The following is a 121,896-nucleotide window of genomic DNA, read 5'->3' as shown; positions in this document are numbered from 1 at the left end:
TACTAGAAACTCATGCTTTTAACAATGACGGTGCTGGTTTCAACCTCCCTGAATGACCATGCTGTTCTATGGGAACCTAGGGCAGGGATTCTCCAGAGCCACATCCAGCCAGTAGGAGGAAATCACGAAGGAGGCTTGTGAGCTGGGAGCAGTTTCTGTGTTAGGGTGGGGGAGAGGAGATACCAAGACGTGGTTCACAGACACCAAGGCCAGCAGGGATGGGTAGAGGCATCTGGTCCATGAGTACAGGGTCACCTGTGTCCCAACTTGCTGGGGCTGATGCAGGAGTTTAATGAACTGCCATTTTGTAGCCACCTCCCTGGTGACCTAGACGGCCCTTAGGCCAATCCACAGCGCACTCTCATGCCGCAGGGTATATTTACCCACAGACTCTGCACATCCTGTGAGAACCGTTAGGCTCTGCTCAGCACGCTCTCTCGCTCTCGGTTCAACCTGTTTCCTGCACTAGCATTTCTGCCAGCAAACGCAGGAGGAAACGCGAGGGAGCTCCAGACGTCTTCCCTCCCAGCCCTGTCCCTCGGCGGCGATTTCTGAGAGGTCGCTGGAGCCAGAAGCCCATGGCAGGGGGGTGTCTAGTTCGGTATCTTGGTGGCCCCCCGGCTGGAAGGGATTCTCGGCTCTTCAGAGGAGCAGGAGTTTGAGAGGAAAAACAACGTTGGTATTTCTGCCTTCAGCCTCCTGCTCCCTCCCCAGCGCTCTGGCACCCCTGTGCCCCAGGTTTTCGTCTAGGGATCCCCCAAACACACACACAGGTTATGAAGTGACGACGTCTCTGCTGGTTACGCCTTTCTCCCCCAGGGCTCTGAATGGGGGTCTCCTCTGGTCCTCCCGCTTCCTCCCCAGGCTGAGCCCAGGGGGACCTGTCCCGCCAGGCCCAGGGCCATGGCCTTCCTCCTCAAGTTCTTCCGTTTCGGCGCGGAGAAGAAGAAGGCGAAACACTACGAGAACGTGAAGCGAGACGTCAACCCAGAGGACATCTGGACAGTGCTGGGGGAGCTGGGGGATGGCGCCTTTGGGAAAGTCTTCAAGGTAAGTGGCGGGGAAGGGCTGGGGTTGGCCCAATCACTAGGCCGAGCTGCTGGGAAGGAAGCCCAGCTCGGCGCTGCTCCCAAGTGAGCTAGCCGCCCAGCCGGGCACGGAGCTGCCTCGCTGAGCCGGCCCTGTAGCATGGGGCCGTGCGTTTAGAACTGTCCCAGGCCAAGAGCCGGCAGCTGGGGCGCATCGTCCGTTGCTGAGGCCAGAGAGGCTGTGAAGGGGTTTATTCCGCTGTCTCTGGTTAGGGTGGCCCAAGAAGGAAGAGACGCGTGAGGAGAAATATCCTAATTCACTTCCCGGACTCCCGTGGCCTTTGGTGGGTGGGCCACATTTGGAGGAGGGGATACAAATGGGTGATGGGATGGATCCCTGAGCGTAACCCTGTACCTCTGGGCCATGGTTTTAAGAAGGGACTCCTGATTGTGGGTGCCCAGCGGAGACACCTTAAAGGGCCCTCATTTTCAGAGAGGGCTGCAACCCCCCACCATGCCCCCCCCCCAAAATCAGGCCCCTTGAAGGAGGCTCAGGGGCAGCACCCACAATCACTAGTCACTTTTGGAAATCTGGGCTCTGATATTTCCTTCTTAGTGTGCTCATATCTTGTACTCCTCCCTTAATAATGTGCAGGCCCGAGGGAGCTGCGGGGTGCAGAGCACTAATTTATGAGCTTCACTCTGGCTTCAGCCCGCCAGGTTTGAACATGTTGGTCCACACAAGGTCAGGCTGCGAGCGAGGTGCCTGCCTCCCCTTGTCCACGCTGCGGGGAGAAATATTTCCATGGCAGTGGGCAAAGCCCGGAGGTGGAGGCTGACGGGCAGGTGAACCTGACCCACAAACGTCCATCGGTGGGTAACGATTACCATGTAGTGGGAAGGGAGCGGCTTGTCTGGCTCCTCAGTGCGGGACTGGGCCTTGCTGTGTTTTGGGAGGAACTAAGTGAGGGCCTGACCTTGGGCCCCTTTATAAGCTCTTGGTTGTGCTGAAGAGCTTGGGGGAGGGAGGGTCTGCGCGCCGTGAAACCGCAGGGCAGAGCATGAGCTCTGAACAGGAAACTGCCGGCAGAGCTGCAGCTCCGCTCCGCGCCCTCGCTGCACACGGGCCTGGCGTGCGCACCAGCAAAGGGCTCAGCAAGGCTACCGGGCTCGGCATGAAACTGGGCTTCCCCAGGGGCCGGATCCCCGGGGCTGCGCGTGGGAGGACAGGGGAGCTGGAGGCAAGAGCCCCAGGGGCGGGATGCTGGGGCCTGTGTCGGGGTGGTGTCTGGAGCCCTCGAGCGCGTGTCTGGAAAAGGAAATGGCTCTGCTGCGAGAGGCTTGCACCTATTCTGCCAGAAGCGGCTTCTGATTCTGGGAGACTCGCCCCCCTCCCTCTGCGCAGGGCCCAGTGCCCTGGCCTGTGCCCTACCCTGACGACTGGTGCAAACGCGCCTTCCCCCCCCAGGGCCGGGGTTCTTGGCTGGCACCCGCAATGGCTGGGCAGGGGAGTCCCTGCTCCCTGGTGCCCAGTCTGATCTGCGCTGTGACGGCCACTCCAGCCCCTCCTCCAGGTCCTGCTCCTGCCCACCCACGTGAGAGCGGTGGGGCTGGAAAACATGGCGGGGGACAAAGATCCCCCCCACCCAATATTTCCATTGCAAGGGCTCCCGCCGCCCCTCGGTCCTGCTGCCCCTGCTCCGCCCCTCTGAAATGCAGCCCCAGGGTGTCTCTAGGCTTGGGCACCCACCCCCAGAAGCCTCTGCATAACATGCTGGCCTAAGACGCTAGGCAGATTGCAGCTGCAGGTGGTTCCCAGTTAGCAGCACCGAGGGCCTTGGGAAGGTTTTAATTGACCAGCTGCTGGTCCAGGGACTCCCCTGGCTTTAGCCTGGCTAGCATGCCCCGTGCCTGGCTACTGCCTCCCTCCTCCTGCCCCAGGCAATACGAGAGAGACGGCAGAACACCCTCCTCTATAGGTTTGAATGCAACAGAGCCAGGCATAGCAGGAACAGCAGCTGGCATGGGGACCATCAGTGTGGGCACACGCCCTTGGATGTGTCCTCTTGGGCTGGCCTGGACTGCCCCTGGGGAGTGGTGTCCGAGCCTGAGCCTCGGCCCACTCCTGGTTGCTAGATAGTAGTGAGTGCGCCGAGGGTAATGGGGACAGGGGTGGCAAGTCAAGATCTGTTCGATGGTCAGTGCAGGGATATGTATCAACGCTAGAGGCCTGACTCAGCACCGGGTTGCGGCCGGTTCCTGGCAGTAGCGTGCCATTGGGTTGGAGTGAACTGGCCTGGCCTAGAACCGGAACGCTGCACTGGGGGAACCAGGGCCAAGAGAGGTACAAACGGAAGCACTGAGAACCATGTGGGAATTTCCACGTTGCCTGGAAGCTGACCCGCTGCAGGCAGGACATTACACACTGTGGGAGCAGTAGGACCTCAAGGTCTTGAGGAAAAGAGGACCAAGCCATGCTCTGTCGGGGTAAAGCAGCCACGCCTCTCCTGCCAGGCATGCTGAGGAGAGCCGAGAGGCTGCACCCCCAGCTGATGCTGCTCCATGGACTTCATGCCTTCTCTGGCAGTCTGCACCAGCTGAGGGTGTGGCTCCTGGGAGTACGTGGACTGTCTCTGGGTTTGGTCTGCACTGTGGTTTCTCAGCCAGTCTGACCGTTGCTGTACCATAAGCTAGCAATGGTGCTGGCATGGGGTAGTCAGGCCCCTGTCATCGGAAGCACCAGTTAGAGCTAATGGCAGGCACAAAGACTTTCTCTAGGAATGAGGCCCATGGACAAATGAAATCCACCCTTCCTCTCCCAGTCGCCCAGAGGAGGGTGGAGATGTCGCTGGACTCCGAGACTCCTTCCTAGATGTGCTCTGCACTTAGACACCAAGTCGCAGGCACCTTGGTGGGTGTTACAGAGAGAGGTGTATTATCCCCGCCTAATTTGTCTGGCGGGACTCCCCCTGCCCCTCGGACACCGGCTGCCGTTCTGGGCACCTCACGCCCAGAAGGATGTTGCCAAACTGGAGGAACTTCTGAGCAAAGCAACAAAACCAGGGGTGTAGCTACAAAGGTGCGAGCCATGCCAGGGCCCACGCGGTAATGAGCATCCAGCCAGCGGGGCCCCTGGGGAAAGCAGAGCCCACGTGACCCTGCTCAAGATGGAGCGCAAGGTCAAAGCATTAGCTGCTTTGCATGGGAGGGGGAAGGGGGGATGTAAGCGAGGGAAGAGAAGGGGAAGGTTGAGAGCTAGACCAGAGCTGGGGGCGGGGAGCTGGCGGAAGGCCTGAGGTGCGGGGGGGTGGATCAGAGAGCTAAAAGGACCGGGAAGGGTGATTGGTTTGGGGCTGGGGGAGCTGAGGTCTGGACTGAAGGAAGCTGGAGTGGGGTTGAGGGAGAGCTGGGGCCTGGATCAGAACTGGAGGGGAGGGAGGGAGGGTCGTCGGGGGAGCTGGGGATGGGAGGGCTGCGTTGGGGCTGTGGGGCAGCTGGAGAGGAGCTAGGTGGGGGTTGGGGGGCTGGAGAGGAGCTAGATGGGGCTGGAGTGGGGCTGTGGGGGGCTGAACGGGGTGGATTTCAGACTCAGGAAGGGAGCCCCTAACTCATTCTTGCCCCAGGGCCCTCCGGTGCCTCGTTCGGCCACTGAACAAACCTGAGGCAGGGGCTGTAGGGGGGCGGCTGTGTGGGGAGATGACAGGGACGGACCGGCCCCCGGGGAGAGGTGTGTCACAGCCGTGGGGCAGGGGAGAGGAAACGGTGAAGGGTGTCCACGCGAGGAGGGGCGAGCTGTCTGGGAGCAAAGGAGGTTCAGATCCCGGGCAATGGTCCCTCGGCACGTGGTACATCAGGGCTGGTTCAGGGACAGGCCCTGGTGGGCTGCGAGGCACTGGCTGAGGTCCTGGAGGTCCAGGACCAGGAGGTCAGCCTGGGTGGTCAAAACGGACCCTTTTGGCCTGAAATCTAGGGGGCAGATCCTCAGTGGGCGTGACCTGCAGCTAGGCCGCTTACACCAGCTGGGGCTCTGGCCCGATGACTCTGGATTGTGGAGCAGCCCCCGCGGATCTGGGAGCGCTCACGCAGAGACAGCGTGTTCTAGTGGGTAGGTAACGGCGTGGGAGTAGGACTCCTGGGTTCTGGGCCTTGCCGGCTAAGCTTTGGTAGGTCGCTCCCCCCCCGTGGCAAGCAGGGATACAGCTTTCCTGTGTGACGTGCTTTGAGACCTGCCGTTAGGCCGGACAAAGCGCTGGGGGACCGATCCTGGGCCAGCCCCGCTCGGCAGCGTATTGATGGGAGCCGAGGCTCGGGGACCTGCCACGTCCCACGGTGCAAGCCAGGCACTGTGCGGCCACTTCCCTGCAGGAAGCTGCTCGGGAGGCAGCAGTGGTGGGCCGGTGGGAGCAGGGACTCTGGAATTGCTACCTAGCGTGGAGGCTTTCCTCAGCCCCGGTGTATGGCGAGAACCATTACCATAGCACCGCTGCCTGCCAGCAGCTAGCCGGGCGTCTAGCAGAGCAAGAATCGCTGGTAATTAAGAAACCACAACGACTTCCGCTGGGCCACGAGCGTGCACCAGAGTGCGCGTGTCTCAGCTCCTCTGCTGAGAGAGCCAAGCCCCGGGGCGGGGAAGGAACAGGGCTGCCCCAAAACCGGGGCCTCCACAGGCAGTCCCAAGCTCCCCGCTGTCCTGCAGAGCCTGGCTGTGAGGTTTAACTCTGGCGCCCCTGCCCGCTGCGCCCAGCCTTCCTGGAGCACTGATCTCGCAGAGCCATGAGCTCCGGCCAGGAGAACGCCAGCCAGCAAACCAGTAAACTGCAGCAGCCTGGCAGGGACCCAGGTGCCCAGAAGCGTTGGAGAGTGAGTCTGACGTCCTGGTCAGCAGCTCTCCACCCTCTGCGTGGGTCAGTCACAGCTGCTGACTCTAGGGCCTAAAACAATTCTTTGCTGCCTTTCACTCCGCCTAGCCCTGCCGGGCCAGCCCCACTCGGGGAGAGGGAGCCAGCGTCCACTGCTTCTTGAACGTTCAGTGATCAAGGATAAAGGGAGAGAGAGCAAAGGCCGGGCAAAATCCAGGCTTGATTCCTTCCTCTACACCTCCGGGCCTCTCCCCTCAAGCACGTCCGGAAAGGAGAATTCTCCACATTCCCAGATGCTGGAGCGGCGTGCCAGCTCTCCTAGGGTTAAGGTTAAGACCAACTCATTGTGTAAAGCTTGACTCTTCTGAATGCTCTCAAGTTTACATGGCTACTCAGGTTGCTTTGAAATTCGGGGCACCTCATGGAGGCCCAAGTTTTGGTCAAAAGAACAGGAGGACTTGTGGCACCTTAGAGACTAACCAATTTATTTGAGCATAAGCTTTCGTGAGCTACAGCTCACTTCATCGGATGCATTCAGTGGAAAATACAGTGAGGAGATTTATATACACACAGAACATGAAAAAATGAGTGTTTATCATGCACACTGTAAGGAGAGTGATCACGTAAGATGAGCTATTACCAGCAGGAGGGGGGGGGGAGAAAACCCTTTGTAGTGATAATCAAGGTGGGCCATTTCCACCAGTTAACAAGAACATCTGAGGAATGGGGTGGTGGTGGTGGGGGGGGGAAATAGTTTTACTTTGTGCAATGACTCAACCACTCCCAGTCTCTATTCAAGCCTAAATTAATTGTATCCAATTTTCAAATTAATTCCAATTCAGCAGTCTCTCGTTGGAGTCTGTTTTTGAAGTCTTTTTGTTGAAGAATTGCCACTTTTAGGTCTGTAATGGAGTGACCAGAGAGACTGAAGTGTTCTCTGACTGGTTTATGAATGTTATAATTCTTGACGTCTGATTTGTGTCCATTTATTCTTTTATGTAGAGACTGTCCAGTTTGGCCAATGTACATGGCAGAGGGGCATTGCTGGCACATGATGGCGCATATCACATGGGTAGATGCGCAGGTGAACGAGCCTCTGATAGTGTGGCTGATGTGATTAGGCCCTAGGATGATGTCCCCTGAATAGATATGTGGGCATAGTTGGCAATGGGCTTTGTTGCAAGGATAGGTTCCTGGGTTAGTGGTTCTGTTGTGTGGTTGCTGGTGAGTATTTGCTTCAGGTTGGGGGGCTGTCTGTAGGCAAGGACTGGCCTGTCTCCCAAGGTCTGTGAGAGTGTTGGGTCGTCCTTCAGGATAGGTTGTAGATCCTTGATGATGCGCTGGAGAGGTTTTAGTTGGGGGCTGAAGGTGACGGCTAGTGGCGTTCTGTTACTTTCTTTGTTGGGCCTGTCCTGTAGTAGGTGACTTCTGGGAACTCTTCTGGCTCTGTCAATCTGTTTCTTCACTTCAGCAGGTGGGTATTGTAGTTGTAAGAATGCTTGATAGAGATCTTGTAGGTGTTTGTCTCTGTCTGAGGGGTTGGAGCAAATGCGGTTGTATCATAGAGCTTGGCTGTAGACAATGGATCGTGTGGTGTGGTCTGGATGAAAGCTGGAGGCATGTAGGTAGGAATAGCGGTCAGTAGGTTTCTGGTATAGGGTGGTGTTTATGTTACCATCGCTTATTAGCACTGTAGTGTCCAGGAAGTGGATCTCTTGTGTGGACTGGTCCAGGCTGAGGTTGATGGTGGGATGGAAATTGTTGAAATCATGGTGGAATTCCTCAAGGGCTTCTTTTCCATGGGTCCAGATGATGAAGATGTCATCAATGTAGCGCAAGTAGAGATGGGGCATTAGGAGACGAGAGCTGAGTAAGCGTTGTTCTAAGTCAGCCATAAAAATGTTGGCGTACTGTGGGGCCATGCGGGTACCCATAGCAGTGCCGCTGATCTGAAGGTATACATTGTCCCCAAATGTGAAATAGTTTTGGTCAGTGATCCTAATTTTGGGCCACTTGCCCAAGTGATTTCTGAGATACAGCCCCCCCCCCCAACAGCTATTCTTAAAGTTGACATGTTTTGGCAACTTTGTTTGTGCACGGCTAGAGATCAAACTCGGGCTGAGCCTGAGATGGTTGTACCAGGGTCCCAGATGCTTGAGGGCTACCCCAATGGAGAGCACGCCACTCACTGGCTCTCGGGGGGAAAACAAGTTCCAGTGTTATTCCAAAAACGTTTGGGTCTCCACAGGGGTGCGCACCAAGCCGTTCTGGCTCATGTGCCAATTGGAGACGTGGCCCATGTGCAGAAAGAGACATTAAGGGAATGCAAGCTCTGCCTTACGGGCCCTGAATGGCTCAAGGGGGACTGTTCTGCTTGCTAAGTTTGTGTGTTGCTTGCTCATTGTGAGTTCAAATCCCTTCCTAATCTAAAATGCAAAAAGCTCACTTACTTACCAGCTCAGTGGTCAGGGTCACCAGTGTGCTTAGATGTTTGGCTGCATGTGTGTTCCCTCTGTGTACTGCCACAGCAGACCTCATGGGAACCACCCAATGACCACAAGATCTGTTAAGGGACAAAGGCACGCAGCCAGGTTTATTGTTGACAAAGCACAGTACTAGTATCCCGCAGACTCTACCAGACCACTAATACATGTATGCCCATAACAATGGACTAGCTCAGTGAATGGTGGGACTTTCCATTCCTCGCTAGGCTAGACGAAGATACTCCCTCTGAGATACATCTCTATACCCCAGTACAAACAAGTTAGTACTGCCCCCTGACGTGGTTAGTTGTTACCCATCACCTTGCACATGTTGGTTTGATCAAAACATCTTTATTACGTACTTTTATCCTGACCTTATCTTTAGCAGGGGTCAGTGTGTTCCTGTTATCTTTGGGGAATGTTTTTGTACCATCCTTGATATTGGGATGTTTTGGTACCACTTGATATCGGGATGTGTTTGCATGAGTGCTCGGTGCCTAGCACTTCTTAGGAATGTGTATTTCTGCAATATCAGCCCTGTTCTTGCCAGATTCTGTGATTTTGGAGCAAGTGCAAATCCTTCTTGTGATGACAGGAGAAGCCTTGCACTTGATTCTCGTTGGGCGTAGTCTTTTGAGGGTCTATTTTGATCTCAACAGTCAAGTCATTGGCTTGTGTTCCTTCCCTGCCCTGCCGATCAAGGAGAGTGTGTTGCACCATCCTTCACATCTGTTTATGTCTTGTGTTCCGTGTGAGAGTACAGATCTGTGGTTTCAGTGCAATATGTGCTGAATTATATGAACGAGAATTCACCTGTTCAACTCATGGAGCTTGCTTCCAAGTGCATGTCTGTCATGAGGAAATAGTCTGAGCCTGACAGGATCTCCCACTTGTAGTACTGGGAGTCATAGTCAGCTTTGGCCTTTGCCTGTCTCTCTTTTTGTCTGTTACTCCTTCTAACCCTGCCAGCTATAGTAATGGCAGCAAGGTACATGTGCCTCTTGACATCGAGCCTAGTACCAGGTTGCTACTGAGCCCTTCTGTGGGAGTGTTCTTCCACCAAGGAATGGCTTGCCATCTCCTTCCTTTGTTTGGTGCCGCTCTCTTTAAAAGAGTTTTAGCAAGTTTCACTGTCAATTCAGCTTTGCCACGTGTCATGTGATGGGACTGAATTCCCATTGCTGGGAAAATTGCACAAACTCACTGCAAGTAAACTGGGGTCCATTGTCTGAAAAGACACAGTTCGGGGTCCCATGCTCCCTGAAATGCTTCATTGCTGTGTCTAGGATGGTCCCTGTGATAGTTTCTCACAGTTCATCTCATTCTCCGGAGTCTGAACAGCAGTCTATAATAATGAGGTAGTCCATGTGGTTTCCCGCGAAAAGATCCATCCCTACTTTGCTCCAAGCTCTGCGGGGAAGTTGTGCATTTTCATTGCGTAATTTTGTTGTTTGACCTGCATTTCTCTACCTGTCCCAACTGCTCACCAGGTCTCTGATATCCTTGGTCATATTTGGCCAGGATACAGCATCTCTGGCTTTCCCAGGACAGGCTTTGATTGTAGAATGGCTCTGATGTATTCTTCAGAGAGCTTATGTTCTCAGTGTTATGATTCGACTCCCTGTACATATGATGCTGTCTTGTACACTCCTATCGGCTCAATAGTTTGAATATTCTTGAGAGCCAGGTGCAGCTTCTTGCCTGGCGTCTGGCTGCCCTGACGGAATGACGGACACGAGCCCTGGTAAATCTTTATCCTGTATAGTTTGTTCTCAGATTCTTTCCAGCTCCTGCCTCGATACTGGCGGATAACTGTGTCTCTCTGTCTCACATGCTTGTTCGGCGGCGGTAGTTTCCTGTTGCAGGGCTGCTCTGGATAAACAGTCAGCCGCGTCCGTCTCAGTCCCGTCCTTGTACCGTACAGCTGCAGCTGTGGTTTCAGTGGCATGTGCTGAAGGTGTTCTGGGGCGGCTAGCGCTGGCTTTTTCAAAGTGCTCCCTGGTGGGGGAGGGTCACAGGCTACTCAAACGGTTTTCCATCCTTGAACGCACATGGGAACGCTATTGCAAGACATGTGTTTTCAGAGTGGATGTGTCTTTGTTCCACTGGTGACAGTGACCTGTATCCAAAAACTACGAGCAGTCCCTTTGCTAGGAGGGATGCCCCAAACCTGTCTCGCTGGCCTTACGTTGCATGGCTGCCTCTTCATATTTCAGGATGGGAGAGCGGGTCACCAGCTCCTTGGGATGTGTGATCAAGCAATTCCTGAACGTCCCTAGACGTGAGCATGTCCTCACGCTGTCCCGGCCCCCCTGGGAAGCTATCTATCCCAGCACTGAGCCGCAGCAAGAGAGTTGTTCGCTAAGCTGCAGTGGCATGAGAGGGTGGCACCGATGGGGCTGAGCGTAGGATGTGACCTGCAGGAGCTTTCTTATGGGTGAGGATGCGCAAGAAGGAAGAGCCCAGCTTGAGTCTCAGATCCTGGACTGCATTTGCAAGGGCAGCTGTTAGGGAAAATGGCTTTTTACTTGTAAACTGAGCAGATTTCATCTGGAGACACCATATATATGGAGCCTGCTGGGGTTCCTCTTTGAACCTTCAACAATCGCCTCCTCCTCCAGTGATGAGTTGTGTGGCTGCTTACAGAGCCTTAGCTGTCACTCAGCTCCCTGGAGGAGGGAGCCAGATTCGCTTACAGGAGCTAGGAATGGAGGGTTCACAGCTCAGAGGGGAAGAAATTGACCCTGTAGCTTTTACAGCTTGACAGATACTTTGCACACCATGTGTGCGCCTTTGAGAGAGTTGCCTTAGCAATCAAGTTGCTCTGTGTGAGAGTTTGGGTTTGCCCTGTGGCCTGTTTGCTAGATTTCCCCTCTCCCTATGGTTGTGCTGTCACTACTTGGCTGCCAGCCTCCACTCCAGAAGTGGCTGCATTTCAGTGACACTGCGAGTATAACATTTGGAAAGTGCTTTGAGATCCTCATATGAAAAGTGCTAAGTAATGTGAACTGAGGGTGCTGGGGAGACTTTCCAGTGCTGACCCTCAGCTTCTGGCTGTTCCCAAGGTGGCTGGGCAGGGCTTTGGGTTGATTCCTAACTGCGTTGCTTTGTACATGTTCAATCTGTCTCAACAGGCACAAAACAAGGTGACAGGGGTTCTGGCTGCTGCGAAGGTGATTGACACGCAGAGTGAGGAGGAGCTGGAAGATTACGTGGTGGAGATAGACATCCTTGCCTGGTGCGATCACCCAAACATTGTCAAGCTGCTGGACGCACTGTACTGGGACAGCAGGCTGTGGGTGAGCTGTGGGGGCAGGTGGGCTGGCCTAACCTCCCAGTGTGGGTGATCTCAGAGCCAGGCGTTCCCTGGTGAGCCTTAGGACGAAAGCTAGAGGGGGAGGCAGACCCCACAAAGGTAACCCCAGGGCATGTGATTTAACCGGAGCTTTAACACAAAATAGATTTTTTTTTTAAATTTTTTAAAAAAATAATCAGGCGACTGCCCCTTGGGCTTGAGCCGGGTGCCACCATTCCGAGCCCTGCAGGGTGGGTCCCATTAGCATGAGAAACCGATGCCACGAATCAGGGATATTTTCGGTGTGATCTTGGTTATTTACCTAACACACGCCCGGAGCCTGGTTCCCTGAATACAGTAGGAACGAACAGCAGCATGCAGCTCCATTGCTCAGGAATCCCCCAGCCTGCCCCTCCCACAGTCTCTGTGCCCAAGAAGCTCCATCGCTCTGCTTCCTCTCAGGGTCACACCCATAACTCCTCCCACGCACACGCCGGCTGCACCCAGTCTCCTGCTAGCCCCTGCGTTTGCAATCGTTCTGATTGGGCTGGAAACTTCCCGCAGGAACCCAACATTGTCCAGCCGAAATGCTTCAGAGAAAGACTTTTCGTTCAGAATTGCTTATGGGGAAAATGGTGGTTTTACCACCAGCTGTCGTAGCAATTCAGAGGCGGCGGTGAATATTTCTACCGGCCAGCCTCTAAGAAGGGTGGGTGCAGGACCAGGTGGGCATGTGTGTGGGCGGGGGGAATCAGTCTTTTGGCGTGACTAAAAGCGGAGATGTAGGAGGGAAGTCCAGGGAAGCCTGGCCTTTGCGCCAGCCTCACTGTCACAGCCGTGCAGTCAGAGCCGAGCAGCAACGGGGAAAGGTTGAGGCAGGGTTTGAGAATGAGGCTGGGACGGTGATGAAGGAGAGACGAGCAGGTGGGTGAAGCTCTCTGGGTGGGAAGACCAGGGACTCCCCCTCGGTGGAGTATACAAGCCAGAGCCCCCTGCTGACGCTGCCCAGCCCCACCCCTGGCATGCTCAGACTGGAAGCTGCGCCATGAATGTGGCTCTCTGCTCTCTCCTCAGATCCTGATTGAGTTTTGCCCAGGAGGAGCAGTGGATGCAGCAATCCTGGGTAAGTAGGGGGGTGGCCATATTTCCCTGTGCTGAATATGGGACACCTGGTAAAATTATTCGTATGCAAGCGAGTTCAACGGCAACCAGTCAGAACTATGCAGGACAAACGTGCAAATTAACATCGGGTTGTCTGAGCCCTCGTTAAAAAGAAATACTGCGTAGATGGATTCTTTTTATTTACCTTCTTATCTTTAAGACTTTAGGGGTCACACGGGGCGGGATGACAGCCCCCCATCCCCACGAGTTGTGATGTGTCTCAGTCCCTCTTTCCCCCTCTTCCCCCCCTCCGCCCCCGGCTGCGTCTGGCTGGCTATTGAGAGCACAGGCTCTTCGGGGCAGGGCCCGGCTTTGGCTCTATGGCTGTGCAATGCCTGTAGAATGGGGCCCTGAGCCCAGCTGAAGTCCCCATCCCTGGCAAGGTGCTACCTTCGTGCCCCTACTAATTGGGCCAGCTGTAACCCCTGACTTGAACCTGTCTCTGTGTCTCCTGTCATGCCCCGTGCCCAGGGTGCTGGGGGGCTTTAGCTACCACACTAACTCCCCAGGGGTGTCTGATTTCAGAGCTGGAGAAGGGTCTGACGGAGGAGCAGATCCAAGTGGCCTGTAAGCAGATCCTGCTGGCCCTGCAATATCTCCACAGCTGCAAGATCATCCATCGGGATCTGAAGGCTGGGAATGTCTTGCTGACCTTGGAAGGAGATGTCAAGCTGGGTGAGACTCTGGGGAAGAGACGCGGGCGGGCTGAGCATGGGGTGTGTCATGGGTTCGGTAGCAGTCCAGTAGCAACCCAGGATCCTGCTCCCGGAGGCAGAGAATTAAATTGGTTAGTCTCTAAGGTGCCACAAGTCCTCCTTTTCTTTTTGCGGATGCAGACTAACACGGCTGCTACTCTGAAACTAGAAGAAGTTAAGAGCCTTCGGGTTCTACTGTATGACGCATTCCAGTGAATTATCAGCAGGCGATATAGGACACTGCCAGCCAGGTGCACCGTATTCCCAGAGCGGCTGTAGCAGGGGTGTGTGCGAGCGTGGGGGTCACACCCTTGCTGGGCCGCATGCTTGGCTGACGTAACTCCACCGGCAGCCGTGAAGTGACTGAAGTCAGCAGAGTCGTGCCATGCCCCTGGGTCATGGAGTTACGCCCACAGAGAGTTCGGCCCTGGAGACAGTAAAACCTCGCACTCATAGTCATCGATTGTCTTCTCTTCTCTTTATGACGTAGCTGATTTTGGAGTCTCTGCCAAAAACTCCCAAACCCTGCAGCGACGGACATCCTTCCTTGGGACACCATATTGGTATGTGCCGGCACTGCCTGGGAACAGCAGGGCATTGTGGGTAATGGACTTGGGAACAAAGTTGTTTGCTACTGGCCCTTGGCGCGTGCGGACACGGTGGCAGATCAGAAATGCTCTGTACTGTCCCTCCAGTGATAGGCTGAGCTCCAGGGCGTTGAAAGAGGGGACACTGGAACCAATCTTTTCCATTGACACCATTTCAGCAGAAAGTGGCTTTTTGTTGAAAAGGAAAATGTAGCAGAAAAAAGGGTTTTGGATGAAAAATCAGCAGCTGAAAACATTTTGGTAAAAATTGTTGGCTTTTGGTAAAAACTTGCTGGTTAATTTTGAAAACCGCTCTTTTTTTAAAACTGAAAATGGTTTTCAGAAATTTTTTTTTTCTGTTTTCTGAGTCTGGCTTTTCCTTGGAAATGTGAAAAGTTTCACGGGCAATTTTGACAAGACAGAAAGAACGATTTTTTCCCCATAATAAAGTCTTGGCCTTTTGACCAGCTCTGGCAGGTGCAGGATGTGGTGAAATCCAGCTGCCCGAAGAGACTGGGATGGCAGATGCCCCTGTCTGCACTCTCCTCACTTTAGGAGACCCCTGGCACCCACTCATGGCACAGGTACTGTCCCCCAGCTGAGCAGGGCTGGGTGGGGCTCCATGCAGAAGACGTCCTCATTTTTGTGCCGCTTCCAAGACAGTCTGACAGTCTCGTTATTTGCTGCTCTAATGGGGCTGGTGACAGCAAATGCTCAGGGAGATGCTGATGGGGAAACCCACCGGTAGGTCATTGTGAGCTCATCTCTCTCTCTGGGCGCAGGATGGCTCCAGAAGTGGTGCAGTGTGAAACCTCGAAGGAGAACCCCTATAACTACAAGGCTGACATCTGGTCCCTGGGGATCACCCTGATCGAGATGGCCGAGATGGAGCCCCCCTTCCACGAGCTGAACCCCATGAGGGTGCTGCTGAAAATCTCCAAGTCCCAGCCACCCACCTTGCGCTGTCCCAAGCGATGGTGAGTCCATTGACCAGGGAACCCCAGCACACAGAGTGCTGAGAACCCACCGCCATGGTCATGACAGTGATTTGCAAGGGTGCCCACCTCCAGCAATTCCCAAACTGCACAGGCATGCAGCACCTCTGGGGGTGGGCACCAGCATGCAAGTGGGAGGAAGGGAAAGGTTGGCCACCAATACTGGAGTGAATCCTGACTCTTACTAAAAACACCTGGAGGCTTTTGCTGTCCATGCACGGCAGACAGGGCTCTGTTTACAAGGTCCTTAAATAGCAGGGGATCCGGCTGTCCGCCTGGGAAGGACAAAGGGCTGAGCCCCCCGTCTGGAGCTTTGAACCCATAGCTCCAGGGAGCAGAGGTATTGCCAACCACAGCCTGGGGCTTGTTACAGCATTGCTGCTGCTCCACAGCACAAGCCGGCAATGGGGGGTTACCATCATCCCATGGTATAGGTGGGGCACGGAGCCAAAACAATTGCAAGGGATGTGGCCAAGGTCCCACAGTGAATCAGTGGCGGAGCTGGGGCTAGACCCTAGGAGTTCCAGCTTCCGGGCCACCTCTTAGCCACAGTCTGGGCCTTCTTCCCATCACCTGCCTAGGCTTAAAGGGGGGTCCTGGGCCGGGCTGCCCCGGGGAGCACAGAGCTAGAAGCAGAGCTCAGGGACTGAGCAGCACAGAGGAGTTTTCGCCTCTTCAATCCATTGCTGTGTCCTGCAGGTCTGAGGAGTTTAAAGACTTTCTGAGAAAATCGCTGGAGAGGAATCCTGAGGTCCGGTGGTCAGCCAGCCAGCTCCTGCAGGTGAGACATGCCCCCTTGGCCGTGTCCTCCCTCACAGGGCAGGGACAGGGACTGGGGGGCAGGGGAGGGGACTTTCCCGTGCTACCTTGTGCCCCAGAACCCCTCGCTTCCCTCAGCAGCGAAACTCAGATTCCCACCAAGAGGTGCCCTGGCCCCCCAGCCTGGCACACAGAGACTGTCCCTGTGGAGAGCTGCACCTGACGGGTCCCTTGCTTCCCCTCAGCACCCCTTCGTGGCAGAGGTGTCGGAGAAGCGGCCCCTGCGGGAGCTGATCGCGGAGGCCAGGGCAGAGGTGATGGAAGAGGTGGAAGAGGAGGAGGAGGAAGGACATGTCTCATCAGTAAGCAGCAACCGAAGCTCATTGTCATTTCCTAGAGGCCAGGCTGGCTCCCCCCAGGGGGGCCGCGCAGGAAGGGGAACATCAGCGATCATGTGGTCCGGGGCACGAGGCCGCCTGCCCCTCAAACAAGCCCGGCTGGGCCTGGCGTCACATGGGAATGGGGGCGATAGCGGGGGCGGGGCCAGGCTGGGGCCGGGCGTGCTGGGAGGGAAGAGTGGGCGGGACCGGGCGTGCTGGGGGGAAGAGTGGGCGGGACCGGGTGTACAGCAGGGGGGTGACAGCAGGCGGGGCTGGGCATGCTGGGGGGGGGGAAATGGGCGAGGCTGCGGGGGAGCGATAGTGGGCATGCTGGGGGAGGGACATGGGCAGGACCAGATGTGCTGTGGGGGGGCGATAGTGGGCAGGGCCGGGCATGCTGGGGGAGGGACATGGGCAGGACCAGATGTGCTGTGGGGGGGCGATAGTGGGCAGGGCCGGGCATGCTGCGGGAGGGACGTGGGTGGGACCAGACGTGCTGCAGGAGGAGGAGGAGGAGGAGCGAGGAAGAGGATGGGGGTGATAGCGGGCGGGTACCTTGCTGAGCAGGGAGATCCCTGAGTGAGCTAGCGCCAGCCCGGCTGTACTGGGAGAGCAGTGTGGGGTGGTCTTCCCCTCTGCTTCCCCAGCCATCCAGGGGTTTCTCACCCACTTGCTATGGTGATTCATACTCAGTGGCACTGGAAAAGGGGGGGCCCTGGCCCTCCCACTTTTCACCAGCGAGCAACGGGGAGAGGGGGCGGAGTAGAGCGAGTCAGGGTGTGGTTTTGGGAGGAAGGGGGGGTGCAAGGGCAGGGGGGGTGTTGGGCCTCAGCGCTCCCACTTGGCTGTCACCTGCCTCAGCAGGAGGGAACGTTCCATGGGCCATGCTGTATGGATGGCCCTCAGGCGTCTCCTGCCTCCCTGCCCGGCCATTCGGGATCAGGAGACGCTCTGAGCCAGGTCCTTAGGTGGTGCAAGCTGGAAAAGCTCCATTGATTTCATTGGCACCAGCTGAGCATCTGCCCCCATGGCTCCTCCGGGTTAGATCGGGGGGTTTCATGAGGTCGCGGTTTAGATTTGGGTGTTTGACAAGAAGCTGCAGCTATCTCTAACCTTTCTCTTCCTCTTGATCCAACAGCCACACCATGACCACAAAGGCTCCTTCTACAAGGCCTCCAGCAGCAGCCACCACGAGCAGGAAACGCCGTCCCAGCACAGTCAGAACCTGGACGGGAGGGAAGTGCAATCCCTCCCCACGGCAGGAGCTGGCAGGGAGATGGACATGACGGCTCAGCCAGCCAGCCACTCTGCTCCGCCAGCAGAGGAGAGCAAACAGGAAGAGCAAACGGGGTCTCCAAAGAATCAGACGGGGAGCCCTCTCCCTGCTGGCCAGCCTGAGTTCCAAGGACCTGGGGTCAACACCAGTGTCCAGGGAGACTCAGTCCCCTATGGTCCCCAGATGAGGACAAAAAAAGCTTCCGACTTCCTGAAACAAATGAGGCGAAAGTCCGCGCCCATGTTTGCAGCTTCCCGGGAGCTGCGCGGCTCCATGAGGCTCCCCTCCCGAAAGCCCTCTGACGTCCTGAAGCTGATGAGACGCAGGTCGTTCTTTGGTGGGTTGAAGTCACAAGAAAATGCCAGCGAACCAGGTGGGATCAATGGAGAGCCAGTAGCGCATACAGCCAGCGGGAAAGCTCAGGGCAAGGAGCAGCTGCCGTCATGTCCTGAGCCTCAGCCATGTGTGGGACTGCCAGACACTCTGGAGGAGACAGCACCAGATCCCTTCCGAGCAGCAGCACGCAAACCAGAAGCAGAGAAGGACTTTAAAGGGGACCGTGAAAAGGAGACCAGCCCTCTAGAGAGCCCAGCCCAAGCAAGAGAACTTTGTACCGGGCTAAATCATTTAGCACCATCTAAAGATCCAACTGAAGGGCAAGAGGTGGAAACAGAAGAAGCAGAAACTGCTGATGATCAGGCCAACTCTGTACTGGAAGAAACTCAGGCAGGTTTTAAACTCCCCGACTCAAACATAACAGACAGAGTTCCCTCCACAGAAGCAGAAAGTCAACAGGCAGCTGTAGGCCTGGAGGACAGGACCCAGACATGCCCCACTTTGCTCTCAATGAGTAACATGGAAAGCCTGTCAAATAGCGATTCTCCCAGTAATTTATTGGCTCTGCAGGAACACACAGGAGCAACTAAGTGGGACTTGTCTGAAGGCTCAGCTGCGATGGGAGAAGGACAGACCGTGGATGAGAATCCTCCCCCCAGTTCCAGGAAATGGAGGATTCCGGTTGAAAGGACAGAGGAAATACGAAGTCTAGCCAAGAAACATTACCTGGATTGTGCGTCTGTGAGCAGCCCTCTTGCAAACCTGGGCATGAGCGAGGGCACACGACTAATAGCAGCTCTAGACCTTTGTCAGACTAGTACTAAAGTTCTGAGCCTCAAAGAATCCTGGAGACAGCTCCAGCCCCAAGGTGCTGGAGTGTGTATAGATAAGGAAGCAAGAGGGGTTAGATTACAGACTGAAAATTTCTCAAATGCAGCAGAAGCACAAGAAGATGGAAGCCCAGAGACGTCTGGGGAGGTAGCAGAGCAGACGCACTGTGAAACTGAGCATGAAAGACTCCTCAAGAAATTAGAGCAGAGTGGTGAGAATTGGCAACAGGCAGAAACCTTCTCAGTAAAGAATGAAGCAGACGGAGACATGGAGAACGCAGATGAACACACGGAGGTGGGATCAGCAACCCTAGAAGAGCCGTGTTGTATGGGAGAGATTGCAGTGACTGAGAATGGAGAGAAAAATACAGCAGCCGCTCGTTCTGCTCAGGAGACAGTGGTTCCAGCCAAAGCAGAAACAGGGAAGAATGAGGAAGAAACTATAGACAACAATATAAGGGGCCATTTAAATGAAGAAGATCAACATTGGGGGGTGGACACCTCCCCCATGGAGATCGTGGGGCCAGCACATGACGAGGCAGAAGGAGATACTGTGAACAAGGTTGTAGAGGAGCATTTAAAGGGAGACCAACATGCAATGCTGGACACATCCAGCCAGGAGATACTGGTGCCAGGAAGAAAGGAAGCCCAGGAAGGCACTAGAGAAAATATAACGCTGGGTCATTTAAATTTAGCGGATCAAAACTCAGTGATGGATGCCTCCCCCAAGGAGGGCCTTTTGCCAGATAAAGCACACACAGGGGAGAAAGTGGAAGACAGTGCAGACAGTCCTAGGGGTGGCCCGTTAAATGCTGTTGAGGACAAAGACCGTAAAGCTAGGGGAGATGGAAATGGTAGAGGAACAGCAAAGGAAGAGAGACATCCACCCGGAGAAGGTCTGGCAGAGGCTGCTCTGGATCCAGAAGGGGCCTCGGGGGATGGAGCTGGAAGAGAAGAGAGAAGTGCCCCCCTGGGGAACGGAGCAGGGCTGGAACCCCAGGGGGCATCTATTGGGCACCCAAAGGTAAGGAAAATCGTGAGCTTTGCTGAGGCACCCCTGGGCTGCCCCGCCTCCCTGAAACAGACAGCTAATGGAGGAGCCATGAGAGATGGAAAAGATCCCAGTGGTGAGGGAGATTCAACCTTAAGCGATGGTTTAATACACAACCAAGAAAAAGAGATGCTGACTTCACCAGGCAATACAGAGTCTGACATGCACCACCACCTTCCTTCTGCAAGGCTGCAGACCCCGCGCTGCGCGCAAGACGTCACACAGGTAGGCTGGCATGGCACGTGAGACTAGAGTGCTTTGAATGGGGGGGGGGCGGGATGCCAGGGTCTGGGGCATGGGGCCTTTCATCTCTAGGGCTGTCTCTGGGCCTAGCTGGGAGGCTATTGTGGGCTGACTTGAGGTTCTGAGTCCTGTGGCCATACCCAAAAACCCCTCCTACTCCCCTGGCCCCACACAGACTGGCTCCCTGGAATGGAGAAGGACTGAGCTGACCGAATCCTGAGGGAGGTCCCTTTAGATCAGGCCTGAGGCACAGCCATGGGGAAAGGGGAAGATACTTTTTCTGCCAGGCCTACAAACAGGACTTCATCTTCCCGGGCTCTCCCCCTGGCAACTCTGAGGAGCACCAACTCCATTTTGAGCCCCGAGGCTGTATAAAATCCATGCTTTGTGGATGGGCTGCGGCAGGCAGGCAGTGCAGAATGGCCCAGGAGCACGGTGCTGTCTGGTTTGTCTCACAGCACATCCATGGTTAACTGCTGCTTTGTCTGGAGGATGTAACAAACCAGAGAAACCACAGACTGTTTCAAGCAGAAACAGATTAAACTGTTAGCACCGAATCCTAATGCCCTTTTTCTCTGTCTGTGCTCAGTGGGACAGATCCTCAACGGTTGTTGTGCGACAAAGGGCCCAGGACAATTTACACCAGCGGAGGATCTGTTCCAGTATCTGGGCTGGCTTCACTGGGCGCTTTGCCTGAGCAAGGGCTGAGCATGGACTTGGGGAATTAGCCCAGTGACCTCAGTGAGAGTTGGCATGTGACCCTCCGGATTTGATCCATAAGAAAATGACAATTATGCAAATACACCAGACCCTCGCTAGAATGCGGGATTTGGGATCCATGTGCGGTACCGCGTTAACGCGGGGACCCCGTTAAAATGAATTCCAATTAAAGTCATTAAATTTGGGATTCATGGCCGTGACCACGTTATATGCGAATTCGCGCTATATAGACGCGTGTTCTAGCGAGGGTCCGGTGTACATTATCCAGGGAACTGGCATGTTGGGGTCTCTGGTGCCAGACTCTGCACTGGTGGTTTGTCATGGTAGCTGCTAATCGACAGCTCTTCCTCACCCAGTGCTGGCTGTGAGGAACAAGATCCTCAGAGCAGGATAGCCTCACTAAGGTTTGCCCCAGGTTCCCTTTCCCTGTGCCAGCAAAGTGTATGTCAGTTCCCATTCCCTGTGCCAGGAGATGTCAGTTCCGCCCTTTCTGCACAGAGGTCCTGCCCTGATGCCCATTTTCTAGGCTCTTCCGAAAATTGTCAGCAACAGCCACACACATGCCGATTGCTCTGTTTGCCAACCAGACGCTTTAACTGATCGCCCCGCTACAATTCGTTGCGTGAGCCCAGCTCCTTGCTTTCATGCTTGGTCCTATTCAGAGTGACCCAGAGCTGGGCAAACCTTCCAGATGGAAAAGGGCCAAACCTTCCAGAGGGCCAAACCCTGACATCCTGACAGAGCAGGAGCAGGAGCGGAGGCTATCACAGCTACAGAGGCAGCAAGCAGTAGTAGTGACCCAAGAAATGGAAGAGACAATGAAGATGACTGGATAGGGAAGTTGCGGGATGTACATTATCCTGGAGCAAGTACCTGAAAAGAGCTTTGTTTGTGTGGGGTGCTGCTGACAGATGTGATGGAAGAGAGGGTCCAAGGTCTGGAGATGCAGGTAGAAACTGTGGTTGAATTTCAAAGGGGATTTGCATGGATGAAGAAGGGAAGGCAAGAGGAGGCTGAAGGGAAAACTCTAAGACTTGGAGATGCAAGCTGGACTGGAGAACGGTGAGGGTAAAAGGGGCCAGTGGAAGCATGTGATTATGAGAACAAGCCAAGGAAACAACTGGTGAGTGAAGGAGAAAGAGAGCTGAGGAAAAGGTTTGTGGAGCTGGAAAGTGAAGGGGCATGGCAGAGAAGGCGAGAGGGCCAGGAAGAAGAGAAGAGCAGCTAGTCTTACAAGAAGAGGAGAAAAGTCAATGGAGATAGCTGGATTTCGGAGCCCCAGGAGCACAGACACTGATTCGCAGAAGATTGCAAGTGAGAGCAAAGGACAAAAGGCAGCCTGAAAGAACAGAAGGCTGGAGAATGGCACCAACACCAGGAAGAGGAAGGTCTATTAGATTGGGGACTCCCTACTAAGAAGAACAGACAGGCCTGTCACCAGAGTTGATCCAGAGAACAGAAGGTTGTGCTCTCTGCCCGGAGCTAAGATACGGGATGTGAACCTGAGGCCTAATATGAACAGGAAAGAATCCACTGACTGTCCTTCATGTGGGAACAAATGACACAGACACTTAAGGAAATGGAGGCTTAGGTGATCTCCAGTGGGATTGTACCTGTCCCCAGAAGAGGAGAGTGAAGGTGAGACAAGATGATGATGATCAACAGATGCTCAGGCATCTGGAGGGCTTTGGGATGTTCAACCGCTGGGAGGCATTCACTGACAGAGGACTGTTCTCTTGGGACGGACTCCACCTGAGTAGGGATGAAGATAGACTTCTGGGATGGAGGTTGACACAACTGATTAAAAGAGCTTTAAACTAGGAATTTGGGGGAGATGGTTGGGAGATGCTCATGTAATCTCAACACCTGATCCGAATATTGAGCGGGAGGAAAATCAAGTAAGAGAGGATACAGCAATGGAGAAAGGAACACCAAAGGGCAAGAGAGTGGACATCAAGAGGAAGGACAGCGCTGATTCCAATGGCACTAAATCAGGTGGGCAATATCGGCGATGATCCGGTGAGGAATTTGGGCAAAGCTGAGAAGAAACAACGAAGATAACTGTATACCAGTGCAAGGAGCCTGGGTAACAAAACGGAGGAAGTAGAGCTACTGGTCCAGGAAGGTGAAACCAGACGTGAGAGGGATTATTATCCCTCTATTGTTTCTATACAAACATGGTGGGATAGTTGTCATGGCTGGAGCACAGGGTTTGAAGGGTATGTGCTATTCAGGAAAGACAGAAATAAAGATAGAGGGCTGCAGTAGCATTGTATATTAATGACAAGGTAGATTGTAAAGAAATCAGAAGTGATGAAATGGATAAAACAGAATCCATTTAGGCTCCACTGGGATAATGCTTGGGGTGTGCTACAGACTCCCAGGACCCGATCTGGATATGGATAGAAATCTCTTTTATTTTTCATGAAATACATACTACTGGGAATTGTGTGATTATGGGAGACTTTAACTTCCCAGATATAGATTGGAGGAGAAGTGCTACTAATAACCATAGGGTCTAGGTTTTCCTGGATGTGACAGCTGACAGATTCTTCACCCGATAATCACTGAACCTACAAGAGGTGAGGCCATTTTAGATTTGATATTGGTGAGTAGAGAGGAGCTTGTATTGGAAAAACCCGGGAAGCGGGTGGGCGCAAGCCCACCCACTGCTAAAGGCCCCTCCCCCAGCCTAGCGGGAGGGACCACTGGACCCAGGGACCAACTGATTGCGGGGGACAACTAATGAAAAACAGGGATCAGAGTGAAGGTCAGAGGTTCAAAACGAGGATACCGGATGGGGACACTGAGCAGAGAAGCCCGGATAGCGCCCACTGCTCCTCAAAGTTGTCGAGGGAGCCAGCGGACGCTGCCCAGTGGATCATACTGAAAGGTGAACTGTGAGGCTCGAGGGAGGTTCCTCAGGGATTGGTCTTGGGACCAATCTTATTTAACATTTTCATTCATGAATTTAACTCAAAAAGTGGGAGTGTGCTAATAAAATTTGCAGATGACACAAATTTGGGAGGTATTGCCAATCCAGAGGAGGACCAGAATATCATACAAGAAGATCGGGATGACCTAGAAAACTGACGTAATAGACATGGGATGAAATTTAATAGTGCACAGTGAAAGGTCATGCACTTAGGGACTAACAACAAGAATTTTTGCTATAAACTGGGGACGTATCAGTTAGAAGTGACAGAGGAGAAAGACCTGGGTCTATTGGTCGATCGCAGGATGACTATGAGTTGCCAATGTGATGTAGTCATGAGAGACTAATTCAGTCCTAGGTTGCATCAGGCGAGGTATTTCCTGTAGAGACAAGGAAGTGTTAGTACCGTTATACAAGGCACTGGTGAAGCCTCATCTGTGTGCAGTTCTGATCTCCCATGTTTAAGAAAGATGAATTCAAACTGGAACGGGTGCAGAGAAGGGCAACTAGGATGATCTGAGGAATGGAAAACCTACCTTATGAGAGGGGACTCAAAGAGCTTGGTTTGTTTAGCCTAACCAAAAGAAGGCTGAGGGGAGATATAATTGCTCTCTATAAATACATCAGAGGGATAAATACCAGTGCAGGAGAGGTGTTATTTAAGTTAAGGGCCAATGTTGGCACAAGCGCAAATGGCTATAAACTGGCCATCAACAAGTTTAGGCTTGAAATTAGATGAAGGTTTCTAACCATCAGAGGAGTGAAGTTCTAGAACGGTCTCCCAAGAGGAGCAGTGGAGGCAAAAACCGTAACTGGCTTCAAGACTGAGTCTGATAAGCGTATGGAGGGGATGGTATGGTATTACTGCCTACAATGGCATGTAGCCGATCTGCAACTGCTCGCAGAAAATGTCTCCAAAGGCCGGAGATGGGACACTAGATGAGGAGGCTCTGAGTTACGGCAGAGAATTCTTTTCCAGGTATCTGCTGGGTGAGTCTTGCCCACATGTTCAGGGTCTAACTGGTTACCATATTTGGGGTCAGAAAGGAATTTTCCTGCAAGTCAGATTGGCAAAGACCCTGGAGTTTTTTCGCCTTCCTCTGAAGCATGGAGAATGGGTCACTTGCAGGTTTAAACTAGTGTAAATGGTGGATTCTCTGTACCTTGAAGCCTGTAAAGCGTGATTTGAGGACCTCAGTAACTCAGCCAGAGGGGAGGGGTCTATTACAGGAATGGGTGGGTGAGGTTCTGTGGCCTGTGATGGAGGTCAGACTAGATGATCACGATGGCCCCTTCTGGCCTTAAAGTCCATGAGCTTTTATTTTACTCAGTCCTTGCTCAGGCTGTGACTTGGCTTCGCTGGGAGTTCCTCTGAGTAAGAACAGAGCATGTGCCTGTGTTAATTCTCCCTGGTCTGAGTGATACATAAGCAAGTGGAATTATGTGGTGGAGGTTCAAGCTGCCTCCACATCAGCTGTTTTGTTGGGTTTATCTCTTTGAATGAGTGGCTTCTAGGCTTGTTGTGAGCATAACCCCCTGTCTGTGGTCTCAGGAGGCTGTCTCCCTAAGAAGAACAGTGAAGAAAACCAGGAAGTTTGTTGTGGATGGGAAGGAGGTCAGCGTGACAACCTCAAAGACCATCGGTGAGGTGGATACAAAGGGCGAGAAGATGCGCTCAGCTCGGTAAGGGGCACTTGGCTGACTGGGAGGGGATATAGCCGAAGGATTACAGCGGGGGCTCTCAGGGTGGGGGCTGAGAGCATCCTGCCCTTCCCATATGGTTAAATAGGAGATGGGAAGGGCAAGTCATGATGCAGAAAAGGGAACATCACCTGGGCAGGGTGAGAAGCACGGGGCTTAGAGCATGAGAGGGGAGGGTGAGATTCTGCTCACAGCTCTGCCACTGGCTGACTGAGCAAGCGACCTTCTGTTTTCATAGAAGATCAGGGTTGGAAGGGACCTCAGGAAGTCATCTTGTCCAACCCCCTGCTCAAAGCAGGACCAATTCCCAATTTTTGCCCCAGATCCCTAAATGGTCCCCTCAAGGATTGAACTCACAACCCTGGGTTTAAGCAAGCCAATGCTCAAACCACTGAGCTATCCCTCCCACTAACGCACCCCCATCTGGCAACAGTGTGTGCTGGGGTGTGGTCTCAGAGGGACGTTTGCAGACAGCGCAGAGTCTGGGAGGGACATCCGCAGACAGTGCGCAGTGGGTCTGGGAGGGACGTCTGCAGACAGCATGCTGGAGTCTGGGAGGGACGTCTGCAGACAGCATGCTGGAGTTTGGGAGGGACCTCTCTGTACAAATGTTGGACATTGTTTATTGTTATGGGCAGTAGCTCATCAGAAGTAAAGGATAGTGTGCGCAGGATCGTCTCTAATCCTCATGCATGTTCGCAGTTATTGCATCCCAGTTACTGAAGACGCTGGTGTTACTCCAGGGATGAATTTGGTCTAAAGGTTTCACACCTTTTTCTATAGCCACATTTACACTCAGGGTGGCAGCCACCCTGCCAATCTGCAGCTCAAGTGGGAAGAGGCAGGAAACCTTCCAAACACAGGGGATTTCTATATCTGCACAGGGCTAGATTCTCTAGTGGCACCACTCCATTGACGTCAGTTGAGTTTGCAAACTTGTGATAAAACTCAAGAGCTGGCTTCCCTGTAAAATTGTCAGTGATCCTCTTGTGGCTAGAGCCAGAACTGGGCCAGTCTCACCTGAGGCGACAAATAAAAACCATTCAGGGTCAAGTTTGGTTCTGAAAATGGCTGAAGTTTCAGGAGGTTGCTTATTGCTTGCCAATGCATCTCCCCACCATTGCCATTTCTGTGGGTCTGTCTCCCTGTCGCCAGGCGCCAGGAGCTGCATGAACTCCGCCTTCTCCAGAAGGAAGAGCAGCGAGCCCAGAGCCAGCTGGAGCAGAAGCTCCATCAGCAGCGGGAGCAGATGTTCCGCCACATTGAGCAGGAAATGACGGTAACCACAAACAGCCCTTCCTTAGCTGCTGTCAGCTCGGGCCCTGTGAGCGGCGCTGCCAGGCTGGGCAGGCCCACGGCCGCTGGTGCAGGGCGCGACTGCTCTCATCTCCAGGGCATAGTCGTATGCAGTTCAGAGTTTGGAGAACTGAAAATCATCACAGGCCTCGATCCCCCCTGTTCCCAGCTCCCAATCCAGCACCGCTCCAGACCCCACATGGGACATGCTTAGGGTGGCCATATTTCCCGAAGGGAAAACAGGACAGCGCATGGGGCTAGCCCAAGGCCCCTTCCCCCACCCCCGGTGCAGGGCTAGGCTGAGCCGTTCGCCCAAGCCCCCTGGCCCGAGCTGCTCATCCAAGCCCCCCTCCCCATGCGGGGCCGGTGTTGCTAGTCGCCTGAGTCCCCCTCCCTGCGTGGGGCTGGCCTGAGCCCTGCCCCCCCTCCCTGCACAGGGCTGGCATCACTTCTCGCTCGAGCCCTGCTTGCCCCCGGCCCGAGCCCTGCCTCCCCCGTGCCCCGCCTCCCCCGTTTCCGTGTGGGGCTGGCATCGCCCTCCCCCCCGCACATTCCTCTGCACCCCACGTTTTTGACAAAGGTGGGCATTTGTCCCATTTGATCTGGTTCGGTCCAGTTGGCAAGAGCAAACGGGACACACGCCCACCTTTGCCAAAACCGTTGGGCTGGCCGGCACAGGGCTGTGCTCTGCGCCGTGCTCACCATCCCGCTGGAGACATGCACTGGCTCGTGTCCCCAGCGTTGTGTGGCTGCCCAGCTCCTCGAGGACACCCCGTGTGGCAGAAGCACAGAAGTGGGGCCAGGTGCTAGCCTAGAAACTGCAATCCCTGCAATGTAGAGAGGCTGACGCTGTCTGGGGCTCGGCCCTTCTTATCTTCCCCTATATTATTTGGCTCGGTGAGTGGGAGGAAAAGGCATGTAAGCTTCCTGCTCTGCACACGCACAGAGTAAGAAGCAGTATTATGATCGCGAGGTGGAGAGCCTGGAGCGGCATCATCGGCAGGCCCAGGAGCGCCAGGAGCACGAGTTCACCGCCAGGCTACGCGATGAGGCCAAGCGGCTGAAAGCCCTGCAGGAGAAGGACTATGGCAAGAAGCTGTCGGCCTTTAGGGGCAACAGGAGAGAGGTACCCCACGTGCGGAGACCCAGACCCACAGAACCTACTGCTCCCATGCCAGTGGGGCCTTAATCTCACCCCCACCCCGAGCCAATGGGAACTAGGAATCCTCCCCCTCGCCAATGGGAACTAGGGATCCTCCCCCTCCCCCATGCCAATGGGAGCTCAGGATCCTTGACCCGAGCCAGGGGGACCTAGGGAAGTGACAGACCCCCCCCGAATCCGATAGAGACCTCTTTAATATTTTTAATTAAATAAATACTAATAAGCCAATGGGACCTAGAGATCTTTCTCCCCTCCCCTTCCCCTCCCCCTGTGCAATTGGGAACTACGGGTCTTTTGTCTGAAGCAATGACATCCAAGAATCCTGCTGCTCAGATTCTAATCATCCTTCCTACTTAGCCAATCACATCTATGCATCTCTCACTTAGCCAATAGGATCCAAGGATCCCTTTCCCGGACTATAAGAATCCTGGTCACTGAGCCTATGACATCTAAGCTCAGGTGGCAAGTTTTCCCTGCACCTACCGCTGGGGTTACTTTCATGCTGTGGGTCCCTCTGGGTCCCATGATGGTCCTGGTATTGCTGTTCAGCACGAAGGCAGGATTTATAATGACTGGAGCCCAGAGGGCAGAGATCCCAGCCTAGGCCTGCGCTGTTCTCGTTTAGCTGCAAAGCTGGGATTTTCCATAAGGCGGAAGGGGGGTACTGCAGCCCCTTTGGGCCCGTGGAAAAGCCCCAGCCTCAGGACATGAGCTCCATTGCATAGACACTGTAACAGCAAACCTGAGCTGGCCTCCGGCCGAACAGGCTTTCTTCTAATGTTTAGTCAATGTCCACATCTAGATGCCAGCTAGCAAGGAGCGTGTGGAACACCATCCCTCACCTGGGCTTGAGGCAGGAATTGCTGTGTGAAATTCCTTGCCCTGCTGATGTAGGCAGTCAGAGCCGATGAGCAGGAATGGCCCCACTAGCCCTATGGGTACTGACCCCCAGGCACTTGAGATAAGCAGGCCGATAACCGGGGGCAGGGCAGCCTAGAAGCTAGGCCACTGACCATGACAGGTCCCAGCTGATGGAGCTGGCATATGGCAGCAGCTCCCCACAGCAGCTGAGCTGGGGAATCTGCACTAGCCAGCTGATGAGTTAATAGGACGCGATAGTTTTAAGAATCTGGCTGCTCTGGGGCCAGACCCATATGTTTCCCTCTGGCAGGAGCAGAGATTTCTGCAGCAGCAGCAGGAGGAGCTAAACCTGGCCTTGCAGAAAGTCGTCCAGGAGCACAAGAAGAAAACGACCTCTATCGAGTGGGAGTGCGTCAGCAAGATTCACAGCCTCAGGAGAGGTAGAGCTGAGCTCTGGGAGGGATAAGGGCTGAGATGCAGAGATCAGAGAATCAGAGAAGTGTCTGGCTGGAAGGGACCTTGGGATGTCATCAAGTCCAGGCCCCTGTGTTGGGGCAGGACGAAGTAAACCTAGAGCACGGATTGGCAACCTTCGGCACGCGGCCCACCAGGGTAATCCGCTGACAGGCCGTGAGACATTTTGTTTAAGTTGACTGTCCGCGGGCATGGCCGCCCGCAGCTCCCAGTGGCTGAAGTTCGCTGTTCCCGGCCAATGGGAGCTGCGGGAAGTGGCGGCCAGCATGTCCCTGTGGCCTGCACCGCTTCCCACGTTATTCCTGAAGTGCAGCACCCAAAATTGAACACAGTACTCCAGCTGAGGTCTCACCACTGGCAAGTAGAGCAGGACAGTTACCTCCCATGTCTTACATACGATGCTCGAGTAGGATTCTCGCTTAGGGTCCGAGAGGTCCCGGGTTCATATCCCGGACAAGCCCTCCCTGAGGATGTGTCTCAGGGGGGAAGGATAACTCAGTGGTTTGGCCGCTAAACCCAGGTTTGTGAGCTCAATCCTTGAGGGGGCCATTTAGGGATCTGAGGCAAAAATTGGGGTTGGTCCTGCTTTGAGCAGGGGGTTGGACTAGATGACCTCCTGAGGTCCCTTCCAATCCTGATATTCTATGATTCTCCTGTTAATACACCCCAGAATGATAGTAGCCTTTTTCACAGCTACATCACATTGTTGACCTATATTGGGTTTCTGATCCACGACAACCCCCCAGATCCTTTTCAGCACTACGACGGCCTAGCCAGTTTGTCCCCATTTTGTAGGTGTGCATTTGATTTTTCTTCCTCCGTGAATTTTGCCCTTCACTGTATTGAATTTCATCTTGTTGATTTCAGACCAATTCTCCAATTTGTCAAGGTCATTTTGAATTCTAATCCTGTCCTCCAAAGTGCCAGCGACCCCTCCCAGCTTGGGGGTCATCTGCAATTTTTATAAGCGTTTTCCTCTCCATTAATGAAGTCATTAATGAAGATATTGAATAGTACCAGACCTAGGACTGACTCCTGCAGGACTTCACTAGATACATAAGAACATAAGAACGGCTATTCTGGGTTAGACCAAAGGTCCATCTAGCCCAGTGTCCTGTCTTCCGACAGTGGCCAATGCTAGGTGCCCCAGAGGGAATGAACAGAACAGGGACTCATCAAGTGATCCATCCCGTTGCCCATTCCCAGCTTCTGGCAAACAGAGGCTAGGGACACCATCCCTGCCCATCCTAACTAATAGCCATTGATGGACCTATCCACCATGAACTTATCTAGTTCTTTTTTTAACCCTGTTATAGTTTTGGCCTTCACAACCTCCTCTGGCCAGGAGTTCCACAGGTTGACTGTGTTGTGTGGAAAAATGCTTCCTTCTGTTTGTTTTAAATCTGCTGCCTATTAATTTCATTTGGTGACCCATAGTTCTTGTGTATTATGAGGAGTAAATAACACTTCCTTATTTACTTTCTCCACACCCGTCATGATTTTATAGGCCTCAATCATATCCCCCCAATCATCTCTTTTCCAAGCTGAAAAGTCCCAGTATTATTAATCTCTCCTCCTACGGAAGCTGTTCCATCCCCCTAATCATTTTTGTTGCCCTTTTCTGAACCTTTTCCAATTCCAATATATCTCTTTTGAGATGGGGTGACTACATCTGCACGCAGTATTCCAGATGTGGGCGTACCATGGATTTTATAGAGGCAATATGATATTTTCTGTCCTATTATCCGTCCCTTTCTTAATGATTCCCAACATTTTGTTCACTTTTTTGACGGCCGCTGCACATTGAGTAGATGTTTTCAGAGAACTGTCCACAATGACTCCAAGATCTCGTTCTTGAGTGGTAACAGCTAATTTAGACCCCATCATTTGATATATATAGTTGGGTTTATAAAAAGAAAAGGAGTACTTGTGGCACCTTAGAGACTAACCAATTTATTTGAGCATAAGCTTTCTTGAGCTACAACTCACTTCATCAGATGCATGTTTTCCAATGTGAATTACTTTGTATTTATCTACATTGAATTTCATCTGCCATTTTGTTGCCCAGTCACCCAGTTTTGAGAGATTCTTTCGTAACTCTTCTCAGTCTACCTGGGATTCAACTATCTTGAGAAGTTTTGCATCATTTGCAAATTTTGCCACCTCAGTGTTTACCCCCTTTTTCCAGATCATTTATGAGTGTGTTGAATAGGACTGGTCCCTATACAGACGCCTGGGGGACACCACTATTTACCTCTCTCCATTCTGAAAACTGACCATTTAGTCCTACCCTTTGTTTACTATCTTTTAATCAGTTACCAATCCATGAGAGGACCTTCCCTCTTATCCTGTGGCAGCTTACTTTGCTTAAGAGCCTTTGGTGAGGGACCTTGTCAAAGGCTTTCTGAAAATCTAAGTACACCATATCCACTGGATCCCCCTTGTCCACATGCTTGTTGACCCCCTCAAAGAATTCTAGTAGATTGGTGAGGCATGATTTCCCTTTACTAAAACCATGTTGACTCTTCCCCAACAAATTATGTTCATCTATGTGTCTGACCATTTTGTTCTTCACTATCGTTTCAACCAGTTTGCCCAGTACTGAAGTCAGACTTACCGGCCTGTAATTGCCGGGATCGCCTCTGGAGCCCTTTTTAAAAATTTGTGTCACATTCGCTATCCTCCAGTCATTTGGTACAGAATCTGATTTAAATGATAGGTTACAGACTACAGTTATTAGTTCTGCAATTTCACATTTGAGTTCCTTCAGAACTTGAGTGAATACCATCTGGTCCTGGTGACTTATTGTTGTTTAGTTTATCAATTTGTTCCAAAACCTCCTCTAATGACACCTCAGTCTGGGACAGTTCCTCAGATTTGTCACCTAAAAAGAATGGCTCAGGTGTGAGAATCTCCCTCACATCCTCAGCCATGAAGACCGATGCAAAGTATTAATTTAGTTTCTCTGCAATGGCCTTATCGTCCTTGAGTGCTCCTTTAGCATCTCGATCGTCCAGTGGCCCCACTGGTTGTTTAGCAGGCTTCCTGCTTCTGATGGACTTTTAAAATGTTTGCTATTACTTTCTGAGTCTTCGGCTAGCTGTTCTTCAATGCTCCTTTCTATTTTCCTCACTAGGATTTAACTTCCACTTTTTAAAGGATGCCTTTTTCCCTCTCACTGCTTCTTTTACTCTGTTGTGTAGCCACAGTGACACTTTTTTGGTTCTCTTACTGTGTTTTTTTATTTGGGGTACACATTTAAGTTGAGCCTCTATTATGGTGTCTTTAAAAAGTTTCCATGCAGCTTGCAGGGATATTACTTCTGGCACTGTACCTTTTAATGTCTGTTTAACTAACTTCCTCATTTTTGTGTAGTTCCCCTTTCTGAAATTAAATGCTATAGTGTGGGACTGCTGTGGGGTTTTCCCCACCACAGGGATGTTAAATTTAGTTATATTCTGGCCACTATTACCAAGCGGTCCAGCTATATTTATCTCTTGGACCAGATCCTGTGCTCCCCTTAGGACTAAATCAAGAATTGCCTCTCTTCTGGTGGGTTCCAGGACCAGCTGCTCCAAGAAGCAGTCATTTAAGGTGTGAAGAAACTTTATCTCTGCATCCTGTCCTGAGGTGACGTGTACCCAGTCAGTATGGGGATAGTTGAAATCCCCCATTATTATTGAGTTTTTATTTTTATAGCCTCTCTAATCTCCCGAAGCATTTCACAGTCATTCTCACCATCCTGGTCAGGTGGTCAGTAATATATCCCTACCGCCATATTCTGCTTATTCAAGTGTGGAATTACTATCCACGGAGATTCTATGGTACAGTTTGGTTCATTTCAGATTTTTACTTCATTTGATTCTACACTTTCTGTCACATATAGTGCCCCTCGCCCACCAGCATGACCTGTTCCATCCTTCTGATAGATTTTGTACCCTGGTATTACTGTGTCCCACTGATTATCCTCATTCCACCAAGTTTCTGTGATGCCTATTACATCAATATCCTCGTTTAATACAAGGCACTCTAGTTCACCTATATTTTTATTTAGGCTTCTAGCATTTGTATATAAGCACTTTAAAAACTTGTCACTTTTTAGCTGTCTGCCATTACATGATGTAATTGAACGGGACTTTTTTTCATTTGACTGTTTCTCATCAGATCCTACCTGTATTTCATCATCTTCCATCATCTCCTCCTTACTAGGACATAGAGAATCTCCATTAATAGACCCTCCCCTAAGGGATGTCTCTGTCCGAATCACGTGCTCCTCCGCACCTGTCGGCTTTCCCCCAGCCCTCAGTTTAAAAACTGCTCTGTGACCTTTGTAATCTTAAGTGCCAGCAATCTGGTTCCATTTTGGTTTAGGTGGAGCCCATCCTTCCTGTATAGGTTCCCCCTTTCCCAAAAGTTTCCCCGGTTCCTAATAAATTTAACCCCTTCCTCCCTACACCATCATCTCATCCACGCATTGAGACCCTGCAGTTTGCCTGTCTACCTGGCCCTGTGCGTGGAGCTGGGGGCATCTCGGAGAATGTACCATGGAGGTCCTGGACTTCAATCTCTTACCTAGCAGTCTGAATTTGGCCTCCAGGACCTCTCTCCTACCTTTCCCTTTGTCTTCGGTACCTACATGTACCGCAACCACCGGCTCCTCCCCAGCACTACACATACGTCTATCTAGATGTCTTGAGAGATCCGCAACCTTCACACCAGGCAGGCAAATCACCATGTGGTTCTCCCGGTCATCACAAACCCAGCTATCTGTGTTTCCAATGATCGAATCCCCCATAACTATTACCTGTCTCTTCCTAATAACTGGAGTTCCCTCCCCCGGAGAGGTATCCTCAGTGCGAGAGGAAACCACAACATCATCTGGAAGGAGGGTCCCAACTATGGGATTGTTTCCCTCTGCTCCTGTTGGATGTTCTCCTTCTCTGAGACTTTCATCCTCCTCAACAGCACAGAGGCTGTCAGACCGGGGCTGGGACCGTTCTACTGTGTCCCGGAAAGTCTCATCTATGTACCTCTCTGTCTCCCTTAGCCCCTCCAGTTCAGCCACTCTGGTCTCCAAAGCCGGTCTCTGAGGGCCAGGAGCTCCTTGCACCGAACGCACACATACAGCATCTGCCCATAGGGCAGGTAATCACACATGCTGCATTGGGTGCAATAAACTGGGTAGCCCCCACTCTCTTGCTGGACTTCTGCCTGGATTCTCTTTGGACTCCTGAAGCTCTTTCCTTTGTTATTGTTTTGTTTTTATCAGGGAGTGGTTTTGGTTTTAAGTTTAAAGAATGTTAAGTGTATCTAGCTCCCCCTCACAATCCCCCTCTAAAACAAGCACACACACACACTACAGACAACAAATGTACCCCCAGGGTCATGTAATCGCTCCTCCTTCACCTGGAGAACTCTCTCGCAAAACCTCCCTGTGAGCCAATCCTGGTCGCTAGTTCCTCTGGTCGCTTAGGAGTGAGTTTTTTAAACCCCTGGTCTTCCTGAGTAGCCCCGCCCCTGGTTAAGGGTTGATGGGTGCTAACGGGCTTAGGGATCAAAGCCTCAATAAGAAGCTTTCAGCCTTGCCTAGCAGGCACTAGGCTCAGCACACGGTCCCCAAAACAAACAGACCATGCGGTATATTTCAGTCAAGCAGAAAGCACACCACACCCTCCCGGTTCGAGACCTACTCTTTGAGTACAGTTTTGCACCCACATTATAGTAATTTCATCTAGATCACATTTCCCTCGTTTGTTTATGAGAATATCACGTGGGACTGTGTCAAAAGCCTGACTAAACCCAAAATATCTCACGACTCCAGCTCCCCCAATCCACTAGGCCCGTAGCCTGTCCAAGAAGGGAATTAGGTTGGTTTGGAATGATTTGCTCTTGACAAATCCATGCTGGCTATTCCGTAGAACCCAGTTATCCTCCAGGTGCTTACAAACTGATTAACAATGTGTGCCAGTATCTTTCCAGGTTTCAAATTTAGGCTGAGTGGTCTATAATTCCTTGGGGCCTGCTTTGTTCTCCTTTCCAGTGTTTGCCTCTCTCCAGTCTTCTAGGACCTCACCCCGACCTCCCTGCGTTCTTGAAGAGAATTACTAGTGGTTCCGAGGTTGCTTCAGCTAGTTCCTTAATTTCATCAGGCCCTGCAAACTTGAATACATCTAACGTATCTAACTATTCTTTAACCTGTTCTTTCCCTATTTTGGCTTGAATTCCTTCCCCCGGTTGTTAGTAATTAACATTATTGAGTAGCTGGTCACTGTTAAACTTTTTACTGAAGCTTCCTTGCTGTCATCGCTGATTAGCTCTCCTTCCCCACTAAGAGGAGGACTTGCACTTTCCTTCATCTTTCCCTTGCTCCTAGCCCAGGAGAGGGCAAACTACAGCCCATGGGCCGCATCCGGCCCGTGAGGGCTTTCCATCCGGCCCGCGGGATTGCCAGCCCCATGGTGCAGTGGGGCTAAGGCAGGCTTCCTGTGGCCCGGCACCACGTCCCTGCGGCCCCTGGGCGAGTGGTGGGGGGGGAGGGGGAGGTAGAAGGCTCTGTGCACTGCCCTCGCCTGCAGGCACCGCCCCCTGCAGATCCCATTGGCTGGGAACAGGGAACCACGGCCAATGGGAGCTTCAGGGGTGGTACCCACAGGCGAGGGCAGCATACAGTGGAGCCGCCTGCTACACCCCACCCCCAGGAGCCACTTCCGGACACGCTGGCCACTTCCGGGAATGGTACAGGGCCAGGGCAGGCAGGGAGCCTGCCTTAGCCCCGCTGCACACCACTGCCACCCCGGAGCCGCTCAAGGTAAGCGGCACCAGGCGGAGCCTGCACCCTGAACTACTCCCTGCATCCCAACCCCCTGCCCTGAGCCCCCTGCCGCACCCCAACCTCCTGCCCTGTGCCCCTTCCTGCACACCACACCCCCTCCTGCATCCCAGCCTCCTGCCCTGTGCCCCTTCCTGCACACCACACCCCCTGACGCACCCCAACCTCCTGCCCTGTGCCCCTTCCTGCACACCACACCCCCTCCTGCATCCCAACCCCCTGCCCTGAGCCCCCTGCCGCACCCCAACCTCCTGCCCTGTGCCTCTTCCTGCACACCACACCCCCACCTGCATCCCAACCTCCTGCCCTGTGCCCCTTCCTGCACACCACACCCCCTCCTGCATCCCAACCTCCTGCCCTGTGCCCCTTCCTGCACACCACACCCCCTCCTGCATCCCAACCTCCTGCCCTGTGCCCCTTCCTGCACACCACACCCCCTCCTGCATCCCAACCTCCTGCCCTGTGCCCCTTCCTGCACACCACACCCCCTCCTGCATCCCAACCCCCTGCCCTGAGCCCCCTGCCGCACCCCAACCTCCTGCCCTGTGCCCCTTCCTGCACACCACACCCCCTCCTGCATCCCAACCTCCTGCCCTGTGCCCCTTCCTGCAAACCACACCCCCTCCTGCATCTCAACCCCCTGCCCTGAGCCCCCAGCCGCACCCCTTCTGCACCCCAACCTCCTGCCCTGTGCCCTTTCCTGCACACCACACCCCCTTCTGCACCCCAACCCCCTGCTCTGAGCCCCTTCCTGCACACCGCACCCCTCGTGCACCCCACACTCCCTCCCACATCCCAACCCCCTTCCCCAGCCCTATGTTCATGGCCCTGCATGCAATTTCCCCACCCAGATGCGGCCCCCAGGCCAAAAAGTTTGCCCACCCCGTCCTAGTGTATTTAAAGACCCTCGTCTTCATGCTGGTGTAGAGGGAGAAGGGGCAGCAGGGCTGTATGGCACTGGGGATTTAGCTACACCTGGGAGTCGTGTGGCTATTCACTGCCCAGGGCAAAACCCACCAGACATGCCTGCCGCTGAGGGAGGGCCAGGGGACTGCCAAGGGCTCGGCAGGGGATGAGGGCTAGGCGGGACTCTGCCGAAAGACGGGATGAGGCCAGGGACCTGAGCGCACGTCTCTGCCCTCCCCAGCCCGGGAGGCCGTGGTGTGGAGCGTGGAGCAAGGGCACCTGCAGGAGAAGTATCACCTCTTCAAGCAGCAGGTGAAGGAGCAGTACTCACTCCAGCGGCACCAGCTGAGCAAGCGGCATGAGAAGGTGAGTGCGGGGCTGGCTGCTGGCTGGTCGGCCGCACCAATGCGGCCCCCTCCGCGGTACCCGAGGCCAGGCGAGGCCTCGGGGCCCCCACCAGCGCTGCAGCGGAACCGGGCGGGGGCCCTGGGACCAACGGTGGCTGGACCAGGGGGATGCAGGTGGGGCCAGTACCAAGGGGGAAGGACTAGAGCCACCTGGGCCAGTGGGACGCCGGAGCCCTGGGCAGGCAGCATGCTCAGCCCCGGAGCAGCGCTGTCCCTCCCCACACAGCCTCCTCCCTCGGCTGCCCTGCCCCTGCCCTCCCCCTCCTCCCGGGCTCCGGTCCTAACCCAGGCTGGGCTCCTGTCTGGGGCAGGGATGAAAGAGGGTCCTGGGGTGGGGCAGGAGGGAGCCCGGCAGCCAGGCTCGCCCCTCAGCACAGCTCCAGCACGCCGTCCCCCATCCAGGCCCGGCAGAGGGGGAGCCCCCAGGGGAGAATTCTGCCGCCCCCGGCCTGGGGCCGTGTCTAACGGAGGCTGGCGCCACGCGAAGGCAGCAAGCAGGAGGAAGCGATGCGCAGCCCAGGGTCACTTCCTAAGCAGCCGGCACCGTCCCGTCCCGGTGGCCGGCCCCTGACGCTCGCGCCCGCCTCTCCGCCAGGAAACCGAGCGGATGAGCCGCTTCCACCTCCTGCTGCTGGACGAGCTGAGGAACCAGCAGGTGCAGCAGCAGGCGCAGCTGCTGAAAACCCAGCGCGGGGATGCCAAGCTCCGCCTCGCCCTGTTCAAGGAGAGTCTGAAGATCCAGGAGGTGACGGGCGCTGAGCAGAAGGACAGGACCAAGCAGGTACTGAGCCCCAGCAGACCCCACTCCCGCCAAGCGCCTGCTCCAGAGTGGGCAGCAGGGCCCCAGCCTGGCCAAAGGCTGCCCCCACCGCAGAGCCCGCGTCACCCGGGCACGGGGGAGATGCCTGGGGGCCAGGGAGGGGACGCCGCTTTCGCGGCTGTGGGCCCAGGGACAGAGCCCCTGCACAGCTCCTGGCCCAGAGCCGAGTGACCCCGTGGCTGGAGTACGTCCCCTCTGCTGGGGGGTGGGGGTGGGGGGAGGACGAGAGAGTCCATGTGATGGAGTCACCAGCAGCTGGCCTGCCACTGAACCCCCCAGCATATGGGGGCCTGGGGCTCCACCTGCCTCCGGGTCCCGCTCTGAATGGCCTCGCTGAGGCTGCCAGCCGGGCCTCGGGCCTCCTGCAGGGGGATGCCGCATCTGGCCAGCGGCATGGAAGAGGGGGAACGGTCCCGCTAGCAGGGGGAACTTTCCTGGCTCGCTCCCGCCCCCTTTACTCAGAGCCCTGCCTGACCTCGAGGGCTCCCCTCCCACTCTCCCGTGGGGCAGAGTCCACGGAACCCCATCAAGGCTGAACTCAGGATTCCTGGGGGCTCGACCCCCAACCTGGTCGTGGTTACTTGGGCAGGGGCGAGGGTGTCCCTACGCCGGGGTGCTCTCTCTGCACTGATCGTTACACACAGGTCAAAGCAAATACGATTTACTAAACAGCAACCAATTAAAAAATAAGGGAAAAAGGGAAAAGGCTAAAGGAAAACCCGACACCCCGCTCTGTGGCCCGGGGACGTCACCACCAGCCTCTCTGGCATGTCAGGGCAGTTCAGTCTGTTCCTCACACGTCCCAGGCCCTGGCTGAGCTGCAGGGAGGCTGCGGGTCGGACACTCGCTCTGGCGGTGGCCACACGCTCTCAGGCTCTCGGTGGCAGGACCCTTCTTCCCAGCATCGCTCCCGTCCTCGCAGGGTTATGATCCCTCTCCAAGTCCGGCCTGCAGGGCCTCTGGGCTGGGGGCGTCTCCCTGCGCTGGGCCGGCTGCCCAGGGTCCCCCCCTCGCTCTGTCCAGCTGCTCACCGCACCCGGCTCCGGATGGCTCCAGCCCCAGCCCCAGCCCGCTGGGGCTGCCTTTTCTGGCCCCTCTGGGCACTGCAGCTCTGCTCCCAGCACAGGTCTGCTCCCTGGGCTGCTTCTCTGGCTGGCCCAGCCCTGCTCCCCAGCTCAGCTTGGCCCCTGCTCTCTCCTTAGCTCGGCCCCCACTCTGTTCCAGGCCATTCCTGCTCACACGTAGGACGCCCCCGCCCCAGCCTCCCTTGTTGGCCTGTCCGTCTGTCAGTCAAGCTGACCTCTCCCCATTGCTCCTGGGGACCGAGGGCTGTGCTGAGCAGGGCGAGGGGTACGAAAGCTGGCAGGAAGGACCCAGGCCTGCCCCAGGCAGGCAGAACGCGCCGTGGTTCCCCCAGGCCTTGCCGGGCCCGGACCCCCTTGGCGCGGCGGAGTGTAACGCAGGGTGCCGGCCTGCTCCCCGCAGTTCCTGCAGCAGGAGGAGGGGCGCCAGCGGGCCGAGGGGCAGCTCCAGCAGCGGCAGCATAAGGAGCAGCTGCAGGACCTGCAGCAGCGTCTGGCCGAGACCCTGAGCGAGCTGGAGCAGCTGCAGGTGAGTTCGAGCAGCGTCCCGGCCGCTCGCCGGCCTGCTCCCGTCCCCCTTCACCGGACGCGGGGGGTGCATGTGTGTGTGGCTCTTCCCCCCAGCCCGTCCCCCAGCCCAGACGGCTGGTATGGGACAGAGCGCTGCCCTGCGGCCACCTCTGAAGTGGGACCGTCCTGCTGGCCCTTGCAGGTGCCGGCATCACTTGCCTGTCAGCGTTTGCTGGCCTGGCGGCTGTGCCAAGGGCCCTGGGGCCTGGTGTGGATTTGATCTGCGTCAGCGGCACGATCCCAGAGCCTGGCAGGGCCCTTCCTAGGCATGATCCCAGTCTCCGCTCGTTGCCCACGTTTGTGGCGTGTAATTGCTCTCACCTTGCCTGTCTCCCAGGCCGAGAAGCTCCGTCTGCTGGTCGAACAGGAGAAGAAGCAGCTGAAGGGGCTAGACGACGAACACACCCTGGAGCTGAGCGAGTGGAAACAGCGGCTCGTTACCCGCAAAGAAGTGAGCCTCGCTGAGCGCCGGGGCTGGCAGCGGCCCCAAGCACCCCTGCAAAGGGGGATGGGTTCTAGGCCCAGCTGCGCCACAGACCCTCACCCAAGGTCCTTCCCCGTGCTGTGCCTTAGCGTCTCCAGCTGTACTGCGGGGGGACAGACCCCGACCTGCCGGGCAGGGGCTGGTGCCTGGGAGCTGCTTCAATGCTGCAGAGACAGGGGGGACCATGAGAGTACCTCAGCAGAGCTCTCGAGCCTGCTCCCTCCTTCACACACAACACGTTCCCACTAGCTTCGGCACAATCGAACCCTCGAATGACACCTGCTGAGAGCAGTGTTCTCCTCTCCTGGCTTCAGGCACCCCAGTGCCAGGCCCAGCCCGGCCTTAGCTGGCGGCTGTGGAGACCCCCCCGTTTATCTGCCAACTGCTGCTTTGAACCCAGAATGTCCCTGCTAGGGCAGGGAAAGGGCCTTTGCTGTAAGACAGGGCCCAACAGGCTTCACTGGGCAGTGGCCACAGGGGTCCCAGTGGTGCAACTCCCAGTGCCTGCCCAGGGGCTCCAAACTGCGCTGCCTATAACCCAAAATGCTTTGTTCCCATGTCTGCTCTAGATGCTTGAGGAGGAGCTGGCTCACTTGAACCCGCTGCAGCAGAAGGGGCTACACCATGGCAGCGAATCAGGCAGCAGGATATCCCGGTTCTTCCACTTCCCTTCCTGACAGCCCGCATAGGATCCCAGCGGGGACGGCCAGCACGGGTCCCAGGCTCCTCCTCCCCATGACCTGCAGAACAGCTCGGGCCCAGAGAGCCGGAGCAGAGAAGGTGCCTGAGAGCAGGCAGGAGAAAATCCCTCCTGTACCTATATTCAGGGGGTTTGATCAAGGTGCAGTTCAACCAGAAAGGCCACACCTGTGACAGACCCAAGGAGCCCTGCAGCAGAAGCAGCTCTGGCTGGGCTGCTCTCTGCGGCGAGACACTGCGAGGGTGATCCACAAGCCTAGAGCGCTGCAGTAAGGAGGTCAAGACAAGCAGATACACATGGCATGTAGTGGTGGGCAGAGGAGAAGACAAGTGCGTCTCAGACAGTTGGACACAGAGCCTGTAGGGATATGGGACAAACCGTTAATACGGTCCGCTGGAGGGGAAGATTCAGCAATAGCCTAACTTCTCACCCCGCCGACTGCATTCTGCTCCCTAAGCTGTGAGACTGAAATCCTCATGCCCTCAGCGCTGGGAGTGGGGCGGTTGTAGCTTATGGCAGGGGCAGTTCCATTATTTTCTCTCAACATCCACATTTCTAGGTGAAGGTATCAAGGTCCAGACTCCAGAAAAAAATAATTTAAAAAGCTCAACAATAATGATAAGTAAATAAGATTTCAGGGTCTGTTCCAAAGAGTCTGGCGGTCCGGATTTGGCCCATGGTCCGCCTATTGACTACCCCTGCCTTACTGAAACCCATGACGACAAAGCCAGGCCTTGGAGCGGCCCGGCAAGAGGAGAACTGTACCTGCCGTTTCTAATTCAAGGCGCTGAGTGGCTGTGCAGTCCATTGACCACAAGTGGGTTTATTAGTGCTCTGAAATCTGGCCACTGGCACTTAGGCACGTTAATGTACAGGAGAATTGTAGGGCACACCGCTGAGGGCTAACTTAATAAGCTAGTGTGCTGAACCAAAACTCCATCACTTTTTTTATGGGGAGTAAAACCAAACCCCCAACTCCAAACCTTGCCTGTCCCTAATTTAAGGAGAAACCTGGGTTTGCACTGGTTTGAGGGGAGAGACTGTGGGTCTTGGCAAAGCCGCTGTCATGACCCTGGTTTGCCAAGGCGGGGCTGGTGTGTTTCCCCCAGCTGGTGAAGGTGGTGTAGGAAGATGAGGTCCTGAAACATAAGTCCTTGTATCAGAGGCCTAAGGCCTGAGCTAAAGTAATGGTCAAGGCTTTGCTGATATAAAACAAAAAGCTGTGAGAGAAGAGGCAGGCCCTGCTCACAGGATCTGGCAAGAAGAGGGCTGATGCTGCAGAAACACACATACCTAAAAAGGTACTCGGCCCAAGTGAGGTCAACACGTGCCAGGCTGGTACCAGAACACTCCAGCACAAGCACATTCCACAGAGATAACGAGGAACGTGCGGACCCGCCCTAAAGACAGGGTCAAAGGGATAATATGATGGATGGGGTTGCTTTGCTCGAACCATCATGTGCAAGGCGATAGGCGGCATCGTGATGCGTAGAGGGGTGGTACCTCAATACATCAGGAGTGAGGTGTAACTTGTTTGTACCCTTGTATAAAAATGGACCCGAGGGGGCAGTGGAGTGTCCCGTCACTGACCGAGCCGGTCCATTGTCAGGGAGCACATATGTCCGAGCAGAACTGTAGACATCTGATCTGGGGAGCTAGAGACTGTGTTTCATTTAGCAATAAACCTGGCCAGGCGTCTTCATACCTTATCGGAGTCTGTGGTCATTGGGGGTCTCTCGGGGTTTGCCGTGCCAGTGATCCGCGCAGAGCCGGGGTAGCACGCAGAGGGAACACACGCACACAGCCGACTTACCAACACTGGACAGAGCAGAGCACCACACCAGTTACGTCTGACAACAGAAGGTACACGGGTTACTCAGGCAAACTTTCCCCCCAACACATGCCAAAGAAAAGTATGACATTAAAGCAGCTGGGGGGGGGAAGGGAGGGGGAGGGAGTAAGAATTTTCCTTCTTTTGTGCCTTGACCTGTAAGTTTTCCTAATGACCTTGCCAGGCTGCCTTTGAAATATCAAAGACGAGGGGTAACATTTCCAAAAGTACCTCAGCAACTAAAGAGTTTAGGGCCCAATGAAAGCCCCAGCTCCTCCCACAATCCGCAGTAGTCCTCTTACAATCCATACAGCATGTTCTGCATCAGCTGGAGCTGGTGTGGCTCCTCATACCGAATGCCACTTGCTTAAAGGCTATTGACTGCTGCTACTCATGGCTGCAGCTACTGCAAAGCTGGGGAAGAGAATTGAAGCTGATTGTAGGGTTGCCATGTGTCCAGTTTTCGACTGGTCCGTCCAGTCGAAAAGGGACCCTGGGTGGCTACGGGCAGCATCACCGACCGGGCTGTTAAAAGTCCGGTTGGCACCCCAGAAGCAGCCAGCAGGTCCAGCTCCTAGGCAGGGGGCCACGGGGCTCCACGAGCTGCCCCCGCTCCAAGCACCGGTGCCATACTCCCATTGGCCAGGAACTGCAGCCAATGGGAGCTGGGGGGGCGGTACCTGCTGGCAAGATCAGCACAGGGAGTCTCCTGGGCCCCCCACCTAGGAGCCAGACCTGCTGGACACTTCCAGGGCACAGCGCGGAGCCAGGCCAGGCCGGGAGCCTGCCTTAGCCCTGCTGTTCTGCTGACTGGGAGCCGCTGGAGGTAAGCCCGTGCCCCAACCTCGAGCCCCAACCCCCTGCCCCAGCCCTGAGCCCCCCCAAACCCAGAGCCCCCTCCTGCACCCCAAACCTCTCATCCCCAGCCCAGAACCTGTATCCCCAGCCAAAGCCCTCACACCCTGAACCCCTCATCCCCAGCTGCACCTGAGCCCGCACCCCCAGCCCAGAGCCCATACCCCCTCCCGCACCCCAACTCCCTGCCTTAACCCATAGCCCCCTCCCACACTCTCCATTTCTCAGCCCCACTCCCCAGGCTGGAGCCCCCTCCTGCACTGCAAACCCCTCATCCCCTGCCCCACCCCAGAGCCTGCACCCCAACCCTGAACCCCCTTCCACACCCTGAACCCCTCATTTCTGGCCCCACCCTGGATCCCTCACCCCCCTGCCCCAGCCCAGTGAAAGTGAGTGAGGGAGGGGGAATGTAGCGAGCAGGGGGTGGGGCCTCAGGGAAGGGGCGGGGCCTTCGGTTTTGTGCGATTAAAAAGTTGGCAATCCTAGCTGATTGCTCCCACAGGGCTCTGGGCAAGGGACGCCACTGGAGCGTAAAGGGAGCTAGGACACTGACACTCAAGTAGGGCTGAGCAAAAGGGTCACCGCTGGCACTTACCTCATGCACTCCAGGTCAGTGGCTGAATCTTAGCGACGGCAGCAGGTCTCCTGAGAGACCCTAGTTGACCACAGCCACTGCACTGCATAATGTTGTGGAGGAGCTGCGGAGAGATCTCCCAGCAGTGCCCCGTTCCTCTGTCTGCACGGAGTTCAACCAGCCATCGACAAGGCACGGCTTTCTGCCAGACACCGCTCCTCTAGGCGTCTAAAGGCCCTGGGCTCTGCTAGCTCCAGACAATAGCTGTGCCGGAGCACCCCCGGGTGAGGGCCAGGGTTGCTCAGACTTCTCTGCCCAATTTAGTTGGATAAAAGTAAAGGTTTTGCTTGTGTTCCTGCGTTGCACATGACTGGATGCGTGCCCTCCTGGGATCACAGGTGGGGCACAGCCCAGCAGCCTTGAATTCTGCTGCTCAGAGCAGCTGGTCTTGCGTATGCAGATGTGACTGGATCCGCACAGCCCGAGAGTACACTGGCCTGGGTCTACATACACGTCGCAACTGATGGGGAGAGCTGAAGCCTTATTCCAGTGAAGCCCCAGCGATGTCACGTCTATACATATGCCGGGACTGCGCGCCACAGAACTCTGCAGCACACCGGTACGGCGGTATCACTTCTTGTTTACTCCAGTTGGGAGAATGGACAGAGGCAGCTGATGCGAAGTCTGCCAATGCAGAGTTCAGGAGGGCACCCACAGCCCGATGCCCTACCTTTCGCATGGTTTTACTCTTCTCTGCTTCACCGCCGCCCAGCACCGTGAATTCTGAAACTATGCGGGAGATGCAGTGGGGTTTGTTCTACCCCTGGGAAACCCACTCTCCCCCAAGCAAAGCAGAGCCCCCAAAATCTGAACCAACATTGCAGTTTCTTTTATTTTTTTAAAAAGCTGTACAAAATAGGTTAAATCATTTCAGAGAGATCCTAATAATGTGTAAAGCGATGAGACAATAGAGTTAAGGGGGTAATAACCCAGTAATTACAACAGGTTCTATGTACAGAAACTGAGATGGGGAGAGGGGGGAAGATATGCTGGAGAGTTCTTTGCTGTAGCAGTGGCTATGGCAAGAAGCAGCATGAATCTGTGGGTCATTGTTACCATCTAAAAAGGCAAGAGAGACAGTTGGATGGTTCAAAGAGGGCTCCAGTTCCCATGGAGGCATGAGAGTAGCAATCCCCATCTGCCTGAGTGCCCTAGGAGCCCAGGTTTGGAGAGGCAGGTGTCCATGATTCACACAAGGTGTTCTGAGAAATCCCATTGGTAGTGCTGGCAGGGGAGAGAAAGCTACCAGTGATGAGAGACCCAGTCATGCCACTCGCTGAAACGAATGGCTAGTCTCATGGTGGGGCGAAGAGCTCCCGTCTTATCAGAGCAGCCAGAGCGCCCTGCTCCGCCCACGTGGCACATCAATCTCCTTGCTTCACAAGGACGTCAGACAGGTCCTCTACCCCCTCCAGCGTCAGATTCTGAAGAGGAGAGGAAGCAGATTAGTTCTACAAGCCAGACTCTTCCCAGCAGAGACCACCATAGCCAGCCCACAGGAAAGCTGTTACTGACAGATCACAACGGCAAAGATAGTTGAACTAGTCATGAGCCCAGTCTCCCCTGACTTCCAGCTTTGTACCTAGAACCGTCCCTAGGCTGGAACCATCTTAGAGTCACTGCCCAAGAGCCAGCTTGCTTATTTCCTATCAGTGCTTGGGAAACTGAATTAAAAACCCACAGCACAGAAGTGATGTTCAAAGCAAAGTTCGGGTCTGAGCTAAGCCAAGGGAAGACAGGGTGAAAGGCCAAATTCAAGCCTTAAATCAAGACCAATGTGCTCATTTGTGGATTAATAACCACCTCAAAGAGGACGTAGGAGTAAGCAGAGAGCCTCCTACAAGGACTTGAAGAAGGGATTGATCAGCAAAGAAAGCTACAGCTTGGAAGTCAGAAAGCATAGGCATGAAAAGAGAATTGCAAAATTCAAGCTGAGTTAGACCTTGCAAGGGAAATTAAAGCAGTAAAAAGTTCTTTGGTCATAAATAAAAAACCCAAGAAGAAAAGTGGGGTTGCTATAAAGCAGCAGAGGAGTGAAGTTCTGGAACAGCCTCCCAAGGGGAGCAGTGGGGGGCAAAAACCAAACTGGCTTCAAGACGGAGCTTGAGAAGTTTATGGAGGGGATGGCCTGATGGAACAGCCTACAATGGCATGCAGTTGATCTGCGACTGCTAGCAGCAAATATCCACAGTGGCCAGTGATGGGACGCTAGATGGGGAGGGCTCTGAGCTACTGCAGAGAATTCTTTCCCGGGTATCTGGCTGGTGGGCCTTGCTCACATGGAATTTTTGGACCCAGCACCTCACTTCTTTCACTGACTGCTCCCTGCAGGCCCAGTGGGATTCATCGGGGTTGCCCAGCATTACACGCGGACACTGCTCACCTTTTCATTTGCCAAGTGCAAGAGGCAGGCAAACGCCAGCGGCACAGAGAGGTTCTGAGCCATCGCGGAAGGCAGTCTGCAAAACAGCCAAAGGAAGGGAGGTGGTTACTCAGAGAGCTGGAGCCTACACATTAGACACCAGTGATGGGGTACACTGATGAGCCAGTGGGGGCTGGTTAAGTGAGTGACAGATCTTTCACCACTCTCCAGCTTTTCCCATTTCCCACTAAGGAGACCAAAACCTCTTTCTCCTCCCCCACCCCCTCCCCCCGAGGGCCTCACCTCAGGCCTACAGCTTCCTCACACCCACCTCCGCAAACCCAGCCAGAAGGAAGCTGGGCCGAGGGGTGAGCAGGCCCTCTGATCGACATTCAGCAACCCAAGCCTGAGATCAAGCTATCCCCACGCGCAGCAGAGGGCAGAGCTTCATACTGCGGCCAAGACATTCAGAGGATGCTACACTGCCATGAAGCACCTGCAGCTGGCCCATGTCAGCTGGCTTGGGCTCAGGGGCTATAAAATGGCAGTGTAGACCTTTGGGCTCAGCCCAAGCTCTGGAACCTGGACGGAGGGAGGGTCTCAGAACCCAGCTTCCAGCCTGAGCCCATCAGCTGACACGGGACAGCTGCAGGTGTTGCATTGCAGTGCAGGTATCCCCCCCTCGGAGGCCACTCACTGTTCAGACTGACACCCCCTTGGTGTAAAAGCCGAGAGCGGCATTATCCCACCGGGGGCAGATGGGGAGTTAATAGGGAACACCCAGGATTCATCCAGAGGCTAGCAGCCATGGCACAGCAGGCCTCTCTAGGAAGGGTCTCTACCCCCACGTACCTGTGAAGCAGATCTTTTGTGATGCCACTGAAGACCTTCTTGCCTGCTAGTGTTACAGAGTCGGTCTCCTTCTCTGCAACTTCATTCTGCTTCAGCAAGGGGAGAAAAGGCAGATAGAGTCAGACCCAGACCGGTCAGGGTGCTCACCGGGACTACACCAGGAAAGCCTCACCCCAGGATTCCAGGTCTTTGCTTTCCCAAACACGAGCAAGCCCAAGATGCACCATGAAGGAGTCTATCGGCATCAGACTCGAGCGTCTCTCCCCATGCGTGCTGGGAGACGCCCTCCCAGCTGAGGGAGGGACACAGCTCCTTCTGGACAGAGCCAGCCTCTCTCCTAAGGCTGCCAGGGACAGTCTGGCCCCTTGGGGAGCCACGTGCATTGATCTGAAGCCCTCCCCAGGCCACATCAGCATGAGAGAAAGAGACCAAAGCTGAGAGCTCCCATAGTGAACAGGACAATCCTGCCAGTGCTGGCAGGGTCGTGCTGAATGGGCTACTTTACCCACCATTCGAGATCCCCCAGGGCTTGGTAAGGTGCCTGCTAGTAGCACCAGAGATGCCTGGGCTGGGAATGCAGTGGAATCAGCCAGCCAGGTCACTACGGTGCAGAGGGAGGCCTGAGAAGGGGCTGTCAAGCTGGTACACGTGTGGGTGGCCGGGGATGGCTGCTTTGGGTTCTCCTTGCACTCACCTCTGCCCCCACCTCCTCCTTCTGCACATCAGTCAGGAGGTCCCACATGGTCCGCTTTAGCCTCTTCATGTCCATCTTTTTGGCCGTCTTTGCATAATGAATTTCTATCTTATTGACCTGAAGGTAGACATGCAGGGTGAGAAGGGCGGTGAGAAAGCAGCAGCGTCCCCAGGCAAGCGGAAGCGTGTCACACTGATCAGAGAGCCGAGTCCAGCAGGATCCCCTCTGGGCGGTTTGGCGGGCATTATTCTACCGGATGGAGCACTGCAACCAGTTAGTCCCTGCGCCTCAGCATGCAGGCCCGTTCCGAAGGCAGCGCAGCCTGCTCCATCCCACAGAGAGCTTCCCTTCCATGGGCCTCCTGCAGCTGGAGCCTCAGACTAGTCCCCCCGCTGCTGCACTGGCCAGCAGCTTGCTACGGGGAGCGCACAGGCGCTTCACTGCTCTCCAGGGGCCCCTGCCCACCCTGCAGCTCCGACAGAGGCAAGCTCAGGACTAAGCCACATACCAGCCGGGACCGCATGGGCAGCATGCCAGCTCTTACCTTCTGGGGCTCAGCAACGAGGTTGGACTCTCCATACGTCGTGATGTCAGCCCCCAGGGCCCTGCTGAGATCACCATACGGATCCGTCCCCATTACGGTCAGTTCAAACGGCCCACCCTGGCCCATAAAGTCAACGGGGTCGGGGTCATCGTCGCTATCAGCAGCCTGAGCAGTTATTGGGGGAAAAAAGAGAAGCCTCACACCGGTGCCGTAGTCCGTGTGCTCCCTGCAAATCCCAACAGCAACATGCAGGGTTCCCCACCCCCCGAGATGCACCATCTACACCCCAGCACCAAAGGATTCCCAGAGCTGGGAAATGCCAAGGGATGCCCGAGCTCGCCCACCACAGGGGGCATGACTGAATGTGCGGCACCGGGTCTGCGAGGGCACTGAAGCAAGTCCGTGAAGTTTTTAAAGAGCCAAGGCAGAGCACCTGGAACAGGATCCTGCTGGGAAGCCACTGGAGGATGTGACAATTGCTCTGTGAGCAGAGGGTTTGCACACACGGGAGCGGGGGTGTGTGTGTGTGTGTGTGTGTGTGTGTGTGCACGCGCGCGTCCGAGGTTTTAGCAGGTGGATAGAGGCACATTTGCAGACATAGGAGCTGGCTAGTTCGGAGTCAGCGCGATTCCACGGATAGCAAGTGTGGAGGGATGAGGACGCTCCTCCTGCCCAGAGAAAGGTTACAAGAGTCAGCTGCCGTTTCACTAGTGAAATCCGGTAAGCCCGAGGCTTTGTGTGGTGCTGGAGGCCGCTCTCCCAGGTGGATCTTTCCCGCTGGAGAAAGATGGTATTTTCCACCGACAGTACACAGCCAAGTGACACCCCCGCCCCACCTACCTTCAGTGCAGGACAGAAGTTGGAGGTGTCATTGGGGTTGTTGTAATCATACTCTCCAATCTCATCCTCTTGGTCAGATGAGCTGCTCTGCAGAGCCTTCCTCCACAGCTGCCGGGACAAGGCCAAGGGGGAGAAAAAGGACAGAGATCCTGAACACTGCCCAGACTAGCATCCAGACAGCCATATTCCCTTTCTCCTAGGCCCATGGCACTCCTCTTCCTCCCCAGGTCCATCCCAGCCCTCCTCCATTTTACCCTCTGCCCTCCTCTCCGTGCACAGCACGCCTGCTATCAACAAGGCGGCAGGTGTAACCAGATGAACCGAGCGCTTCCTTAGCGGACTGTCTCCTGGTGGAGGAGTGTTCGGTGACTGCACTATGGGAGTCCTGCAGCCCATGGCACAGCAGGCAGGGCGGAAGAACCCAGCTGGGGTCGGGAAGAGAACTGTACCTTGATAGCTGGTTTGAGGGAGAGCCGGATGATGTTGTCGGGGTCATAGTGGAAGTCTTCAGGGAGCGTGGTGCTCTTCTTGTTCTGGTTGTCAAGGGTTGCTTTGGCCAGAGTTGTCGCGGCCTGTTCAAGGTGAACACCACATTACGCCAGAGCACCTGCCACGCCGGGGGCCAATCCTAGCCCAAGCACGTCCAGCCTATACCCCAGGGAGCCGTTTCAAAGAACTCCCTTGCTTGCCAGGGCACGGGAGCGCCGAGTTCCACCCAGCATTGGAGTAAGCATACTAAGAGTTTGGAAGTGGGTCCTCAGAGCTCCATGGTCCAGAGTAGAGAGTGGGGGATATTCAAAGGGATGCCCAATGCACCAGCAGCAGCAGAGAGTAAGTGGGAAGACAACCAGCCCGGGACTGGCACTACGGTGCCTCGAAAGGCTCGAGCTGTGGAAAACTACGGGAAAAGGCACCTTTGCACTCAACAGCTCTGCCCACTGTTTATTCAGTCAGACCTGTTCACTTTAGTGACTACAACATGCTTCTACTCCAGATTACTCCTGGGAGTCTCAAAAAGCGAACAGCTCTGGGATAGAAAGCTGGAATCCATGCTGGCGTCCCCCCTGTACAGATCTGTTAGCTGTGTGCCCCTGGCAGCTCTGCATACTGCCCTCGCTGACCCCGGGAAGAATCCAGCAGGACTTCCAGAATACAGGGCTAACAGAGAAAGTCTCTACTGTCATTTGATCTGGAGTGAGGAACACCCCCACAGATGGGCCTCCAGGGCTGATTTTAGAGTCCAGTTCACAGCAAAACCCCATTTTAAAAAAAATCTGCCAATGGCTTGTATTAAAAGACGCTCCCCATGTCACAGAGGAGGGAGCAGAAAACAGCCAGGTCCCCGTGGCAACCCAGTACATACCCTAGTCTTACGGAAACGCGTCGTAAAGTCAATATCCTCATCAAAGTCAAGCTCAAAGACTTTCTTTGTGTTCCTCTTCCTGCCCCCCTTCTCAGCGCCCGTGTCCACTGCAGAAAGGGAGGTTATGGTCAATGCTCAACACTTGGGGGGAGGAGAATCAAGTGCTTCTACCTTTACTTCTCAGATACTGTTCCTAGCCTGCTTGGAAACGGCCCCAGATCACCCGCACCCAGGTATTCTGGAGCGAAAGGAAAGGAAGATGGCACATGCTCCGCCTTCAGTCAGCAGAGCTCTTCTGTGAGCTAACCGAGGTGCTGGAGTTTTCGTTGTAGATTTAATATGTTAAAGGGCTGTTTGGCTTTCTAAAGCAGCACAAGCAGATAACGCAATTGAGCTTTGTTGTGTTGGAGGGAGGTTGCAGGCAAACTGGGATAGATATTTAAACTGGTATCCCCTATGGCTGCACTAGGACAGGACCTAGGTAGTACGCTATTACATAGATATATTCCCCCTCACTCCATACCAAGCTAGACTTCCCCCTAGACAGAGAGAGCTCCTCCTAAACTGGCTGGAAGACTGGAGAGCAGTGCACGGTGGTCTCTACCCTGATAGTCACTACTCAGTGGCTAGAAAGGCATCTGTCTCTAGACACACCAGAAGTTTACGGTAAAGTGGATCCACTTTCTGAACTTCATCCTACAAATACGTACGTTTATGGTGAGGCTTAAAGCGCCAGTGCTCTGGGCCGGCCCACATCAACATGGTGCGGGGGCTGAAGTAGGAATACTCTCCAGGTTTCACAGAGAGATGGAGGCACATGCTCCCGATGTCTCCCTCCGCAAGGGGAATCACGTCCTTACTGAAAGAGCACCCCCCCCCCGAAATCGGTTATAATCCATGCAAAAAACCACCACCACCACCACCCACTACAGTAGCCCAGGGGCTAGCCAGTATGTGCATGGATCACTGTCGGATGGGATCAGTCCTGTTCAGATGCGGGTCATTTCCCCCTCCAGTGGCCAGTCTGCAAAAAGTATAAAAGCCTTAACACAGACAACCCTTGATCTTAAGCAGGTGGGGAGCAGTGGCTTCTAATCGCTATGCCTCTTATTCACGGTCTTGCTGGCGACCATGCTGTTGGTTGTAGAGAGAGACACAAAAATAATACAAGTTTGCTGACTTGCCAACAGGCGTTCTGGGGTTTGGGAAGCAGATGGCAATTTGCTATCTTGCTCCCTAAGGAGGTACAGGATAAGCAGCTGAATAAGGGTGATTTCCCTAGCTTCATTCCCTTTCGTCTCAATCCATCCCATTCCAATAGATGCCCACCACAGACAGCGGAAAGGGGTTTCACTTTCCTCCTTCTGAAGTCCGCAGGGGGTAAGGGCAGGTGTTCTGGCTCTAGCCAAGGGAACGGTCTGGGCACCTTGCAGTCCCTGCCAACTCCCAGCTACAAAAATATCTCCAGACATGGCGGTCAAATGGTTGATGTAGGGTAAGGATGCCCATCCCTTCAGAGGTGCTTTGCACAGGGTCAGGGACTGGTGGCTAACAGACTGAAGTGGCTTGAATTGAAGTAACAAATACTCTGGTGCGACACACAGCCAGGTTCTAACTTTTATTAACAAAGTGCAACCACCTGAATATCTTCAGCACCGATGGTTCCAATGAGTCGTAGCAGGGATGGTTGGAATGGGGGACTGGGAGAAATTTAAAACCATTTTAATTGCATGTGACATTTAAACAGTGGAAGGAGACCCTTTAGATAGCTGTGCAGCTTACTTTTAACCTGGAGATCATACTGGATGGATGCCGGCCTGGTTGGAGTCATTAACTGGGATCCTAGTTTTCCGTGATCAAAAAAAAAATCAAAATTCTCCAACAAACAAAAGAAAAACCATAAAAAGCCATCTCTTTCCGCAGCTAAAATGAAACACTGAACTTTACTTTCCCTAGTTACCCTGAGGGATTAGTTGAACACAATATTGTATTGATATACAGTAGAACCCCGTTTATCCAGCTCTCTGTATTCTCCGAACCACCAGCCACCTGAGCCCCACCGGTGGCGGTTAGGTTAATACTGAGAGCCGGTCATCGAAGGCTCGGATAAACGGGGTTCTGCTGTATGTTTTTATTTTTTTCACAAAACGTAAAAATGAAAGATTCTCTGTAAAAGCGCAAATTCCGTTTTTCCAGGGCGAACGGATTTCTAGGATCCCTGGTCACCAAGTCCCATTTCCGTCTCTCAGTGGGGGAAAGAAAAGATTAGAGAGAGTCCTATCATGAGAAGTTACTTGATTCACGGATACCACCTGCACTGTAAGCAAGCTCTGCTTGTAAACTTCATTGCCTCAGGAAACCTACTATCAAAACACGGCTGTTCGACATCCTGAGCTGGAGGCTGTGGCTGGATGGCAAACCCCAGCTGATGAAGGACTTAGCGCTGCAGACCAAAGCAACACCACGTACCTCATGCTCTCACGCACCATCCTGCAGGCCTCCAGCTTGTCTGAGAGCGTCCCAACGTCCCCTGCTACCGTTCTATCTGGCATGTCTGCATCAAAGTCATCCTCCACTAGGGCATCAGCATAGTCTGCAGGGTCACAATCCACCTCTGCCTTGATATCAAAGACTTGGTCGCTTTTCTTAAATTTATCCAGCAGAGCGGACACTGACTGCAGAACAGAAAGAACAAGTTACTCACTCACAGAAAGGATTCAATACCAAACCCTGGGCCTCCAAGGCAAAATAAGACACCTATGCAGGGCTTAACACATTTGCTCCAGAATATAAACCCTACTTGAGGCCTAGTACTCAGAGAGAGTGGACTAACTAAAAACCTGAAGGGGATTGGTTATCCAGAGAAAGGGCACGTCAGAGAATCCCACACCCAGGTAACCTTCTTTGTTTTGTTCAACATCTTTATCAACGATCTGGATGATGGGATGAATTGCACCATGAGCGAGTTTGCAGATGACACTAAACTGGGAGGGGGGTTCCAAAGAGGATGGAGCTCAGCTAGCTCAGTGGTGGGAGATAACAGAACAAGGAGTAATGGTCTCAAGTTGCAGTGGGGGAGGTCTAGGTTGGATATTAGGAAACACTATTTCACTAGGAAGGTGGTGAAGCACTGGAATGGGTTCCCTAGGGACGTGGTGGAATCCCCTTCCTTAGAGGTTTTTAAGGCCCAGCTTGACAAAACCCTGGCTGGGATGATTTAGTTGGGGTTGGTCGTGCTTTGAACAGGGGGTTGGACTAGATGACCTCCCGAGGTCTCTTCCACACCTAATCTTCTATGAACCTGCTCATCCTTGGAGCCTTCATCCTGTAGATTCAACGCTATAGGGCGTCAGCCTCAGGGGATAGACAGGGAAAAGAAATTAAGAAACTGAAGAACTAAACTCAGGTGATGACTCCTGAATGGAGCATATCCTCGGGCACATGCAGGCCATTTGAGCCCGGAGTACATCGCCCTCTTCCCAATCTAGAAGGACAAGAATTGATCCCATCTTGTACTCAGTATGTGTTTTCTCAGTACCTCAAGATGCAAGAGGAATCAACCTCTCTGCTCTACACCAATAGTGGCCGATTACAATAATCCTAGGGAATCCTTTTGCGAAGGCCAGGGCCTTAATAAGATGTCTGAATGGCGTGTATTTCTCCAGAGACGTCCCTTTAAATAGTTTAAAATCCTATTGTCTGTTTAAAAGTAGGTCAGATACTTGAGTTAGTCCCAGAATTCTAGTTACTAAAATGCACCCCAGGGAACTGCATATCATGTCCCTATCCGGTTCTGTCAGAATAGCCCGGACCCCGCAGAGCAAGTGTCCCTTTCCTTTCCAGCCTGCAGAGAGATCTTTGACAGAGGCAGCTGAGCACACTGGGAACAACTCCCATATCACGCTCTGCACTGAGCGAATATGAGCAGCTTGCTAACAGACATACCTCATCATGGGAGTCACTGTCCCAATGGGACAGCTGGAAGCCACTCAACGTAGGGCAGATGGGGCGCGGTTCGATGCACTGCAGCAGGATAGCTAGAGACCACAAAAGCAGTAAGGAGATATTATGAACAGGGATAATGATCAGCAATTAACCTAAACCACCATCAAATAATCTGGATTTATACTACTGCTGAGATGACCGTACCTCAAATATGGACAAGCATTTCAGAACACACGCATGGGAGTTGAAGGTTGGAGAAGAAAGCTATTGCCCCACCACTGAGAGACTAACGCAGGAAATAAATGCCTGAAGCCACACACACTGTTTACTTTCACCCTACACTGGCCATGATTTTATGGTTTAAGCCTAAAAAGCAGCAGGAACCAAGAAACCTACCCTAAAATCTGTACCATGCATCCAGTTTAGGAACACCTCCCCCTAAGCAATACATGTGTGACAGCACCAAAGGGTTAACCGAGGGGGGAGGGGCAGAATTAGATAACTGAAGCCAGAATGAGGTCAGCTGAGACCAAAACGTTAACAGATGAGCCAAACAGCGAAGGGAACATGGTGCCTGTTGTGCTGAGAGACAACGAGCATAAGAACTATTAGGGAGTTCGGTGGGATGGAGCGGGAGCCTGTAAGAGTCCAGAGTTCACAGTTATTACTTCCACCTACACTTCAGGTCTGCCACCTTCACAGGAGCAGAGCTCGGGGACTCCAAGGTCTCAGACGATGGGAGCGGCGTGACCTTGGCATCCAACAGGAGCTCACAGCGATAGCTGTGGGTGTGCAGGGTGCTGAGGAAGATGCCAACCGTGCTGCACTCATCGAAGGAGGCTGCTGTCTTCTGGAACATGGGATCAACCTGAACATGGACACAAAGCGAGAAGAATCAAGGAACAGAGGCGGAGGGAAAACAGATGATGGAGGGACACGAGACCCCATCACAGAGAAGCTCTAAACAGAGACATGAGCTTCACACTCACACTTGGGTTAACTAGTGCAGAGTTGGCTTGCTGAAGAATTTGAAGCGCACCAGTACAGGAGGGACACGGTGGAGACAGATAAGAGATTTGCTATGACAGCAGAGTGCAGAGATAGGCAAGAGGAAAGCATATGAATGCTAGAGCCTGACACAAGCTTGCCATGTTGAGAAGAGGAGTTACATGGGGGTGAGGAAGGAGAAGTGTCTTTCTGGCTCAGGGTTGAGTAGAACAATTGCTACACGAAAACTCCAGGGCAGTATTCCCCACCTCACTTCTGCGATCTGCCTGAGAGACGTTTATGTTATTCAGGTTCTGTTCGATTGTTTTGTACGAGTGCCTCTTCTTTGTCTGGAGCTTCTTGGCAGCTTCAGTACCGGCAGCAGCTCCATCTATAAAAAGGAGAATTACTGCAGAGGCTGCCTCTAGAGCCATGTAGCTACCAATGGGTAGGGGTTTGACTCTTCTTGAAAAGTGGTGAGTTGAGAGTATATCAAACATAGACCTGACCCACTCATTCCTTTCTAAATCTCTTCTATTCCCTCAAGCCTTTGACTAAGGCAGGTTGTGTGTTTGGGTTTTACCCTACACGCTCATCTGGAGTTACCACAAAAATCAGTGAGCAGGTTCAAGAGTTGTGAAAAAAAAAACTCCTCAGAATTACTACGAAAATAATTCTAGGTTTATTTAAAAATCTGAGAGCAAAAGGCAGGACTCAAACCCACTGGGCAGACGCTGCAGAGATGCAGACAAGAAAATTTCCTTTGATGCACAGAATCCAGCTCCGTCCTCCACAAAAATCTCTTCTCATCTAGATTAGTTTGTGAGAATTAACACACTCTTCTCCTTGCACGTGCTGGTGAGACTATCATCTCTGATTTCACACAGTGCAGCCCCACGTCAGCTGACAGCGTAGAAACTAAGTGACATGAGTCCCTGGGCTCAGCTGAAGCTGCTTTAGTGTAAAAGAGCCAGCGTTTTGTCGGCCAGAGAACAGAGGACTGATTGTACAACTTGTAGCTCTCGATCTCCTTGCTCACGCAGACCAGCACAAGTAGGAGAAAAGTTCTGGACTAGGGAACACAGGCCTAGACAAGTCAAAAACCTAAGTCCCTCCAACTGATCAAATTAACCCCAAAATAGCCATATAATACCTACTCATAGCAAAGCCTTCACTACACTAAACGAAAGCAGGGAGCACAAACCAGACTGGATCAGCACTATACATTTGGGGAAATCTTTTCAATTATTTCTTATTTAACTGCATTTAGATCCCTAAACGAACAGGGAAATCAGAAACCCATCTCATTTGGCCCCTCCCTTACTGCCCGTGGAATGGGAAGCTGAAAAAGACATTGCACATACATGCTAGAGCAATCTGGATTCATTCAGCTTGCTTAGGAATATAGGTCTGCCATAAATAGATCAGACCATCAGTCCATATGGCTCAATGTGCTATTTCCATCTGTGGCCAATACCTGCACACAAAACTGTCCCATAATGCACCTGACCAGTGATTCGATGCTGATGGTCACAGAGGGCGTGGGAAATCCGGGGCAGTGCGTGTATCCTAAGGATTAGATTCCATTATTTTTATTTTAGCTTGTATGACTACAAAAGTTACTGGGCATAAAATTATCCATATTGGGTATGTCTGGATTCCCAGCAAAGGGAAGTTATAGAAAATTAACTAAAGGCTGTGTTTCCTTTTGTTGACTAATCTGTCTTTCAACAGGACAGTCTGCTTTTGTAGCACAAGACAGGATGAAGACAAAGGGGTGCTTCCTCTCATGATTTTGAATCTCTCAGTCAGGCCACTCTGCCAGAATAAGTAACCCAAGTACTCACATTCAGCTCAGAGGAGGGAGAGTGGTCTAGCAGGCTGAGCACAGGACTTGGGAATCAGGAGATTTGGGTTCTAATCCCATCTCTGTCACTGATTTACTGTGAATTTATGCAGTCACTTCTCTCCATTTTCCCATCCTTAAAAAGGGCCTGGAAATCTACAGATGCTGTGTAAGCATAAGACTGTTATACAGAGGTCCTGCACCAGTTATGAGTGCAGGACCAGTTGGAGTTATGACCAGGAGAGACTGGTCCAACTCCCTTGATTAGTACATCAAAATGAAAGCAGCAAGAAGCACACCTGCACCCTGGCTGTCCACATCCTTTGTGGGTGCTGAGTCTTTGCCCAACCCTCCAAGAACCTTGTATACATCTGCATGGACAGCATCCACTCTCACCGCATAGATCTTTGTGCTGGCATCCAGGGTGCCGGCTGCTATCTGTGAAACAGACCGAACAGAACACACAATTAGAAAGGATCTCATCTCATTGGGATAAATTTGCCGGACAAAGTTCATGTTCCACCCGTCAGCACTACCGGAGATGGATTCCTTTTGTAAAAAGGATACTTTATGAGCATGAATCACTGCAATGCATTTCTTTTCAGCCACACTGGGCTCTTTCATCCCTTTTCCTTCCACAAAACACAGATCTTCAGTCATGTAGCCGTGGATCCTATGGCATTTGTTTCTCACCCATTCTACGTGCCACCGCTGTGACCCATTCTATGAAATTGAAGACCACAGTCCTCTCTTTCACATGAGCTTCATACATGGAGGTCAAATGTAGTTATGGTCAGGCCACCATTACCCTAAGACCCAGCCACACTGGAACTCTGCATTTTGTGCTGTTCTCCAACCTCCTAGATCTCGCCTGTCTTGCACACCTCATTTTAGCTAAAAGTTACACTCTTATTCCCCCCCTTTCAAAACTGAAAGTTATAGCTCCATCTCCTGCCAGTGCCAGCTGGTCCAGCTCTGTTTTGCTTTGAGGATTCTCAATGACGACCTCTCTTTGTACTGTCTATCTGCAACTGAGTCCAACTTTATTGTATGTTGTTGCCAAAAGTTTCATTAATTAACTGCTTCTCCTTGTCCCTCTCCTGCCCCGTCACAATTTCACCCCCTGCTACCAGAGACAGTGTCACTTGTACTTCTGCTGTACTGAATTCCACCCAGATTTTCTACCCTGTAGTGCCCTTCAGCAAATACCAGCTCCCTAAGCCCACCTGATGCTTCAAAAAGATTGGGGAGGTGTGGGGGGTAGATACTTCTCAGAGGTACCCAGGGCAGTGAGACATCTCTACCGCCTGCCCTTAGCACAAGGAACCCTGTGCCTTCTATGGGTCAGTTCCTCAACACCACCAGCCTCTGGCAACGTAAGAGCAGCCAGACTGGGTCAGACCAAAGGTCCATCTAGCCCAGTACCTGTCTTCCGACAGCGGACAATGCCAGCTGTGCCAGAAGGAATGAAAAAGCACAGGGCAAGTATCAGAGGCATCTTCTGTCACCCAGTCCCAGCTTCTGGCACTCCAAGAGCATGGAGTTGCGTCTCTGACCATCTTGGCAAATAGTCACTGATGGACCTATCCTCTATGAACTTATCTAATTCTTTTTTGAACCCCGTTATCCTCTTGGCCTTCACAACATCTCCTGGCAATGTTTCACAGGTTGACTGTGAGAAGAAATTCTTCCTTTTGTTTGTTTTAAACCTGCTCACTATTAATTTAATCGGCCAACCCCTGGTTCTTGTCTTATGTAAAAGTTATTCACTTTTCCCATACCACTCATGGTTTTATAGACCTTTCTCATACCCCCCTTTGTCATGTCTTTTCCAATCTGAGCAGTCCCAGTCTTTTTAAATCTCTCCTTATATAGAAGCTGTTCCATCATTTTTGTTGCCCTTCTCTCTATGTTTCCCAATTCTAACATATCTGTTTGGAGATAAGGTAACCAGAACTGCACGCAGTATTCCAGGGAGTACCATGGATTTATACAGTGGCATTAGGATATTTACTATCTATCCCTTTCCTAAAGGTTCCTCATATTGTTCGCTTTTTTGACCGCCACTGCAGATTGAGCTGACGTATTCAGAAACTGTCCACAATGACTCCAAGATCTCGCGTGGTAACAGCTAATTTAGACCCCATCATTTTGCATGTATAGTTGGGATGCTTTCCAATGTGCATTACTTTGCATTTATCAGCATGGAATTTCATCTGCCATTTTGTTGCCCAGTCACCCACTTTTGTGAGATCCCTTTGTAACTCTACGCAGTCTGTCAGGTAGATAAGTGTCTCCTGCCTGAAAGAAACCTGTTTTACTACCTTCTGGTGACCAGCCCCAACTCACAGACCTTCAGAGAATAATTTTCAGTATATAAACATCTCTCCTCACCGATTACCTGTACATATCTTTCACAATGATTATGACCACTATTGTGACACAAGGTTTCAGTCGAGATCTTACATGATACCCTGTGGCAAACGAGTAAGTAGAGACCAGATTCAGGGAATCCCTGTAACCCTTGGTAAGTCTCCCTGCAATTTGGCACCAAGAGGTCCCTGAGGCACAGGGGCAGTGTTTCTGACATGAATTCCTCCTTGGCTGAAGTGGAATTGTAATCTCTTCTGTGCATGCGCTTCCTTCCCCAAGCCTAGCAGAGTCCTCTAATAAATGAAGACACGAATACCTTTGCCTAGCTTACCTTTTGCATAGAAGAAGAGCAGTGCAGAGAAAACCACCAGAGAGGCCTTTACTGAAGCCTTCTTTGTAATCTACATTTTGCTTCCAGAACACTCGTGTAGACTCCCATCAACACGGCTTGTGAACATCTGCCCTGGCAGGCAAGTATCTTACTGTTACCAGCAAGCAGCAATGCCCACTGGAAAGCACAACGCCCACATCCAGATCTGGACTCCGTTCTGCCAGTGACTTCCCATGAGTCTCTAGACAAATCACTCCCCCCGTTCCTCAGGCTTGCCCTGCAGAGTGGGGATATGCTCATCTGCCCACCATTACAAAGCACTCGGAGATCAGAAGAAGAAAAGCACTCAAGATACAAAAGTACTATTCTCAGGGTCACCAGACCCCCCGCTATTTAAATCACGACTGCAGAACCCCCTACCCAAGCCTTGTCCACTTAGCACAAGTGAATACTCTGCTGGGGTCCCTCTAAAGAAAACTGTTCCTCCTTTTGTCTCCTCCCATCGCATCCCTGGTTCCCTTCCTGCTGTCCATCTACTCCAGTCTAATTCACTCCGCCTTCAAGTCTCAGACCAAACTCCTTTTGGATATGGCCTTGCTCTATTGCTGGCCTCTAATGTCAAAATAAGGACTTCAGGAAACCTTGCAAGCCATTCCTTGATAAATTAACCCTGGTTTCTCTGGGCTTAATTCTGCTTGATTATACCAGTGCAGAAATCTTACTGATTTCAGTAGTGTAACAAAGAAGAATTTGGCCCTATGAAATTCTATTAGGAGTTACTGTCCAGTCATTTCCATCAGCTATCTTAACCAGGAACAGCAGAGGGGTTCCCGTCCACTGTTCCCTCTAATTTTTTAGATCTGTGTGTGGAATGAATTTTGCTATGTGCACCAATATGTAGGTGATGTGTGGCAGGGGTGAGGCCAAAGGATTTGGAGTCTGGGAGGGGGGTCAGGGCTGGGGCAGAGGGTTGGAGTGTGGGCTCTGGGAAGGGGCTGGGTATGAGGGGTTTGGGGTGCGGGAGGGGGCTCAGGGCTGGGGCAGGGGGGTGGGGTGCAGGGGGTAAGGGCTCTGGCTGTAGTTGTGGGCTCTGGGGTGCGCCAGGTATGAGGGATTTGGGGTGCAGGCTGCCCCGGGGCTGCAGCGGGGAGAGAGGACTCCCCCCAGCCCTCTCTTGACACAGCAGCTCTGGGCGGGGTGAGAGGCGTCTCTCCCCAGCCACGGCAGCTCGGGCAGGGCTGGGCTGGGGGAAGAGGCGCCTCTCCCCACCTGTGCCGCCCTTGATAGCCTACTGCGTGGCAGTGCTGTTTAGAGGGAACTTAGTTCCTGTCTGCCTGCATTATGCCCATTTGAGATTCAGGCAGGAATTAACAAGAGGCCTCTCTGCTCCAGGAGGGAGCAAGAGACAGAGCACTGCACCAAGCTGGCAGCAGCCATCCCCCTCACCTTGAAGTTGGTCAGTTCTGAGTCCTTCTGTTTGAGTATCTCTGCCATGTAGTCTATGAGGTGCAGGCCAAAGGCATTCTTCGTGGTGATTCTCTGAAACACAGCACATAGGCAGCTTCTGTTTTTGGAAAATCATGTCCTTCAATCCACAGTTACATGAGCAACTCTTGGTGGGGAATCTCATCAACAGGGGGTCTTTGGAAATCATTCTAGGCCCAACACTGTTCAATATTGTCATCAACGATCAGAAAAATAAATATAAAATCGCAGCTGATAAAATCTGTGGATGGCACAAAAATTGGCAAGAGAGGTAAATAATGAGGACGACAGGGCAGTCACACAGTGATCTGTATCCCTTGGCAGGCTGGGCCTATTCAAACAAACGGTGTCTTAATACAGCAAAATGCAAAGTTATACATCTAGGAATAAGGAATGCAGATGACAGCTTCAGAATTCAGAGATTACAAGGCTAGCAGGGACTGCTGCAATCATCTAGGTTGACCTCCTGCACAGCACAGGCCAAAGGACTTCCCAAAATTCATTTCCGTATGAACGAGAAAGTTAGAAAAACATCCAAACGTTATTTAAATAAGATTCCTAGCGAGTGGGAATCCACCACGACCTCTGATGGCTAGTTGTCCTCACGGTTAAAAGTTTGTGCCTTATTTAGAGTTGGAAGTTAGACAAATTCAACTTCCGGCCACTGGAACTGGAGTTAGAGTGCCTAAATTAAGAGGGTTACATCTGAGCCCTAGGAATAGGGTAAGGGTGGAAGCCTTGAGCCCTAGGTAGAGGTGGGTGCCCTAGAGCGTGCAAGTGACAGTGAATTTTGTGCGGGTAACACATGGGCTTTACACTAGTTTATTTGTATTGTTATAGCACCCATGGGTCAGGGTTCCGTTGTGCTAGAAGATGCACAAAAAAGTCCCTGCTTTGAAGCTTACAACTTTGGGCTTACAACCAAAGGCTGCATTCTTCGCTTCCAGTCTTAAACTTGGGAGTTATTGAGTCTGTTGCTAAACAGCCCAGAAACGACAGCCTTGAGCATAAGCATAAGAGTCCCAAACTTCACCATCCCCAGCATGGTACACCACGTCCTTTTCTGGGTTTGTGTTTGGGTGCGATTTGCATGTGTAGAATGGCCCCACTCGAAGAACTGGCTTTCTTCAAAGTTGGCTTATTGCACTACACGCAGACCTATTTTCACTTACATTTTCTGTTGACAGCTTGATGCAGGTGGAGTAGTGATCTGAAATCTGGGTGTTTGTCAATTTCGGGATCACAGGCAGGGAGGTTTCTGCCTGCCTAAAGAAAAAACAAGAACCTCTGCTTTAGAGAGCACCGCCGCCTGGGTAGCAATGCACGAGAAAGCAGTTGTAAGACTTCCTCACCCCCGAGTCCCTGGCCTTTTGCACAACTCCACCCGTAGACTTACCCACCCCCACCGAGTCCGGGTACTAACACAGCCCAGGGCATTTCCCGCAGGCAATAAGCAAACTTGCACAGAGCGGCTTCATAAGTCACTCTGACCTGCTGGAAGGGGACTGCACAGAGAGGGGCGAGTCGGTGCTGCTGAGCTGCAGATCGATGACCCTGGAGCGTCGCCGCTGCTTCCGTTCCTGTTCGTCGTCGTTCCCCGGGAAGCTGTCGAGCCCCGGGGTGTTCGAGGTGCTGAGGTGCTGCCGCTTGGTGCTGGGGGACACGAACACGCTGTCGGAGGAGGCGCTCTGGCTGCGACCAGCGGGCTGGGGCGCTGACGTGCTCATCTTCACTGCGGGGGGAGCAGAGAAATACAGAGATGGCAGGTGAGGGGATAATGAGACACTAACTTCAGCCCCCCACTAACCGCCTGGGACATCTCCTGCCCCCACCCCCGCTCCTGGGAGCCTCCCCCTGCAGCCCCCAGGCCAGCCCCCGCAACCGCCCTGGGACACCTCCTCCCCCCCCCAGCTCCTGGGAACACCACCACCACCAGCCCCCCAGTCAGCCCCGCCAACCGTGCTGGGACACCTCCCCCCCCCCAGCTCCTGGGAACACCCACCACCACCACCACCACCAGCCCCCCCAGTCAGCCCCACCAACTGCCCCGGGACACCTCTCCCCCCCCAGCTCCTGGGAACACCACCACCACCACCAGCCCCCCAGTCAGCCCTGCCAACCGCGCTGGGACACCTCCCCCCCACCAGCTCCTGGGAACACCACCACCACCATCAGCCCCCCCAGTCAGCCCCACCAACTGCCCCGGGACACCTCTCCCCCCCCAGCTCCTGGGAACACCACCACCACCACCAGCCCCCCAGTCAGCCCCGCCAACTGCCCCGGGACACCTCCTCCCCCCCCCAGCTCCTGGGAACACCACCACCACCACCAGCCCCCCCAGTCAGCCCCGCCAACTGCCCCAGGACACCTCTCCCCCCCCCCAGCTCCTGGGAACACCCCCCCACACCAGCCCTAGGACACCACCACCACCACCACCACCTCCTCCTCCTCCTCCTCCTCCTGGGAACAGCCTCAACCGCCCTAGGACACCTCCCAGCCCCTGGGGCTCCTCCTCTCTCCCCCCAGGCCCCGGCTGCTCCGAACCGCGCTCGCTGGGGGCGGGGCCTCCCCGTTCGCTGCCGCGCGCCCGGCCCGGCCGACTTCCTCCGCTTCCCGGTTTGAATCGGCCCGCGCGGAGACTGCGCAGGCGCGGCGCGGCGCGGGTGACGTGAGCGGCGGCCGGGGGCGGGGCGGGGCGACCCGCTGGGGAGGATGAGCGCGGACGGGGGCCGAGAGGGCCCGGGGGCTGCCCCACCCCCCCGAGCGCCTGCGCCTGCGCTGGGGGGGGTCTCGTCGGTTACCGCGGGGCGGCCCCAGGCCTGGCCGCTGCGTCCGGCAACCGGGGGGCCGGGCTGGCGGGGGGCTGCGGGGCGGGAGTGGGGGACCCCGGCGGAGCTGGGGGGGGTAGGGCCGGGCTGGCGGGGGGCAGCGGGGCCGGGCTGCGGGGGGCAGCGGGTCGAGAGTGGGGGGCCCCGGCGGAGCTGAGGGGGCGGGGCCGGGCTGGCGGGGGGCAGCGGGTCGGGAGTGGGGGGCCGGGCTGGCGGGGGGCTGCGGGGCGGGAGTGGGCTGGCGGGGGCTGCGGGGCCGGAGTGGGGGCCCCGGTGGAGCTGGGGGGGCGGAGCCGGGCTGGCGGGGGGCTGCGGGTCCGGAGTGGGGGGCCCCGGCGGAGCTGGGGGGGGCGGGGCCGGAGTGGGGGGCCCCGGCGGAGCTGGGGGGCCGGGGCCGGGCTGGCGGGGGGCTGCGGGTCCGGAGTGGGGGGCCCCGGCGGAGCTGGGGGGGCGGGGCCGGAGTGGGGGGCCCCGGCGGAGCTGGGGGGCCGGGGCCGGGCTGGCGGGGGGCTGCGGGTCCGGAGTGGGGGGCCCCGGCGGAGCTGGGGGGGCGGGGCCGGAGTGGGGGGCCCCGGCGGAGCTGGGGGGGTAGGGCCGGGCTGGCGGGGGGCTGCGGGTCGGGAGTGGGGGGCCCCGGCGGAGCTGGGGGGGCGGGGCTGGGCTGGCGGGGGGCTGCGGGTCCGGAGTGGGGGCCCGGGTGGAGCTGGGGGGGCGGGGCCGGGCTGGCGGGGGGCTGCGGGTCCGGAGTGGGGGGCCCCGGCGGAGCTGGGGGGGCGGGGCCGGGCTGGCGGGGGGCTGCGGGGCCGGAGTGGGGGGCCCCGGCGGAGCTGGGGGGCCGGGGCCGGGCTGGCGGGGGGCTGCGGGGCCGGAGTGGGGGGCCCCGGCGGAGCTGGGGGGCCGGGGCCGGGCTGGCGGGGGGCTGCGGGTCCGGAGTGGGGGCGCTGCAGAGCTCTGGGTGTGGCAGGTTTATACAGCATCTGCCCGCAGCTGGCTGACCGCGCCCAGCGTCACGGGTCTGGTCACCCTTCCAGGGACCGGGGAAGTGGCCGCGCAGAGCTGAGGCGGGGCAGCCTCTCTGCAGTCGTACAGCACCGCCCTGCCCAGCCTGCGCCCTTCACCGGCGTGACTGGCAGTGTACTAAGGCAGGAAAGTAGCAAATCCTTTCCTCGGGGACTGTGTTTTCGGAATGGACAGCCGACCTAGTCCTCAATTACTGAGGGACAGTCTCCGCTCCTCGACAGATTTTGCTTTCCACAACCAAATCTCTGTACGACTTTTCATGAGTGACGTACCAAAGTACTGGGATTCAAATATCGAAACTCTATTGTAAAATCTATTCACCTAAATTTGGGTTATTGCTGATTATGCACTCTATGCATCATATGACTTTTAAAAACAAACTTTGTATTTGTGGATAATCTCAGCACTAGGCCCAGATGTACAGACACTCTTTTCCTGACCTATGCATTATATAATTTTTTTAACATTCGCTTTAATAAAAATCTTAAATTTACCCCAGGAGGAATATACTCAAGTCTCCTGGTTTGGGACTCAGCAGGGAGGGCCGTGGGGTCTGCGCCCTGCCCCGCCACCCCGCCCCCCAAGGTGGACTTTGCTAAGTGTTCCTGATTTCAGTGCTAATAAGCTCTGTTCTATGCTGTGTTCCTGGTGACTAATACACCTGTGTTACATGCTGGCTGAGAGTCACTGCAGAGGTGGGGTGCAGGGCCCTTTGGGGGCGTGTGGGGCTTCCCCAGGTGCCCCATCCAGGGCGACTCGCTATGGGGAATTCATGGAGTGAACTGGGGGCTGAACGCTCCTAGGTCAGCCCCAGGAAGTGCTGAAGCCAAGAGCGTGGCCTGAGGGGAGACGCTGCCCCAGAGTCCTGTCTGACTTCACTCCAAACCGTTTTAGAGCACCGAGCCTGGGACGCTGGGACACCACCCCGGCCCTGTAACCTGGGGTGCCTTATAATACCTTCCTGAGATAGCCTTCAACCTGGACTGCTTACAACCAGTCCCCAGCACGCCAGTCACTCCCAGATAGGTGTGTAACTGCAGCCTGCCAGTCACATCTTGTCTCTCACCAGCCTCGGTTATCCTGCAGAGTGACCCCAGCACATTCCCAGTCCCGGATTTTCTCCCCGAAATGTATGTCCTGTGCTGGCCAGTCCTCTTCTGGACAGTCCAAATCTGTTAAGTCCGTTATTCCTTTAAAGGAATAACATACACTAGTCTGTTCTCTTAAACTGACTCAGCATGCTTGGGGAGTCAGGTGTAGAGACTGTGATGGGCAGGGAGAGAGATGTTGGGGGGAGGGTGCCTGGGGGTGTTTGCTGTTCCTTTTTATCATTTCAGTCCCTCCACCCCCCGAAAAATATTTCCAGCAGAGAACCAGGAGACAGAGAGTCAATCTGGAAAGATGTTCCCTGCTGGTTTTTGAGCTTCCTTTGTTTTCCTTTCCTGCTCGGTGACTCTGTTTAGTGTTTAAATGCACAGCAAAGCAAGCACACATCCCTTTGGTTAGGACAGACCTGTTTGCTGACTTCTGCCTGGGCAGGGCTGTGGTGTTTGGAATGCTTGTTAATAACACCAAACTGCTGGGGAATCTTATAACTCCCCAGGCAGTGTTGCCACAAATATTTTATCAGGCCAACACTGACCAGCAAATTATGAGGTTTCAGATGATACCTTACAAGGCATACCTTGTACAAAGATTATTACACTAGTGTTTAGGGTGTGATCACAAGTGTGTGTTCCATCACAATCTGGTACTGATGGAGGAGTTAGGATATTGTGGGAAGGATTTTCTGACAGGGGCATTAATATATTGCAGGGGAGGGAGATGTTTGGTGGCAGTGAAAGCATTGGGATACCTGAGGGAGCAGGTCTCTCTGGCGGGCCATCAGACTGTTGGGGTGGAGGGGGTCACTGGCAGAGGTGTTGGGATATCGAGGAGGGGTGTTTGCCAGTGGGGGCATTTGGGGGACAGGGACTTTGCCAGCAGGGCAGCGGGAAAAGGGGAGGATGTTGCAAGCAGAGGTGTCAGGATATGTGGGGAGAAGTGAATCACCAGCAGGGATGGTGGGATATTGCGAGGGGGGTGGCGTGGGGATAGCACAAAATGAAGCATAACAAGCTGGGTTATCACAGAGGCTACTCCATGTGCTGGGCTCCATCTCTGGATATGTGGAAGGGCAAGATGGAGCGTGCAGCTAGTGTTAAGGGGGACCCAAGCGTGTCGGTGTCCATAGGTGCTGGGGGGTGATTTGGTTTTGATGAAGGCTGTTGTGATAATTGGGCCTACAAATTTACCCCGAGTGTGAGTTCAACTGTAAAAAACAAGAGTGAATTTATAAGATGTGACAACTGCCTATAGCAACAGATGTCGCTGGGTGAAAGTCCGAAAGGGAGACAGACAGACTGAATTAGTCCCGACCCAGAGGCCTACGATCATGCCTGGTAACAAGAAAAGTGTGGAATCGGAAACCAGAGAACCAGAATGGGTGAGTTGAAACTAATTGGCGGAGAAAATAATGAAGTGACGGGTTACTCCGCCCAGCACTCCCTTTGTGGGGCCTTACAGAGACTTTGGGGAGAAAAATTGGCTACTAGAGCACGTTCACCAGCATGGCTGCTACCCCCACCATCTCCTGGGACTGTGGGACGTCATCATCCTGATCTTGAACGATGTCCTGATCAGACGGGGCCAGAGAGCGGGACCCAGACGACATCACCACTCCGCCGGCTCCAGCTGACTCCCAGCCACCACCTGGGGTGTGAAACTTTGTCTCGCTCTCTCCAGCCCATGTGTCCTTTTCTTTCCCTCCCTTTGCTCATCTCTTTGCTAGCCCTCTCCTTTTTCCTTCTGCCTCACAAGAGTCTGGCTTAGCCAGCCAAGCCTGGATATTTCGTAGCACTGCTGTAAACCTGTGACCAGAGAGGCAGCAAAAAGCTGGTCCGAGTTTGCCAGGCCTTGAAGTGGCTGATCAGAGGGTGGGCCGGGCCGGGGCTTTTCAGCAGGGAGGTTGCAAATGAGAGTCACACCAGAGACAGAAGCTGCATTTTCTCCCTGTGCTGTTCTTTTCTCTCCCCTTTTGTGGGTTTGTCGTCTTAGGAAACGGGATCAGACTTCAAGAGCAGCAGCAAGGACAGCTCCAGCTCATCTCCACTAGCTTCTCCTCTTTTCCCCAAAAGGACAGTTCTTGCCGGCTCAGCCCCCTCTCTGCCCCAGGCCCCGGCCCCACTCCACCCCCTTGCCCCACCTCTTCCTGTTCCACCCCAGGCCCTGCCCCACTCCACCCCTTTCCCCAAGGGCCCCCCTCCATCCCCCTCTTCCTGCCCAGTTCTCCCCCAAGTGTACCCCATCCCTGCTCCTCCCCCTTCCTCCCAGTGCCTCCTACACGCCATGGAGCAGCTGATCCGCGGTGGGCAGGAGGCGCTGGGAGGGAGGGGGAGGAGTTGATCAGTGGGGCAGACGGGAGAAGCTATGGGGGAGGGGGAGAGCTGGCTGCGGGTGGGTGCTAAGCACCCACTATTTCTTTTCGTGAGTGCTCCAGCCCCGGAGTCAGCACCTATGATTGCCCATCGTTGTTACTGTCTAAGAGACTGTCAAATGGAGGGTTTTCCTCCAAAAACCTCTCTCCGGCCAAAGGGAAAGGGAACAAGGGATGTAGTTCAAACAGACGCTTGCAGAAGGAGGCAGAGGGCTTGGCCATGTGCTGGAAATGTAGTTGTGAGACATGAGGGCCCAGGCCTTGCCTTACTTAATACTTTGCATTTCAAAGGCTTTAACTGCATTTCAAAGGCTTTCCGTCTTTTCTGTATCTTTAGTAAATGGTTAAAATGTTTCCAGGTGGGTTTGCCTGGTATGGAGCAGGCTGAGGTCTCTGCAAACAAAACCTGTTAGACCCTGGACAGTGACTGGGTTACATCAACACCTTTGGTCCATATAGTCCATCCAAATTCCTACAACAGACTCAGCAAGCTTGGGACGTCAGTGGAATACATTTGGAGGGAGGGGGTCATTTCAGCAGAGATTCAGTCATAGAATCATAGAAGATTAGGGTTGGAAGGGGCCTCAGGAGGTCATCGAGTCCAACCCCCTGCTCAAAGCAGGACCAACCCCAGCTAAATCATCCCAGCCAGGGCTTTGTCAAGCCGGGCCTTAAAAACTTCTAAGGAAGGAGATTCCACCAGCTCCCTAGGTAACCCATTCCAGTGCTTCACCACCCTCCTAGTGGAAAAGTTTTTCCTAATATCCAACCTAGACCTCCCCCACTGCAACTTGAGACCATTGCTCCTCGTTCTGTCATCTGCCACCACTGAGAACAGTCTAGATCCAAAGTGATGGGGTTGGGTGTTTAACCATAGAGATTTGTCAACGCTTTTATTTGAACCAGTAGATCAAAGCCCTTGAGAACGGACGTACATGCGTAAAAAAATACTGGAGCATTTCTGGGACCAGGAAGTTTGTCTGCCTTGACTTTAAATATACAGCACCTTCTGCATGCCCTCTGTCCCAGGTCTCTCCATGCCCAGGGCACACAGGGTGGCATCTCCGGCAAACCCTGATGGCCCTGCCCCTGGCTCAGCAACGCTGTTCTGGCTCCACTCTGGTATCAGTGGCATGGTCTGACTCCCACTAGTGCTTCTGTGCTGTGGATGATGGGCTGGGCTGTCAGCCCCACAGTATAATGGGCTGCTCAGTGCCGCGGACCCACACTGTCTTGCTACTTGCTGCGCTGTGGGAGTAGTGCCCTGACTTGCTCCATCGTTTCCAAGAACTCGCTCAGTGCCTGGGCGTGAGCAGCAGGCTCCAGTGCCAGGTGCTGGAAGAGGTTGAGTGGCTCGGCATTCCGGCAGGCCTTGGGGACAGGGATCTGGATGGGCAGGGCGCTGTTTCCGATCAGGAAGTGGTAGAGGCATTTCGCCTCCAGGCCACGGTGCAGGTAGGAGAGGGTGTCCCGTAGCCTCTGAGCTAGCTGCTCCGGGCGCCATTCCGACAGCGGCAGGAGGAGCAGGAGGTGCATCAGGGCGGTTTTGAAGTGGTAGGTGGTGAGGACCCTGTTCTCCAGAGTGGGCAGCCTGCATTCCTTGAGGTGGATGAGGATCTGCAGGCATTTCAGGTGGCAGCTGTCCTGTGGGGCGTACCTGCTCACCAGCTGGAAGAACAGCATTTCCTGGACAGCAAAGGTCTCTACCCAGACTGTGCTGCTCAGGTGGCCCGTCTCAGCCCCGTGGCTGGCCAGGAAGACCAGAGTGTCTCCCTGTTGCACCCCGAGTATGATCTCGATGCAGAGGGCCCTCCCGGACTCGTAAGCCAGCCTGAGCTTGCAGGAGGAGGCGGAGGGCTGGGCCGTGAGCTGGAAGCTGTAGTTGTGAGCCATGAGCGCCCAGGCCTGGCCTACCAGACTGTGGAACCAGAGTATGGTTTTCCCCACGTCCAGGAGGGAGCTGGAGCACAAGATGTGCACGCGGAAGGGCCCCTGCTCGTTGTCACTCAGGTCTTCCTCGGCGTGGTGCAGGAAGCACAGCACGTCCCCCAGCAGCCTCTCCCTCTTGCACACGCACTCCAGCTCCACCACGATGCGGCCATGCTTCTCCGGGGCGCCCTCCGCATTCTCCATCTCCAGGCGGAAGGAATGCCCCTTGGGGGCCAGCAGGGGCACGAGCACCCGGTAGGCCTTGGGGTCCCTATGGGGGCACCAGCCTTCAAAGGTGCTGGCCACGCCAATGCAGTTCTCCAGCTCTGGGAGGAAGGTCTGGTAGGTGAGGGCTCGGCAGGCCTCCAGCAAGGTGTTCACCAGGCCTGCCACAAACTCACAGGTGCTGGCCAGGTCCTTGGACACTCCCTGGAGGTGTTGGTCATAAAAGTGCTCCAGGGCCGCTCTGTCTGGGAAGTCGGGATGCTGGGTGCAGGAGCCCCTGGGTGCTGCTTCGGCGGCATCGTCCTCCTCCTCCTCGCTGCTGACATCCTCGCTGCTGGAGTCGTAGCTGGACTCGGGCTCCATGCTTGGCCTGCAGAGCTCAACGAGCAGGATAATGACCAGCACCCCATAGTGCCACCCATCCCAGGCCACGTCGTCGGGCCCCTGCTCGGCCGCCACCCTCAGCGCTGTGGCCTCCTCCTCCCCCTGGCTCTGGTTTGGCTCCAGGCTCCGGCGTGGGCCCGGCCTCTCCTCGTGGTTCCTCTGCTCAAACTCCAGCTGCAGGCGCGTCATCTCCAGGGCCAGCCGCTGCTCCTGCTCCTGCACCCGCTGCACCGTCGCCGGGTCCTGCCTGTCGCTGACCATCAGGGGGTGGTGCACGATGGCCAGCACCACCAGGAAGAGCAGGCTGCCCACAGCCATGGCCTGGAGGAGGGGAGAAAAAACCACTCAGGGGGCGTAGGGGGAAAGGATCGGGGAGGGGCATCGGCTCCCCCCCATCTCTGCCAGAGGTTTGGGCAGCACCCCAAGGTGCTGGCTGAGCGCTGCACAAGCTGTACTGGGAGAGCACACGGCCTCCTCCACAAGGCACAGCAGGCCTGGAGCCGGCGTTTCCCCCACCCCGCGCCCCGGCCCAGGCTGGGACTGGGAGAGGGTAGTTCCTTCTCCCATGGGTGATTTGGGGAGTGGGCAAGCCTGGGGGCTCTGAAGGAAGGAGAGAGGGATTTGGTGTCTAGGGGCAGGAAGCTGTGAAGTTAGTGGGGTTTGGGCCCCTAGGATGGGTCAGGAGGATGGATGGGGGTGGGTCTAAGGTCTAGACCCGGGGCTTGGGGGCAGGTTGCTTGTGCTGCTGGGGTCGTAGGGAAATGTGGGGGTCAAATTCCAGGTGCATCAGCCAAGCTGGCTCTGAGGCATAGGTGGGATTTTCTCTCCTGTCTGGTCCTGAATCTGCAAATTGGTTTGATACCAGCCCGAGTCTGGCCGCGGGTCTCTGCCCAGACACATCTTCGGGCTATATCGTTTGGAAGCTAATTGCTGCCGAATTAGGAAAGTCGGAATAGTCCACTGGAGTCAACGGGATCGGGATCTAAACAACTCCCTGACGTGGGGGAGGCTTGGAGTCCACCCCAAATCCCACAGCCTTGTGTCTCATGTATTGCCTTGAGGAGCTGCGTTCTGCCAATTTCCTCCCTCTGGAATCAGGGCCGGCTCTAGGGTTTTGCCGCTCCAAGCTGAGGTGGGGCTGGGGCTCGCAGGCGGCGCTGGAAGGGGTGGGAGTGATGTCCCCTTCTCCCAGCGCCTGCAGGGGCTTTCCCCCCTCCCCGGCCCGGCCGCGCAGAGAAGCCCCGAGATAAGGGGGCACAAGGCCGCGCAGCAGCCAGGGCGCAGATGAGACGGCGCAGCCCCGGCTCCCCGGCGGGACTCGCCCTCTCCTCCCCAGGGAGCGGCTGGGCCCTGGCTGCTCAGCATCCCGGGGCTGGGGCTTCCCCTCCCCGCTGCGGCCGGGGGCGCGGTGCCCTCGCCCCGTCTAATGGCGCAGCTCCGAGAGCGCCACTGCCCCGAAAAAACAGGGTGGCCGGAACGCCGCCCCTGGAAATGCACCGCCCCCAGGACATGCCCGCTTTGCTGGTGCCTAGAGCCGGTCCTGGAACCACAGGGCCATCGTCAGCTGGGTACAAACGGGTCAGATCGTCCCACCTCTCCCTTAGAGTGTGGGTCAGTGACCCCAGGTCCAACGCAAAGTGCTTTCAAAGACAATTGGCCCCTTAGTCGTAGGGCTGGAATTTATAGTGAGACCAAAGAAATCCAGATTGCCAACAGGCAGCATCTGGGCCGCTTGCAGTTAAATAATTCTCCCACCCCCAAGCTTAGGAAAGGCTAGTTGCTAACTAGCCATTAAGGCCACTGATTGTGGGGGCTTCATTTCTGAGCGTGTGGCCTGATGTCCAGAAGCGCGGCACACCCACCACTCCAGTTCGCATCCCAGGGAGCGGCAAACTCAGGCCTGGTTGTCTCAAGCTGGGCACTTCAAATTAGGGACAGCTCTTGGCAATTTGGTCCAATGCTTCTAAGGACTTCCTTAAGGAACGTGCTCCAGCAGCCAGGATGCTTCCCCAAGTCCGTGTTCGCTGCTCCGAGCTTTGCCTCCGGGCTCCCGCTCCATCCGCCTCCACCCAGCCTTTCCATACTCACTCTGAGGATGCGTCACACTCTGGAAGGGGGGGTGCAGCTTAAGCCAGGGCTGGCCCATGCTCCAACCCTGCTAAGAGCAGCCCTCCGGGACGTTCCACTCGCATGGCACTGGCTGGCCCGCTGACACCAACCACCTTCCATTATTACCCACTCTCTGTGAAGTCACACCGGCCAGAATCCCTTTAAAGGGGCGGCGCACAAATGCTCCATGTGTGCCCTGCGATGTCAGGCCCTCACCCGCCTCCCTGCCATTGCCATTGCCCAGCTTGGGGAGATCCCAGCAGAGAGGTGTGACAGATGGGAACTGGAGCAGGGCAAAGCTGGTGGGATGACTTGTGACCAGCTTGAAGCTGGGCTAGGCGCATCCGTGCAACGTTTCCCCCAGTCTGAGCAGCTCTGAGCAAAGCTAGCCAGAGCCGTGGCAGGAGCTGGATTTTGAGCAAGTCTGGATCGGAAGATCGTACCAGCTGGAAAACGTGCAGAAGCCCATGATTGTTTGGTCCATCTGTAGCAGTTTCAGATGAGCTACGCTGAGGGGAGAAAGGGCGGCTGGCGTAGTTGGGGCCCAGTATCCAGTAAAGGGCCGGCTGGTTGCCCTTGATTTTGCTCTCTGTCTTTGCTTTTCGCTCTGCTCTGTCACTGGCTTCCCCTGGCTCCTGCCCTATCTCTTCTCAGTCTCTCCTAAGCAGGACACAAACCCAGTAAGAGCTAGGCATTGCTGATCGCCACTGGCAGCGTAGCGACCCCAGCCATTGGCCATTAGCGGGCTTTGAACCCAGCACCCAACCCTAGACCTCTGCCGCAAGAACAGCCCCATTAGCTGGCAGTAGCCATCTGCTCTGTGAACTAGCCCCTGAGAGAGGCACAAGACACGCTCTCCCAGGGCGCTACAGCTGGAAACCCCTCTGGGTGTTTTCTGCTGGGTTATTCGGAGTAGCAGTAAGGAACTTGGCAGCTGGTGATTGCACGGATCATAGAATATCAGGGTTGGAAGGGACCTCAGGAGGTCATCTAGTCCAACCCTCTGCTCAAGGCAGGACCAATCCCCAACTAAATCATCCCAGCCAGGGCTTTGTCAAGCCGGGCCTTAAAAACCTCTAAGGATGGAGATCCCACCACCTCCCTAGGGAACCCATTCCAGTGCTTCAGCACTGGATGATGCAGGAGGCAGAACAGAATCCAGCTCACTTTGTATTGGCTGCACAAATACCAACCCATAACGTCTCCAAGGCACTTTAAACGTGAACTAACCCCTTCTCACCACCTCTCCTGTGTCAGATCCTGACTCCCAGGCCCGGCCTTTAACCCATACACACACCAGGCCTCTTGTGCCTCTGTCTGTATTACGATTGACCCCCCGTGCTAAGCCCTGTACGCACACAGAATAGAGACAGTCCTTGCTTCAGAGAGCTCTGTCTAGATGCATGAGGGCCTGGACCTTCCCCCTTTGCTGCTTTGGGGCTTGCTGTTCTGCCAGATCTCTCCTAGTCTGTCGGCCCCTGCTCCACCTGCGCAGGCCAAGGGCGTCTGTCCCACCCTGGCTACGCGGCACCAAGCAGCTCTCAGAGGGAAGTCGCTCTGTGTCGCTCCCTGCCCCCTATTTCCCTCCCAGCGGCCTGGCTCTCTCCCAGCCCGGCTGCTGAATGCACCCAGCACCCGCAGCCAGTGAGCATTGGGAGTCTGGGAAATCTGGCCTTAATCGGGGAGGCTAAGTGGGAGAAAGTATCAGGGGGTAGCCGTGTTAGTCCGTATCCACAAAAACAACGAGGAGTCCGGTGGCAGCTTACAGACTAACAGATTTATTTGGGCATAAGCTTTCGTGGCTAAAAATGGGAGCCAAGCTCTTTTGGCAACCCGGCCCTTGGTGCACGCACCTCTGTACCGTGTCCCGATTACCATCTGGGCTGGGAACACGGAGCGCTTGCCTCGGAAAACCCAAGTGCTTGGGAAGTGGCCCTAGTGATTCATTAGGTGGCCCTTTTCGCGCCGTGTCAGAGCGGAACCCAAACCCCCACTGGCGGCAAGGGGCACTTCTGTGTAACCTTGGGTGGCCAACTTTCCAATCGCACAAAACCAAACACCCTAGCCCCGCCCCTTCCCCAAAGCCCTGCCCCTTCCCCGAGGCCCCGCCCTGCGCTCACTACATTCCCCCTCCCTCGGTGGCTCGCTCTCCCCCACCCTCACTCACTTTCACTGGGCTGGGGCAGGGGTTTCCCCCAGGGGTTTGGGAGGGGTGAGGCCTCTGGGGTGGAGCTGGGGATGAGGGGCTTGGGGTGCAGGAGGGGGCTCCAGCCTGGGAGGGTGGGGTCAAGGGATTTGGAATGTAGGAGGGGGCTGTGGGTTGAGGCAGGGGGTTGGGGTGTGGGAGGGTTTGCGGGCTCTGGGGTGGGGCTGGGGATGAGGGGTTTGGAGTGCAGAAGCGGGCTCTGGTTTTGGGGAGGCTCGGGGCTGGGGCAGGGGGTTGGGTCTTGGGATTGGGGCATGGGTTTACCTCAGACGGCTCCCGGTCAGCGGCGCAGCAGGGCTAAGGCAGGCTCCCTGCCTGTCCTGGCTCTGCGCTGGGCTCCGGAAGCAGCCAGCAGGTCCGGCTCCTAGGCTGGGGGGCCAGGAGGCTCCGGGCGCTGCTCTCGCCTGCAGGCACCACCCCCCAGCTCCCACTGGCCACGGTTCCCAGCCAATGGGAGTGCGGAGCCAGTGCTCGGGGTGGGGGGCAGCTTGCGGAGCCCTGTGGCCCCCCCCGACCTAGGAGCCGAACCCGCTGGACACTTCCAGGGCGCAGCGCAGTGACAGGACAGGTCGGGACTAGCCTGCCTTAGCCCTGCAGCACCAACTACCGGACTTCTCGCGGCCCGGTCGGCGGTGCTGACCGGAGCCACCAGGGTCCCTTTTCACCCAGGCGTCCCAGTCGAAAACCGGACACCTGGCGACCCTAGATAACCAGAGGTGCTGTCTTTCAGATGAGATGTCAGTCCAAAATCCTGATTGCTTGGAATCATCGCAGATCCCAGGCCACCAGGCCTAGCAATGGCAGGTGTGAGGCTTCCCAGGGTACCCAGGGCTGTGAGGCACCTCGCTACCACCAGCCCGTAGCATAAGGCAGCATCATCTGTGCCTGCCACAGGTCAGCTCCCCAGCTCCACTGGGCCTGCCCCTCTTGGCCCACGCAGGCCCCGCTGCCATTCTGTAGGTTAGCAGCTGTCACACGCCAGCCCTCGCGTCCTCTGAGCATCCCCCTGCGGGGTCCAGCCACTGGACGCTCACAGATTCGCTACTTCCAAAGGAGCAGGACAACCCAGCTTACCAGCTCCACCACAGGTCACAGCACTCGATTTGGTTATGGTGAACACAAGTGCAAGGTTATTTACCGAAGCCCGGGTAACAGCAAGAAGGAGTATTGGAAACAGAAGGTTACATATCAAATAAAATCACAACATGCATAGAATCACAGAAGCTCAGGGCTGGAAGAGACGTCAGGAGGTCAGCTAGTCCAACCCCCTGCTCAAAGCATCCTACAGCCTAGACTTAATTAACTAGATACACATGTCTAATAAAGTATTACTGGTCCCAAATCCATCCTGTGCTGTACAGCCTGGCTGGCTGGGCCCCTCCTTTCAGGAGACGCGCACGCTGCCCTAGGTGAAGGGATCCATGCGTCTCTTTGCACCCCAAGAAATATCAGGCCAATCCTTTTCCTCTGTTCCTAAACAGGACACTCCCTGCTGCAGATTCTGCAATCTCTAGTTCACACCCGGCTCGGTGTACACACAGGCCTACAGTGTGAGGCATACAATACACAGTATACAAACAGCCAGACAGGGAGATAGGTGTCTGTTGCCTCCTGCCTGAAAGGGACAGCTCCAAGGTGTGTCACTCCTGGGGACCTGCCTTAACTCACAGACCTTAAGAACATCATTTTCCGTATAGATACATAACGTCTTAACCATGAGGTGTACGTACATTTTACAAGGATTATGATGACCAGTGGACAATTGGCTCTCCATAGAGACCTCACGCTCCTCCCTCTGGTGGATGGGTGCAGATATCTGACCCCAGGAACCCTGTAAACCCTATGCAGCCCTCTACCAGTTGACATTCAGAGGCCCCTGGCTCACAGGGGTGAGCAGTTCTATCAGAGAAGTCTCACTTTTTCATTTGATCCTGTTTTGCCCCGTCCTCTATTTTCAGACAAAGTTGGTGAGTTGCGGGGATTCTCCTCCTCCTTTCCCAGGGGAATTGGGCTCCAGCTCTGTTGGGCGAGCACAGACCCATTACGTGACCATCGTAGATCACTGCTGACTTGGGCATTGCATCATAAAGGTGCAAACTTCAGTCATGGGGCTCCCTGCTTGGCAGGAATTGGTTTACTGGCTAGAACTGATGATGTTTGGCAGATAAATGATTTGTTCACTGAAAACTGCAGTCGTGATCAACCGAAACTTTGTGAATTTGACCCAATTAGTTTTGTCTAGAAAAACTTCTTCCGAGTCAGCGTCTGCAAACTCCCTCTCTGTGCTAGGCACATGCTGGAATGTGGGAGACCCAGGTTTTGAACTCCCACGCTGGGAGCAGGGACTTGAACTCAGATCTCCACCCTCCCTGGTTCATACATTGCAAGGACCTTTGTGATCATCTAGTCTGCCCTCCTGCATAGCACAGGCCAGAGACCTGCCCCAGAGTAATGCCTAGCACAGATCTGTTAGAGAACATCCAGTCTTGATTTAAAACTTGCCAGTGACTCGCTTCCTGGACTTGAACAACGAGGAGTCCGGTGGCACCTTAAAGACTAACAGATTTATTGCAACTTGGCTTCTGATTCAGCCTCTGGCCACTAGGCCTGAGCACTTCTGTTCCAACCATTTGGCCAGCCTTCCTCCCTGATCATTAGGCAAGACCATCCATGGCCCAGTCCCTAATACCAACTCCCTTTGAATTGTTCCCCTGCGATCTTCAGCCCCTGATACTGGCTACTCACAGAATTCCAGCTCCTCTGCCCCCAAAGGAGCAGGGTAGCCCAGTTAACTAGTTTGACCTTAAATCACCACTCCTGTACAACACATAGCCCTTGTGAGCACTTCTAATAAAACAAAAGTAGGTTTATTTGGTGTGTCCTGGTCTGTGGGGAGCTTGCTTCTGAGGATGAGCTGGGAGAGGTTGGGGGGGTTATTTAAAGGCCAGAAAAGGGGGTTCAGGAAATATATCTTTCAGGATGGGGTCCCCATCAAGTATGTCTCTATTCACAGACAGGGCAATTCTCTGTCTATTGTATGTCCCTTTTTCACCTCCAAGTGGTTTTGATTGTTTTCAGTTCTCTCTGATGGTTTCCATTGCTAGTCTTGGGATGGAGCAAGCCTAGATAACTGAACCTGTCATTACAGCTAACCCAGGAGGGGTACAGCTCCCACCTGCTTGAATGGACTATCTCTGATTCATATTCCCTGGTGACTAACTTTTACTGCAAGTCCATAAAGCAGACTGTCAGTATAGTTCCATTATTCCTTAAATATTACCCATAAATACATCTTGCAATGATTATGAATCTTTATAAGTTACCTGCTTTCTGTAGATACCTTACATGTTATCCTTTACAGATAAATATCCTGCAAGACATTCTTGTAGAGAGGCTGTCAGGTCTGAGATGAGAATTCTTTGCAAAGAACAGTGAACCCTTTGCCAATGGGTCTTAAAAAACTCCTTATTGTCCTTAACTCTGCTGGCCATAGATTTCCCATTGTGTCTCTTTGCTTCCCTTATCAATTTTCTACAGTTCCTAGCTTCCGAATTATATTCATTGTTACCAATTTCCCCTTTCTTCTATTTGTTATATATCATTTTTAAATTGTTTATAGCTGCCTTCAGTTCCCCTCTAAACCAGGTAGGATTTTTAACCAATACAGCCTTCTTCCCTTATTGCAGCTTTTTGGGCATCTAGTCAAGTGTTCTTAAACAATTCCCAATTATCTTTCAGACTAAAGAATTTCTTCTCTTCATGTCCCTTTGTTCCTTGTTCTCAACATCTCAGTTGTGCGCTGAGTGCTCATAACTTCCCTCTTTTCACTCCCCTGTTTTGTTATTAGTTTAATGCCCTCCTGACTACTCTAGCCAGCCTGTCCCTGAGGAGATTGGTCCCCCTTCTGCTGAGGTGGAGGCCATCCAAACGATACCGCTCTCTTTCCCCTTAGAAGGTGGACCAATGTTCCACAAAACCCAAACCCTCCTCCATTTACCTAGCCAGTGGTTCACTTGCAGAATATTCTGCATTCTGTCTTCCTTTGCTCGGGGGACAGGATCACTTCCACATTTTTTTCAGCACACTTCTGAGTTCCCTGAAGTCACCTATCCCACAATCCCTTGTCCCGAGTGCTGATATGAACCATCCCCAATGGATCCTTTCCAATCGACTTCAGAAGCCCATCCATCTTAGCATGACATAGCATGCCTTGGGTCTGGAAAGAGATCACACTGTCCTGTTGTCCGTTTGTCCCATGAAGAATGTTCACCCCTCCCTACCCACCAGCCTTCAGGCTATTCTGGAGTGGGCTGCTCTCAATCTGCCCTGCTGACGCTGTCCCATTTTGGATAAATACTAAATAGTCACTGGGCCAAAGAGCGAGAGTGACTCTCTAGGCTGGTGATTTATCTGGGAGGTGCGGCTTCAGATCCTGGTAGACGGGCCCAGGAATAGTTTCCGGGCTGGGCTGCTCCCCTGGAAGGGCGGAGTTTGGGGTTCAAGTTCCCAGGCAGGCACCCCAGTGCACTCACCGGGCTTTCTGAAGCTGGCTGGTAACCTGACCACAACAGACTTTTCGCATTTGTTGACAAATTCCGAACTCTTTTCAAACTGAACCAATCATTTCCCTGGGCTTCCCGTTGCTGACCAACCCGGCTCCAGGGCTGCCCTGCATCCCCCGCAGTACACCGGGGCAGGCTTCCTGGGACCTGACTCTTCTTACCCCAGTGGTGTAACTCCATCGAGCCCAGTGGAGCGGTGCCTGAGCTGCACTGGTGCGCGCCAAAGGGGACTCAGCCCTGCCACGGAGGGGGCTGCGGGTCCGGAGCGAGTATTGCGACTTCTGCCTCTGCCGGGCCAAGTTCATCCCTGCCACAAGCGCAGTGGAACTGTGCAAAGGACGGAGTTGTGCAAAGGCCCTTCTGGAACGGGCTTTGGGCTCTTTCACGCTGAACAATGCCGCGGAAACACAAGCAAACTCCCACGCAAACCTCCACCTAACCACTCCTCTAGAGCGCTGAATTCCAGGGGCCAGACCAGCAGCTGTTTGACATGTCTAAGACCTTGTCTGCCCTGGGGGCCAAACCTTCCCCTGTTGTAAATCCAGTATCACTCTCTTGACTTGACTGGTGCCAGGCCAAGTCACAGCTGCTGTGGGGCTGGCCTGGGGGTTTCCGTCACTCACTGCAGTGGTATGAACACAAGTTTCACCAGTTCAGATCATGTCTACACTAGGAGTTAGCTGCCGGAATAGAAGAGGTCTAAATCCTTTCCACAGAGACTGCAAAGCTACAGACAGGTTTCTTACAGCTCTCTGAGGCCAGTTGGACTCAGTGACTAAATACGAAGTGCCTGCCGACTCCCTGAACGGCCCAGAGCCCACGGGTCCTGTTCCCTTTGTGTCTTCCCCCTGGCCCGGCCTGCAGTTGGTTCCCATAACTCTGAGACAGAAGTGGAGGGAGCGAAGGTGTCAGGGAGATTAAAGCTGTCAGGGGGGAGTCTGGAGTCATGACCAGTCACCTTGGGGTGTCAAGGGGACAGCTCTCCACAGGCAGGAGAGATTAAGCCAGTTGGGTAACACCTTCCCCGGGGAAGGAGGGGGCCTGCCCCTGAGGTGACCGCTGGCAGCCTGTCACAGGGAGACATCGAGAAATGAACCATGTTGGGGGGGAGCTGGAGGGAAGGACAGAAGAGGGGGAGAAAGGCAGCACTACTGAGCAGGCTGGAAGGCCCCGGTCTCAGTGCTGCGGTGGGGTCGCCAGGTGTCCAGTTTTCGACTGGCACACCCGGTCGAAAAGGGACCCTGGTGGCTCCGGTCAGCACCGCCGGCCGGCCGCTAAAAGTCCAGTCAGCGGCGCAGCGGGGCTAAGGCGGGCTAGTCCCGACCTGTCCTGGCACCGTGCTGCACCCCAGAAGTGGCCAGCGGCAGGTCTGGCTCCCCGGGGCTCTGCACGCTGCCCCTGCCCCAACACCGGCTCCGCACGCCGATTGGCTGGAAACCGCAGCCAATGGGAGCTGGGGGGTGGTGCTTGTGGGCGAGAGCAGGGCGCGGAGCCTCCTGGTCCCCCGCCTAGGAGCCGGACCTGCTGCTGGCCGCTTCTGGGGTGCAGCACGGTGCCAGGACAGGTAGGGACTAGCCTGCCTTAGCCCTGCTGCACGCCCAACCGGGAGCCTCCCAAGGTAAGTCTGCGCCCCAACCCCCTGCCCCAGCCCTGAGCCCCCCCAAACCCAGAGCCCCCTCCTGCACCCCAAACCTCTCATCCCCAGCCTCACCCCAGAGCCTGCAACCCCATCCCAGAGCCCTCACCCCCCATCCCCAACCCATTACCCCAGCCCAGAGCCCCCTCCCGCACCCTGAACCCCTCATTTATGGCCCCACCCTGGAGCCCGCACCCCCTCCCACACCCCAACCCCCTGCTGAAGCCCAGAGCCCCTTCCTGCACCCCAAACCCCTCATCCCCAGCCCCACCCCAGAGCCTGCACCCCCTCTCACACCCCAACACTCTGCCCCAACCCGCAGCCCCCTCCCGCATTCCGAATCCCTCAGCCCCACCCCCCCAGCCTGGAGCCCCTCCTGTACCCCAAACCCCTCATCCCCGGCCCCACCCCAGAGCCTGCATCCCCCTGCCAAAGCCCTCATCCCCTCCCACACCCCAACCCCCTGCCCCAGCCCAGTGAAAATGAGTGAGGGTGGGGGGAGAGCGAGCAACCGAGGGAGGGGAAATGGAGTGAGCTGGGGGCGGGGCCTCGGGGAAGGGGCGGGGCCTCAGGGAAGGGCCAGGGCTCCGGCGTTTGGCTTTGTGCAATTAGAAAGTTGGCAGCCGTAGGCTCAGGGTTGACTCAGGCCCCAAGCAAGGGGGGCCATGCCGTGACTCGGAGTCACATCTGCCTCCCAGGTCCCTCTGAGGATGGACCCGGGTCTGGAGTAGCTCTCACTCCCCACCACAGCCTCCCCATGGGAGGGAGGGGAACAGAGCTTCTCCGGTCTTGGGGCTGCAGTGGGGTGGGGCAGAAAGGAGCAAATGGGTTACGGGGCCGCAGTGGGGGGCGGAACGGGGCAGGACCGTGGGTGAAACAGGGGTGAGGGGAAGGGGCAGAACGGGGCAGGGCCGCAGGGGGAAGGGGGAAACGGGGGAGGGATCGCAGACAGAAGGGGTGGGAAGGGTCCCCCCCATTTACTCTGACCCAGGGCTCCATGAAACCTTAATCCGCCCTGCAGAAGAGCTGTGGGTGGCTGGAAAGCTTGCCTCCCTCCCCAGCAGAAGCTGACCTCACCCCCGCCCCCTGTCAAGCTGTTATGGGGACATTTTCCCTTAGAAAAGTAGCGTTTTCAAGGGCGCTGTCTGGAGATTGGGACACCCTAGGTCTAGTCCTGGCTCTGGGGCGGCCGTGGAGTCTAGTGGGGAGAGCAGGGAGGGAGGGAGACCGGGGGACTCTGTTCCTGGCTCTGGGAGGGGAGTGGGCTCTAGTGGTTAGAACAGAGCGGGCTGGGTGTTCGGGCTCCTGGGGGTCTCTTTCCACGTCAGTGCTGGGGTCTGTCGGCTCCGGGGAGCCGCTGTGCCCTGGCGTTCGGAGATGCTGAGCTCCCGAAAGGCACTGAAGGCCGGGGAGCTGTAGCTGTGACCTCTCTGTGCCTTCCCCGGCTGTAGACTGGGGCTCACCCTCTGGCGGGCATGATGTTTATTTGTGTTAAGGCCTGAACCTCTTTCCCCACGGCAGGTGAAGGGTTAAGTGCCCTGCCAGCCTGCTCTGGTAAACAGCGTCCAGGGTGAAGAAACCCAAAGCACAGATCCAAAGACCCCCTTCCCCGGGTCATCTCTGATCACCCATTAGCCCCTGCAGTGCATGTCCCTCAGGCCAAGGAAAGCGCTGAAGATACGTCCCGGGGCAGAGAACGGGTGTAAATCTGGAGCGACTGTGGATTTACACCGGTGTTGGAGCAGGCTGAGGGCCAAAGCCCAGCCCGGATGGGGCCAAGGGGCTGTCAAACTGTGGCGATCTCTGGGTCCCAGGGGGGCTGTCGGCCTGTACCAGGGAGAAGGGGGCTCTCACATGCCCTCCATAGCACAGCTGCCAGTGCCACCACAGACCCCAGCCCTGCCCCGTGGGCATCACCTCCTGGGCAGAGAGAGTGGGGAAAGCTTCCCCATTTCGGCCCACCCTGGGCGGGGTGGCGGGGACTGTCCATTCTTGGGGGGAGAGGGGAACGCGTGTGACGTTCATTCAGCCCCAGCCCTGGACACTCTCCCCAGACAGCTCTGGCTGGGGCTTCTCCACCCCTGCTGCCTTCCTCACCCTGGCATCCTTGCCTGGCATGGACCCTGACCTTGTCCTGGGCCCTTCCTGTCCTGGGGTGAGGGGTGAATTCCATCTTCTAGGGTTTGTTTGCCCCCACCACGAGACCCCAGCTTTGCCTGACTTGGGTGGGACTGAGTCTCCACAGCCCATTGTTTTCCTTGTACTAATTCCCCTCCCCAGCAGGCCCTGAGCTCTGTCCTGGGGGGACCGCCCCACCTCAGGGGGCCCCGTCTCCTTGATGTGCAGGCGGTGCCCAGGGCGGGGGGTGGAGTAATGTGGCAGCAGCTGGTATATTTACAGCCTGGGGGCAGGCAGGATTAAAGCCCAGCACGGCCCTGAGCCGCTGAGTAACTTCACTCGTGTATTTGTGCTGAGGCCAACGCTCGGCCTTCCCGCGGTGCCAGGCAGTGCCCAGGCTCCGAAGCACACAGATCCCCTCGTAAATCAAGCAGCGGAGGGGGGTCGAGTTACCAGGGTCTGTCGGTAATGACAGCCAGCTAATCCACCCTCCTTATCTGGGATTACTGCCCACGGCAATTCATTACCGCCCGGGCCAATCAGCGCCGGGTGGGCACAGGGGCCAGGCAGGCGCGCTCCTGCACCGGGGCCTCTTGCTGCCCCGAGGCCTGTCATCGCAGCTATAAATAAGGCGACTTGTTTGCAGAAGAACAAATTTAGCCCGGACAGAAGGTCAGGGTGGCTGCGAATAACCTTCCATTAAAATGGTTCTCATTCCTGAGTCTCACTTCGCCTGGGGGTGGGCAGGGTGTGGGGTGCAGTGATGGTTGAAGGAGGTCCGGGTGGGGTCTTGGCCCCGTCCCCAAAGCCTGCTCTCTGCTTGGCTGGGAGAAGCAGGAATAGATCCCCAGGGGGGAAGGGGGGGAGGCGCCTGGGGTCAGCGGAGCTGTGGGGCCGTGGCAGGCAGGCAGGCGATCGTCAGGTGGCAGCCCAGAGCCTCAGCAGCACTGAGATCACACCACAGCCCCGGAGGTCTGCCAGTCGCCCCAGCGAAGGGGCTGGCTCTCCGAAGCCAAAGCCCAGCAGGACGTGGGGCACGTTTGGCTCGGGGTCCTGCTCGCAGCACCAGGACTGAGGCTGATCCAGAGGCCGCGGAGCTCGCTTTGAATGGGGGCGGGGTGTGCACCATGGAGGCTGCAGCACAAAGGGAAGTGGGGCAGCGCCCGGGGCTCTGGCAGCAGCATGGGTGTGGGAGGGCAAGGGGCAGGCGGAGGAAGCGACGCAGTCAGGGGGGCAGTTCTGCCTCTGGGCTGATCCCGGGACACAGGCTCCATTCCCTGAGCTGTGGGGACATTGGAGGCCAGAGCCAGCTGTGGGTCTGGGCCTGGCTCTGTAGCAGGCAGAACCCAAGACCGGATCTGAACGCTACAAGAATTTCAAACTCAGAGCCAAACTCTCCAGCTCAGGCCCAGTTCTGCATTTAAACGAAATGTCGCTCTGGTTCTCAGCCCCCGGGAAAGCACAGTCAGTGAGGGTGACCACGTATCCCAGGATGCTTCTGGGCCTTGTCTTTGGCGTTCCCAGCTGAAGGTAGGTGTTTGCTCCAGCTGAGACAGGAGGCCTTGGCCCATCTGCTTTCCCCCATCCCCAGGCTCAGGGTCTCATCTCGATGGCTTGAGCTGCCCCTTCCCCTCAATTCACTTTTAATTAAAGGCCTGGGGAGTCTGTGGCATCACATAGTGCAGAGTGTGTTACCAGGGCTCTTGGGTGTGATGAGTTATAAGGACTCAGCTTTGCCTCAGCGGGTGGTTGGCTAAATCCAGAAACTGCCCTCCAGTGTGAATATAACCTCTCAGCTACAGCTGCTCAGGGACACTTACACAGCAGCACACACATATGAATCTATAAAAACGCACAGGTACACAAACAAACACACACAATGCACACTTGTCACATACAGACACAAAGGAACGCTCAGAAACACAGGTGTACCTATCACATACAGGAGCACCCAGATCAGACACACGGCTAGAGAAAAAGACACACTCTGCACACTCTGGTTAGCTCACTCCAAGCCACACAAGACCAAAATCACACCCATTACTTAGCCACATGTGCAATAAATACAAAGATGCACCCACACAAGGATGCACACGGTGACAGGGTGCTCACCCAGACATACAAACTCAGTCAGACACACAAAAGCTACAGCAGACACACAGACAGAGTTTTCAATTCCGTTCCATTTAAAGAGCCTTTATTGGGCTGATCAGCTATCGGTGAGCTGTGAACAGAGCGGAAGCAAACGGAGGGAGTTTGCCTGGGAGTTCGCCTGGGGGAGTTCCCACCGAGTTTTTTGCCTTTCAGGCTTCTGTGAGCAGTAAATACAACATACAGCTGTTGTGACCTGCACAGGATGTGCCATGTTTGTCTTTCTCCCAGAGGATAGAAGCGACTTCTCTGTATGAAGTGCAAGCTGGTCTCCATATTGGAAGAGAAGGTTAAAGGACTAGAGACCCAAGGATCTACCCTGCGCGGCATGAGAGAAAAGGAAGACTTTCTGGAGAGAAGTCAGCACTTGGCACTGCAAATACAGCATGCTGAAGAATCAGAGGGGGCAGTCCAGAACGGGGAAGAAAATTGGCAGCATGTGACCGTCAGCAAAAGAAAGAGGAGAAACCATGTACCCCCTATGCTGATAGAGGTAAGAAACCGTTTTCAGGCTCTCTGCACAGGTACTACAGTGGAGAATGGTTTGGAAGTCATCTGAGGGAAGGGATCAGAAGGAGACCCCATTGACCGGATGGCATGGGATACATTGTCCTAGGGACGGGGGTTCCATGACCACTACTCCCAAGAGGAGGAGATGGGTGGTGGTGGTTGGGGACTCCCTACTAAGGGGAACGGCATCATCCCTCTGCCATCCAGACCAGGAAACTTGAGAAGTGTGCTGCTTGCCTGGAGCTAGAATTCAGGATTTGACTCCTTCAGGGAAATGATAGGCAGGATCCTCTGGGAGGCTAATCTGAGGAGGAAAGGAGTCCAGGAGAGCTGGCTGTATTTTAAAGAAGCCTTATTGAGGGGGCAGGAACAAACCATCCCAATGTGCAGAAAGAATAGCAAATATGGCAGTGGAAGTACCAGAATGTACCAGAATGTCTGGCATTCTGGAAATGTGCGAGGGGCCACCCTCCTGCTAAGGGGTGGGAGGAAATGCTTAATGACTAGTTACAGTTGTTTAAACATATGCTTTAATAGACAATATATGCAGTGTGGACAGATTAATGTTATGGGAATCTTAATGTGAACATTTCCTGACACTTATGTTTAAATATATAACTTTAATATTGTGACCGGTTCGGTCACAGAGACCCCCTTGAAGCTGTCACCTGATGTGCTGGAATTACCTCTGAGCCCATTTTCCCTGCCAGCTTGGGACTTCCAGAACCCTGCCTTGTTGAGCCAGACACACTAGCCTGCTGCAACACAGACCCAGGTCTGATCCACGCCCCCAAAGCTGCAAACTATAACCAAAAACTGCTCAGCAAGTCACTTATTTCCAGCATCCAGACACCCAGTTCCCAATAGGATCCAAACCCCAAATAAATCTGTTTTTCTCTGTATAAAGCTTATACAAGGTAAACTCATAAATTGTCCGCCTTCTATAACACTGATAGAGAGATATGCACAGCTGTTTGCTCCCCCAGGTATTAATCACTTACTCTGGGTTAATTAATAAACAAAAGAGAGTTTATTAAGTATAAAAAGTAGGATTGAAGTGGTTCCAAGTAATAACAGCCAGAACAAAGTAAGTTACCAAGCAAAATAAAACAAAACACGCAAGTCTAAGCCTAATACATTTAAAAAACTGAATAAAGATAAATCTCACCCTCAGAGGTGTTCCAATAAGCTTCTTTCACAGACTAGATTCCTTCCTAATCTGGTCCCAATCCTTTCCCCTGGTACAGTCCTTGTTAGTTCCAGCTCCTTTGTTCTGTTCCACCCCCTTTTATAGCTTTGGCACCAGGCAGGAATCTTTTGTCTCTCTGGGTCCCCACCCTTCTTCTAAATGGAAAAGCACCAGGTTTAAGATGGATTCCAGTACCAGGTGACATGGTTACATGTCCTGTGAGACCCCAGCCTCCATTCTTTCCGGCCTGACTCACAAGAACACAGGACAGCTTACAAGTAAACAGAGCCATTTACAGCCAATTGTTCTAGTTAACGGGAGCCAGCGAGATCCTAAGCCACCATTAATGGCCCACACTTTGCATAATTATAGCTCTTTAATGTTAAGATGGTCAGGTTGCATAAAATGTAATTTGTGCTGCAGAAACTGATCACTCCCTATTTTCCCATCCTGCTAACCAAGAGATTTTCGAGTGTTCTTCGTTTCAAGTTTTCTCACCTGCACTGAGTCCCAGATTTGTCCCAAAGCCGGTTGAGAGGAAATATGTTAGCATGTCACATACAGCGTGACCCCCTGTCCTTCGTTCGGTGGCCAGTGTTCCGGATTACACAGCAAATCAATAAAGAGTGTCTTGTATACGCCAATAATCCCACAAATGATTGTGCACTGTAATACAATGTGTTGTTTGTATGAGTGTGTGTCACAAATAAAACATTGGGGAGGTGCCCTTAAAAATTAACGTCCTTCTATCGTTTCCAAGTTATCCTTTACTTGAAGCATAAAGGGTCTGTAGATGGGCATGAGGGAGATTACCATAGTCAGGGACTAGTTCTTCTGTTATAGGAACACCCGTGCTAGTGAAGCTATGTGTTTCCTCTTGCCAGGCCCCTGGACCATGAGTCCATATGACCCAATTCCTTTCTGCAGAGTCCGGCGGGCGAAGTGTCACGCTCGGTACACTGATGGCTGGCCGCAGGCGTGGCTCCTGATGTGCCCTGCTGACTGGGTGGGGCCACCCCAGTGGCGAAGACCGGACCAGCCCCAGGGCACTGCCCCTGGATGCACTGATAGAGACACGCCCCAAACCCACATGCCCCTCCTGCAGGGAGGGACTGGCCTGCACAGATACCTAGGGGGGCAGCTGCTGTGTCCCACTTGCTGGGAGGGGTGACTGGGGCTCGCTGTGGGGCTGTGTCTGGGCCAGCTGAACCCAAGCTGTGGGAGGAATCGCTCAGTGGTTTGAGCATTGGTCTGCTAAACCCAGGGTTGTGAGTTCAATCCTTGAGGGGGCCACTTAGGGATCTGGGGCAAAAATTGGGGATTGGTCCTGCTTTGAGCAGGGGATTGGACTAGATGACCTCCTGAGGTCCCTTCCAACCCTGAGATTCTATGATTCAAGCTCTGAGACCCCGGAGGAAGAAGGGACTCAGAGCCCAAATGTCTACACAGGAATGTTACAGCCCCCGTCCACTAGAGCCAGGCCAGCAGGGCATTTAATTGCAGCGTAGATCAGTGGTTTTCAAAGTTCGGGTAGTGACCGTACTGGGTGGCGGCATGCAAGGCACTGGGTCCCGGCGGCTCTGGTCAGTCCCGGCGGCTAAGACAGGCTAGTCCCTACCTGCTCCAACACCAGGCTGCGCCCCAGAAGCGGCCAGCAGCAAGTCCGGCTCCGAGGCAGGGGGCCACAAGGCTCCGCGTGCCCCGCCCTCACCCCAAGCACCGGCTCCGCACTCCCATTGGCCCCACCCCCAGCCCAGACCCCTGACCCCCTCCCGCACCCCTACCCCATACCCCAGCCCAGAGTCCCCTCCCACACCCTGAACCCCTCATTCCCAGCTCTGTTGGGTCACGGGCAACAACGATTTTCTTCAACTGGAAATTAACATATCCAAACTTAGCACAATAGGGCCAAACTGAAGGCCTGGATAGTCTCCATCCAAGAACACTGAAGAAACTGGCACATGAAATCGCAATCCAAAGAGCAAGGATTTTTCATGAATCCATAAACTCGGGCATCGTATCTATGACTGGAGAATTGTAAATATAGTATCTATAGTTAAGAAGGGGCGGGGGGGGGGAAGTGATCCGGGAAACTACAGGCCCATTAGTTTGACCTCAACTGTATGCCAGGATTTGGAACAAATTTAGAAAGAAGGTGTAGTTAAGGACATAGAGATAATCATTAATGGGGATAAAAGCCAACCTGGTTTTACAAAAGGCACCAGACCAGACTGATCTCTTTCTTTGAGAAGCAAATTGATTTTCTAGAGAAAGGAAATTCAGTAGATCTAATCTACTTGGATTTCACTAGAGCATTTGATATAATTCCACATGGGAAAATATTAGTTAAATTGAAGAAAATGGGGATTAATCCAAGAATCAAAAGGTGGGTAATGAACTGATTAAAGGGGAGACTTAAATGGGTCATAATGAAAGGAGAACTGTCAGGCTGGAGGGCGGTTTCTAGTGGAGCTCCTCAAGGATCAGTCTTGGGACCGATCTTATTTATTTTTATTCATGACCTTGGGACAAGAACGAGGAGTGTGCTAATAAAATTTGCGGATGACACAAAGTTGGGAGCTATTGCCAATCCAGAGGAGGACCGGAATATCATACAAGATTTGGACAACCTTGAACACTGGAGTAATAGAAATGGGATGAAATTTAATAGTGCAAAGTGCAAGGTTGTGTATTTAGGGACTAACAAGAATTATTGCTATAAACTGGGGACGTATCAATTGGAAGTGACAGAGGGGGAGAAAGAGCTGGGTGTACTGGTCGATCACAGGATGACTGAGCCACCAATGTCTTGCAGCTATGTGACGAAGTGGGACGGTTCTTAATGTTCTCTCTGAATACTGTGTGGGTGCCTCAGTTTCCCCTATGCATTTCTTAAGTCTCTATTTGGTGGGATAAGCTGTGTGATTGTTGCAGAGCCTTAGAGGGCCAGTGTGATGGCGTCTACACAGAGAATGGCCGACACCCTGTCTCCTGGCAACTGATGGCCTGGGCCCCTCCTCTGTAAAGGTGCCAACTAAAGGTGTTAGAGTAGCAGCCCTGTTAGTCTGTATTCGCAAAAAGAACAGGAGGACTTGTGGCACCTTAGAGACTAACCAATTTATTTGAGCATAAGCTTTCGTGAGCTACAGCTCACTGCATTCAGTGGAATGCATCCGATGAAGTGAGCTGTAGCTCACGAAAGCTTATGCTCAAATAAATTGGTTAGTCTCTAAGGTGCCACAAGTCCTCCTTTTCTTTTAACTAAAGGTGTTGGAGAACAAAGGGATCGGGTGACCTCCTGGCCCGGGGGAGGGGGGGGAAAGACAAAGGTTGGAGGAGGAGCCAGGGAGATGGCTGGAGAGAGAGTTGGAGTTGAGAGCTGGCTGGGGAAATGGAGGGAGGGCCAGATGGACCTCTGGCCTCCCTGCCTCCACCACGAAGATGGACTTGACTGAGGGGTCCTGGTCTCTGCACCTACAAGCTCTGTGTTAGACCATGTTCCTGTCGTCTAATAAACCTTCTCTTTTACTGGCTGGCTGAGAGTCCCGCCTGACTGCAGAGTTTGGGGGCAGGACCCTATGGCTTCCCCAGGACCCCGCCTGGGCGTACTCGCTGTGGGAAGCGCACGGAGGGGCAGAGGATGCTGAATGCTCTGGGGTCAGACCAAGAAGGTGGAAGCCGGGGGAGCTGTGTGTCCTGCAGACAGGCTGCTCCCAGAGAGGAGGCTCCCCCAGAGTCCTGACTGGCTTCGTAGGGAGCAGTTCCAGAGCATCGCCCGGTGACTCTGTGACAAGCTGTGAAAAAGGCTAATGCAGCCCTAGGTTGCCTCAGGCGAGGTATTTCCAGTAGCTAGAGGGAAGCGTTAGTACCATTATGCAAAGCACTGGCGAGACCTCATCTGGAATACTGTGCGCAGTTCTGGGCTCTGTATTTAAGAAAGATGAATTCAAACTGGAACAGGTGCAGAGAAGGGCGACTAGGATGATCCGAGGAATGGAAAACCTGTTTTATGAGAGGGGACTCAAAGAGCTTGGTTTGTTTAGCCTAACAGGGGAGATACGATTGCTCTCTATAAATACATCAGAGAGCTAAGCAGCAGGCAGAGTGGGGCGCTATTTAAGTTATGGGCCAATGTTGGCACAAGAACAAATGGCTACAAACTGGCCATCAACAAGTTTAGTCTTGAAATTAGATGAAGGTTTTTAACCATCAGAGGAGTGAAGTTCTGGAACAGCCTCCCAAGGGGAGCAGTGGGGGCAAAAAAACTGACTGGATTCAAGACTGAGCTTAATACATGTATGGAGGGGATGGGATGGTGGTGCTGCCTACAACGGCCCATCCTCGACTGATATTAGCAAATATCTCCAACAGCCAGAGATAAGACACGAGATGGGGCAGGCTCTGAGTTACTCCAGTGAATTCTTTCCCAGCTGTCTGGCTGGTGGATCTCGCCCACATGCTCAGGGTCTAACTCATCACCAGATTTGGGGTCGGGAAGGAATTTCCCCCCAGGTCAGATTGGCAGAGACCCTGGTGGTTTTTCGCTTCCTCTGCAGCATGGGGCACAGGTCACTTGCGGGTTTACAGTAGAGTAAATGATAGATTCTCTGTAAACTTGAAGTCTTTAAAGCAAGATTTGAGGACGTCAGGAACTCAGCCAGAGGTTAGGGTTTGTTAGAGGAGTGGGTGGGCCAGGTTCCGTGTCCTACAATGTGCAGGTCAGATGAGATGATCATAATAGTCCCATCCGGCCTTAGGGTCTACGAGTCACAGTGAATTCCCCCATGTTGGATGCCGCACTTTTTGAGTTAGGAAAGTGTCATCTATAAAGTTTAGACATTCCAAGGATGCTCTCGTACTGGCAGCATGAGCTCCCAGCATACGTAACTCACATTGAAGTCCACCAGAATAACACTGGGGTTTTTTTTTCCTACCATACATCGTCGATCGGTACACAAGGAAGCAGTTATCCTGTTCCCTCGTGGGATTTGGCGGTCGGTAGCAGACACCAGCTAGTACCACATCTTGTGCTTTACCAATGAGGACTCTGATCCATAAGCATTCAGGTTCACTTTCCTCCAGACTGTCAGTGACTCAGAAACAGGCCATGCCACAGGACACTGGCTTCCTGCCGGGGAGCCTGTGCCGTGGTGCGCCTGGTATTTGTGCCCTGCTTCGGGACCCTCAGACTGAAGTGCATTGAGTTATTATTTGATTGTTAATACTTCACCCTAACCCTTGCCCCCAAACCCCGAGTTTTACCCTCCCCCTCCCCCTCTCCTGTTACCTCCCTCCATTTGCCAAGTGTCCACAGCAGATCAGTGACGTCCTGGCACCCCCACAGCCCTCTCGGGGCCTCCCCCCCCAGCAGCTGTGGGGAGACAGACTCCACGCTGGAATCTACAGACAGCTGGAACAGCTGAGAGAGCAACCTGCTGGGAACCCTCCGCAAACCGGGCTCCAGGGCCGGCCGCCTCTGTGGAGACAAGACGTGAAGGAGCCCGTGCCCGAGACTGTGGGTGTGTGTGTGTGTGTGTGGGGGGGGGTTTGGAGCTGAGTGGCGGCCAGGGCCCGCAAACCACCCCGGGCTTAGCGCAGCCCCCAGGCACCCTGCAGGATTGCCCTCCAGAGCTGCGCCCAGCCTGGCGGACGATTCCGCACTCAGACTGATCTCCCTGGCCCTGGGTGCCGCCTCAGTGTTCCCGGGGTGAGGCCCCCCCGCTGCCAACCCCCGCAAGAATCCCTCCTGGTGCCCCCCAGGTGAGGCACTCGCAGGCTGTCGGCCTGCCCCCCCCCAGTCACCCAGCCAAACTGGGCGGGTTGGTCCCTCAGACCCTGCTCATCCGTGCTGCTCCGCCCTGAACTGCCCCCGCTCCTCACAGGCTCTCGGCTGCGGCTGTGCCCCGAGGGCTGCCAGGGGTCCGGCATCCCACCGGAACACCTGGGTCGGCGGCACAGCGGGGGCCCGGGGCTAAGGCAGGCTCCCTACCTGCCCTGGCTCCGCGCGGCTCCCAGAAGCAGCCAGCAGGGCCTTGCGGCCCCAGGCGCATGGGGGGCCACGGGGGCTCCGTGCACTGTCCCTGCCCCAAGAGCCGGCTGCGCAGCTCCCATTGGCTGGGCACTGCAATCAACGGGAGCTGTGGGCCTGCGGGCAGCGTGCGGCGTCTCCCTGGCCACCCATGTGCCTGGGGTTGCAGGGGCCTGGCGGCCGCTTCCTGGAAACCACCTGAAGCGCCGCCGGGACCTGGGACCCCGCACCCCCTTCTGAACCCTGCCCCCCTCCCCCAGCCCGGAGTCCCCTCCTACACCCAAACTCCCTCCTGGAGCCCGCACCACGCCCACACCCCAACTCCCTGACCCAGCCCTGAGCCCCCTTCTGCACCCCAAACCTCTCATCCCTGGTCCTACCCCAGAGCCCACACACCCAGCCGGAGCTCACACCCCCTCCCGCACCCCAACCCCTTGGCACAGGGACGGGGAAGTCAAGCCCAGCTCCTCTGTACATCCCTAGGCCCCGGCTACACAGAGCCAGTCAGTGCACTAAGTGGGGTGCAGCCTGTGCCCCCAGGGCTTGGGGGGGACAGTAGGGAATCTACAAGGGGCTCGCTCATCTTCTGGGTCAGTTTCAGGGATTTCCCTACAGGGTTCCAAGGTTTTTCCCCTGGTACTGGCCTGACAGCTGGGGGTGACATCCTCCAGCTCCCCCCCAAGCAGGCACTGCCCCCCCACCAGTGTTTTCCAGCGCAGGGGAATGAGGGGACCCATCAGTCCTCATCCTGCCTGCTGAGGGAAGAGCCGGGCCCAGGCGTGGGGCTGGGGGCTGACCTGGACCCTTGCCCATTAGACACAGGACCGAGACCAAGCTAGCTCATTTCACACCAGCCAGACACACCTGGCTAAGCCTTTTGGCCACCCCCAAACTACAGCAGGCCTGAAACCATTGGCCTGCCTTTCTTCCAGCCAAACCCTTCTCTGGCCCCTGTAGTAACGAGCGCCTCACACCCGAGTGGCAGGGCAGGGCTATACCCCATGGTGCGGATGGGAGCTGAGGCCACGCTGAGAGGTCTGTCTGCACAGCCAGAAGAGGGGTGATCTTACCTGGGTTAGAATAGCAGGAGGCCCCAGCAGCGTGGCTCTTGGCTCAGGTCAGAACACCACTTTCTGCAGCGCAGACAGACGCTCAGAAGTTGCCCAAGGAAGCCTGTGGCCAAGGGAGTCCTGCACTGCACCTGGGGTGTCCCGAGGCCCATGCTCGTGCCCAGACCACTGCACCACCCTTTGCAAACACTCCCGAGGTCATTGTCCATCCCTACAGAGCTGGGCAATTCCGGCAGCCTCCAGGACAGAATGGCCAGTCACCAGGCACAGCGGAGAGACCGGACCCTTTCTGTAACTGCTGGGGTTCTCCTGCAGAACGGCAGGGGCTCTCTGCAGGCAGTGTGGGGATGTCCCGGAGGGCCCGTGCTGGAGGAGCAGCAATTTGCCAGTTTATTCCCATAAAGCCACCTTTGGGACAAGCATCCTTCCTGCTTCACCCTCAATGGCCTTGTTCATGAACATCAAGAGCCCCAGAGCTCCACCTCCAGGGTGACCAGATGTCCTGATTTTATAGGGACGGTCCCGATTTTTGGGTCTTTTTCTTATATAGGCTCCTCTTACCCCCCACCCCCTGTCCCGATTTTTCACATTGGCTGTCGGGTCACTCTAACCTCCAGGGACCCCACAATCCATCATCTGCAATGTCTCCATTCCTAGAACCTCCTGCCCTGAGTTTTCATGGCGCTTCGCAGAGTCTCTCCCCCAGCATCTGTGAAAGGTAGCCACCTCTTGGGTGGAGCAGCAGCCGGACAGAACACAGCATGTCGAATAGCAGTGCAGGAAAGCCCATGATACAAGGTGTCAACCAAGGGATGTCCTTGTGGGGCAGGTAGGATTTGGAGGGTCTGCATGTGATCTTCCCCATCTAAGCTCTCCCTACACCCCCGAGTAACATCTCAGCTGATCGGGGGCAGGTCTGCATCCCTGGGAGCAAATGGGGCAGTTTCTGTTCATCCCTCGAGGGAGACCCAGCCGTGGGGCTGCTGCAGAGATCTGTGGGACATCAGGCTGAGCTCGACAGGGGTGGGCAGGCTGCCCTGGGTACTCAGGCTGCGGGTGTCCCCGAAATGGACTGATAACCCGACGACAAAGTGTTGGCTAATAGACGCTGGCTAGCATAGACACAGTGTAGGTTCTCCAAGTGGTTAAGCGTGTATATTATTAAGTATTAGCATAGCAGTTCTCTCGCCCAGATTGGCCTGTACCTTCGTTACACCCCTGTCCAATTATGGCAAGTCTTCCAGAACACCTCGCTGTGGCTGCAGTCAGCCTTGGCCTGAGCAGATAGAAACCTGCGTGTAACAGGACAGGCGATCTCACTTCCCCAGGGCAGCAAGCAAGCCGCTGTCCTCAGAAACCGAGGCGAGGCCTGCATGCCCCTTAGTCCCTGTCATGCCTGTCTCAGAACACAGGGAAGGGGGCGTCACGACCTAGATGGATGCTGGGTTCAGAACCAGAGAGAAAGGGGTGCCCTCAGTACTAGAAACAGACAAGGTACAAAGGTGATTAACTACGTTCCATTTCAAACGACGGACCTGGGGCCTTTTCCGGGTGAACAGGGAGGGCATAAAAGGCTGGCTTTCGAGGTGGCGCTTGGGGGAGCCACCTTCTGCCGAAGGTGAATGGAACAGCACTGCGGGCCAGAGCTCTTCGGGGACGGGGATCGTACAGAACAGAGTCAGAAACCTGGCTGACACGGGGCCTTTGGTCTCCGGAGTGTATTTCGTAATGAAATAACGAACCAAAGTGCTCTCCAGCAGCCGACTAGCCAGCGGGTCAGCACAGCAGGTAGGTGCTGGAGGGAGCGAACCTGACTCCTGGCTGGAGCAACACCAGCACAGGCCAGACGAGGGGCCTGATCCTGCCCAGGGCTGGACACGCTCCGCTCTCACCGCAGCCAGAGGGATTTGAGGGTGCTCCGCGGTGCGCCCCTGGCTGCCACACCAGCAGTAAAGGCAGGGGACAGTCCCCTTTTGCGTGAGTTTCTGCCCCGTCGCACCAAAGGGCTGAGCACTGGCAAGGAGTCAGCCGCCGACTCCCAGCTGCTGTCCCCTCGTCCGTCCTCATGTCCCACTTCCCCAGCATGCCAAGACCCTCCCTGATTGGCACCTGGTTAGCTCGCCCTCAGCTGTCCCTGACACCCGACACACTTCCCCATCCTGCCTCCTTCCCCGGCACTCCAGCTCTCCTGGGAAAGGGAAATCAATGGGGAAGCGGGGGGGCGCTCAGGCTAAATTGCCAGGCCACGGGGAGCCAGATAGCTTCTAACAAGCCGCACGTGGCGTTGGGGGGCGAGTGGGGTCAGGGAACCCGATCCCTCCGGCCAGCGGCTGGCGGCACTCGGTTTATTTATTCCCCAGAGAGGGGCCGCCCTGTGTCTGTCAGATAACTGGCGGGCGTGGAGGGATCCCTGTGGATGGCTCACACCACCCGTGCCATGTCAGTCGTCGGCTAATCTCCTCCCCCCGGCACATCAGCTCAGCGCCTGAGGCCCTCCGGGACCGGCAGCCGGCCCACCGGATTCCTCTCCCAAGCATTGGGCTTTCCGGGAGGGCAGTGCCCAGGACTGGGGAGCATGTCGGCGCTGCGGCAGAGCGCGGGTGGGAGCGCCCCTGGGCTGCCCTCAGCGGGCCTCCCCAGCACTGAGCGTGGAGGTAAGGAGCGTGGAGGTAAGGAGCACGGGACGTGCTCAGGGCTGTGGGGACTGGGGCTGGGGAGAGAGCTCCTGGCAGTGACTGGGACTGAACCCCTGGGGATGGGGGGTGCTCTCTCCGGGCTGGGGGAGCCGTGCGGTGCAATGATAAGACGTGATACATCGACAGGAGCCGTCCGTGTTTCCGTGCACAGAGTGCTTGTCCCCAACCTGTCCCGCAGGGAGGTCAAGTCACCAGCACGCTCCTGGCTGGGCCGGTAACGTGGAGTGCTTGGTTTGCACCGCAGAGCTCCGGCTGCCTTCCCTTGGCCTGGAAAGCCCCAACCCCACTCCAAGAGAAGCCCGACCCCTCCGGGTTTCATTTAATGCAGACGAGGCAGGCAAGGGAGCAAAGGAAACCTGTGAAACTGCAGGTTCACGGCGCGGCTTGGGCCAGAGTGGAAATCAGCATCGCTCCATTGACACCAGCTGAGGCTCCGGCCGCTGAGGCTGTTTCAATGGGGCCGTTAGGACCCTGCTGTACAGCTGTGATGATACACAACTCCTAGTGCATGCTCTTAGCAGGGGGCTATGCCGGGAGACTCGTTCCTCTGCACCGAGGGCGGGGGACGGCACCATAGGCCAGGATAATCCTGCCCACACCAGGAGCTGTACTGGTACCTACAGCGCTATAAAATCCCATCCCCAGTGGAAACTGTCAGTTTGGTACAAGCACCAGGCCTGTGGGCTTTAGGCACCCAGGGCCCTTTGTCATTGAAAGGCAGTTTGGCACCGCGCCTCCTTTAAAAGCTCAACCCAGGCTTCAAAGTGTAATGGAAGCAGAATGGCAAAGGCTCCCCCCCGGCCACACTTTGCCTTTGATCCCAGGGGCTGTGGGTTCAGCATGAATCCCCCATGTGGGTGCTGCCGTGATGGGCTGTGAAGAGGCCGGCCACGCTGAGCGGGTCTCAGGCTGGAGTCGTTTGGGAGAAGAGGCACCGGGACCTTGTGTTGGTTAATGTCGCTCCCCCGGGAAAGCCAGGCCTTATTATTAGACCGGCTTAAATGTTTTCCTTCAACATTTACTTCTGGCTGAAAACGAGTCCCTTTTCGAAAGGACATCCATTGTGGAACATTTTCGTTTGGAGAATTTTAAAAAAATCCAGGAACATATTTGGAAAAAAAAATTTCTTTCTTTTCCTTTTTTGCAGAAGACACATAACCAGCAGTCCTAGTGGTTAGTAATAGTTGGAACAGAGAAATAGCAGAACACAAACTCCTTGGGAAGTTCACCCTAAGGCCCCGATCTCTGTACATTTTTTACTTTTCCTTTCAAGGCGAGATCTGGAAAAGGCAGGTTTTTCCTTCGGGGGCCCGCCCCGAAGGCAGGTGTGCTGCATAAGCCGGAAGTTCCCTTAGCGGCTGCTGGGATGCTTTCATTCTGGTTTAAACAACATTCCCCCTAAGTCCATTGCAACCCAAGCAGACAGCACGCCGATAAAAGGACTCCACTCCTCCCAGGGTCAGGGCTGGTGTGATGCTTCCCGGGGTGCCCAGGGTTGTGGGGCACCTCACTGTTCTTAGTTGTTGGCTGCATGTGTGTGTTCTCTCTGCGTGCGGCACTGGCCCTGGCCAGACAGCAGGCTCCAAACGCACTGCCCAATAAGACCCCAAGGCTTGGTTTTGTAGGGAAGGCACCCGGCCAGGTTTATTGCCGACGAAGCACGGTCCTAGCTCCCCAGCTCAATGTCTGCAGTTACACTTGCACATGCATGCTCGTTGCAATGGACCCAGCTCAGTGAATGGCGGGACTTTCCCTTCCCCGCCAGGCTGGCCAAAGGCTCCCTCTGAGGCTCCTTCCTATACTCTGACACCAACAAGTTACGTGTTGCCCCCCTGACGTGGTCAATTACCACCCTTTACCCTGTACATGTTGGACTGATCAGAACATCTCCATCCCTCACGCTGTCATCCTGATTTTGTCGTTAAGCAGGGGGGTCAGCGTGTCCTTGTGTCATCTTCAGGGAGTGTGTTTACACCACTAGGGGTGTTGTGGTACCACCCTTCTGGAGTGTGTCTGCGTGCGTGTCCTGTGCCTAGCATGTCTCAGGAACGTGGGTGTGTTTGCAATGCCAGCCCTGTGCTTGCCTTCAGGATCCTCACACAGGGAAGAAAGGAGAGCAGCAGGATACGGACCCTGGACTTCAGAAAAGCAGACTTTGACTCCCGCAGGGAACTGATGGGCAGGATCCCCTGGGAGAATAACATGAGGGGGAAAGGAGTCCAGGAGAGCTGGCTGTATTTTAAAGAATCCTTATTGAGGTTACAGGGACAAACCATCCCGATGTGTAGAAAGAATAGTAAATATGGCAAGTGACCAGCTTGGCTTCACAGTGAAATCCTTGCTGATCTTAAACACAAAAAAGAAGCTTACAAGAAGCGGAAGATTGGACAAATGACCAGGGAAGAGTATATAAATATTGCTCGGGCATGTAGGAATGAAATCAGGAAGGCCAAATCACACCTGGAGTTGCAGCTAGCAAGAGATGTTAAGAGTAACAAGAAGGGTTTCTTCAGGTATGTTGGCAACAAGAAGAAAGCCAAGGAAAGTGTGGGCCCCTTACTGAATGGGGGAGGCAACCTAGTGACAGAGGATGTGGAAAAAGCTAATGTACTCAATGCTTTTTTTGCCTCTGTCTTCACGAACAAGGTCAGCTCCCAGACTACTGCACTGGGCAGCAGAGCATGGGGAGGAGGTGACCAGCCCTCTGAGGAGAAAGAAGTGGTTCGGGACTATTTAGAAAAGCTGGACGAGCACAAGTCCATGGGGCCAGATGCGCTGCATTCAAGAGTGCTAAAAGAGTTGGCAGATGTGACTGCAGAGCCAGTGGCCATTATCTTTGAAAACTCATGGCAATCGGGGGAGGTCCCAGACGACTGGAAAAAGGCTAATGTAGTGCCCATCTTTAAAAAAGGGAAGGAGGAGGATTCTGGGAACTACAGGCCAGTCAGCCTCACCTCAGTCCCTGGAAAAATCATGGAGCAGGTCCTCAAGGAATCCATTCTGAAGCACTTAGAGGAGAGGAAAGCGATCAGGAACAGTCAGCATGGATTTACCAAGGGCAAGTCACACCTGACTAATCTAATTGCCTTCTATGACGAGATAACTGGCTCTGTGGATGAGGGCAAAGCCGTGGACATGTTGTTCCTTGACTTTAGCAAAGCTTTTGACACGGTCTCCCACAGTATTCTTGTCAGCAAGTTAAAGAAGTATGGGCTGGATGAATGGACTATAAGGTGGATAGAAAGTTGGCTAGATTGTCGGGCTCAACGGGTAGTGATCAATGGCTCCATGTCTAGTTGGCAGCCAGTATCAAGCGGAGTGCCCCAAGGGCTGGTCCTCGGGCTGGTTTTGTTCAATATCTTCATAAATGATCTGGAGGATGGTGTGGATTGCACCCTCAGCAAGTTTGCAGATGACACTAAACTGGGAGGAGAGGTAGATACGCTGGAGGGTAGGGATAGGATACAGAGAGACCTAGACAAATTAGAGGATTGGGCCAAAAGAAATCTGATGAGGTTCAACAAGGACCAGTGCAGAGTCCTGCACTTAGGACGGAAGAATCCCATGGACCGCTACAGACTAGGGACCAAATGGCTCGGCAGCAGTTCTGCAGAAAAGGACCTAGGGGTGACAGTGGACGAGAAGCTGGATATGAGTCAGCAGTGTGCCCTTGTTGCCAAGAAGGCCAATGGCATTTTGGGGTGTATAAGTAGGGGTATTGCCAGCAGATCGAGGGACATGATCGTTCCCCTCTATTCGACATTGGTGAAGCCTCATCTGGAGTACTGTGTCCAGTTTTGGGCCCCACACTACAAGAAGGATTTGGAAAAATTGGAAAGCGTCCAGCGGAGGGCAACAAAAATGATTAGGGGACTGGAACACATGACTTATGAGGAGAGGCTGAGGGAACTGGGGATGTTTAGTCTTCAGAAGAGAAGAATGAGGGGGGATTTGATAGCTGCTTTCAACTACCTGAAAGGGGGTTCCAAAGAGGGTGGATAGAGACTGTTCTCAGTGGTAGCAGATGACAGAACAAGGAGTAATGATCTCAAGTTGCAGTGGGGGAAGTTTTGGTTGGATATTAGGAAAAACTTTTTCACTAGGATGGTGGTGAAGCACAGGGAGGTGGTAGAATCTCCTTCCTTAGAGGTTTTTAAGGTCAGGCTTGACAAAGCCCTGGCTGGGATGATTTAGGTGGGGCTTGGTCCTGCTTTGAACATGGGGTGGGGCTAGATGACCTCCTGAGGTCCCTTCCAACCCTGAGATTCTACGATTCTATGATGTGGTCACCGTACTTTACCATTCACACGTTCATGCCCCATCTGTCCTAGTCCGCACGTTCCCTCGTACGACTGGTGGACAGAGTTTATTTTCTACTTGTTTTTAGCCCCTTATGGTGGGCCTGGGAATGTTCGGTCTGGGACTCTGATTGAGGAATGCAATTTGATGATTGAGCCTTGGGGGCACTCCCAGATAACATATAGGGACATGGTATATATGTGTCATGTATGAGGGTGTCGTGTGTATGGGTGCCTATGACACCACCTCATATTTAAGCATCACAATCCACTTCCAAGCTGGCGTTGTCGTCTGGCCCTTTTGCTTGGGTGCTGCAGATAGCAGCTCGCTCCTAACCGGAGTCTCCTGACAGGCTGTGAGCAGACGTCAGGTTTTGCCTGCTGTGGGTCAGCGCCTGCCCCCACCAGCCTCCGGCCGCACAAGAACAGCCTCCCCGGCCTCGCGCTCTCTGTACAGGTAGCAGGAGGCACATGACAAACCCCGAGTCCCCCGAGCATCCCCCCAAAGTGCCCAGGCCCTGAGCCACTGCAGAACGCTCAGCTCTGCTCTTCCCGAAGACTCAGCTCAGGGCCCCAGCTCTACTTACCATAGAGCACGGAGAGCCGGGCGCAGTGAAACCACGAATAAATGTATTCGCAAAGAGCAGAGATTCGAGTGGTTGTGAATAAGAATGCGGGAAACATATAACACAAAATCATCACATGCTTTCCAGGGCCTAATCTTCATAGAATCATAGAATCATAGAATATCAGGGTTGGAAGGGACCTCAGGAGGTCATCTAGACCAACCCCCTGTTCAAAGCAGGACCAATCCCCAACTAAATCATCCCAGCCAGGGCTTTGTCAAGCCTGACCTTAAAAACTTCTAAGGAAGGAGATTCTACCATCTATCTGCTATCTTAACTAACAAGACATTCCCCTGACTCCTACAAGATAGTTTACCCCAAGTCCTTTCCCCAGCATTTTCAACCACTTTGGCTGAGATCCCCCTTCATAAGACCAAGCCCGCTGGCAGCTTATCCTCCCAGATGGAAGGAAGGGGGGTGAACCTCCATGCCCTCTAGTGATACCCCCAAATGTTCATTGTCCTTCTCAATAGGGCTCTCCTCTGCTGGGTCACTTTTTCCTGTAAATCTCCTCTCTTTGCAAATTGCACAGCCCTTCATTAGCCCCAGCGGTGACTGCCAAAGGAGGCCAGTTCTGAGCCACACTACACCGATTTACATGTGAACAGACAGATAGAGAAACATTTCTTGCCTGACAGAAAACCTGCTTTACACTTTTCTGGTCGCTAGTCACAGACCTTAAGTACACAATATTTGGGTATATCTATAACTCCTTACACAACATCTGTAACTACATCCTGCAGTGGTTATGATGACCAGAGTGACACAGGCTTTCCGTAGAGACCTTACATGACATTCTTTTGGTGAACCTAGGGATCCCTGTCCCCCAATTAAAACAACGAGGAGTCCAGTGACACCTTAAAGACTAACAGATTTATTTGGGCATAAGCTTTGCATCTGAAGAAGTGGTTTTTTACCCATGAAAGCTTATGCCCAAATAAATCTGTTAGGAGCCACCGGACTCCTTGTTGTTTTAATGGATACAGACTGAGATAGGTACCCCCTGATACTTGTCCTCCTATGTACTCCTGTGCCCATTGGCATCCAGAGGTCCTTGGGGCACTGCCCGATCCTGGCAGATCTTCCCAGAGACTGTTACACAAACCAGGAGCGGCTCCACCTGTGGGGGTTACCGGTGGTAGCATGTGTCCTCCTTGGTGGTAAGAGCGAGCAGGATCATGCCCTAGAAATGGAACGCAGAGCCAGCTGGAGTCGCTCGGGTACTAACAGAGACTGTATTGCTAATGGGCCAAATCCTGACATCTCCCTTTGTGTAGAATCCTCTCCTGGAGTCAGCGATTGGTTGGCTGGAGTGAGTGTTTCCGAACTGGGACCAGTAACACTAATTGTTAGAAACTCCCCACGCAAGTCCCTTGGGACAAGCCAACAAACAGGACGATGCCAACAGGACAATGCCCCCACTCCTTTTCTTCTCCTTTCTCTTGGGCCCTGTCCCTCACTGTACCTCTCCCTGAGGATATCTGGCTAGGCCTCCTGCTGCCGATAAGCCCTACGGCAGCCCCTTGGACACAGGCAAGCAAATTCTGTAGGGTCGCTCCTCTGAACAAGCCTAGCAAAGATGCTGCTCTTTGCAATGCCAAGTACCAGTGCTCTCACCTGCCCTGATGGTGGTGGGAGATCCACTTTCTAGCTGATCAAGGCATAGGTGCCAAGCTAACATGGCCTCCTCCCTACTGCAGTGGGTTCCTCTGTGCTAGCTGCCCTGGCTTCCCACTCCTCCCTGCTCTTGCCACCCACCACCCAGTGCGGGCTCAGGGACATGGCCTGAGCACTGCAGAGCCAGGCCAGGGATGGCAGCAGCTGCAAGAGGTGCAGGAGAATAGTGCTGCCCGTGGGCGTTGTGCCCAGTGAAAGGAGCCATGGAGAGGGGAGCCCAACACAGCCCTGTGCTCAGACCCAGCTTGGTGAGATTTAGTGTGACCACTCTGGAGCCAGCGGGGTTGCACCTGATGACAGCAAGGCTGATAGAATAGAAGACAGCCCGTTTGCCCTGAGACATGGCCAAGGGGCCACCAGCAGGGGCTGGGTGGGCACTTCAAGTAGCGCTGTGCCCATCTCTGTCCCAGCCCTCTCATCTGGGGATCCCAAAGCACTCACTCCCTCCCAGCTGCCCACAGATAGGTTCATTCCACACTGGCCTGGGAGGTAGGGGCATCATTAGGGTTCCACCCCTGTCCTGGCTGGGCTGAAAGATTCCCTGTAGTTTGCAAGCCCCTCAACTTGGGCTAAATTGAGAGCAGATCTAGGCTCCTGGGAGGGGGACACCTTTCTGCAGGGGGAAGCTCTGCCATGTTTGCTTTGAGGATCATTTGAGCCCTAGACTTGGGATGGGAGAGTAACAAATCCTGCAAAGAAAGCCACAGACAATCCAAGCCCTATGCTTTGCTGGATTATTATCAGCCATTTCACAACTGGGGAAACTGAGGCACAGAGGCGGGCCGGGACATGCCTGAGGTCACAGAGTGAGCCAGCAGCAGAACTGCACACAGAACCCAGGAATTCTGAGTAACAGCCTGCTGAGGTGGGCCTACAATCCTGATTCCCAGGACCCTGCTCTCACGAGAAAATCCGGCCTCCCGAAGTGTACCAGATGTGGACTGGCTACAGAGCTTGCTTCTACACCCCACCTGTGTTCGTCATAAGAGCCTTTTGATTCTCTGAATTGACATGAATCTGAAGCTAGGCTCTTCCAAAGTCTCTTTCTGGTAGAGGCGTCTCTACACTGCAAAGTACAGCCTTGTCTCTTAAGTTGACTAGTACTGGATCTCCTTTCAAAAGTCCAATACCTTGAAATCCTCTGTCAAGTTCTTCCACCTTTCTCAGTAGGCCCATCCTGGTGTCCATGCTCTGGCTCAGAAGGCTGTTGGTCTACGGTCCTTTGATCACATACACTCTGAATGCATAGCTTTGTAGGTTATTTCTGTGATGAACCGGCCCATGCAATTCAGAATCCCTCCAGGGCTAGCCAGGGCTGTGTCAGGTGACTTCAGCTCTGGGAGGGATTGAGATGACTGTGATATCAGCTCCTGAATCAGTTTAAAGTCAATAGTCTTGCCATCAATATTCAATTTCACTCTCCAGGCAGGCTCTATGTCATCACCAGTGACAAATCCCAGAAATAATGGCTCTTGATTGTCTGTAATATGAGTCAACTCCCGGACTGCTTTCACGCAGCAAACAACTACAAAATGTCCATGTTTCACGTATTTATTACACTGTTTGCCTCTGACTGGACATGCATTGTCTTTTGGGATATGACTTTTTCCACACCTTGTGCATGTAGACTGGAATTGGTCCCTTTTAGCCTGGGCGTTCTCCCTCCTTGCCTCAGAGGTTTTATGATCTTGACTTTTAACATTCAAGTGTCTGTTTGTAGCTTCTCAGATAGTTTCAGATTTTTCAATTTGCTCCTGCCCTTTGTTCTGTTTGACTAATTCTGACTGCTTTGCTACCTGTATAGCTGTGTGTAGGGTTAAATCTCTCTTCAACTGTAACTGCTGTGAAAGGTTTTTATCTGTTAACCCAATGCCCAGCCTGTCACCAATATTTTCATGTTTTGCATTCCCAGAATCACAGTTTTCAGCCAATGTATGCTCTTATAAAACATTCAACATTTCCCCCTCGTTCTTGAATTCTCTGGTGAAAACCTGCTCTTTCACAAAGCCCATTTATCTGAGGTATAAATTATGCATCAAATATAGCCAGAACCCTTTCACAGTCATCTTTGTGACTGTCTTCAGTAAAGTCAAAGCACTTAAAGATAGGCTCTGCCTGCTTCCCCATAGCATAAATTAAAGATGATGCGTCTATATCCAGTTTCTTTGTGGAGCTGAATAGCAATGCTAAATCTGGCAAAATATTGTTTCCAGTCTGTCCTTTCTGAAGGTTTGTCAAAGCTGATGCTCTTGGGGGCATTGAAGGCATGCTGGTGAGATCCTGCACCCTTTGTTGCTTTGTTCCTTCTGTTTGCAACCTTTGTTGCTGTTTTCCTGCTATTTCTGTTCTTAGTTTACTCCTGACACCATGTCATAGTCCTGTACCAGATATGGACTGGCCTCAGAGCTTGCTTCGACACACCGCCTGTGTTCATCGTTCGATCCTTTAATGCTCTGCCAGACATGTCTGAGGTTCATTTAAATGAGGCGTTTTACCCACATTGCCACCTAGTGGTTGAACCGTAGAACACAGGTGAGCATTCCACTTCGCTAGGAGCCTCTGCACATGTGGGCATCCTGCCTGCACGACCCCCGGCTCACCTGCACCGTCACTCAGCCAGAGAAGGGCCAATTAATGGCTTCAAACCACCCTCATCCTGGAGGAAGGAAATGACCCGTCTGTGGAGCATGGGGGGAAGCCTGTAGGTCGAGAGCTGGAGAAAGCCCAAGTCCCTGCAAAGCTAGATCCACAACTCATTAACCTTTGCGAGCAGGTAGGCGCTGCGCAGCTAGTACCAAAGACACTGTTACTAACAAGAACAAGAGATTACTCAGCAAAATAGATTGCGTCACTTCAGAGAAGAATCAGCTTTTCATCTCCTTGGCTGTAGGTCCAGCGCCACTCTTGCAGTCCTGCTCTTTGCTTCTCTTCGCCTTGACGTGTTCCTTACATTCGAGCTTCCTGGGGTTGTACCTCTTTGCACCGAGTTCATCCACGAGCAGGACTTTGTCATCTAGTGGCCCCTCGTTTGTACACTAGGCACCTTTGGTCTGTCAATAGCTGTTCAAACGGTCATTCTCCCTGTTCACGGACGTAGGTCCTCTGTGGGTGGGCATCTCTTTTACTGTTTTTAGGTCCTGTTTATACCTAACAGCTTTTTGATTAATTTCCTTTTTCACCAATTTCAGGTTTTTTCCTAGATACGCTCTCTGGTGCGTCTGTAGATTTTATTTCCCTCTACTTCCTTTCTCTAACCGTGTCTGTTCACATGCCCAGGTCTGCTTTCTTCTGCTTCTCCTGACCTGAAACCTTTCCTGTTTTCCTTCTTTCCTCCTTCTCACTTCCCATGCCCTACTCTAGTCTCCTGCTTATCTTTTATTTGAGCACCTCACCTCCAAACCACACTCCAAATCCACCAGCTCAGCAGCTTGATCCTTCTCCTTCTTCAACAGCTTCGGGGGGATTCCCAGCCCCCTCCTCAGCTCGAGCTGCCCTCACGGGCCGTCTCTCTCCCCAGGACAGCACTCTGATGCTAGTGCCAGGGTGAGGCTTGCTACAAAGGGACCATTAAATCATCCAGTCTGATCCCGTATAGCACAGGCCAGAGAACGTCGCCCTGATACCCCTGCACTCAGCCCAAAGACGTGTTTGACTGAAGCATCTTGCAGAAAGGCAGCCGGGCTTCCATCAAGAGCTGGAGTTCAGTCCCCCTCACTATTAACCATTGGTGCCTTTTCTAATTGGAATGTGTCTGGCTTCAGCTTCCACCCACTGGGTCTTGCTCTGCCTTTCTCGGCTCGAAGAAAGAGTCCTTCAGTGCCTGGTGTTTCCCCCCATGTACATATACACTGTAATCAAGTCACCTCTCAATCTTCTTTTTGATACAATTCTTCCCTCGCCCCCATCCCCAAAGTGCCTGATTTCAAAGCTGCTGGCTTTCAAGCCCTCCTGCCCTGTGTCCTCTGTGCATTAGAGAGCCAGCCATGGGGTTGTGGTTACAACTAGGGCTGTCACACGATTTGAAAAAGGAATCCCAAGTAATTGCGAACTTAAAAAAATAGTCACGGTTAATCACAGTTTTAATCGCGCTGTTAAACAATAATAGAAACACCAATTCCAATTTAGCAGGGACGCACGTCCTCTGGAACGGAGGTCGAAGCATGACAGGGCATACGAACGTTTAGCCTATCTGGCTCCTAAATACCTTGCAACAAGAGTCACAACAATGCCATGCGAACGCTTGTTCTGACTTTCAGGTGACATTGTAAAGAAGAAGCAGGCAGCATTATCTCCCGTAATTGTAAACAAACTAGTTTGTCTGAGCGATTGACTGAATAAGAAGCAGGACTGAGTGGACTTGAAGGCTCTAAAGTTTTAAGTTGTTTTGTTTTTGACCGCAGTTTTGTGAAAAGATAATAATTCTACATTTGTAAGTTGCAGGTTCACGATAAAGAGATTGCACGACAGTACGTGCATGAGGTGAATTGAAAAATACTGTAACTTTTTTTACTGGGCAAATATTTATAATTAATGTAAAGTGAGCGCTGTACACGTTGCATCCTGTGTTATAACTGAAATCAATATATCTGAAAATGTAGAACAGCATCCAAAGTATTTCTAATCCATTTCAATTGGTGTCCTATTATTGTTTAACAGTGCAATGAAAACTGCGATTAATCGTGACTATGTTTTCAATCTAGTTAATTTGTTTTGCGTTTATCGCTTGAGGTAACGGCGATTAATTGACAGACCTGGCTATAACTTCTTTCCGGGGTGTGCGTATGTGTGCCTACCCCTGCCTCTGGGAGAGGGAGGTTGACCCAGGAGAAGGCTGGGACGCTCGCTCTCAGGCCCTGCTAAGGGAGTCCAGGAGAAGAGAGGAGGGGTCACAGTGAGGCCGTGGCAGAGCTGGGGACACAACCCAGCTCTTAGACTCATTCCATAACCACAAGCCCCCCCTCTTCTCCGAAGCCTGTACTGGCCTGAGTGACCCCTGCTGTGATGGGATGTTAGATGGGGTGGGCTCTGAGTTACTACAGAGAATTCTTCCCTGGGTATCTGGTTGGTGAATCTTGCCCACATGCTCAGGGTTCAGCTCAGGGGTCGGGAAGGAATTTTCCTCCAAGGCAGATTGGAAAAGGCCCTGGGGGGTTTTCGCCTTCCTCTGTAGCATGGGGCACGGGTCACTTGCTGGAGGATTCTCTGCACCTTGAAGTCTTTAAACCACAATTTGAGGTCTTCAGTAGCTCAGACATAGGTGAGAGGTTTATCGCAGGAGTGGGTGGGTGAGATTCTGTGGCCTGCGCTGTGCAGGAGGTCAGACTAGACGATCATAGTGGTTCCTTCTGACCTTAATGTCTATGAGTCATGGCCGAGAAGGACACTCCAGCGCTGTATGTGCCAATGGAACCCAGGGATGCGTGACACGTACCCCATCCCCAGGGGCCTGGGGTCTGTGACAGCACCCCTGGCTCCTTGGCGCACACTGCAGAGCCTCCTGTGTTTAGCTTTGGGCTGGCCCACATGGTGGTTCTCCCGCTGACCCCCCACCCCGGCTTTCTGCAGCAAAGAATGGGGAGAACTCACGGTCCAAGTCGTCCGGCTCCGGTGGCAAAGAGGAGCTGAACCTGGGCAAGAAGAAGCTGCGAAGGCAAAGGACTCACTTCACCAGCCAGCAGCTGCAGGAGCTGGAGGCCACCTTCCAGCGCAACCGCTACCCAGACCTGAGCACCAGGGAGGAGATTGCAGGCTGGACCAACCTGGCGGAATCCAGGATCAGGGTAAGCAGGAGCCTCCTCAGACACTCCAGTAGGGGGCAGTCTCAGCCTGTGGCCTGCCTTCCCCTCCACCTGTAGCCTTTACAGAGCGGGGCCTTCGGGGGAGTGGGGTTTGTGTGAGAGCCTCCAGCAGAGCGCTGCAGCACAGAATTCCACGCATCAGCCGAAGGAGTCGCTCCATTAGCTGGTAGCAGTAGTAGACCATTGTCCTCTGGCAGGTCCTCCACTACAGAAGCATGCAATGCACATGGTGCCAGTATGTTTCAAGTGCCGATGGCAGGGCCAGGAACTTTTTGCCGTACAGGCCTGGTAACGGTGGGAGGAGGACAGCTCTCAGCAACTCCCGTCCCATCAAGAAGCAATTCCTATCCACGTCTCCTGGGGCTCGAGTGGCATGCAGGGTCAGCCCTTTGATGCTGCCACAGTGCATCTGGTGCCAGAGAGCTTGGGCGTTCCCTGCCCGATGTGCAGCTTGGAGGGCTTGCACTGGCAGAGACTGGCAAAAGCTAATCACAGGGCTGAGTGAGTCTTTGGGTTCGGGACAGACCCATGTACTGGGGCACAGGAATTCGTCACGGAGGGAGACAAAACTGCCAGGGTCATTCCAGGTGCCAGGGCGACTAGGACTGCTGTTTGGGCCAGATTCAGAGCTGATGTGAGCTCAGGAAGTTGGTACCAGGTTGGATGGGGCCACGTAGTGCTGCAAAGATTCCAGCTTGGCATCCCTAGAGCCTTATTCACCGAGCAGGGACCATGTCTGCAATGCCCAGGCAAGCCCCATGCTTGTACCGGAGAGGGCTGGGACGGGGATTCAGCCTGCAGGGGTCATTCAGTGCCTGGCCCCTCTGCCAACTGGGGAAGGGGGGTGCTTTGGGGGATGTGTGCTCACCTGCTCGCAGCTGGGCTGAGCCCCACCACACAGCCCCCAGCTGGGGGTGCCCATGAGTCTCTGGTAGCTGAAGCAGGGACGGCACAAGCTGCTGAGAAGTGGGAGGCAGGTAGATCAGCTGCTATGTTGGCTGCTGTGATACTGAGCTCAAAGCAGGCTCTGCTCCCCTCCCCATTCTCTCGCTCTCTCTCTCAAGGTCTGGTTTAAGAACCGCAGAGCCAAGTGGCGGAAGAAGGAGCGGCACCTGCAGACTGGGCTGTGCAAGGGGGGCCTCGGCCCCCAGCTGAACGGTCTGCCTAGGAGCCCGTATGAAGACCTCTTCAATAGCTACTCCAACCACAGCTGGGCCCCCAAGGGCTTCCAGGCCAGCCCCCTCCCCAGCAAAGGCTTCCAGCTCTTCAATGCTGTGAATCTCAGTTCCTTCTCCCCACAGGCCACGTTCCCGGGGGTGGCAGCAGCCTCCATGCCCGGGGTCCCGGCCCTGGAGAACTTCAACAGCCTGGCCGGCCCCACCTACGGACCCGAAGCTTTGCCTTACATGTACAGGGACCCCTGCAACGCAAGCCTGGCAGGGCTGAGACTCCGGGCAAAGCAGCCCCAGCCCCTTAGCCTCGAGGTCCTGCCAAGCCCAGCTGCGAGCCCCAACCCCTGCCAGTACACACTGGACAGGCCTCAGTGAAGGGGACCCCAGAGCACCGGTACCAGCCCCCCCTCCAGACTGTACAGAGGGGTGGGGGGTTCCCCCGTCCTGGGACAGTGCCCTCCACCATGCCAGAGCTGACCTCATAGCCCATGCACCCCCCCTCCCTCTGCCAGTGCCTAGCTCAGGGAGCCCGGGGGGTGCCAAAGGCTACGAGTAGCCCCAAAGATTGTGGCTTAGCCCAAGACCTGTAGATCCGGCCCCAGACAAAGCTCAGTGCAGGCAAAGTGCCGCAGTTTGGGTTAAATTACCGTGGAAAGCGCCATCTAAGATCCCAAACAAGTAACAGACTCTTGGGAGGAGACAAAGCCCCCTGTGAGGGGAGACCTGAAGAGGCCTGGACGCAGGGCTCTGGGACTAGCCAGCTCAGAGGCACAGGGAAGGGCACGACGCTGTTCTGAGTTCTGCACTGGGTGGCATTATTATCTCCAGCTCTTGCCAACAAAACAGAGAGTCCCTGAGCTCGGGCTGTGGCTAGAGCAGGGAGCTCGGAGACTTCCGTTCCCAGCGCTGGAAGGGCGTGCCAGGGGATGAGCAGAGCAGCAGGGACGGTGTGTCTGGACTCCCGCGGACAGATCAGGAGCCCTGGATTCTATTTCCAACACTAGCATTTCCTCACCATGTGACCATGGGCAAGTCCCGTCCCGTCCCTGTGCCTCAGTTTCCTTGTCTGCAATATGTTGGTCACAGTGCTGACCGGCCTCACCTGAGGACTCATTCATGCTTGTAACATGCTTTGGGATCCTTGGGAGGAAGGTGTAATAATGTCGGTGCAGGTGACATCAGATCTGGGGGAGTGGTAAATAACGCCGAGGACAGTCATCGAGACAGAGCGATCTGGGTCGCTTGGTAAGCTGGTTGCAAGCAAACCATGTGCAGGGACGCAGGGGCAGCGAGTTATATGGGCCACTGGTGCCCGGGCTCCAGGAATATTCAGGGACCAGGGGCCAGGCTCCAGCAATGTTTGGGGCCGGGTCTTCCCCAGAGTGTTCCCTGGCCCCACCTGCGGCCCCTGGGTGATTTAAAAGGGCCCCAAGTGCAGTGCAGCGGGGCTAAAGCGGCTTCCTGCCCACCTTCACTCCGCCCAGCGCACCGCTCCCGGAAGCAGCTGGCATGTCCCTGCGGCCCCTGGGGCGGGGGGGTCTCCACGCACTGCCCCCACCCCAAGTGCCGACTCTGCCATTGGAACTATGGCCAACGGGAGCAATTGGGGCGGTGCCTGCGGGCAGCAGCGTGCAGAGACTCCCCCCCCCGCCCGCAACCCCTGCCTAGGAGCCACTACCAGAGGGGTGTGCAGGTCGCTTTCGGGAGCTGCCCGCGGTAAGCGCCACATCCCTCACCCCCTCCTACACCCCAACCCCCGACCCTAGCCAGAGCCCATACCCCAATTCCCACCCAGGGCCCACACCCTGCACTCCCTCCTACAACCCTGCCCCAGCCCAGAGCCCGCACCCAGCACCCAAACTCCCACCCAGAGCCTTAGGCAGGTGTCAGGGCGGGGGCGGGACTTGGATCCGTTCTGTGCACCACCAAAAATTATACAAACCTGCTGCCCCTGGGGGAAGATCTCTGGCCTGTGTTATGCAGGTGGACAAGCTAACTCACTAGATGCTCACAGCAGTCCCTTCTCACCTTAAAATCTCTGAATTTAGGTGCAAACTATTCTTTGGCCTTGTAAAGTCGGTGCAGGCCTGCTTTCGGATCTTAGCCAGAGTTTGCACAGGATCTGGGCACATCCCCATTGTGATGTCAATCCATGTCCCAACCGCAGGTGGATGGAACGGACTGGTCTGGCTTTTCCAATTCCAGCTCCCAGGAGACCCCCGGGACTCCTTGATGCACAGCTCACAATACCCGAATTCCTCTCATTTCAGGGCTTGCTGCCTTGGGATTTTGGCGCATGCTCAAATAGTTCCCCTGTATCACCCCCATCCCTCAAAAGCCCACACACGCAGCAGTGCCCCCTCCAGTGCCCACAGCCCTACCTTGTGAGCGGCCAAGTGGCAGGGTGCTCTCCAGCAATGTCTGTAGGAAATGGGGGTGGAACTTCAAACACACCCTGCTCGCCATGCCTGGGGCCCTGGCTAGCCAGCTTTCACCTCATTTCTCTGGAAAGGGGTGGGGGATAAATAGTGTTTAAGACCAAGGGCTGGGAATTGAGGGTACAGCTACACTGCAAAAAACCCAGCGGCAACAAGTCTTAGAGCCTGGGTCTACGGACTGGGACTCACGCTAGGGGGCTGAAAATGGCGGGGTAGAGGTTACTGCTTGGGCTCTGAAACCTGGCCGGAGGGAGGTGTCAGACCCCAAGCGCCAGCCTGAGTGGGAATGTTTACACAGCTCGTGTTAAAAAGGGCTCCAGAGGAGATCCCAGCAATTACAGGTCAGTAAGCCTAACTTCAGCACTGGGCAAGCTGGTTGAAACCATAGTAAAGAACAGAATTATCAGACACGTAACTGAACACGATTTGAGGGGGAAGAGCCAACATGGTTTTAGTAAAGGGAAATCATGCCTCACCAATCTACTAGAATTCTTTGAGGGGATCAAAAAGCATGTGGACAAGGGGGATCCAGTGGATATAGTGCACTTAGAATTTCAGAAATCCTTTGACAAGGTCCCTCACCAAAGGCTCTTAAGCAAAGTAAGCTGTCATGGGATAAGAGGGAAAGTCCTCTCATGGATCAGTAACTGGTTAAAAGATAGGAAACAAAGGGTAGGACTAAACGGTCAGTTTTCAGAATGGAGAGAGGTAAATAGTGGTGTCCCCTAGGGGTCTGTACTGGGACCAGTCCTATTCAACATATTCATAAATGATCTGGAAAAAGGGGTAAACAGTGAGGTGGCAAAGTTTGCAGATGATACAAAACTACTCAAAATAGTTAAGTCCAAAGCAGACTGCGAAGAGTTACACAAGGATCTCTCAAAACTGGGTGACTGGGCAACAAAATGGCAGATGAAATTCAATGTTGATAAATGCAAAGTAATACACATTGGAAAACATAATCCCAACTATTCATACAAAATGATGGGGTCTAAATTAGCTGTTACCACTCAAGAAAGAGATCTTGGAGTCATTGTGGACAGTTCTCTGAAAACATCCACTCAATGTGCAGCGGCCGTCAAAAATGTGCACAGAATGTTGGGACTCATTAGGAAAGGGACAGATAATAAAACAGAAAATATCCTATTGCCTCTCTATAAATCCATGGTACGCCCACATCTGGAATACTGTGTGCAGATGGGGTCGCCCCACCTCAAAAACGATATATTGGAATTGGAAAAGGTACAGAAAAGCGCAACAAAAATGACTGGTGTGGAGAAAGTAAATAAGGAAGTGTTATTTACTCCTTCTCATAACACAAGAACTAGGGGTCCCCAAATGAAATTAAGAGGGAGCAGGTTTAAAACAAACATAAGGAAGTCTTCTTCACCGAATGCACAGTCAACCTGTGGAACTCCCTGCCAGAGGAGGTTGTAAAGGCCAAGACTATAACAGGGTTCAAAAAAGAACTAGATAACTTCACGGGGTATAGGTCCACCAATGGCTATTAACCAGGATGGGCAGGGATGGTGTCCCTAGCCTCTGTTTGCCAGAAGCTGGGAATGGGTGACAGGGGATGGATCACTTGATGATTCCCTGTTCTGTTCATTCCCTCTGGTGCATTGTTCTTACGTTAGCCCCACGAGTTTGAGCCTGTAAACCCAGGCTCCGAGCCTCCTGCTGCACGGTGGTGTTTGCAGGGCAGCTGTACGCTGACTCTGGGGTTCCACTAGCTGTGTGGATCTTGGCTGAGTTGCTTCCTTTCCTGTGCCTCGGTTTCCCCATCTGTAAAATAGCATAACAGTGCTTCAAATGGGCATGTGAGGCTCAGAGCGTTGCTGCCTGCAGAGTGCTTGGAAATCCACTGAGAGGCCCTGCTTCCCCTCTCTGCGAGAGCAGATTCACTTTGCTGTAACTGCATTGATTTCAATGGGTTTACCCCAGCATAAAACTGGAGTGAAGCAGAGCTGACGCAGGGCATTTACTGCCCGGGGAGCTGATGTCACCTGAGCTCTGGCTGGGGAATGGGAGCAGAATCTACGATGTAAGGAGGCCTGGAGGGCAGAAAAGATTGGAGCTAAATTTAGCCCTTGGAGTGGAATTTCCATGAGTGCGCTGGGACTTTCCACTCCCCTGGGGTCACCTCCTTACCTGACTGCACAGCAGCCACAAAACAGCCAGGGATTCTCCTCTTGGCTGCTCTGCCAGGGCCTGGGTCCTCGGCTGTACCCGCCCTGGGCCGGGGTCCTCGGCTGTACCCGCCCTGGGCCGGGTCCTCGGCTGTATCTGCCATGAGCCTGGGTCCTCGGCTCTACCCGCCCTGGGCCGGGGTCCTCGACTCTACCCGCCCTGGGCCTGGGTCCTCGGCTGTACCCGCCCTGGTTTCTTGGCTGTACCGCTGTGGGCCTGTATTCTGGGCTGTACCCACTTTTGGCCTGGGTTTTCTCTGACATTTGATCTCAAATAAACTTCAGGTCGTATTGAAATCAGTACCAGGCTCTGTCCCCAGTGGACAGTGGTGCGGGCTGGGGTGCCCCTCCTGGACATGAGCTCTCTCTCTCTCCATTGTCCTGTTCACTCCAAGCTGTCACATGCTGCAGACATAACAACTAACTAAACCAGAGCTCTTGGTCATGCCCTCAGAAACCGCCTTGCTGGGAGGCTTGGTGTTCATGGAGGCCGAGGCTGGGGTCACAGGAACCTGTGGCTCCAGAGAAAGGCCAACCTGAAAACTCAGCCAGCTGAAATGTAGTTGTAACTGGAGTCTTGCCCGTCCATTTGAATTCTGCCATCTTGAAGGATCCCGTTCCTTTCTGGGCTCCTTTCCTATTCACCCAGGCCTCTCACGTCATGTTGTGTTTCTGTGAACTGCTGGTCCGGGGGCCAAGCCAGGACGGGGTACAGTCAATGGGTGCCTTCCCGTCAACCTCAGGGGGCTCCGGATCAGGCCCTGGGGAAAGCAGACACACGTGCTAATGCCCATCCCAGTTCAGCACAGCGCGTAGGCCCCAATTCAGGAAAACACCCCCGTTCGAGACTGCAGTTAAGCACATGCTTAAGTTAAGCGCACGTTAATTGCTGGCCTGAGTAGGCATGGATTTAAGCTTAGGTGGTTTCCTGGACTGGGGCCATAAATGTGCTCTGGTATTACTGACATTATATTGGGTGTATGCATGTGCCTCTGCGCGTTCATGAATCAGGGCCCAGCTGCGCAAAAGGGTTTTTCTTTCTGGGCACAGAAAATGGATCATAAGCTGAACATAAGTCAAACGAAACACGTCGTGTATAAATAATAAAACGAATACCTTATTTTTTTAAACAGTAAAACAGTATTGTAAAAGAGAGCATTAATTCAGCCAGTGTGTCTGTGGGTTTTTCAAAGTGTTTAAACCATTTCGGATTCTCTTTTGGGATGTGACTTTTTTAAAAAATACGGCTAACAACGAATGTGAAAAGTCTGCCCTGCATCTCGGAGGGACTTTCTGATTGGGAGTTTTGTTGTCCATCTTTTGGGATTTCAGAACCAGAGTTTACGAAAGAAGATAAAGGAACGCTCACGTCATTAAAGAAAACTCTAGACCTTTAGCAAACAGAACACATTGTTCTGCCAATGCCCCTCAATCCCAACCCACAGCACCCTGCTAGTGCACTCCTGGGCTTCCCAACATGCAGCTCTGCCAACACACCTCAAGCCAAATCTGCAGCAGTGCCTGCCTTTCCAAATTATCCACGCCTTCCTCCCAATGCGCCTCAGTCCTGACTAGCAGCACGCCATGCTAGTCCAGCCTCTGGCTTTTCTTGAAGAAAGGAGCTCAAGCAGGCCAAGCTGTTAGTTAGCTGGTGAGGTGGGCTAGCATGATAGTACAACATTGCGTTCCCCTGTTGATCCACGATAGAGTCAAAACCAGGTCTCCAGTGGGGCAAAACTGGTGTCTCAAACTCTGCACAGACCGTCTTCAGGCTCTAAAATGATTGATGGCCCCTAAGTGCTGTGGTGTCTCCTGCACTTTCTCTGAAAAAAGCAGGCAATGTTCTTGTGACGTAGATCAGGACCTGGGGGGGAAGGATGAGCTGGTAAATGTAGAACAAATAAAAGAACAGTCCTTCACACAGCCAGGCTGTGGAATTCACAACCGGGGGAGCAGATGGAGTCAGACACTGTGGCTGGCTTTAAAAGGGGGCTGGGCTGGGGGATTTCATGCCTATTCGTACTAAGATGAGGGCTAAATTAGCGGTTACCACTCAAGAAAGAGATCTTGGAGTTACTGTGCAGAGTTCTCTGAAAACATCCACGCAATGTGCAGCGGCCGTCAAAAAAGCGAACAGGCGCCAGCTTCCTCCTTTCCCAGGGGGAGCTCAATCCCTGGCCCTGCCACCACTCCACCCCCACCTCTTCCCGCCCCCGCAAGCGTGCCCCATCCCCACTCCTCCCCCCAGCACCTCCTGCATGCCGCAGAACAGCTGATCCACGGTAGGCGGTGTCGTCAGACGTCACCGGTGTGGTGCTCTGCTCGGATCAGTGTTGATAACAGTCGGCTGCATGCGCGTGCTCCCTCTGCGTGATGACACAGCAGACCCCAAGAGAGCCCCCAATGGCCACAGACTCCGATACGGTACGAAGGCACCCGGCCAGGGTTATTGCCAAACGAAGTACAGGAATAGTTTCCCGCACCAAAATTTTTCCCCATGGGCTGGAGCACCCACGGAGTCGGCACCTATGGCACTCAAACCGTGGATTGGTTGGTTGAGAAAATTTGTATTTTACTAGTCCCCGGAGGAGGGAACCCAAGTTGCTACTTCCTGATCTGAGGGCAGATGAATGTGGTGCTTCCCAAGACACACAGCATGGGGGTTTGGAACAGACAGTGCAGGCACCTGGATTGCTGAAGGAAAAGAGACGCGCGCTGCCAGAATTGCCAACACGTGGATTCTGGGCAATTCCTGGGTTGCATGAGTTTGTGAGAGAGCGAGAAACACACCATGACATGGGGACTGCCAACGATTTAACCTGCTCGGCAGCATCGATCTCACTGGTGACAGAAGAGGTTGTGATGTCCCAGATGATCGGGGCCTTATTCTTGATGTACACTAGGTGTCCAATGGAGGAGAGCAGATTTGGCTGGCACTAGAGATGTGTGTCCAGGAGCTGTGACAGTTTTCTCTGATTTGAATGAATGTCTGAATAATCGCTACAGTGACAATATGAAACCAATTAGTAAATGTTGGAAGAACATTAATCGGGACACTGTACTGTACTGTGTGGCGTAGAAACATTACAAGCTCTGACACCTCTGCTTCTCAGATATGGGGTACATCTATTGGACAGGGGTCAGCGTAAAACTCAGTATTTTGGCATAGACACCCTGTTCGTGATTTCTCTTGCCAGACCTGCTACAATCTTCACCCGTCAACCATTCTGAAACGCCACCAGGAACACCATTCCCCTGTCACACAGTTGTGCTTTGTTCCAGGCACTGGCTGGGAGTTAAATTATAGCCGGGGGAAGTCATGGCAATAGAAACCTTTGTATATCATGGAGTGAAGACTTCAGAGAGATGCATTCCCTTGTAGCAGTGGGGGGACTCAGGTACAGTAGTGGGAGGGGGCCAGGTTGGAGGGAGAAATGCAGCGAATGGGTCAGGAGCATGGGTAGGAAGGTGGACCGAAGCAGAGCAGAAGAGAACCCTGGCAGGGATGCTCCAGCCCGGCCCCTCAGCAGTCCCCACTCAGGCTGTCAGGGAAGGCAGGAGGAAGGAGTTCCTTTGCCTGCAGTAACTCCGCCATCCACACGCCCTCTGCCGCAGAAGCAGCCGCAAGCCCGTTGGTCTGTGTGATACCAGGACACAGCTGGAGCCAGCAGACAGGTTGGAGTTAATTGGCTAGGAATGAAGTGCCCTCTGAACAGAGAGATGATGGGCTGATGGTAAATGGGTCAGGACGGGAGGGTTTGGGATCATCGTAGAGTTCAGAGACAACTCTTTGCTCCGTTCCTTCGATTCAATAAGTGTCAAAGAGCAGGGAGCGGGACTGAAAAGGAGAGCAAGACAGATGGAGGGCTGTGCCGCCAGGCCGATACTTACACCTCTGCCAGTGTGCCACAAGCCTGACATTCGGCCCCAGCTGCTCTGCTACTGCGGGGCTCCCCACCAGCGTCCCTCGACGTTTTCTCACCCACGTGCAGAATGAATTTTGTTATGTGCACCACGATGGAGATGATGTGTGGGGGCTCTGGCTGGGGGTGTGGGCTCCTGGGTGGGGCCAGGGATGAGGGGCTCAGGGCTGGGGTAGAGGGTTGGGGTGAGGGGTTGAGGGCTCTGGCTGGGGATGTGGGCTCCTGGGTGGGGCCAGGGATGAGGGGCTCAGGGCTGGGGTAGAGGGTTGGGGTGAGGGGTTGAGGGCTCTGGCTGGGGATGTGGGCTCTGGGGTGGGGCCAGGGATGAGGGGCTTAGGGCTGGGGTAGAGGGTTGGGGAGAGGGGTTGAGGGCTCTGGCTGGGGGTGCAGGCTCCTGGGTGTGACCAGGGATGAGGGGCTCAGGGCTGGGGTAGAGGGTTGGGGTGAGGGCTCCGGCTGGGGTTGAGGGCTCTGGGGTGGGGCCAGGGAGGAGGGGTTTGAGGTTCAGGCTTCCCCAGGGCTACGTCGGGGAGAGAGGACTCCCCCCAGCTGTCTCTCCCTGCAGCAGCACCTGGGCTGGGGCAGCAGGATAGGCGCCTCTCCCCCAGCCGCGGCAGGTCCGGGCCAGGGCTGGGATGGGGCCAGCAGGGAGAGGCACCTCTTCGCTGGGCGCGGCAGGTCTGGAGTTGCGGGAGAGGCATCTCTCCCCACCGCAGCCTGAGTGCCTGTGTGGCGCTTAATAGACTGCGTGTCCGCACAGCCGTGCAGCTTCGAGGGAATTTCGCTCCCCACGCAAGGCTCTGCTGATGCCCCACGATCTGGACTCTCAGCCCACTAATATTCCAGTGTGGGGATCCCCACCCAGCCCCCGGCTTTCACAGTGTCCACAAGCCCAACCTGCAGCCCCCCTGCTAATCCAGTCCTGGGCTCCCCACACAGCTCTGCTGATGGATCTCTTAACATGAGCAACTGCCAAAATGAGAGTTATGTCTCCTGGGGAGGGGATGAACGCCCTTTGTGACCTAAGTGCCAGTTCTTGTATTGCTATAGCAACACCCAGCTCATCTCATACAAGTAAAGGGCAGTACATTCAGAGTCATTCAAAGGAAATGCTACTTCTTACAGCCCGAAGCCAGGCAGTGCAATTCACTGCAGCAGGAGGTCAGAGAGTCAGATACCAACAGTGGAGTTTAAATCAAAAGGGCTGGATAATTTTTTAGCTGCTAATCTCATCTGTGGCTATGCCGGTTAAGACAATGAATCAAAGCTCTCCACGCATGGTGTCAGTTGACCCTCAGAGGGGTCAGAAGGAATTTATTGCTTCATTTGCAGCATTGCACACGTGTATTCTGGGTACCAGCCATTGGGGCAACAGGGCAGGGTAGAAAATCTGATCCGCGGGATAAATCCTCTGTACCTAATAAGGACTCAGGCTATGAACAGGTTCCTGTACCGATGACAGCCTCAATCCTTCTGCAAGGACGCTTCACGGGGATTTCACAGCCGAGCTGGAACTCAACCAAGAGAGGCAGGGAGCAAGCAAGCAGGACACTCTATTCTTAACGGTGCAAGGTAAGCTCCTTGGAAGGGTTGGCTAGAGGGGACTGGGAAAGCTGCTCTGTGGGAAGACACAGCACAGGTGTCTATATTTGGTAGAGTCCTTCAGAGTGTCAGGGAACAGAGAGAGAGAGGGATTTCGATGTCAGGAGAGAGCTAGATTCCAGCCTCAGTTTCTGCTCTTCATGGTGCCCTTGAAAAGGGTTTCTATACCT

At 54.3% G+C, this 121,896-nt stretch overlaps 4 protein-coding genes across 7 annotated transcripts; 2 read left to right on the top strand and 2 right to left on the bottom strand.

Moving 5' to 3' along the window:
• Positions 1-201: 201 nt before the first annotated feature.
• On the top strand, positions 202-41,569 carry LOC102946890 (serine/threonine-protein kinase 10). The gene is made up of 18 exons (XM_027832903.3): positions 202-1,050; positions 11,505-11,669; positions 12,740-12,788; positions 13,352-13,501; positions 14,012-14,084; positions 14,891-15,085; positions 15,803-15,884; positions 16,108-16,224; positions 17,381-19,960; positions 25,186-25,316; positions 26,490-26,613; positions 27,577-27,756; positions 28,964-29,093; positions 37,104-37,228; positions 37,865-38,050; positions 39,575-39,700; positions 40,079-40,192; positions 40,795-41,569. The coding sequence occupies exons 1-18, from the start codon at positions 904-906 to the stop codon at positions 40,900-40,902; spliced, it is 4,782 nt and encodes a 1,593-aa protein (XP_027688704.2). The 5' UTR covers positions 202-903; the 3' UTR covers positions 40,903-41,569.
• A 3,042-nt stretch (positions 41,570-44,611) lies between these two features.
• NCAPH (non-SMC condensin I complex subunit H) lies at positions 44,612-64,557 on the bottom strand. 4 transcript variants are annotated; one of them, XM_037886459.2, is made up of 18 exons: positions 64,412-64,557; positions 63,359-63,599; positions 63,040-63,133; positions 61,829-61,921; positions 57,978-58,116; positions 56,102-56,223; positions 55,524-55,713; positions 54,846-54,937; positions 53,370-53,575; positions 51,611-51,759; positions 50,901-51,007; positions 49,987-50,109; positions 49,538-49,645; positions 48,698-48,862; positions 48,154-48,270; positions 47,460-47,545; positions 46,629-46,704; positions 44,612-45,669 (listed from the first exon to the last, which is right to left on the bottom strand). In XM_037886459.2, exons 2-18 carry the CDS (start codon positions 63,592-63,594, stop codon positions 45,610-45,612), a joined length of 2,163 nt encoding a protein of 720 aa, XP_037742387.1. In that variant the 5' UTR covers positions 63,595-63,599; positions 64,412-64,557; the 3' UTR covers positions 44,612-45,609. The 4 variants fall into 4 exon arrangements, with proteins under 4 accessions (XP_037742387.1, XP_037742386.1, XP_043392394.1 ...); XM_037886458.2 differs by having other exon boundaries at positions 45,048-45,669; positions 47,460-47,548; positions 64,412-64,534; XM_043536459.1 differs by having other exon boundaries at positions 45,048-45,669; positions 64,358-64,502.
• A 5,869-nt stretch (positions 64,558-70,426) lies between these two features.
• Positions 70,427-72,046, bottom strand: ITPRIPL1 (ITPRIP like 1). Its single transcript, XM_037886203.1, has one exon. It carries the CDS (start codon positions 72,044-72,046, stop codon positions 70,427-70,429), a length of 1,620 nt encoding a protein of 539 aa, XP_037742131.1.
• A 25,836-nt stretch (positions 72,047-97,882) lies between these two features.
• Positions 97,883-111,949, top strand: LOC102947119 (pituitary homeobox 3). Its single transcript, XM_007070764.2, has 3 exons — positions 97,883-97,961; positions 110,170-110,384; positions 111,467-111,949. Exons 1-3 carry the CDS (start codon positions 97,883-97,885, stop codon positions 111,947-111,949), a joined length of 777 nt encoding a protein of 258 aa, XP_007070826.2.
• The last annotated feature ends 9,947 nt before the right edge of the window (positions 111,950-121,896 follow it).

This window comes from Chelonia mydas, chromosome 26, assembly GCF_015237465.2.
Source record: "Chelonia mydas isolate rCheMyd1 chromosome 26, rCheMyd1.pri.v2, whole genome shotgun sequence".
Taxonomy (NCBI): Eukaryota; Metazoa; Chordata; order Testudines; family Cheloniidae; genus Chelonia; species Chelonia mydas.
Note: the sequence above shows the minus strand (reverse complement) of the source record. Positions and strands in the feature narration are given on the sequence as shown.

What these genes read in the sequence shown, in the direction of transcription:
- LOC102946890 (XM_027832903.3), top strand. Translation starts at nt 904, where the DNA reads ATGGCCTTCCTCCTCAAGTTCTTCCGTTTCGGCGCGGAGAAGAAGAAG. An exon ending in CCTTTGGGAAAGTCTTCAAG is followed by an intron (nt 1,051 to 11,504) that starts GTAAGTGGCGGG and finishes CTGTCTCAACAG; the next exon opens with GCACAAAACAAGGTGACAGG. An exon ending in ACTGGGACAGCAGGCTGTGG is followed by an intron (nt 11,670 to 12,739) that starts GTGAGCTGTGGG and finishes CTCTCTCCTCAG; the next exon opens with ATCCTGATTGAGTTTTGCCC.
- NCAPH (XM_037886458.2), bottom strand. Translation starts at nt 63,594, where the DNA reads ATGAGCACGTCAGCGCCCCAGCCCGCTGGTCGCAGCCAGAGCGCCTCC. An exon ending in ATGGTGCGTGAGAGCATGAG is followed by an intron (nt 51,760 to 53,369) that starts GTACGTGGTGTT and finishes GTGCTCTTTCAG; the next exon opens with TAAGGACGTGATTCCCCTTG. An exon ending in CCCTCAAACCAGCTATCAAG is followed by an intron (nt 49,646 to 49,986) that starts GTACAGTTCTCT and finishes TTGTCCCGGCAG; the next exon opens with CTGTGGAGGAAGGCTCTGCA.
- ITPRIPL1 (XM_037886203.1), bottom strand. Translation starts at nt 72,046, where the DNA reads ATGGCTGTGGGCAGCCTGCTCTTCCTGGTGGTGCTGGCCATCGTGCAC.
- LOC102947119 (XM_007070764.2), top strand. Translation starts at nt 97,883, where the DNA reads ATGTCGGCGCTGCGGCAGAGCGCGGGTGGGAGCGCCCCTGGGCTGCCC. An exon ending in CCCCAGCACTGAGCGTGGAG is followed by an intron (nt 97,962 to 110,169) that starts GTAAGGAGCGTG and finishes GGCTTTCTGCAG; the next exon opens with CAAAGAATGGGGAGAACTCA. An exon ending in TGGCGGAATCCAGGATCAGG is followed by an intron (nt 110,385 to 111,466) that starts GTAAGCAGGAGC and finishes CTCTCTCTCAAG; the next exon opens with GTCTGGTTTAAGAACCGCAG.